Raw genomic sequence first — 144,179 nt, 5'->3', positions numbered from 1 at the left:
CTAGAATAAGCAACATTCAACAATATGAAATATATCACTAATATAATAAGATTTCTATGAATTAAAAGTCAAAGAAAATAATTATGATAACTAATTAATAATGTATAGTTTGCATCCCTATAAGAATGACCAGATATGAAACCGAAAGATAAGGTAGAGTATATCTATGCAACCATGTCAATTAGTTTATCCTCGATACAGTGAAATATGGCTTATTAAGTTATTGATTTAAGTTCAATATTCATTCTCGGCACCGAGCTCACTACACGAGAGGGACTCAAGCCATTATTTAAGTTTTAATTTCATAGAGAGTTCACCGGAGATACAAAACCCATGACCCCGCGATACAAAACCTATTTGAGTTGGTCATACTTAGACCTATAGAACATACTCAACTAATATAATAAGAATGACTAACAAACAGAGTAGCAGTCTCATCTGTGTGTGTATCGGTCGTAGTTCTGTAGACACGTAGAGAAATTGAGCACGTAGATTGATTAGAAGACCAGTCAACGGATGTTTTATTGTATTTATTATAAAATAAATAATAAAGCTCTGTTTTTTCAATGGCAACAACTTCACAATAAATTTTTGCATGCAAAATTTAGTATGTCCTAGTATCCATGGGATATTCAGTATTTACGAGATAATCAATTGTGTGGAGGATGCAGATCATGAATGGAATCACAAGTTCTGTGTCTTATAATTACCACATATTATGTATCTCCCATCATATTTTATTTTGTGTTACCCTTTTAAGTTATTATTATTATTATTATTATTATTATTATTATTATTATTATTATTATTATTATTATTATTATTATTATTATTATTATTAGGCTTCAAATAGAGGTCTTAAAAATCACATTAGTATTCGCAGATTTTTCATCTCCTGCTTGTGTATAAGAGTAACAAAAAATGAGAAGTGCGAAACCAGTTATTTTTTTTTTTAACAATGCTTCAATTATGCTTTTTGTTTTGTATTTATTGCAGTATTATCCAAGAGACTCACGAGAGATATTTCACTAGAAGTTTCAATATACTGCACTTTCAATAAAATAGCACTAAAATAATTTGGAGGGGGTGAAGTCTTCTCTATTTAATTACCTTTCACCGTCACTGATTTTAATCGTAATGTCAAAGCTAATACTTGTAGTGATTCCAAAACGTTTTCCATTTGTTTTATATACCTAGGTACATTTCATCAACAACGATAATAATAATAATAATAATAATAATAATAATAATAATAATAATAATAATAATAATAATAATAATAATAATAATAATAATAATAATGCTCTGCTGCTGGTCTAACAGTTAAAGAACGCATTTGATTCACGAGATTTCGGTAGGAGAGTTTTGGTAGCTTTGCGATTATTTGGATTTCATTTGAAACTGTACGTTCATGCCTCGTATACTCTACGTGCTGAAAATGGACGCTAACCTTAAACAAATAAATAATACTAATAATAATGATTATAATTATGACTATAATAAGGGGAATAACTAAAGAAAACAAGTCTCTAAACTCTATTTTTCTGGAAATCGCAGTTGTCATGATATAAAACAATATTTCTTGGATGCATGTTCGCACGCATGTCACATCACATGTATGCACTGACATATTCGGAATATTTCTGTTTCTTTCTACTTACGGTACGTATTATCCATTTGTATGGATTTCTTGAACCTAAAGGTGCTAGCCGCGAAAATGTTAAGTTTAACACTTAATTGAATGTATCAATAATTGCTAATAATTTACACCACATATTGCGAAAATACGTTAAAGATTAGTGTGGTTTGTTTTAACAGCTAAAAGAAGTGATCTTCATTGAAAAGTAATACATATATTTATCGTTTTTAATTACATAATATTGTGATTATTCCGTAATTATGGAAGGCCTTATTTCTTTCTTCACATCATTATTAAGTTATAATACACAATTTTCACTTCGCACTTACCGAAGTAATGATTATTCTGCAACTAAATTTGATTTTAGAGGTAAAGCGAATTAATATAGCTTGACAGTAAAGTTTTGATGTCTAAAACGCCGAAATTATATAAAGTTATAAACTACCATGACGGTTTATTGGCATCTATTTACAACAGTTAATCAAGAATGAATCATTACTAGCGATTACCCTCTATATTTTCATACCCGAAGGTCTGTTGTGGTATATTTAGCTATAATTCTATTAGACCCAGGAATTAAATCATTCTTTTCGTGCTATAGAGGAAATACTACTTCCATTTATCATTATTCTAATCACAACAATAATGGCAATAATAAAAATTCTCACCTTATGCAAAATAATGATTTGAAATATTTATAGTCATTTGACTCTTAAGCAAGTCCATACATTAATCTGGAAATTAATAGTCTTTAATACACACATTCACACGGACACAGGTCATTCACAGTCACTGTTCACTTTGGTGTTGAAAGATGAGTAACTTTCAAAAGATTCTCCCTCGACTTGTGCTGTCCGTCCACCAACCAATAACCAAACTAACTGAATTGATGTCACTGCAGAAGCTAATGTCCAGCCACTGGAACAAAAATCCGCAAATATGAACCAACTCAAGAGAATGCTATTTTGGTAACAGTATGTCACAGGGGGTCAGAGAAACTTTGGCTTCTGATTGGATATTACTCGCTGAGGTCACTTCCTAACATTAGACACCAAAGGAGGGAGCTCAAAGAGGGGAGGAGGAGACGAAGAAAAGGGGTTGTGAGTTGAGTGAAAACCAGGAAGAAACTCATTGGCAAAAAGGAAAGGGCTGGAAGCGGCAAAAATCCCGTTTTGTAACTTATTGCATTTTCCTCTCTTCACCCTTTGTTCACAATCACAACCCTTCTATTCCTGTCCTACATTTGGCTGGAAGTATGGTCTTTTGCTGATATGTGTCCATGTTTGCCTAGATTTTTGTCCCCTTAAATTCATGTCAGAATCGTACAATTTTTGGCCAGTTGCTGCCTCTTCGACTTTCACTTCCGTCCAGAAGCTTTGTTGGTTGTTAAACGTGGCAGAAAAGGATTTTGAGAGCAGCTGTTACTGTGATTCACAAACCAAACAAACAACTTGCAAGTATTAAGTGGACAGCCAGCAACTGCCTCATTATTATGATGTCTTCCTTCTCAAACAATCAATTTGCTGCTGCACAGACCTCAATGCACCGATCCACGCGTACCAAAGTTTCCGTTCAAAAAAATAAATAAAATATGTTGAATTAGGATATTTCTTTCTTTCTTTCTTTCTTCTTTCCTTCTAACGGTTTCCATTATCGTCATCCAAAAAGCGAAATATGAAACTCTACATCTTGAAGTGTAGTAGTGTTTAATCTTAAAGATCGTGTCGGAAATAACGTTAGTTATTGAGACAGCTCGTGCATAGTTATCGAGAAAAACGAATTTTTACGGCGGTAAAAAGTACGTCCAGAAGCGGAGTTTGGGGGGTGGTCAATGGGGCAACTGCCCAAGGCCCCGCTCTTAGAGGGGCATCGCGTTCTGAGCATGTTTCGTCCAAGAAGTAGATACAAAAGCACATAACACATATATACACACACACACACACAAAGCACATCACTCACACACAGATAAATTTTGACTTCGCACGACCTGCAGTGTTTGCCAGTATCGTGGTCCCACGGGTCATTATTGGCACTAGGACCCACGCACACCTAACGCCGCCTCTGAGTATGTCACTTGTTGCCATTTCATCATCCGAGAAATGAAATATAAAACTACATCTTGAAGTGTAGTTTTGTTTAATATCTTAAAGATCATGTCGGAAATAACGTTAGTTATTGAGATAGCTCGTGAATAGTTCTCGAGAAAATAGAGAAAAACGAATTTTTGTGGCGCTAAAAAGTACATTGCTTATTACCAATCTGATGCAATTGATAGTTTTTATTCTACTGGAATAATTTATTTATTTGTTTATTTATTTATGAAAAATAGTACACTGTTAATAAGCAGATTCTATCTATCGTTGTCCGATTTCCTCTAACAGTGAAGCACATACTACTTGTAAAATTTCAACAACACATTTTCTGTCATGACCATGGGCGCCCACAGAGAGGGGAAAGAGGGGGCAATTGCCCCTCCCTGGATTTTCGAAAAAGGTTAACATTTATAGGCTCTTCTGGTGACAATAGTATACTTTTAAAATCAACATTCACTAAATGATTAGAGTAACACAATTTAGTCAACCCCATCCCCAAGATTTTAATCTATTTCTCTCCCCCATGTGATGTTTCATATTTTTCAGTAATAATTATATTCAGCCTCATGCTGCATGCAATGCTAAGTATTTTGAATTATGGTATCCGTCAGTTGAGTTGAAAAGATAATGCCGCTCTTTGTTATTTCTTTTGCTGACGCGATGCTGATAGCAATGAAATTTTATTTTGTTGGGTTTCATTCTAGCAATTGTGTGTGTGTGTGTGTCTTTCCCCCCCCCCTGGGAAAATATCCTGCAGGCGCCCATGGTCATGACCTCTTTGTGTTGGCACTTCCACTAAAACACGAACATTTCAATAAATGCAAGAATGTTACAAAATACAGAATCAAAAGATGTACTTCATCTGTATCAATGAAATACCAAATTAGTTGTGTGTAGAAATTTTTAATTGTGTTAAATAATTTGTTGGATTTATATCTCATTTGTGTTCAATATGCTCAATGAGGCAATATATGTTGATTTACAATTGTGATGATGCAACTAGAGGAAATAATTCACGTCCAAGTCAATTTATGACGTCAAACACAGGTTATATGAATGCTTTCATGATAAACAAATGACAAATACTGGGAAAATCCATTAAACTGAAAGTTTAGAGGAAAAATGAATCAAATTTTGATCTGTAGTGTACGGTATGTGAATGAATGAAGTTCACTGCTTCAATAATATTGTCACTCAATATATTGTGTGCTCTGTGCCTTCAGCATTTTTCATATTTAAAATATTATTGAAATCAATTGAATGATACTCTGTATTATATGATAGTAATTTGGTTTTCACATTTCTGGGTTTTATTTTTTCCTTGTGTCTTTCAAATAAAAGTTGTCTCTAACAATGATCTTTAATTACTGTGATACCTGGTTTGTTTCATATTTTCAAAACACGAGACTATGAAAATGAAATGAAATGAAATCTTTCAGTGTAACGTCTCGTGATTATGCCAATTAGGCTATGGAAGATGATGATTAATGCAAGTGAATGATGATAGAAGAATCGGTAGAATGACAATGTGGGAGAAAATAGGAATACCCGGGAAAACCCACGGACATGATACTGTCCACCACAAACGTACTTTGCCGGTAATCGAACCAGGGACCGCCCGCACCAGAGGTAAGTGCTCTGCAACTAAACCACCGTGTCCCCCTCCCCACATCAGACTGTGAATTTAGATTTAATTTTAACCTTTCTTTTCTCTCTCTCTCTCTCTCTCTCTCTCTCTTTTGTTTAATTATTTTGTACTCAGTCGTGGCAGAAGAGTTAATATGGTTGCTTTTCGGAGTTCACCTCTTCGTGAAGGAATAGAACTTTTTATTGTAGCCTCGTCAGCACAGTACATTGCTCGAATTAGGAATAATTTTAACAAAATTATTTGGAAACAACATTTTAAAAAAAGAAACATTTCTAACACATTTTTCACACCTCACTGTTGAAGGTGTATTTTCGGAAAGGATCAAAGTGTTTTATTAAGGAACACATACATCAATTACATTTTGATTTTGAGTTTAGCGTGCTCTTCAGCAGCGGGCTATATGAGCCGTGGACCTACAGTTTAACCTGAGATTCGAACCACATGAGCTCCCTGGAGAATCGAGCCCGGGTCTCGCACGCCAAAGACGCTTACTCTAACCGCTTAGCCACGAGAAAGCACTACATTGGTTAGAGGTGAGCCAACAGGTAATTCGATGTGCAGTTGTTACTCGGTAGGGAACAAAAATGAACTATATGAGATTATAAGTTGTTGTTAATTAAATAATTTTAGGTATCTGTAGCCAGAGAACTTAGTAAATGTAATTAACTTCTGTGGAGTAATAACACTCTGTTCCAAATAAAAGTGATGGTTAAATATCTGCAGAAGTCAGAGTATAATGATTACAATGTGGCTTTAAGCAGAGAGCAGTTAGCAAACTGAGTATAACTGTTTCTATCTAATACTCTTTAACTCGTTTATATCTTAGCTTTTGTCATCCCCTGAACTATCTATAATTTCTACACTTACATACAATGGACTTTTGTTTCACGAATTGTATCTTTTATTTATTAAAAATGTTCGAAACAATAGGAAGTGAGACGGTATGTTTAGAAGAAAATTGATCACGGTTCACACACACACACACACACACACACACACACAAAAAAAAAACTCGTAAATTACGGAGGTAAATATCCGTAGACTCTAGATTTGAAGACCAAAAAGCGAAAACTTACACCGTTCATCAAATCACTATATCTGCTAGTTTAGAGTTTGATTTTTAAATTGAAATCGTTGAGGTTTATGTGTCCCTTTATATCATCTTCTGAAAATGTTCTTTAATAATGTTTCCTGGTATTTTATTTCTGGCAGAAAACATTAGCTGACAATATGCCAAACTACTAAATCATCTTGTTCTTGAGTATTTCATAAATCAAGCGTTCAAATGGAAGATTATTCAATATTAGGGTTGTAGCCATGTGGGGCGAAGGACTACCGCTTACTTATACCTAGGTGCAGATCCAAGGGGGCCTATAGGTTCTATAGCCTCCCCCCTTGACGCTCAGGTATACACTGGATGAAATGGGCTTCAATCCTGTTTTACACTGGATAAAGCGGAAAACTATGGTTTAGCCCCTCCCTTGATCATATCCTAGATCCGCCACTGCTTATACCTACATAGGCATTTATTATTATTATTATTATTATTATTATTATTATTATTATTATTATTATTAATAATAATAATAATAATAATAATAATAATAATAATAATAATAATAATAATAATAATAATATTGGGTTGCCCCATACAATGAATAAATATATTATCATAAGTTATTCAGCCGTTTTCTATCAACTGCTTGATGAAGACCCCCTTCCCCACTCAGATCTCGGTCCGCTACTTCCCTATATTCGCTTCGCTCCGAAGTTCACGACCTAAGTCAAATTTCCCTAAAGACATTAAAACAAATTTAAGTTCGAAATTTGGGAACTTCACTGCAATTTTGCGCGCCACAACTCGTACTACAGGAAAATATTGCCAAGTTAGAATTTTCAAGACAATAGCTCATTTGAAAATTACCAAAAAAATATTAATAATATACATTTACAGTGACTTCACTTACATTTTTCGACAGTTTACGACATAAATTCTTGCTCCTCTTTGCTAATTCTTCCTCGACTAGATTATATTGGGGGGACGAGAACCCCATCTTTAAATATTGGGTGGGAGCAAAAGTGTCCTGCCCTCCAAAGTCGGCGCCTATAATAATAATAATAATGCATTAACCAAGGGAAGTTTCAAGTCACAATGTCTTTTACACTCTTGCCTTCGAAGTTCTTAACATTTTTACATATCGTGTTTTAAAAACTAATAATACAATATTTCTGCTAATCGGAAAATATTCGAAAATCTAGAAGAGCATTTCTCATTCTCTGATTCGTGAACACAAGTAGTCTCTAGGTTCTCTTAGGTTGAACATGTCTAAAGAAAGAGGAAAAAATAAAATTAAAATGAAATGCTTATCCCAAATTCTAGTTGAGAATCTCAAACAAAGTTTGCTACTTATATATGCAAGTGTCCTTCACTTTTTCTGCATCTTGCTCTCGCCTTCGGGAGAAGCGGTCCTGGGTTTGATTCCCGGTGGATGCACTCTGTCGAAAGTTATATATGCACGTCTTGGAACTTATATATGCAAGTATCTTTCACTTTTCCTCAGCTTTCTCTCGCCTTTGAGGCAAGGGGTCCTAAGTTCGATTTCCGGTGGGGGGACCTCGGTGGAAAATGACCGAGCTTTTTTATGCTAGCCATCCTGAATGAGGTTTTCTCCTGGGATTTCCTAATTCACACCAGACAAATGCCAGGATAATACCTAAATTACAGGTCCCAGTCCGCTTTCTTCCTTCCCTATTCCTTCCTTCCTTTCTCACTTCTCCAGATAGTGAGCTCACCGAGCTACATTATCTGCCATACGTGACAGGCTTAAAGCCACAGAAGCTGGTAATGTCCAGAAATATGTATAAATAAATGTATAAAATTTTCTCCCCAGCCTTGAATTAACGATTTTTTCTATTAATACCAATATAAAATTTAGGGAATGTTAATTAATACCATGCTAAAAATATACAAATACATTTCCTTGTATTAACACATACTTGAATCAATAGACTAACTGGGATGCCCGTTCTTCTCGCGGGTAGAATATGTTTACGGTAGGTAAGTATTTGAACCTCTTCTCCCATTAGGATGCGAATGAGAATGAATTTGGACTTAAATAGCTTCGGAACTGTCACTACTCCGAAAACTACGGATTCAACGCTTCGATGTCGTTTTCGATTATTTTTACATGTCATCTCATTTCCACCCCAAAACCTCACTCCTATGCCGATGAGGGATGAATTTGGGACTTAAACGGCATCATTGGTTCATCACTATTCATCTCAGGAACCCCGAAAGGTATGGATTGGACATTACTACCGATCGTTTTCAATTACTTTTACATTTACTCATTACTCCTTCTCATCTCTTTGCCGAAAATGTGCTTAAAACCTAAATTAAGCCAGGATACACACATGTATCAAAAATAATTAAGATCGGCTCAGTGGTCTAGGATGAGTCAATGTCAAACATCAGTTCATCCATTTTTATTTATAAACAATAAGGAACAAGCGTAGGGTGGTCCGTAAAATATTCTGATTAATAAAACTAACCTCCCCTCGTAAGAAGTTAAACTTTCGATCACTCAGATTCTCACTGCCTGCCGCAGAATTCAAACTCAAGACCTCCAGATTTAGATGAGAGCACGTACTGATAATGGTATTATTATTGATTCAAGAAGTCCCTCGTTTCCCAAATAGTCGGTATCTGCCAATAGTGTATGTATTACCATTAACTCACGAATATACTACTCAAAATGAAACCATCCATTTTAATAGACTGTGACATATTTTGTAATAGGTACAAGAACTTACGTTATAAAATTATATTCCTTAAACATGAACTGGCCCACCAGTCGTACTCCAGTACGCCCTTCGTTATAACTCAACAGTCAATAAGTCTCTCCTGAATTAATATCAAGTTACGAACAAAATTTAAAATTATAGTTCGACAACAAGAGTTTCGAAATTGTTTACGTTACACGTTGTCTCGTAGCCCTGTCCACTGGTCCAGTGGGTCACACACGTCTTTGGTGCACAGGGTCTCGAGTTCGATTTCCGGTGAGAGAGCAATGAATATATTACAATAGTTCGGGTTCCACCTTAAACTGTAGGTCTACATCTCATATAGGTTGCTACTGAAAAGGGATACTAAGCGTCACTTGAGCGTCCACTACCTTAACGTAATTTCTAATTGAATTTTCTTTTAATTTTAAAGAATAAAAAATGGAAATTCAAAAGAGTTTTAGGTACTGTGTCCCCTGGTACATACTGTCCCTTGGGTGGGCAAATCCGAGAATTTTATGGATTTTCATACTGCATCAAGTTCTGCATTCTTTGCATTCTTTTCTTAATTTAATCTTGCCTATTCTTTTCTTGATAATATCGTTCTCTCGATTCTTTTTTTATTATATTATCATTTCCTAAATTCTTTCGTTTATATAATTTTCCATAATTTATTCAGTTCTTTTCTCTTGTATATATTGGGTTTACACAAAATTTGTATACATATTACAGGGTTAATATTTCTTCTGAGCCATTTTCTTTGGGGTCATTTTTTCCGCGCCCCCTTATAATTAGCAGGCATTAGAATAAATTTCAAAGTGTACAAAATATATTTTAATACTCATAAAGATTTCTATAACGTACTGATGAAGACATGAATTAAAAATGTGCTATATAGGAAAAATTGTTTTAACAATCTTTTTTAACACAATATTACAAATATGGCGCCTTTTTGTGTCTTTGTCCACTACCCTTTTTAATAAAATGACTCAACTCTAGTCTTATGTATTATGTCATCTTATGCAGTATTTGAAAAAAACAAATGTAGAAATATATGCTGTAAAACTCTACGAACAACCTTAAACGTGATTGCCTAATTCTATTATTGCATGATTCAACTACCAATCAGTGATTTCTAAACGTACAAGAAAATTCCATTAGAAATTACGTTAAGGTTGATTCAAGTGACGTTCGTAACTTTGCCTGAGGGCTTTTGCTTCAATATTTCTACGTGGACAAACCAGTATTGCATCAGGTATCATGGAGCCTCTATTGTTTTGCTTGAATACACAAAAATTTTCTTTCAATCACTCGGTTGAGTACGTAGCCTATTTATTTGTTTTCCAGGATAAGAAATCGTTGACCTCTGAAGACAAACAACCCCTTTCTTTCCTTAACCGCCAATAAGGTCACGTGCTCATCTGATGTATAACCAACAAAGATATAATAGAAGAATTGGCTATGTTGTCAAAATCATGCTTACTTCGCTTGTCATCCAGTCAGTGACATACAAGCCTCCAGGGCTTCTTTCTTTGCAAGTGGTCACTGCACTTCCAGGAACTGATACAGAAACTACGACACCAATGCTCAAGAATCACACTTTGTAAAAATAGCTCAAGAAGTACTATGATCCAATAGTTTTGCTAATCGATAGTTACAGCATGAATCAGGGTATTTCGAAAGAATTTTTTTCCAAAGCATTTGTCATTAACATATTGTCAGAGGAAAAAATACATATTTATTACGAAATTACCTTAAATCTTCTTGTACTTCTGTAAGATAGCTCTTTCTGTACTTCGTTAAAACACAAACTCAAAAAAACTTATTGTGAACCACATAAACGGAACACTGCAAATTTCTATGTCATTGTAACTTTTGCATTGTTTAGACAACATCAGATGAGTAACGTTAAGTACTAATGTTCAGAAATCCTAAAAATTCGAGCAAAAGTCCTAAATTGCAGGTCTTCTGCAGTTTTATAGGACTTCTGCGCTTTATCTATATAGGACTTCTGTATCTTTCGTTCAGTTAAGATTTGTTTTAGTTCCGAAAGTCGTAGCCACAACTCAAAACTAGTGATGTTTACGAAACGAGACAAGACGATAAATAAGGGCTTCTTGTTTCGTAAATTGTGTAGAAGTTTTGTCTCGTCTCCAAAATCTTCTCGTTTTGTAAATTTGTGTGTGTGTTTGCCTTAAGTTCATGCAGAAGTGATCAGAATCCTTCTGCGTCTTCAGAGGTCCACAAAGCAGGGGCGATCGCCCCCCCCCCCCAGGAGAGGAAACTTTCTTATTTTATATATATAAATAAAACCCATCCCAAAGTTTGGAGCCCTTAAAAGTAGCAGTATGACAACCCATCGCCTCCCCCCCCCCCAAAAGTCGTTCCTGGATCCGTCCCTGCCACAAACGGTGTGATATAACAACATTTAAAACGTATTATTTAAGTATATAGTCTAATGACTCGCGGATCTTTAAAACATTTATAAATGCTCTCAATTGTATTTGTATATACAATCACTTTTTCAATTTATAGTTTTTAAGCTATAAATGATGTAAGACTGGAATGTTTGAGATCTAAGCCTTGGGTGAACTAGTCTCGTGAAATGTCTAGTCTCGTCTCAAAAACGAGACGAGAATCGACATATTTCTTGTCCTGTCTCAAATTTAAAAAGGTACTTCTCCTCTCGTGAGCAACACTACACAGAAATACGACAGTGCACTTGTCAAAATATAGTTAAGATTGTCGTTAACTTTAAAAGGCAACAGTAGTAATATTAAGTATTTATTTTCTACCCTGCAGTTATACTTGAATTAACATTAAATGTCATACTTCATTTGAAGAAGTGAATCAAGTCAGTTTTTCTTTCTTTCTACTTTTATTTATTTATTTTTAATTTTTGCTACTTTCAGGTTATTTTAAAATATAAATTATATCAACCTCCTTACTGACTTTATAAAGAAGTAGTCAAAAAAATTCATTAAGATGGAATAGCTTATTTTTTTTTATAATGTGGTTTATTTGTCAGTGGGTGTATCATAAGAAATAAGGATTTTTTTTAAAAAAAAGGAAAATTCTTGTCTTTTGCTTTAACCTCTATAATAGAATCATTAACAGTGAATATTACGAAAATATCATTTAGGTAGAGTGCTAAATATTTAATTTGGAAAGGGCCGCGGTGGCTCAGTGGTAGAGCGTTCACCTCTGCTGCATGGGGTCACAGGTTCAAACCCTGCTCACGCTAAGTGAACTTCGTGGTGGACAATCACCGTGTGCGTGGGTTTCCTCCCACTTTCTTAATTCCGCCAATTCATTCATTTTGCATCATCACCGTCTCCTTTAGCCTAGCACGCATAACCATGGGACGTAAAAACAAAAAAAAAAAAAAAAAAAATCATTGGGATGCAAATCTGTAATTTTTCTATATTTTCATTTCACTTCAAAGATCCTTTATGACAGTAATATGACAAGAAAATAACAAGGAATTCCTGTTCTGCCTAGAGATAAGATTAAATCAAAAATGCGTTACAAAATGCTGGAGGGTCATTAGGCAGAACAGGTATTAGGCAGAACAGGAAGACACCTTCATAACATATGTTTAGTTTGACACACCCTTATATATGGCGTAAATTCAATAGATTTTACATCGCAGCTAAGTATATTTAAACACTATTTGAATAACCGATCTTAATGTTACAGATGCCAGTGTGAAACCCAGGTATCTCACGGAATAAACCAAACTATTGGTATTTCAATACCCATACGTCTCTTTCTCGCATTTTCCATGGCTTCGAGGACGGAGTCGATGGCCTCGGTCCCTTTAGCAGCTTTTTAGGAAGTCATCATTTGCACCTTTCTATATTAGGTTGATATCCCCAGCCTTATTGCTCATTTTCGATTCAGTTAATTGCCCTCAGTCCTTTAAAGGCATGACAGCAGTGTAAGCCCGTGACAACTGTGAATGTCGAACTATCTGCATAAATCGATTTTTACTACTGGAGCCAAGAACGCGTAATTATTACAAATATGTGCCTCACAGGTAGGAGAAATCAAATTACAATAGACACAATCTACTGACATAATAGCGTGTATTTTCCATATACAAATAAATAAATAAACAAACAGAATAAAAAGTAGCAACCGCATCAGAATGGCAACAAACGACATACTTTTTTAATGTCATAAAAATTCGTTTCTTTCGATTTTCTCGAAAAATGAAAACAAAATGAAATCTTTCAGTTTAACGGCTCACGATTATGCCCTTTAGGCTAAGAAAGATGATGAGTAAGACAAGTAATTGATGATGGAAGAATTAGTGGAATGAGAATGTGGGAGGAAACGGGAATATCCGAGAAAACTTACGGACACGATGTTGTCTACTACAAACTTACCTGGCCGGGGATCGAACCAGGGATCCCACACACCAAAGGTGAGCGCTCTACCACTGAACCACCATGCCCCCCTTTCGATTTTCTCGAAGCCTATACACATGAGTGTATATTCTCCCTTGAAAAACGTTATTTTGTTCAACCAGGGGCGTCATTTCAGACTTCACTTGAGGGGGGCAAGAGCACCACCGACATAAGGCTTTCACGTTTTGTATATTAGCCCTTTCCGGATCCCGGTTTTTTGGGCTATTTTTTAGACTTTCAGTCAAGCAGCTACTGTATCGTCACTATTTATCCTAGGATCATGGTTCATACCTCATTCTCTTCAGAATGGAGCTGGCTTTCAAATGGTACCACTTGCATGCTCATACCATATACCAGGAGCGGGAAAAATGATGTCAAAGGGAAAATTTCGGAAGGATTTTTTTTCTCGCAGTTTGGGCCCCTCTGTAACGGCCCTGTGTGAACGTAGCCATCTAAAAAAAAATCTGATAAATAGTACTTGGTACACTGAATGTGTATGCCAAATTTCAAGTTTCTATCTTGAATACTAAGGGCGGGAGAAATTTTATCAAGAATTCCCACAATGCCCCAAATTACCACAAAACACTATGATCTCAGGGTAAAAATTTCCTGAAACATCCCTAATTACCCTAGGGTCATGTTTCGCCCATCATTCGCTTCAGCTTAGAACTGCCTTTCAGGCGCCCCTGTGTTCAACTCGTTGTAATAATTGATTTATGTCTCATTTTTAGACATTTTTTTTTAGTTCAACAGAAAAATTTGGGCCTTATATCTCATTAACGATATATATGCTAGCGTCATATGAAGAGGTAGATGAGGGTATAATTCAGTATTAGTTTCAATTTAATAGGAAGCGTGGTTCTGTACAAATCAAATTTCAAGTTTACAAAGAAATATTTTTTTCTGGATTTTCTTGAAAACTAATCATGTTTCTTTACGCTGAGCTATATCATTTTGTTCAGCTTAACAAGATGTATTAATCAGGGTGGATTGATTTAAATCAGTCTGATTTAAATCACGATATAAATCAAGATTTAAATCACTTGATTTTTTAAATAAAAATCGTTGATTTAAATCGAATTTCGTAATAAATCAATTTAAAGTGAAAATAAGTAAAATCACGTTTCTGTTCTGTTATTTCGATTATGAAAGTTAATAATCATAATACAATGAGATTCAAATGTACAGTATAGTATGAATACAAGTGTCATGGAGAGGAAGATTAGGGAAAATCCCGTTTTGAACAGGTAACGGAGCAATTCTACTTTCTTCTTTTCGTAACATTGGGTTTGGGTTTTAAAATCGTTAACTATTCCAATGAGGAAATCAGCATCGACATTTAAGACGAAAATTCTTTTTTGTGCATGTCTGTTTCAGGGTTTGCCCAAGTGGGCCCAACCCGAAAAAACCCACCGGGTTTTTTCGGGTTGCACCCACCTGAAAAAAACCACCTGAGTTTTTGAGCTTTTTGTTAATATATTATTGATACAACCAAGGTGATCATATTGAAAGTGATTTTTATCAGATTTTGGACTTTCCTTGGGCGAATTGAATGCTTTCACGTTAAAGTATACAACATTCAACACAAGACCTTTATAAAGTTCTGAATGCTCTGAATGAATAAAAAAAACTTACCTTAGCTTGAGATAATTAAGTAACAAATTAATGTACGGATTATGCTTATAGCCTATTGGAAGGGAAAAAATGCAATTTTATACTTTAGAAAATACTTTCCGTGAATAGTGTGCGCGCCAACTCGGCGACACCGAGGGACGTTGTCCCTCATACGTTTGACGCGTTTAAAGCCATAGATGCCGGTACTACCAGTAAACATGTAGTGCATTAGTAAAACTATTAGTATTATTTCTTACCTTTGATGGTAACACAAGTATTCTTAAGTAAAGTTTAGTTTTCCAACAACAACAGTTTACTGCCGTTATTTGTAGGTACTCTCCAAAGTAGCATTCTGTAGAATCAGCACCAACAAAAGCGTAAAAATTCGTCAAATTTTAAAAACTCGATACTCAGAGTTCCGAACTACGTACCGCTTACTATTTCAAGTGCTGAATTCGAACTTTCGTACTAGTGGAAGTTTCGATGTACAGTAAAGGGAGGGAGGAGGAAAAAAAAAAAAAAAAACACGTCCCGAAAGAAGTTCTCGGGAAATTCCCCCAATTGAACGCACAAAGCATCGGAACTGAATACTTCAACAATAAAACTATTTATTTTATGATGGAAGATATTTAATTTCATTTAAGATTCTGAAACATCCTAAGTATATATAAAACTACATGAGCTGACATAAATTATTGAGCACTTCCTGTAGGGCTACAATGATTAAATTTGGCATGATGGTAGCTTTCCGGTACTAACCGACAGAAAAATTGCCAAAAGTGAATATTTTTAATTTTTAGGGGGTCTAAAGGGGGGATGAAAAATTTCCCCATGTTATTTAAATGGACCTTTTTTTGGACCTATAATCTCATGTTTTAGGCACTTAGAGTTGGAATAAAAACTTGAAATTCGGTATGCTTGTACGTTTTCTTACAAGTACCTAAGTAAATCGGTATGCTTGTACGTTTTCTTACAAGTACCTAAGTAAATCAGTAAAAATTTAAAAATCCAACTTTAGAGTGGTTTTATAGGGAACTGAAAAATCTTTCCCATGTTATTTATGTGGAACACCTTTTACACCCCCAAATTATTGGGCACTTCCTGTAGGGCTACAATGGTTAAATTTGACATCATTGTAGTTTTTCGGGACACACCCATAGGAAAATTGCCAAAAGTGAATATTTTTAATTTTGAGGGGGTCTAAAGATTGGATGAAGAATTTCCCTATGTTATTTAAATGGGCCTTTTTTGGACATAATCTCATGTTTTAGGTACTTAGAATTGGAATAAAAACTTGAAAATCGGTATGGTTGTATGTTTTCGTTAGCGTTACGAAGTGAATCATCAGAAATAAAAATTTCCGACCGTAGAGTAGTTTTATGGGGAACTGAAAAACCTTTCCCATGTTATTTATACGAGACGTCTTCTACACTTCAAAATGTTTAGGCACTTCCGGTAGGATTAGAAACATGAAATTTTGGCATGACTGTAGTCTTCCACGACTAACCGACAGGAAAATTGCCAAAAGTGAATATTTTTAATTTTGAGGGGGTCTAAACATTGGATGAAGAATTTCTCCATGTTATTTAAATGGGCCTTTTTTGGACCTATAATCTCATGTTTTAGATACTTAGAATTGTAATAAAATTTTGAAATTCGGTATGCTTGTATGTTTTTGTAAGCGTTACCTAACTGAAACATCAGAAATAAAAAATCCCAACCGTAGAGTGGTTTTATGAGGAACTGAAAAATCTTTCCCATGTTATTTATATGGGACGTCTTCTATACCCCAAAATGTTGAGGCCCTTCCAGCATGATTAGAATGATGAAATTTGGCATGATTATAGCATTCCAGGACTAACCGACAGGAAAATAGCCAAAAGTGAATATTTTAAATATTTTTAGGGGTCTAAAGGGTGTTGAAGAAATTCCCTTGTTATTTAAATGGGCGTTTTCTTGGGACACAAAATCTTATCTTTTAAATGGTTGAAATAGGAAAAGAAATGATAGAATTGTGGGTTTAAGAGATGCGAGGCCGTAGGCCGAGCGAAGATAGTGTGTAGGGGGCGATGCCCCCAGGTGGGCAGATTCAGGAAATATGAAGAGCAAGTTCACGATATTCACTGTTGATGCAAAGGGCAATAGATAAGAAATGTGAGGCCGTAGGCCGAGCAAACCGGGGGATCTGGGGGCAGAGCCCCAGCTAGCCAAAAGCTAGTTTATTTTATAAAATATGAATTATATCTTTCTTAATGGTCTTAAATTAATTTTCTGGAAAGCTCCCTCTTGCAACAAGTGCTCGGGAAATTTCCGTAATTGAACGCACAAGGTATCGAAAGTGAACTTCAACAATAAAAACCATTTATTTTACGCTGTTAAATTAATATATTTGGTGTTCATATTTGGCAAACGTCACTGAGGCTTCTGGGACGATTCAATCTGCATTTGTTGCTAAGCGTTCGTCTGCTTGTACCACGCATACTACAGGGAATCACTTCCGGTCTTTTAAGTGTAAAGTTTCAGAGTACAAGCACGAGACACACTAAATATCCTGTATAGATTTTGGCGGCATACCAACGTAAAATTTCAAAATGGTGATAATTTATTTTTTTCAAAATAGCGGGTATGCACGCTACAAAGCACAATTTTCGGTATTTTAAGTCGAAATTTCTAGAGTAGAAGCACGATATACTCTAAATTAGCTGTATATATTTTGGCAATGATCCAACGTAAAATTTCAAAATGGCGGCCATTTTTTCAAAACAGCAGTGATTAGAAAATTGTTGCAAGTTGTAACAATGATAATCTTGAAATATAAATCACATTTTAACACTTTTACCCCAAAGACATTGACATATTTTGATAAAACCCAATTAAACCCGAAAAAAAAAAACCGAAAAAACCCATATGGGCCCAGGTGGGTTGGGGTTTTTCAGAAAAGCCCGGTTTTTCAAACCCTGGTCTGTTTGTTTGTTCCCAGATAATAAGGCGATTTAGAGGGGTCCTATCCCCCCTCCATTTTTTTTAATGTTATAACTTTAGGCGAAATTTATGTATTTCATGCCGCAAGCTAGTTCTGAGTTTTTTTAAAAATAGGCCCGTGCCAAATATCAGTAACTTTTGTGATAAAAAGTGTCATTTTGATAAACGTTGTTATTTTTTCCTTAATGCTTAACCTTTTAAATTATACATATCACCTATTTTTAGGTGATAGGGTAGAGTCTTCATTTGATTAAAAAAGTACCAATAAGGCTTTTTACTTCGTTTTCTTCAAGACTGGAGGCATTTTAGAACACGTTACATATGCTTTCACGCCTTTCTGCGTTAAGGCATAGTGTGTGATGACGTCATAAATTTAAAAAGATATTTTTATGCGTATTATTATTACTTTTTGGCAGGTTACATTTTGCATTCAAAACACTGAAATTTTACACACTCGTTCAGTGCACCCCTTAATAATTTTCAGATGTTTTCAGATTTCTGCATAGAAACAGCGGCGTCCAGAGGGGCAAAAATGTTTTTTTTTTTTAAAGGATATTTTTAATTAAAAAATAGTTTTTTTCGTGATTTTCACGTCTCAGATGGAGACATATGAATTGTACCGTTTGAAAGGTTGTTCTATTCTAAAGAAAATGATGTACGTACTATGCTCCTAGGATACATAGGGATGTCTCAGGAAATTGTTACCTGAGATCCTGTTTTGTACGGGAATCTGGGGTATTTGGGGAATATTATTTTTCGCGGGCTTACTTTTGCACCTACAAGATTGAAATTTTGCACATTTACTCAGTGTACCCCTCAGTATTTTTCAGATTTGTTTCAGATCTTTGCCTTAAAACAGGGGAGGGGTACACAGAGGTAAAGTTTTAAAAAAAAAACAGAAATTCCTTTTTTTTTCGTGATTTACCCGGCCCAGGTACATGATGGAGACATTTGAAGGGTACCGCTTGAAAATTTGCTTTATTCTGAAGAGAATAATGTACAAATCATGATCCTAGGGTAAATAGGGATGTCTGAGGAAATTTTTATATTACATCCAGGTCATCTGGGGCATTGTGGGGATGTTCTTAGCTCATTGTTAAATAGTTTCCTCACACTTACTACTCAAGATAGAAGCTTGAAATTTTATACACACATTTAGTACACCCCGTAGTATTTCCCAGTTGATGTTGAGATCTTTGCGTTAACACAGAGAAATCCAGAGGGGATAATTTTTTTTAGAAAAAAAAAGTAAAAAAAAATGCTGATTACCCAGAAAATTACCCGCTTCAGGGACATGATAGGGAAATGTGAATGTTACCGTTTCAAAAGCTGTTCTATTCTAAAGAGAGTGATGTATGTACCATGATCCTAGGATAAATAGGGATGATGCTGTAGCTGCTTGACTGAACGTCTATAATTTACTTTTAAAAAGAGCCATAATTTAAAAGGGTTAAGAAACATTGTTTGGGATTGATATAGGTTAACGATTGGAGATAATTCAAAATTCAACCCCAATACTTTCACTTAAATGCCATTATTAGCATTTAATACTAATTCCTAATGCTTTTTCTTCAATTCGCGACTTGTATTATACGAGGAGAAAGATTTGATTTAAATCAAAAAAATCGATTTAAATCAAAAAAATCAACAAAAATGATTTTTTTTAAAAAAAAATCATGATTTTTTTCCACCCTGGTGTTAATTAGTATTAGTCTCATTTCTGGACATCATTTTTTCGTTAAATATCACAGTTTAGTAGAATTATTAACTATTGCATTATTTTATAACCGTAATTATTTAAACAAGTTTTAAGACGAATTTCATTGAAAAAATGGACAAATCTTAGAAGATTGCACCTTGTCTCAGAAAGTATGCCATCTATTTAGGATAATTATTAGATTTAGTAAGATCATTCGATAGGCAAGTTCAATCTTGGTACATGTGAAGACAGTGCTATTTTGTAGAATACATTTTTAAAGGGATTTCATTTCTCCTATATTTGGGCGGAGTTTCGTCTTGTTTTCAGCCAGCGACATATTTTTTTTTAAAAGGACTATTGGATGGACCATAGGAAGACAAGAGACAAAACTCTCGAATTGTAAACCCAAATAGCAAAATACAACTAGAACGATGAAAAAGTAATTCCACCGATTAAGTAAAAAGAGATTTGGAAGATTTAAAGATGAAGTAAATAACACTAAATGGCTTTCTACGAACTTAAAAAGTGGACGTTATTTTTTTAAATTCATATTTGTTTACAACATGAATAAACAAGTTGCAGTGTCACGGCGGTATACCACGTGAAGCAGTTTGGTTTATATGGCGTGATATGTTTTCGATATTGTTATCGGAAATATTAGTAATTTCTACGACTTCCAGTTTTACTAGGTAGTTAAGGATGGACATTAAATTTACTCTTTTGGGCGCTTAATCGACTGCGGGAAATTGATTCTATTATCTATTACCATTTTTGCACTACAGCGATCAACGTTAAAACCGGAAATGGTTGATTTCTATCACTTCCGGTTTGAATATTACCTCAATGAATCCGATTCCTAACTTGTAACTCTCTACATCTGGTCAAAATTGGTTGTGATGCATCAAGTAGTTGAGATTTTTTATCGTTCGGAGGGAGGAAATAAGGATAGCCAGGGTAAATACATAATGGAGTTTGTTTGGAACCAAACTCCTTAAAAATCATGCCTCTACACAGATACCTAGCGACCAATAGTTTAATTTATGAAGGGCACTCCAAATAACAACTTCATAAATGAAAGTATACTAAATAAAAAAAAGTAACTAGTGTGATAAACGAAACCTAACATTATTTTCAGACTCAGTGAGTTGAAATACATATAAAACACCAACAATTTTATTAATAACCTTATTCATGCAGATATATATATTATAATATAGGATGGCAGGCAAAAGAGCTTTCAGTCTATTTAATTAATTGCTTCCACTTTTCGATACGGGTGTGTGTGATATACAGAACCGATTAGTTCTAACATCTAACGAAGTTCGGATCATTTTAATATTTTGTTTTCCATTACACAAATGTAGGAGTAAAGTAAAAATGTCAATATTTTCACAGAAGAACGTTGAAAAAATTAATTTGAATTCACTTTGAGATGCTTTTCTCACCACAGTTGTTTTGTACTTTTTAAATGAGGTGAGTATTTATTACACACTTTACATATTAAAATAATCATTGACGAGCATCAGGCTCGTAGCCAGCCCAAAAATTTAGGGGGGACCCGGTAGAAGTTAAGGGGGGCCCGACCCAATCATATTATACTTCATCACCATATTATAGTTCATTTGCAAGCCTACTGTGAAATTTTATGGGGGCCATCCAAAATTTAGGGGGGCCCGGCCCCCTCTTGCCCCCCGTGGATACGGACCTGACGAACATAAATAGCACACTGTGTATCAAAATGAGTTTGTTGCTGAAAAACAAAATATGAATCTTCTATATAAATAAAAATGAAATTGACTATGTTTGTGACTTAATAACTCTTGAATAATCCGACTGATCCCAATCAAATTTTCAACATAGATGAGTTTCGGGCCTGGGATGGCTTTTATTATTTCACTTTGACGGTGCAACTTTAGGGGAGAGGATGGAGGAGACAGGGCCGGACTTAGGGGGGTGCACCGGTGCACGTTTACCCCCCTTCGCTGTAAATATACACTATCTAAAATGAGAAGCTAGAAGTGAAAATAGCAACACTTCTGTACAATACAAGTTTCCATCATATCCCAAGTGTTCATGAATAAAGAAATTCCTGATCTAAACCAGCAACCAAATTAGGCCTATATACTGAAAATTATACCGAAACAAAGCTGTTGTGACTCAGTTGTTCTAAAGCGTTGGCTTTGCATTTGGAAAGTCGTGAGTTTGATCCCCGCGGTGGCTCAATGGTAGAGCGTTCACCTCTGGTGCATGGGATCAGGGGTTCAAACCCTGCTCCCGCCAAGTGAATTTTGTGGTAGACAAACACCGTGTGCGTGGGTTTCCTCGGGGTTCTCCCGTTTCCTCCCGCTTTATTCATTCCACCATTCCATTCATTGCTCATCATCACCGTCTCCTTTAGCCTAACCCGCATAACCGTGAGGCGTAAACCTCAAAAATGTCATTTCATTTTCTGCTGCACATACACCGATGACATAGAAACGAACGAGAACTGCACGGGATAAGGAGATTTCTACCAGCAGCAGTTATTTGAATTAGGATACTAAATCCATCAGCCATTTCTCTTGGAAAATTACAGAAATCAGGGGATTTTCATTCTAAGCGTTGAATTCCAAGAATTACGTGAGACCATCGACCTGAATGTTACGCGTAACTTACAGCGTAATAAAATTCCATGTAACGATAGCGTATTATGATTATTCATCTAATATAACACCAACCAATAATGAAATATATTATAATAGTATAAAAAATTACATGCAGAAATTAATTGCCTCATCAACTACCAGTGATATTAATTGTTTAAAATATAACCTAACAAGAGCTAAAATGGATCATAGCATCACGCAACAACCACTGCGATTCATGTATATTTTATAGCCCACTAATGGATTAAGTTTCTTTCTGTCTTTTTTTTTTTTTTTTTTTTTAATGATTTTATTCAAGGAACTAGGATAGCGCTTGAATAATAAAGTTCCTTTCGATTAAGTCCAGGTGATTGTGTAAGAAGTTCATTATGATTATAAAGCACTATTCTGGCTATAGACTAATAAGATTGGAGAAAACTAGGAATATCTTTAATTAAGAGAATCAGTTCCAGAAATTTAACCTAGGATCTTCTGAATACAAAACGAATGAAAAATTAGCATCTAGATTTCCCAAGACGTTCAACCTAACAGTAGTTTAGTGTCCAGTTAATGCGGTTGTCTTGGATTACATGAAAAAGTAAACAGTTGAAATACTATTTCAAAATCATAAACATTTTACGTTTAAAAAATAAAAATGTGTTTGTCGTTTAACACTACGAAACTACGGTAGACTTTCAAACTATGTCAATTGAATGTTCAAACTTGAACCACAACGTATGTAACTACTGAATGAAACAGGGGAATAAGATATAAAGATAACACTTGTTCCTCGGACGGTGAATCCGTATCAAAAAAGCCATTACTCGCTATCTTCTACTGTTTTTGGTATATGGAGATTAATATTGAAACCGGAAGTCCTAATTGATGTTTATAATTTTCGGTTACAATTTGGTAAAACTGACAGGTGAATCGTATTCTCGTGGTACTGAATCTATACCAAAGAACTGCTTGTCGATATTTATATTTATATCGAAAACATATCATCTCTACCTTTGACAGAATACCGGAAGTGACAGAAATTTACTAATATATCCGGTTTCAAAATTGATTTCCATAGTACAAAAACGGTACGAGAAATCGACAAGCGTTCTTTTTTTTATCGATTCAGCAATCCAAGAATTGGTTCCATTTCCCCAATTAACTCTCTATTCAAACCGGAAGTGGTGGAAATATGTGTTTTCCAGTTTCTACGCTAATGGTCATACTGATAAACGGTAATAAATAGCGAGAGGCATGTTTAGGATTCAGTAACGCAAGAATAGTTTCCATCTCCGAACTTAGTAGTCTACTGCAAGCAGAAATGGTAGAATTACTTTTTGTTTTAATGTCGATTCCCATAAAGCGAAACAATAACAGGAGTCGACAGACGATTTTTTAAATATATGAATTTAATCTCTAGTAATCTTGAAATTCAGTATCCGAAGAATAGATTTTATCGCACCTTTATTGTTCTACTGAAACCGATTGTTTTATTAGAAACGTCAATGTGTTAAATTGAACGTTGCATAAATTACTTTATACTAGATCAGGGTTTCTCAACCTGCGGGTCGCGAGAGGGTTTCATAGGGGTCGCGAAGATAAGCGGAAGAGATAAATACAATTAGAATCTAATAGTAAAAAGTAATTTTTAAATATTATTTTGAATTTTGTCCTATAGGCATATTTTTATTTTTACACATACTGTTGAGGACAAAAAAAAAAAGGTCTACTAAACAAACAGGTGCAGAGTCGTTTAAAATCAATTTAAATCAAAGAGGAAGGTTATGAAACTAATGAGAACTGCATATTTCTAGTATTTCAATACTAAACAAATACAAATGCAACAAAAGCCGCATATTGAAATGCAATTAAAATTGAAAACTCATGAGACACCTGAGTATGGTCTGATTTCAAAAGTATGGTAATGTCCAGTTCAATCTTCATGACGTGCATTATCAAGTCATTTAAAATACTCAATAATTTTTCCAACACTAACCAAATACCCTAATAACACTAACCAAAATTAGAAATAACTTAATTTTTTTAATGATATGACTCAAAATTAACAGTGTTATTAAATTTTAAAATTTTCAAACGGACTCAATTTTTGAAACATTATGACGGATCGGATTCGATATTTGTAATGTGAATGAACTCACCAAATTTATTTTTAATCCATTCGCTTTTATGGAAGTTACTTTATCCACTATATTCAAGAAATGGATTCTACTATTTTAGAAATAGATAGATGTCGTGAGATCTCCGTAGCTCCTTCGTAGCTAAGAGGTTAGCGTACGCGCCTTTGGTGTGGGAGGCCTGGATTCGATTCCCGGCGGGAGCTCATGTGGTTCGGATTCCACGTTAATCAGTAGGTCCCGTCTCATATAGCCTCGCTGCTGAAAGGGACGCAAAACTCAAAATCAACTCAACTCAACTCGTGACATCTCCGCAATATATTAAAAATCCCATAAAAGTTTTTCACAAACCAGAAATTATAAGCGGATCGCTGGCAAAAGGATGTAATAAAATGAGGGTCGTGATATGAATTAGGTTGAGAGCCACTGTATTAGATTATAACTGAATTGATGCATCCTTGCTATATAGACACGGGCGTTAATCTCACCAGGGACACCGGAAACGTGTCTTCCCAATATTTGTAAAACGGTTTGCGTCCTCTCCCCCAATATTTCAAGTATCTTAGGTCAACTATGACCCAAAAGAGGCTCAGCCATATAGCAGTTTGCTACGTTCACGAAACAATGTTAGACAAAGTGGATATGAAAAAAGTATAGTACAGAAGTTTGTTTGCAATTGTAGGAAAAGGCAGGCAGTTTTTGGCCCTATGAAGGTGAAGGTGGAGTAAACTATAAACTAACAAACTGTTTTTGTTTAGATAGCGAGCAGCAAATCGAGTTTAATTTGGAAAAAATACAATTTTGAACTAATTTTTTAACTATACATTATTGGGCCTCATTTACATTAGTTGTAGACTTGTTGGCCTAAAATCTGTTTCCAAAACTTTACTGTTTCTGAGTATTCATTTCACATTAATTTTTGTAAGTCTAAAATTCAATGTACGAAGACTATTTTTTGATTTTCAGGGGGAGGGCCCTCAGACCCCCACATTAATGGTGGTATTCTATATATTACAATCTCCCGCTAGTCTCTTCCCCAAAGTTTATGTGCTGCTGAGGCCAATGGCTATAGTTGTAGACTTTCGCTTGTAAAACGAATTCGATTGATAGAAATTTAACGTTCTTTCCAGCACTGAGATCATATGAGACAGGATCCGCTGTAAAGGAATCGGTATCCTCCTTTTCCGGCGCAAGTTTTCATCCAAGTGGCCACCGATGATCGAATCCAGAATCACAGAAACAGAAAACGTGCGCGTTAACTACGAAGCGCCACTTCTTCTTGTTATTAATGATATTCCTCTATGTATTAAAACTTCTCAAATTCTTCTTTTTGCCGACGATCTCAAATTGTACTCCAAAGTAAGTTCAATTGATGACTGCGTGAAACTTCAACAAGATCTAGAGAGTATTCAAATGTGGTGTGATAAGAATAACTTAGTCCTGAATGTTTCCAAATGTAAATCTGTATCTTTCACGAGGAAAGAAAATCAAATTAACTTTACGTATACAATAAGTGGCACTTCCTTCTCTACCCCAAATACTATCAAAGATCTAGGAGTTATATTTGATAGCAAATTAACCTTTACTCAATACATTGACGCGATAACGAGTAGTGCATATAGAAACCTAGGTTTAATTTATAGGATAGGGCAGGATTACTGCAAACAATCAACATTTATAAGGTTATATTTTTCATATGTGAGGTCAAAATTAGAATACTGTTGTACTGTTTGGACACCAAATGTCATTAAATACACTGATGCAATAGAAAATATACAATTTAATTATCTAAGTAACAAAGTTTATTGCGTTCCGGGGTGACCGCAGCGAAGCGGGGTGAACGCTATCACTCGGCGGGTTAACATAAATGACAGGCGCTATAATGTTAACATTTAATGCAATTTGAAAGCGAAAAAGTAAAAATTATCTAAGTAACAAAGTTTATTGCGTTCCGGGGTGACCGCAGCGAAGCGGGGTGAACGCTGCTAGTAAATAAATAAATTGCTTCGAACTCAATAAATTACTAATAATTACTGTTTTCCTAAAATACTGTAAGAAATATTAATATAGGACACGGTACATGGCAAGATGTTGAATGAGTCTAACTAATGCCAGATGAGATGAAATTGTCTTCTGTTTTACTTTTGGGGCAATCCATGACAAATCGATCATTTAGAGAAAAAGTTGTGTCTCGTGTGTTTCCGATTTTTATTTAAAAATATGTGTGAAAGTATATATAGTAATCGCGGGGAAGGGGGGAGATTGAAAATGGCTGACCTGAATATTTTGGTTTAATTTCAACATTTTATAACTTCGGAACTACCGATTGGATTTAAGTGTTCAAAATATTGCTGGAAAGTAGATGGACAGTAGATTTCATTGCCTTTTTCTTTCTTACCTCAACCATAGGTTGGTGGGCAACATAGAAATTTTAAAGCTTTTCTCTCGCTTGGGACAGCTGTTTTATACTTTCATAAGGTCTCTTCGTAACTGCATCTAGATATTCTATCCTTGGTTTTCCTCCTCCTGGTTTTCCTTTTGTCTTCCACTCTATCAATATGGTGATCCAATTGAAATACCGAATAAGATAACAAAGCATGCTATTTCTTCTTTCCCCTATTGTCTTCATGATTTGTCGTCCTTCATTAGCTTTCTTCAGCACTCTTCACACTTTTTTCTTTCGTTCTATGGCATGCGCAGCATTGTGCGCCAATACGACATTTCAAATGTCTTTAGCTTGGATATTTCAGCTTTTCTCAATGTCCACGTCTCTGATCATTAAAGCGCCATGCTGCACACCAGGATCTTAATAAATCGTCCAACGAAACATTTCTTGATGTTAGCAGTCCTCTTTTCCTACTGAATGCTTGTTTAGCCTGCGCTGTTCTTGAACTTAATCCTTTTTCACTTCTTCCGTCCGAGAATATTAGACTTCCTAAATAAGAGAACGTAACGTCTTCGATTTCCTCTCCCTCTAGCCATACGTTTGCCAATTCCTGTTCTGCTTTTGTGCACTTTATCACTTCGATTTTCTTCTTGTTTATCTTCATTTTGGATCTTTTTTTTTTAGTTGGTCTTTCAGGTTTGAAAGTGCTTCCTGCAAATCCTTTTCATTGTAATTTAACATATTTTAGATACGCAGTTGCATTCATACCGAAAAAATTCTGAAAACATGAAAAAATATCCCAACTTCAAGATTTTTCTTCTTCTTCTTCTTCTTCTTCTTCTTTTTTTAAAGCAAATGTACAAACTGTTTATAATCCGCGCAAATCATACATAGTACGGTAGGTGATTACTACGTAGATATATTAATTCGAATCTGTTGTACCTCTTTTTAAACGACATATGACACCTCAAAAACTGAAAAAAAAAGTTAAAAATTATGTAAGTTGGCAACACTATACCTCATGATTGAAACAATACCAAGGACAAAATAATATCCAACAGTTACTTCACTGCTACCTTAGTTCAGGACAAAAGGAATCAGCTTGTATAAATAAAAGACCACAGAAATACGAACTTCCAACAACAATCTGTTGTGTGTATACCAGCACATTGTAAATTAAGAGCAAGCATGAAAGTTGTATACGGGCATTGTAATCATTGCTGTCCATGCAGATTGACCACGATGTCCCACTGGTATAATCTTTCATTTTACATCACACAAGGGATAAGTCAAAACATCTGGACTAGTCCCTAAAGATGGAATCATTGCAATAACTTTTGGTTCATTATCTTGTATGATCTGTCAGGAAAGTAAATGTACACCTATTTTTTGAGTCTGGCATTCCTGCGCTCCATCCGTGGAGAGTATGAGAAATAAATCAATCAAATGTTTACTGAGGGGCAAAAAGAAAAGCTTAATCTGAATAAGACATTGCAGAGGGGCACAAGCTGTGAATACGAATAGTGCATTGTGTAAATAAAGGACGACACCGAAAGAGAAAGCCAGAAACAGCTGTTAAACTTACAAAAAAAGAGTAAAAATTGTCGAAGTGGGAACATAAAACACAACACAACAAATACGCCGACAACTAAATGATCACCATGGCATGTTCTTGGTGTAGTGGTTAAGGTGCTGGCTTACAAATGTAAAGGACGCAAGTTCGAATCCTCGGCAAGGACATTTTTACAAATTTTTGTTAATAATACATACAACTCATGAGAGATGGTAAAAGAGGTCGTATTTAGTTTTTCGTAGCAATTATTATTGGTAATGTTTAGTACTGATAACACTTTTTGTCTTTGCGTATTGCTTTTGTTCTTTTCTTCATTTCCAAAGAGAAGAATATCCGAACAAATGCCACCAAAATTCCTCATATTTTGAATGTAAACGCCATTTGCAATTAGTAGAGAATAAAAATTGAACGTTCCGAAGTAGCTGCAAAAAGTAAAAGGAAAAACATGGAAGTCGACCATACTCATGGTTATTAAAAATACAATTTCTACATGCCTTACACCTCCCGACCACGTTTCTACGTTAGCAAGTAAGAGGCTTGTGTTTAGGTTAGGCTCGTCAATACGTTTTGCAAAGGGGCCCGGTTTAGCTCTGACGCACCACAGGTGCGAGAAGGGAGAAAAACACTTTTTCTCTCTCCCTCTGTGTGTCTACTTATCTATCTATTTGTATATATATATAACGCTATTTGTGAATGTCATAACCACCCTAATTTTCAGCGGATTGAGACGAAACTTGGCACAAACATTAATTGTTGAAATATCTTGATGAGTTCGTTAACCAGAATAATCAGATGAAAATGTTCAAAATGGTGGCCCTTCAAACTCTTAAAAAGTTCCAAGGGAACCAAATTTCGCCCATAAATAGGTATTCAGAAAGTTTGAATAAATTTTCCTCTTTTACTGAAATATTTGTGTGCAGAAACTTATTGAAATATTGGACCCGATTAATAGCCTAAAGAAGGTTCACGCCCTTTCGCTACGGTCAGATTTTTTTTTTTTTTTTTTTTTTTTGCAGGAGGGGGTTATCTTCCTATTGGAACAAGATGATTGTTACTGATGATATGAAATTACACATTGAAAGTGAAGTAACTTGTGTAACGTGTTATTTGAAAGAATAATATAATAAATGTGCATTCCTCTAACACAGAGAACTCATGTATTTCGAGTTCGGGAGCCTGAATGGCGAGGAGTGTTATTTGATTTGCTTTTTAGTAACACATTGCATTGCAAATAAAGGTAGGCACCATTAGTGGTAAGTAAAACAATAATAATAATAATAATAATAATAATAATAATAATAATAATAATAATAATAATAATAATAATAATAATAATAATAATAATAGGTGTTGTTTGTGGCAAGGCAATATCTTCCTCAGTTCTTCTTTAAACGTAATGATTGTAACGCCATATCTCCCTTACAAACAAAATATTAGCAATTTATATCGAGAGAACGGGAAACTGTAGAGCGATGGGACCAACGTTGGACAGTATGCACCCATAGTACTCAGAAAAATAAGCGATTTCAATGCAAAATGAACGAAGAGTCATTGTCATGGGTACTCATGGGGCCACGGCAGAGCCCTCTTTAGGCAAAATGTCGATAGCTTATATCGAGAAAACAGGAGGTGATACTGGGATGGGACCAACGTTGGACACCGTGGACCCATAAGGCGCATCGAAAAAATTAGGGAGGCGGGCGCCAGCCAGCCTTACTTATTTCCATATAATAATATAAAATTATATTGTCGAAATACACACACGAGTTAGCTACTAATATTTCATATTATTATTATTATTATTATTATTATTATTATTATTATTATTATTATTATTATTATTATTATTATCATCATCATCTACAGCGTCTTTTCATTACGTGAGCATGTTTGACATGAAACCAAAGAGAAAATCCATCCTATAGCGAAAAGAAACAATAATTTCTCTCAAATGGATAAAATATCAAGCCGATATTGATTCGAACTCGCATGAACGGCGCGAAAAGCCAGTGCTTTGTCCACTATTTTTTAACTGACTCACCGAACGCGTTTCAGTAACTTGCTTATTGCTAATTTTACGTGCTTCACTCGTTTAACTTGCTTTTTCTAATAACTTATAACGACAGAGACACGAACACTGAAACATCGAGAACAATTAAAAATGATAGATGCTCTCCCGCCGAGAATCGAACCCGAGACTCCATACACCCAAGGCTCACGTGCTAGCCTCTAGACCAGCGGCGATGGTAACGCTCACTTCCTGTGTCGTTAGGGATTACGACCACTGTATTGCCAGCTATCACTTCTGTTGGTTGTATACTATGATCACATGTTTCTTCTTTGGTGGAAGAGTAAAACCTACATTATATGTAATACATGAGGTATTTAGACCTACATGCTCTTCATATAATGTAATAAAAGGGTCATGGTGTCGGATTTTAATACATGACGTATTGCAGTATACAACATGTTTTGCATTACTTGTTTGTTTGTAGACAGCTACTAGCTTAGTGTTCTGAAAGGTTGTGTATAAACTAGGGATAGCCCGTTCCGGAATTATTAGTTTTCGGACTCCCGAAAGTAAAGCCGGACAAATTCCGGAATTCGGAAAATTCCAATTTTGTAATAATTTCGGAATTCGGAAAAATCCGGAATTTAGAAATTTCTGATTTCGTTAACATTCCGGAATTCGGAAAATCCGGATTTTTTCGGAAAGTCGGAGTTTTTCACAATTCCGGAATTTTCTAAATTCCGGATTCTTTCCGAGTTCCGAAATTCTTCTGAATTCCGGAGTATAACTGAATTCCATAATTTTGCGAAATCCGGAAAGTGAAAGTTCCGCTTCCGAAAAATGAATTTATTTTGGTTAATATGAATCGTGGCGGAAATAAGTCTTTGACCAGGTAATGGCGACTGCTTTGAAAGAAATGGGGAGTATGAGAATTCAATCTGTCATATTTGTAGTTTCGTGTGGAGAAAGAACGAACTTGTGAACCAGTGGTTTAAGAAAAACTCAAGTTATTACGAGGGCTATCCAGAAAGTAGATTACGTTTTGGAATAAAAAATCAACAAAGTATAGGAAACAAATTTTATTATATACAGATGAAAGCCACACACACATACTACTTTTCGACATAGTCACCATTCAAATTAAGGCATTTATCGTAGCGATGTACGAGCTTGGAAATTCCTTCGTCGAAAAATTCGGCCGCCTGCGACTTCAACCACTTCGTTACCTCTTCTTGCAGCTGTTCGTCGTCATCAAAACGCTGCATAGCCAGCCACTTCTTCATTGCTGGGAATAGGTGGAAGTCGCTCGGTGCCAGGTCGGGACTGTACGGCGGATGAGGAAACAACTCCCACTGAAAAGATTCAAGAACTTCACGCGTGACATTTGCCGTGTGGGGCCGGGCGTTGTCGTGAATCAACAAGATCTTAGAGCTCAACATTCCTCTGCGCTTGTTTTGAATTGCTCTTCTGAGGTTTTGCAGAGTTTGGCAATACCTTTGAGCGTTTATTGTAGTGCCTCTTTCCAGGAAGTCCACCAAAATCACACCTTTTCTGTCCCAAAAAACAGTCGCCATCATCTTCCTTGCCGACATTGTTTGCATGCATTTCTTGGGTTTTTGGGGAGAACCTGTGTGCCCCCACTGCATTGATTGCAATTTCGTTTCACAGTTCACGTGTTTCACCCATGTTTCGTCACCAGTAACGATGCGATCGAGTAAAGAGTCACCATCCTTATTGTAGGCGTCCAAAAAGTGCAACGCTGCAGCCATTCGCTGATTTTTGTGGTCCTCTGTCAAGATTTTTGGAATCCATCTTGCACAAAACTTGTGGTAACCAAGCTTTTCGCTGATGATTCCGTTCTTGTGAACTTTCGATTTTCACGGACTTTAACATCGACTTTTTCGACAAGTTCTGCAGTCACTTTGCTGGGTCTCCCACTTCGATCTTCGTCGTGAACATTGGTTCGGCCATTTTTAAATCTTATGACCCACTGTCGCACTCCACCTTCAGTGATAATGTTGTCCCCATACACTTCACACAGCTGCCGATAGATTTCTATCGGTTTACAGTTTTTTGCTGTCAGAAACCTTATTACTGCACGCACCTCGCAGCTCGCGGGATTTTCAATTAACGCAGACATTTCAAACCGTCACAGTATCTTAACGGAGCACAGCACGAACCTCTCACTAGCACGGCTAGATGCCGACTGAGCTGCGCAACGCTCTGACCCCAAGATGGCCGCGCTAGCCCCGCCCCTAGCGGACACAGACGAAAACGTAATCTACTTTCTGGATAGCCCTCGTAATATAAACTTTGCCGACTTCATAAAAGAAATACGAAAGACATTTTGAATCGAAAAATATAACATACAAGTTTGCAAGCGGAGACAAAGAAACCTAACGTAACCAGACTAAAGACGGATCGTTTACCGCGTAGCGATCGCGGTTCAGTGGTCAAGGTGCTTCTGCGAATGCACGTTGCAATTTTTTTTTCTTACTTTAGAATTTTTGATGGCGATTGATCAGCGATAACATACGTTTTATTATATTCAGATATTTGAATACTCGGATGTTTCAATACTTGAACTATCAAATCTTCAGGAATAATAATAGTAATAATAATAATTATTATTATCTCGTAGAAGATTAAAATCTAGAAGCTAAATTATCGCTCAGGTCATACCGTTACAAGGAGAAACGTGACATTTGGAAATAATATTTCGGTTTGGTTTAATGTTGCTCACGAGAAGAGGAGTTTGTCATCTCGTTTCTAAAACAAATAAAATAACATGAGAATTAACACTTTACATTCGAGACGGGTCAGGGCTAAATCAAAATTTTCGTCTCTGTTTGGAGATGAGAATCGAGACGAGACGAAAAGTATCGTAAACATTTCCCGTCTTGTCTCGATTCTCGAAATAGTGTATGTCCATTCTTTAAGTAACAATTGCTCTGTAGACTGAATCTCATAGGCTATTTCGTTACATTGTATTTCAGAGCTCATTGAATTATGCTCTGTGTAGGTATTTTTGTAGCAAAGCTTTTATATTTACCTCTGCATATTCTAAAAATTAGTTTATTATATGCCTTACTGTCGCGTGATATTCAGTTATATTTATTACAGTTATTTTCCTCAAAACATACTTTCTACATGCAACTTCAATAAAAGGTTCTAGTTTAAAATGTTGGTAGTTGCAGAGGTGTGTCTTGAAGGCACGGAACCCTTTCCCCGAAATCTCTAATTTTAAGTAAGTTTTGCCAAATTTCAGGGCAAGTTTAAAACAACAACAACAACAACAACAACTACTACTACTACTACTACTACTACTACTACTACTACTACTACTACTACTACTACTACTATTATTATTATTATTATTATTATTATTATTATTATTATTATTATTATTATTATTATTATATCAACTCCATGTATAATCTTTAAAAGATATACGGTTTGTATCTGAATAGTAAAAGCTAATTGACTGTCGATCTCGGTCGTCTGGAAGTCTTAAGGAGGCAAGGACATCGGTCACGTTCTGGGTTTGAGTTCCGAAGGGGCAAGTATTCGGGCTCGAGCAAAAAATTGTTAAAAGTTATAGGCTTCATCCAAACATATTCAAAACAGCTGGGACCGGGTTTGGGCTTCTCAACGGCTCGAGCGGCTCGGCTTACAGCTCATTCAATATCGAACCGAATCGAGAAGTGAGCCGAGCCAACAGCTCACCACACCGAGCCGATTTGAGCCATCGGCTTAGTTGAGCTGAGTCGAAACGTGCTGATGAACTAGTTTCAACTTAGCTGGCTCGAACCGGTTCACATGAGCCGAGTAGGTGACCCATCCCAACCGAGAAAGCTCGAGCCATCGGCTCAATTGAGCTGAGTCGATGGCTTGTTCCAACTAAGCCGGCTCGGGTAATCGGCTCATCCCAACCGAGCCGACTCGAGCTGTTCGCTCAGTTGATACGAGCCGAGCCGGTTGATATCACTACCCGAGTTGGTCTTCTGCTTGGGCTCAAGAATTTGACCGTGCAGATCTCAGCCTTGATTTTAAGAACTACAGTATATAATTATATTGGTGATTACGACATTTGAGGCTGTCTCGTAATAATAATAATAATAATAATAATAATAATAATAATAATAATAATAATAATAAACTCTTGTCTTCTGGTAATCTAGACGAGACGAGATACACTAAAATTGCCCCACGAGATGCACTAAAATTACGAGATGAGACGCACCTCTGTCGTGAGCAACACTAAAAGTATTCCACATTACTGCTTACATTTCTCATGGCTTTTGCTTTCCAGTCTGATCAGGCCAATATTTCAAAACGAGTTAAAACGAGCTGAACGAGTGAGAGAGCCATTATCAAACTCAACTCAACTCGAAACTAGACCTCGAAAACAGCGACTTGGCTCGGAACTCAATTCAAGAAAATGACCTTTGACTCGACTCAAATTGTACTCGAGTTGAATTGAATTTTGGCTCGACTTGTGCTCATCCCTATTCGTGTTTGTATTTTATGTTTCCACTTCAACAATGTCTACTCTTTTTTCTCCTTTTACCTGCTGTTTCTGGATTTCTCTTTCGGTGTCGTCCTTTATTTACACTGTGCACTATTCTTATTCCCAGCTTGTGACCCGCTTCAATGTCTTATTCAGTTTAGGCTTTTCTCCTTACATTGACTTGACATGTGATTGATTTAATTCTCACTTTCCGCGCACGACCGATGAAAATGTTTTATTATTATTATTATTATTATTATTATTATTATTATTATTATTATTATTATTATTATTATTATTATTATTATTATTATACTATTGAACTTGCACGGCGAAATTACTGTATAATACGATATCATTTCTGTAATTTTACTCCATTGTATGCTATTTAGTTTATTAATGGGCACTAAATTGTCTCCAGATCAACGAATAAATTAACTACGGCATGCACTTTGGTGGAAATATCATTGCAATAAGATTATTGGTTCGTTCCAAACATGTTCATGTAATGATATTTCCACTAAAGTGCATGCCGTAGTTAATTTATTCGTTGATCTGGAGACAATTTAGTGCCCATTAATAAATTAAATAACATACAATGGAATAAAATTACTGAAATGATATCATATTATACAGTAATTTCGCCGTGCAAGTTCAATAATATAATAATAATAATAATAATAATAATAATAATAATAATAATAATAATAATAAAACATTTTCATCGGTCGTGCGCGGAAAGTGAGAATTAAATCAATCACATGTCAAGTCAATGTAAGGAGAAAAGCCTAAACTGAATAAGACATTGAAGCGGGTCACAAGCTGGGAATAAGAATAGTGCATGGTGTTAATAAAGGACGACACCGACAGAGAAATCCAGAAACAATAGGTAAACGAAAAAAAAAGAGTAGAAATTGTTGAAGTGGAAACAAAATACAAATACGAATAGGGATGAGCAGGAGTCGAGCCAAAATTCGACTCGACTCGAGTTCAATCCGAGTCGAGTCAAAGGTATTTTTCTTGTAGTACTTAAAATTATACTGTAGTTCTTAAAATTAAGGCTGAGACCTGCACGGTCGAATTCTTGAGCTCAAGCAGAAGACCAACTCAGGTAGTGATATCAACCGGCTCGGCTCGTATCAACTGAGCGAAGTTGTTGTATTACTATACATCTGCTTCCGCCCCTGTCAAATCTGGTCGATCTCGTTGACGCGACATATTTGCTTTTTTATACCCCTTTCTTCGTTTACTGAACAAAACAGTAGCTATTCTGAAATATACTACTGCGCATGCCTCGTAGATAAATATTTCTGATGCCAATAGTTTCCGTTTTGTCCAAGGAATGTTCTTTTTCTTATTCCCAGCATGATCCTTTTATTACATTATATGAAGAGCATGTAGGTCTAAATACCTCATGTATTACATATAATGTAGGTTTTACTCTTCCACCAAAGAAGAAACATGTGATCATAGTATACAACCCACAGAAGTGATAGCTGGCAAGACAGTGGTCGTAATCCCTAACGACACAGGGAGAGAGTGGTGCCCTTCCCGCTGGTCTAGTCGCTAGCACGTACGCCTTTGGTGTATGGAGTTCCGGGTTCGATTCCCGGCGGGAGAGCATCTATGATTTTTAACTGTTCTCGATGTTTCTGTGTTCGTGTCTCTGTCGTTATAAGTTATTAGAAAAAGCAAGTTAAACGAGTGAAGCAAGTAAAATTAGCAATAAGTAAGTTACTGAAACACGTTCAGTGAGTCTGTTAAAAAAAAAAAGTGGACAAAGCACTTGCTTTTCGCGCCGTCCATGCGAGTTCGAATTAATCTCGGCTTGATTTTTTATCCATTTGAGAGAAAGTATTGTTTGTTTTCGCTACAGGTAGTCCACTCTTTTCGTATTTTTTGCTGTCGTTCACAGTTAAAGTAACTGACTATTCTTTCTACGAATGATGGATCTTCTCTTTGGCTTCATGTCAAACACGCACACGCAATGAAAAGACGCTGTCGATAATAATAATAATAATAATAATAATATGAAATATTAGTAGCTAACTCGTGTGTGTATTTCGACAACATAATTTTATATTATTATGTGGAAATAAGTAAGGCTGGCTGGCGCCCCCCCCCCTATTTTTTTCGATGCGCTTTATGGGTCCACGGTGTCCAAAGTTGGTCCCATCCCAGTATCACCTCTCGATATAAGTTATTGACACTTTGCCTAAAGAGGGCTCTGCCGTGGCCCCATGAGTACCCATGACAATGACTCTTCGTTCCTTTTGCATTGAAATCGCTTACTTTTCTGAGTACTATGAGTGCATACTGTCCAACGTTGCTCCCATCGCTCTACAGTTTCTAGTTCTCTCGATATAAATTGCTAATATTTTGTTTGTAAGGGAGATATGGCGTTACAATCATTACGTTTGAAGAAGAATTGATTAAGATATTACCTTGCCACAAACAACACCTATTATTATTATTATTATTATTATTATTATTATTATTATTATTATTATTATTATTATTATTTTATTTACCACTAATGGTGCCTACCTTTATTTGCAATGCAATGTGTTACTAAAAAGCAAATCAAATAACACTCCTCGCCATTCAGGCTCCCGAACTCGAAATACATGAGTTCTCTGTGTTAGAGGAATGCACATTTATTATATTATTCTTTCAAATAACACGTTACACAAGTTACTTCACTTTCAATGTGTAATTTCATATCATCAGTAACAATCATCTTGTTCCAATAGGAAGATAACCCCCTCCTGCAAAAAAAAAAAAAAAAAATCTGACCGTAGCGAAAGGGCGTGAACCTTCTTTAGGCTATTAATCGGGTCCAATATTTCAATAAGTTTCTGCACACAAATATTTCAGTAAAAGAGGAAAATTTATTCAAACTTTCTGAATACCTATTTATGGGCGAAATTTGGTTCCCTTGGAACTTTTTAAGAGTTTGAAGGGCCACCATTTTGAACATTTTCATCTGATTATTCTGGTTAACGAACTCATCAAGATATTTCAACAATTAATGTTTGTGCCAAGTTTCGTCTCAATCCGCTGAAAATTAGGGTGGTTATGACATTCACAAATAGCGTTATATATATATACAAATAGATAGATAAGTAGACACACAGAGGGAGAGAGAAAAAGTGTTTTTCTCCCTTCTCGCACCTGTGGTGCGTCAGAGCTAAACCGGGCCCCTTTGCAAAACGTATTGACCAACCTAACCTAAACACAAGCCTCTTACTTGCTAACGTAGAAACGTGGTCGGGAGGTGTAAGGCATGTAGAAATTGTATTTTTAATAACCATGAGTATGGTCGACTTCCATGTTTTTCCTTTTACTTTTTGCAGCTACTTCGGAACGTTCAATTTTTATTCTTCACTAATTGCAAATGGCGTTTACATTCAAAATATGAGGAATTTTGGTGGCATTTGTTCGGATATTCTTCTCTTTGGAAATGAAGAAAAGAACAAAAGCAATACGCAAAGACAAAAAGTGTTATCAGTACTAAACATTACCAATAATAATTGCTACGAAAAACTAAATACGACCTCTTTTACCATCTCTCATGAGTTGTATGTATTATTAACAAAAATTTGTAAAAATGTCCTTGCCGAGGATTCGAACTTGCGTCCTTTACATTTGTAAGCCAGCACCTTAACCACTACACCAAGATCATGGCATGGTGATCGTTTAGTTGTCGGCGTATTTGTTGTATTTGTGTTTTATGTTGCCACTTCGACAATTTTTACTCTTTTTTTGTAAGTTTAACAGCTGTTTCTGGCTTTCTCTTTCGGTGTCGTCCTTTATTTACGCAATGCACTATTCGTATTCACAGCTTGTGCCCCTCTGCAATGTCTTATTCAGATTAAGCTTTTCTTTTTGCCCCTCAGTAAACATTTGATTGATTTAATTCTCATACTCTCCACGGATGGAGCGCAGGAATGCCAGACTCGAAAAATAGGTGTACATTTACTTTCCTGACAGATCATACCTCTACAACTTCATCTGATATTCATAGTCATCATAATGAAAGACAACCCATTCTCCAAATTTATAACATATGATACCATTTTGATGTGAAGACTCCCACAGTCACAATTATAATTAATAGTATAACAATACAAAAATGATAAACGTGAAACACTACTTAGCGGTACATCGGTAGTCTTGCTTCTCTTTCGATTTCCTCAAACAAAACAAAACCTAAAATGATGCTACTGAATGATAATAATAATAATAATAATAATAATAATAATAATAATAATAATAATAATAATAATAATAATAATAATAATAATAATAATAATAATAATAATAATAAAGTCTTCGCATTACTAGAAATGTTTAATTTTATTTATTCCTGGCGAATTGCGATCAGCAGCAGCATTTCAGATTTTGCTTGGGACGGAGAAGCGAATTATATATTACATGAAGAAGATTGATTCAAAAAAATTGTATTTCTCAAACTCACGGAGGACAATTGCCCTTCTGCCCTCCCCAAATGTCGTCCCTGATTGTCACTCGTGTTTAATAACATACCCATACGAGTATAGTGTATTACACATTAGAAAACAAAACTTTTTTAAAACTAGGAGTCACAGGACACACCACGTCAAGGAGTTTGATTTGTCACAGTGTACGTACACAACGTAAAAACTGAAGTTTCAATTCACAAGTTCAAATTACTAACTACTTTAATTGCCAGAAATTAAATATTTTAATCATAGCAAAAATACAGTGTATATATATATATATATATATATATATATATATATATATATATATATATATATATATATATATATATATATATATATATATATATTCTTCTTGTCAAAAATTCTCTTTCAGTAATCCTATACACGAATCGAATCAACAATTTAAAATTGTTTGTGCATAGGGGTCTACGTGACTACCACTATAGAAACTTGTATCCAAAATTTGTATTTAATCCTATAGAGGGTGGAGGGGAACCTTGACGAGACTATGAAAGTAATCCTGTTAATTTTGCTAAACATCGTTTTTTTTTTTTTTTTTTTTTTTTACGTGAAAATAATTTCAGAAATATTTCTTTTAATGAATAAGCCTGACTATTTTGAACTAAATACCGTCAAAATAATCTAAATTCATTGGGATTACCAGAATTTTGAATTGCGTCACATTTACGAACTATGACGCCAACGCTAACCATATGACGTAAATGAAAAAAAAAAACCTGTAAAATAACTATTGAATTAACAACAAGTTGAATATTCATAGCAGAGTATTGAAACATTACAGGAAAAACTAGTACAGGCAAAAAAAAAAAAAAAAAAAAAAAGATGGAGAAAAATCTGCTACGCTGGTCCGATCCTAGGGGAGATATGCTTGTGATGGAAACACTATTTCAATGAATAATTAAAAATGCGCGTGTAATTTAAATTTGTACTGCTACCTCCAGTTTGTTCTCAATAATGTGTTTCCCCGCACCCTCCATGTCCCCCTTCTCCCAATTAAGATTTACTAATGGAGTGATATTTTCTCAATTAATATTGAAACTGGTGTACCACTTCCGGTTTTAGTACAGAGATTAAAGTAATGATGGATTATATTCTCAGAACCCTTAATTGATTACAGAAAACAGCTTCTTGTTATCTAGTACCGTTTGTTTTATTCTACAGCGATCAACGATAAAACGGTACAAGTAGTTGATTTCCGCTCTTCTGGTTTGAATAAAGGGACAAAAGGCAAGAAGGTGGTACCTATTTTTATCGTCCTAAATCAATTTATAAAAAATAAAAGCTTCTTGCTATCTGTAATCGTTTTCACTCTACGCAGATCAAAATTAAAGCCGGAAGTTGCAGTGGATCCCTTCGAGTGGATCACTCTATCACTTCGAGTTATTGTACAGAGTTATGATGAATATGAAATGTATTCTCGGGACGCTTAATCGATTGTAGGAAACCTTAAAACCGGAAACGGTTTATTTCTGTCACTTCCGGTGGATGGGTCACCTCCACCAACGAACTAATTTCCCAACTTTTATCTCTACATCCTAGCCAAATTTGATGATGGTCTAACAAGCAATTCTTGTATTGAGATAGTGTCTCTTCCAGACACACAAACGAACAGAGTGAATAGTTTGATTTGATTTTGAGTTTAGCGTACCTCTCAGCAGCAAGGCTATATCAGACTTGGACTACACCTAACGTTGGATCCGAACCACAAGAGATCCCGCCAGGAATTGAACCAGGTCTCCCACGCCAAAGGCGCGTAAGCTAACCACTTAGCTGTGAGGGAGCTCCACAGTAAATAGTATATAACAGTGTTTTTGGTAAACCAAATTCCTTACAAACAAACAAAAAAATCTATAGAAAATTGAGGTTCAGTGGGAATTTTTCTACGCATTTTTTCCGGTTTGATCATGTTACATAAGTATGCACATAAACTAACACTGTCTAAGAAAACTTCACGTAAATAATAACTCTCAAACCGGTATTGCTGGTAACCGTTTCAACTAAGCCTATCACATAAGCACAAATATATTTGCTTCCATGACACCGAGTGAAAACATGATTATTTCTAACAAAACACAATTCTTTCCCTCTTAATAATGCAGAATAACCTTGATAATTTTTCCTGTACCAAACAGAAAAAGGAAAAGAACATGTTAAAGTAAATATTGGATGTTATTTGCAAGTCTTACACATTCTTAACGTGCAAAAACACACAACATATACTTCAACAATATGTATACCACTCTACCAACACGAAATGATACAACTATCATGTCAACCTTGAACTCGGTAATATCTTAATAATAATAAACAGGAATTCCCATACTCCGCTGGTCTAGTGGCTAGAGCGCGCAGCTTCAATGTCCGGAATTCCGGGCTCGATTTTCGGTGAGAAAGCCTTGCAATTTGAACGCATTATTGTGACTCGGGTTCTGCCTTAAACTATACGGTCACGTCTCATACAGGTTCGGTGCTGAAAAGTGACACTAAACTCCAACCAGCCAGAACATTCCATACGAAATTCTTCAAATATGTCGCTTCTTATTCTGAGGGTATCACTCAGACCATGAGTAATAACGTTAAGTCAAGCGGGTTTTCATCCCACTATAAAAATTTTGAGCTCACTCATATGTATGAAGGATTGATTTAGACAAAGACATATATTTAATAAAAAAATATAATAAATAAATTTGAAATTTTACAGGAGAGCTTTTTTTTAAGTTTTCGTCTCACCTGTGCAGAGTTTGTGTTCTACTTGGTTTGTATGGACATATATTTTTTTTTTGGGGGGGGAGGGGAGACACCATTTTTCATAGAAAATAGCACAATCAAACTTTAACTCTTCATAATGATGCTTCGGAAGAAATTCAGAATTTGACAAAAATTTAGTCTACAAAGCAAGTCATCTTGGTTTTGTAATAATCAACGTCTGTCTCCTCTATTTTTTTTTTCTTTAGGAGAGGGAGAGAATGTTAAATTGGTAGAGGCTTGCGCCCAAGCACTTGGGGGGATGGGGATCTTTATAGGTCTATATTGGTACGACATATTGTGATTATGTCGTACATTTTGATAAGGTTTGTGTATAGACATGAGCTCTTCTCCAAAGAAGGTCATTTATGCAATAAAACGCATTAAAAATTATACATAAGCCATTATATAAATCAATCTTCAAGTACATATATCAGGGGTGGTGCACTCATGGGGGTACACTTGATACGGACCTCCCAATTTCACAGAACTTTTCACGTATTTACAGAGGTTTTGAATAAAATACTTTGCACGGTCTGTGTCCATTTTTAACCATACCCAAATGGGAAGCAAAAATTTTTGAGTGATTTCTATTGAAAAAGAAATAACAAATGGACATAATCGTAGGATTTTGTTTAGAAAAGAAAAGAAGTTAAGGTAAGCCCTCTTAAGTCAAATCAGAAATGTATAATAATAATAATAATAATAATAATAATAATAATAATAATAATAATATAAGGATAATAATTAAATAAAAAATAATATGCTTGAATGTAGCCAGCCGCACATGATTCTAGGTTTGTTTTTCTGAATGAGTTGATATTTCGGTGTTCCAGGAAGTTCCAGGAGTTCCAGGAAGAGATGTATGATTTTTTTTTTAAAAAAAAAGACTAGAGGTAGTTTGTTGGGAGTGTTGTTCTATCTCGGTGAGTCAAAATAGATTAGAACCCTACGTCGAAATACATAAGCAAAATCATAGCTGAAAATCAGATATATCGGCAATTAATTTATGTTAAAATAATAATGATCCAGTTGAAAGATTTTTTTCTTTTCATTTCTTTTTGCTTTGTTTTTAAGAAAGAGATTTTTAAGCTTGGAAATTTAACATGCCTCAGCTCTCTTTATTTTACAAGTCGTACTTTTTTTTTTTTTTTAAGTCTCGTTTCAATGCGGTTCTTAAATTCATCTAACCTGTTAAAATGGGTGCCTAGAACAACCTGGAGAAGTAAAGGGGCCAGAGCGTGACACTAACTCCATCATCTTCATGAGTGCCGATGACAAGAAAATGCAGAACCTTTACCTCCATACACAGTCCTTTGACTTTCATTATCTATCCCAAAATGAGGGATAAACACTTAACAACAATATTAAATAGACCAAACTGTTAAAAAAATGTTAAAGGCAGAACTGAATTTTGTCGACACTATCTCCCCCAAATAACAGCAATATCTTTAACTTGCATCAGATTATACCATGAAGAAGTGGAACACATAATATACTAGATACTGTAATTCACAGGTGTTTACATGAAAAAAAAAAAAAAAAAAAAAAAAGCTGAAATTGTTTCTGATAAGCTATGTCTGTGACTGAGAGGAAGGATGTGTTTTCCTTTGCTACATTCAAACAACGGATTGCACGAAAAGAAATCTTGACGTGGGAGCCTAATTGATGTATTTTTGGGAGGACCTACGTGCGAAATAAAATGACGCCAGCCAAAAAAGAGCTTGAAACCACAATGAGTAACAATGACGAGAAAGGGGTCAGCTAGTTTAGAAAGAGACCGCACATTGTGGTTTTCCTCCAACAACCCGTTAGGTCTGACCCTGCGATGGCTATTTCTGGATACAGAGTACCGTTATTGGCAAATAATACTTAAAAGGTGGTTTCAAGAGGTGGAGAGATTTTCTCAAAAGCCAAGCTTCCGCTTACAACTATCATGTAGTGGTGCTAAATCCACAAACATTTTCCAGATCTATGGCATTTTACTTACCTACAAACCACCAGAATCAGCTGTCCACGTATCTTTTATTCAATAAAAAAATGAAACCATTATAAATATTTTCTTCTTCCATTGGATTTATTTCAATTAAAAATGTATAAACAAACTCCTTGATATTGCAAAAAGAAGACAAAATTATGACTATTGGAGAAGCTGTTTTACCAGAATTCTCTTGAAACGGGTATCGTATAACTGTTTTGTGTTTGAAATGCATCTCTCGATATACAAATATTTTCCTGTTGCCCTAAACTTCAAATATAAACAATCATGACCTCCAAAAGCAAATACAGCAGATATTGCAACATGAAAGTAGGTGATGTAGCAAAGAACACACTCCGTTGCTAGCAATCGTAAAGGAAGAAATACCCCCAGGGAGATAATTTGTAGAAAAAAGTAGATACTTTTATAAATATATATGCATTATTTAAAATTTTTACCGTAGCTATGATTGCATATTGTCGCATAATAATAATAATAATAATAATAATAATAATAATAATAATAATAATAATAATAATAATAATAATAATAATAATAATAAATAAATAAATAAATAAAGAATTCTAACTCAGTGACGGACAAACTAACATGTGTCATAAGCTGAAGAATGAAAAAAAAAAAAAGAATAGAGTTAATTTGAAAGAGTTGTATTAGAAACAATCTGGCAGATGAACATTTAAAATTTCACTTCTGAGAATCAGTGCATCCCAGTTCGAACCAGATTATGAGAAAATTTTGCAAAATGTGCTCTTGTTGTTTTTAGTGAAGTATATGTTGCTCCGCATAAAGTTTTCTTTTCCCCTATGTTCTTTGGCTCTTTTCTTAAGAGTTTACTCATCATTGCAAACTGATTATGCTTAAATTTGATGATACACTATGCTAAACAGCTAGACCTGCTCTTTTTTTCTCTCTCTCTCTAAGAAGTAGTCATGCTGTATCCAAATTCATTCACGACAGCAGACAACTTTCGCTTGTGAATTTATACTTTTGACCCCTTGAAAAAATTGAAACGAAATCTTCAACTTTTACGTCCCACGATTATGTCGGCTACGCTAAAAGAGACAGTGATGATGAGAAATGAATGAAATGGTGGAATGAAGACAGTGAGAGGAAACGTAAGAACCCCGAGAAAACTCATGTATACGATGTTTGTCCACAACAAAGTTCACTTGGCGCGAACTGAGATCGAACCAAGAATCTCATGAACCAGAGGTGAACGCTGTACCACTTAGCCACCGCGGCCCTAAAATTTCCCTTGAAACTGACTTAAAATAAGAAGTTCATCGTATATAACTCATTCGGTTGTTCATTGAGTTTAGCGTCCCTTTTCAGCATGAAGTCTATCTTAAAAGTGAACCTACAGTTTAAGGTGGAATCCGAATCACCGTAATGCGTTCAATGTCTCTAATCGGAAATTGAACCCAGGACCCCGTCCACCAAAGGCACTCACGCTAGCCATAGACCAGCGGGAAGAGCTATATATTGTTATATTCAATGCAATTGATACACTGAGGCGTCCCGAAACTAATGAGAGTTCAAATTTATTATTATGTACAAATAAGGGATCACAACAAGAGAAAATACATAAAATCTGTTTTGTGCATAACATTAAAAAAAAAAAAAAAAAACAGTTGTCATAATAGATAGTATATTGTCTTCTGTAAAAGAGTAAATATAAATTAATTATCGAACTTATGGGAATGACGAAAGTGAATTTTTGGATCATGAATATTCGCCATCCACTTTTGTAGTTGTAGTGTTTAGGAACACTTTCAACCGCTACCTCCTTTTGGTTGGTTAACTGGAAGTTAACGTCCCATTTCAACATAGAGGCTATATGATATGCGGAAGCTTCTGTTTCTAATGAGATTGGAACCATAATTCGGGTTTCTCTAGGCAAGTAGTATACTCCCACCGCGAATCGAACCCAGGAGCACGAAATGATACTACTATTCTCCTGTTTGTTCTAATACAGAAGTGAAATATAAAAGTTAATCGGCATTCTATTTGGTTACAATTGGTAAATTTGAAATTTTTATGTGCTGTTTTACTTACAAATTATTTATTCTTAAATGTAATACTGTAGTTAAACACCCTGGTCTGTCTTAATTATGACAATTTAATACAAATATATGTTAAGCTCTTTAAAATACTTGAACGGTTGATGCATGACCAAATCTCATTTACCTGGTATTTGAATATGCTGAATTAAATTACAAGTGCTTTCCCGCCGACTTTGTTACTCAAAATATCATTTGCTACCGTTTGCAAAGGAAAAACTCTCTTCATCTCTCTCTGCAAGTCGTATCAGATGAAGAAGAACTACCTTTTATGCAAATTGCTCAAATAAAAATTATTACGTTTGGATAATTTCCAACTGCGCTTCCTAAATCAATTTCAGGACGATGAACCCAATACAACTCAAAGAAATCTATCCATGGGTCCTGCGTGTCCTGATCCCAAAAACAAATATGTCTTAAAATAATTCCACTAGATTCGGGTTCTTAATTAGTATTTAAAAAGCGCAATTAAAAATTTATCCAAGAAGGACATTTTAAAACTTGGCTCGAAAACACTTTTTCTTTTTTTAATTTTCATACCTACTGACCATATTTCAAGAAACCTCGTACATTATTATTATTATTATTTTTTAAAGATACCTTTCTTCCAGCAACCTGAACACCGGGATACTGTGAGTGCTCAAGTGTTAAAACAAGATCTTCTTCGGGAAACTTCTAAAATTTCTCCTGAATTTATGGGTCCGAGACATACGTATGCTGTCGTTCAAAATCAACTAACTACCTTTGGAGTATTTCAAGATAAATGTCTGATTCTATATTCTAGGGTTGTCAATAAAATAGGTACAAAATCGTTACAGTCAATTATGAGAAAATTGTTTAAACAAACATCATCACGCTAATATTTTACTCTTTCTACTTCACTTTTAGAGAAATTCAATGTTATATGTGTAGACTGTTAATAAAATTATTTACAATATCTATGTGAACAAAATAGCCTGTCAAGTTTTATGAAAATAGCAAATTTTAGATTTGTACCTTCTACCAAATATCCATATTTTTTTGGAAATACATAGAAAATTCGAAACACTCCTCTGGGAAATTTAATTTAAAAAGGGAGTTTAAAATTAGGTCTCCATGTGTCGAATGTTAAAATTCATTGAAATTTATACAAAAATGTTGAGAGAAAGATAAAATAAGGAAAGGTAAAGGAAGAATTTTTTAAATCAATGTTCGAGACGAGATCGGCGGCATTTGCCGCGTGCCGTATCCGGCACGGTGTCGTGATTATTTGAATACCATTAGTATATATGAGGCTTTTCAGATTATCCGGCCACGACGTTTCGCCGCAAGTGGCCGCCGTAAACATCATAGCGCCCTTCAAGATTAGCCGCGCCGTACACGGCGTGTTGATTACTATTGTCGTTTATGGTTCTCTGTAAACTATACGGCGTACGCCTGACAAAATTCTATAGTTTAATTTTGTATTATTTATACTTTGAAGAATTTTAGATCATGTTTTTGAAAATTAAATTTGATATTGTATCACTTGGGACGTATATTTTCACACACTTAGATACAAATGTGTAAATATGAACATCAAACACTTTCGAAACGTAAAATTTCTAACTATACCTCACAGCTACGGCAAGTCTTTCTTTCAGTTGGTGAAATGGCATGTCTTAAGTGGGTATTTTGCCTTAAAATTTGTCCTTTTATTTTCCTCTAACAACTTGCCAAAGGTTGCTATCGACATACGAAAATAATTAAAAAACATCGTTTCATCACTTCTTAAGTCACTAAGTAATAGCATAAATGCACCAGCTACAGGTCTTTGAATATTTAAGAAATAAACCCATTTTCTTCCTCTGTTCCTTCGTTTTTTAGATTTTAAGTAGAACTAGTACAAATATAATAACCTATCTCGATTATCTATTCTGTCTCTATCGTAAAAACGACAAATCAGTTTGGCAGGCATAAAAAAATGCCATGATGTTCACGACAAAAGCCGTATATTTCACGGCACGACTTTTGTACACACGGCATGGCATGTAGTATGAAGGAACTACCACAAAGCTCACTTGGCGCAAGCTGGGATCGAACCTAGGACTTCATGTAGCAAAGGTGAACGCTCTACCATATAGTTGAATTCATTTGTATTGCACCTAAACGTATGGGCATTATCATGTTTCTATTAGTCAAGGAAGAGGGCTTGATTAGACACGAAACAAGTTTTTGTTTCTGCGATGGTGAGCCTTGGGGTTCGTTAATTCATAATCTGATTGTGTTTTGAGTGTTGTATAATCTTGAAAATTACATTCAAATAGATAATATTTTCTATGAATTTATGTCATCGCTATTCTTATTGCAGATAACAATACGCATTCTTGGTGAAATAGGTTTGAATTTCTTTTGATATATATATATATATATATACTGTATATATATATATATATATATATATATATATATATATATATATATATATATATATATATATATATATATATATATATATATATATATATATATATATATATATTCGTTTCTTCAACAACAAGTTTATAGCATCTGCATTCCTTGGCCTTAGATCGACTCTTTCTGCTCGAACAATAGAGAGTGGAAATTGACTGCTTTCCTTAGCTTACGATCGTAAATTCAAGTACAGTGTATGGGTCGCATTACGGGTGTACACTAACGACGTGAGTTTACGGAAATACGCTAAGGACGTAAACACATGGCAGTGTATGCTCAGCTTTAGGGTAGGGACATGCCGAAGATACATCGCGGTCGAGGTTTAAGTCGCGGTCGCTACCTCGATGTTTAGGTCGCGATGGATGAAGGGCGCACTTACCGAGGAGGTCGCACCCTCGCTGTTAAGTTCTCAGTTTAATGAGAAATATTGCTGTGACGCATATGAAATTATTCCGTCAGTGCATAAAAATCACTGCGAAACCACATTTTGAAATTGAAAGAAACAAACAGTTTATAAATAGGGATGGATGCGAGACGAGATACTCGTATGAGAAATGCCAAGGTCTCGTCTCTTGTTTCGCAAAAATATTTGAAAAAATGAAGTGAAATATTTGTTTTACGTCCGACGCTTATACCGGTTAGGCTAAAGGAGACGGTGATAAGTAATGAATGAAATGGTAGAATGAAGAAAGTGGGAGGAAACGGGAGAACCCCGAGGAGACCCACGAGCACGGTGTTTGTCCTCATGAAGTCCACACGGCGCAAGCTGGGATCGAACCTGGGGACCCCAAGCACCGGAGGTAAACGCTCTACCACTGAGCCACTGTGTCCTGCAAAAATATTTGAGTCTCATCCCTTGTTCATCTCTATCAATACTCTAAATCAAATATTTTTACCTTTTATTCAATTTTCTGTGAAGAAATGCCATCTTTCAGCACTCAGGCGAGAAATCGTTTCCCAGTAAAATTTAATAAATAAATAAATAAATCAGGTATATCTTCAGGTTTCGAGGTGGAGGGGGTATTAACGGCAGCAAATGAAGTTTCGGCACTGAAATTCCATTATTCGATGTTTCCTCCCTATGGATATGTGCCAGCCTTTACAGGTATTTCTTTACCTTATATCAATAACGAATTTAGAAGAAACCCTTTTTATTAATCTCGGAATTAGGGTGTGTGTATGTGTAGTTTTAATGCATAGATATGATTAACAGTAGCTTCTTTTTTTTCTTTAAAAATTCTACAATTTACAGACTTCAGCCCGAAAGCCCCCTCCCTGTGACCGCAACTGCCTTATATAATAATAAGCTACAGTATAATTCTCAAATAAATAACTTATCTGACATTCCCATTTCAGTTGCTATTTTCTTCCATTCTCTATTTAAAAAGTGCCTCTTATGATTTTGTTTGTGTTTCTTATTCCATATTGCTGAAACATTCCTCATTAGTTCTATTAATATGTCTTTCATAATCAAATATAATAGTGCAGCAAAACCTCTCGACCGTAGACACACAATCCACTGCAGACGAAATTCTAAACAAATGAAGACTTCCATGCAACGCTTCAGGGAGAGCCAATGAGAACACGAACCACGATGCTTCTGCTGAATATCTATGTAGAAACAAACTCAGTTGTTCATCATTGCGACCACTAATTCACCCTCGCGGTCGACCTCTAGGTCGCGATGTAGCGTGCATCTTCGGCATGCGCTTACTCATTTGAATCCATGGGTTTGTGCCAGTATCGAGGGTGCGACCGCGACTTAAACCTCGACCTCAATCGCGATGTATCTTCGGTATGTCTCTACCCTTACAGTATATAAAAGAGTAGAATAAGTGACCCATCATCGCCCAGGCCATACTACTACACGTATTAATATGAATTTTAGAGAGAATTCATATTACTGTATTACGAAAGTCACGAAAGTTTGAAAATGCCCATTCTAACACGGGAAGATCCCACAAGTTGTCGCTCTGTGATTGCCACATAGCACATTTGATAGAGCATCACGAGAAATGAAAATGAGCAAAATTTAAGGTGCTATGGACCAGAAGGATAGGAGCTAGAGGGCTTCAAAATTTGAATATAAAGAAAATTATATCATGGAATTAAGAACGTTTAAAATAAATATCTTGAAAGCCGCTAAAGCAATCAAAACAAAAGTTGCACAATATAATGAGAATAATATGCCCTAACAGTGTTTCCATAGGTTGGTGTTGCAGTGTTGCCAACTCAGCATAAAATATTTTGTTTGAAACAGCAACATGTACAAGTACAAGTGTGCACAGATTTAAAATGCACTATTTTCACTAAACATAACAGTGAAGTGCAGTGTCACAGTGTTGCACACTGTTGGAGCTACATGTGCTGAAAATGTACAATGGAGAATTCTGATATGTAGCAATAGATTGTTATAAAGGAATCTGGGTTTCATACTATGAATTAGTCCAAATGCATAATACCGATAGTATAACAGCAAAATGTTAGCAGTGTTACAAAATATTGATTTGCAAACTTAGTAGCTGATGGAGGATACAAACCTGAGCAAGTATTTAATGCAGACGAAACTGCACTGTTTTGGAAGAGAATGCCAAACAAAAAATTCATTTCTAAAAGCGAAAAGTCTGCTCCTGGATTTAAGGCAGCAAAGGATAGAGTTACACTGCTGCTATGTTCTAATGCATCTGGAGATTGTGTCATTAAACCACTGATGCTTTACAGATCGTTAAATCCTCGGGCTTTAAAAAATCAAAACAAGGACGACCTGCTAGTGTTTTGGCGTGCTAATAAGAAAACATGGGTTACAAGCGCTATTTTTTGTGACTGGTTCCGGAATTGTTTTGTTTCTGAAATTGAAACTTATTTAAAAAATCAGAATTTAGACTTTAAAGCAGTTCTAGTTTTGGACAATGCACCAGGCCATCCTCGCGAACTTGAAACTATGCATCCAAATATAAAAATGACATTTTTACCTCCCAACACGACGGCTTTGTTTCAACCTATGGACCAAGGAATAATCCAGGCCTTTAAGCTCTATTACATTAGACGAACCTACAAAATCTTATTGGATAATATGGAATGTAATCCTGATATGAATGTTATGGAATGCTGGAAGAAATTTGACATAGCAAAATGCATCGTAAACATAAAAGAATCATTGGAAGAACTGAAGCCACACACATTGAAGTCATGCTGGAAAAAACTGTGGCCTGCTCTGACTGCGGAAAATGACGAAGAATGTGTGCAAATTCAAACTTTGACTGCAAACATAGCCGAAATTGCGAATGGAATAGGACGAGATGGGTTCGAACAGATAGAATCAAGTGACATTCAGGAATTGCTTGAATCCCAAGATGAAGAATTGATTGAAACCAACTTGGAGGAAATGTTAAATTCACAGCCCATTGAAGAAGAGGCTTCAACAAGCACTGGAAACATGACATTTAATTTGAAAAATCTTAGTGAAGGTTTAAGAATGGCAAATGAGCTTTGTGATTTCTTTATGAAAATTGGTCCGTCTATGGAACGAAGTCTTATTTTTAAGAGGCAAATTGCTAATGCCACTGCTGAATATTAGTCTGAATTGAAGGAGCTTTTAAAAACTGCCAAGCAAGAAAAAATTACAAACCATTCTTCAAACCATTGCCTAAGCCTGAATATAATAATTAATCAATATGGTCAAAAACTTCAATTACAGTAAATTGATTTTTTATATATGTATTTGTTTTTTTTATTTATTTATTTTGTCACCCAGGAACGTATTCCCTATAATCCCATATAAATTACCATTCCGTATTCACAGTTTCTGTATTCGCGGCATATTTATGGAACATATACCCCGCGAATAAAGAGCTTTTACTGTATAATGCAAAACCCTCTCTTTTTTCTAATGCATTACTTTATTACCATCTGTCGCCACATATCAGCCTTCTCCATTGAACATTTTCAGCACACGTAGCTCCAACAATGTGCGATACTGCACCACTACACTTCACTGTTATGTTTAGTGATAATAGTGCATTTTAAATCTGTGCACACTTATATATGGTGCTATTTCAAACAAAATATTTTATGCTTAGTTGGCAACACTGTTTATGGTGTTTGTAGGGCATTTTATTCTCATTATATTGTGCAATTTTTGTTTTGATTGCTTTAACGGTTTTCAAGATATTTACATAAATCGTACATAATTCCATGATATAATTTTTTAGATATTCAAATTTTGAAGCCCCGTAGCTCCTATCCTTCTGGTCCATAGCACCTTAAATTTTGCTCATTTTCACTTCTCATGATGCTCTATCAAATGTGCTATGTGGCAAGATTTGAGTGACTTGTGAGACCTTTTCGTGTAAGAGGTAGGAGTAAAGGGGAGCTCAAAATTTCTACCAAGAATAGTGTATCTCGCGAATCTCTCGTGTTAGGAATAAAACTTGACATATGAACTCTTCATTAAAAATAACATATTTCAGCCATTTCGATAGTAGCGGCGATACAGGGCTCGAGAAAGGGCAATCGCCACCCCAATATTTTTTTCTCGCTCTCCTCTTCGCCCCATTTTTCTATTTAAAACCGGTCAATAATAATAATAATAATAATAATAATAATAATAATAATAATAATAATAATAATAATAATAATAATAATAATAATAATAATAATAATAATAATAATAATAATATTTAAAGCAAAACAAATGTGGTTGCCTGGTCTCCCCTCTTCGCCCCTACTATTACGTGTCTAGTGCCGCCACTGCATTTCGAAAATTTGGTTCCAAAGGGGAAAAGTGGACATTTATAAAACTTTTTTTTTTTTTGTTTGTTTAATCAGAAAGTGCCGACTGTGAGGATTTGTTTAAATTGAGATCTGAAATTCGGTATACAGTATAAATTTTTAATTAAAAATAAGAAAACGATTCAGTGTTTTTGAAATTTCTGCTCCTAAGGGGAAATAAGGCAACTTTAATCATACTGAAATGTAAGGATTCACTTGAGTTGGAGATGTGACATTCGGTATATCAACTCTTGAATAAAGATAAGGGAATATACGTTTTAGCGTTTTCGAAAATTGCACTTCTAAGTGAGAAAGTTGGGTCATTTCTATAACATGTAAAATTCTCTTTCTTTATTAAGAAAGTGATCAATGTGAGGATTCATTAAGTTGAGGACGTGAAAATGGTAATAAATTTAAGAATACGAGTTTCAGTGTTTTCGGAATTTTGCTCCTAAGTAGGGAAAGGGGGATTATTTCTTTAAAATTGAAATTTCTTTTTACTTATTTACAAAGATTTGAACGTAGGGATTCGCGATTTCTAAATTTTACTCATTTAGGATAATGTCACTTGGTCTATAAATGGAAATGAGGAATTCGGTGTATAACCACTTTAACAAAAATAATGGACCATGTATTTCAGCCTTTTAGAAAAATTCCGCTTCTAAGGGAAAAGGGGATAATGTATAAATTTCACTTTATTGAGTTAGAGTTCAATGTGAGAAAGGGAGGCAATTATTTCTGCGTCTGCGGGGGGCTCACTGATAGAGCGGGTTCGATCCCAGCTTGGTGCTTGGGGTTCCGGGTTCGATCCCAGCCCCCGCTAAGTGAACTTTGTGGTGGACAAACACCGTGCTCGAGGGTTTTCTCGGTGTTCTCCCGTTTCCTCCCACTTTCTTTATTCCACCATTTCCCTCATCTCTCATCATCACCGTCTCCTTTAGCCTAACCGGCATAACCGTGGAACGTAAAACTCAAAGATTTCATTTCATTTCATTTTTCTGCGTCTGCGGAAATTCTACTTCTAAAGGGAGACAATTATATTAAGATTAAGAATTTATTCAGAAAATACCTAATGTAAGGATTTAAATAAGTTGGAGATGTGAAATTCGGGATAAACTCTTAATTAAAAATAAGGGACATGACATGCATTTTGCAGACCAAATCCTGATTCAGGTTATTAAGATTTAATTAGACCCTATTTATTATTTTTATTTTCACTACTCCTTTTCCCTTCTTTGGTTTCACCGCAATTATTGGAATCATTAAGCACATCTTACTTAATTTAATTTTTTTTTTTTTAATAATAGTTTTCAAAATATATATTTTTGATTGAATTCGTCCTATATTACAACATAGTGGTAGTGTAATATTATGAACTGGCAACACTTTTCTTCTACATTTTGTAACAATGAGACATCACAAGAGCGGCTGGTGAGTTTCCTCTTTTCGTGAAAATAGCATACTTTTGTTGGGAAAGCTACCAGCAGGCCTTCTGCCTGCTGCCATATTCGTAATTTGTCTTCAACAATACATCAGGAAGACCAGGTCTTCCGCAAAATGGTTCTTCTCCCTGACGGATACACAATTCAGTAAAGCAACTGTACATAACAGCAAAGGGTTGAAGAAAAGGGGGGTGAGGGAGAAAGATAATACATTATGAACAGTGGACAGACGTCACAAATATATACAATGCAAGGCCAAGATACTGTAAACTATTGTCAGTCTTAGAAGCAAAGTAAAATACAGAGAAAGGGACTATTCAAGACCTTTTCGAATATTACTGTATATGGGGTTACTGTATGACAGACTTCGTAAAAGGGAACATTTTTAGATTTCACATAAAGGTTTGTATTACTCGATAATTTTTTTAAATAGCATAGTGAGAAAATACATTTTACACAACTAGTTTCTTTCCTTCGCGCTTACATTTGGATATGTCGTACTTCCTTGGAAACTGAACATTGCAACAATATTAACAATTATTAATTAACATGAATCTCGAAAAGCTTCCTCGTTGCTATGGTTAGCATACGCGCCTTCGGTGAGAGAGACCTGGGCTCAATTCTCGATAGTAGCTTATGCAGTTTGGATTTTACGTTAAGCTGTACGTAAATGTCTCATACAGTTTCGGTGCTGAAAGAAACTATAAAAATCCAAACCAACAACAACAATAACATGAATCTTGAAGTTAAACTAGTTGTTTATATCAAAATAGAGGATATTTTTCCATTGTCCTAAATCCCTGCCCAGGCTATTTTTAGTGCCCCCCAAAAAGTGGACATATTCGGATGAAAGAGGACTGGTCAACCTACGGTTCTGTCTACGGTTTAAATGTACGGAATACTTTCAAAATGCATTACTCAGATAATAATACATTCATCTCTGAAACTATACATATTCTACCCGAGGAAAAATATTTTGAGGTGAATATCCCTCCAATTGGATCTGTATTGAATATATATATATATGACATTCACTAATAAAACTCAATATTACGTCAGCACATGTAAAAATTAATGGAGCAATAAGAACACATTACAGATCTAGATATTGTCGTATATGAAAACAACTGAAAGTTCGAAGTTATATAAATTATACTTTACAATGCAATGGATGAGGAAAGCAATAGGTTTTACATTCAATGAATGGTCTGATATTAAAAATGGAAGTTGTTATGTATACTTATAAGAGACAATAGTAAGATCTAGAATAGAACTTGGAACGTATCTCTAATATGCATATAAACAAACTAAATGCAGAATAGAAATGTTTCATTAGACTTACCTGTTATAAATCGAAAAAGATGAATATTGGTTAAATTACTGGAGATTCTAAACTGTTTGAAAGAAGGAAGTTAATTATAGAGAAATCATTTATTCAAATGGTGTTCCACAACAACAAATATATAGATAGAAACAGTGGCGGACCCAGGATATGATCAAGGGAGAGGCTAAACCATAGTTCGCGGCTTTATCTAGTGTAAAGCAGGATTGAAGCCCATTTTATATAGTATATACCTGAGCGTCAAGGGGGGCTATAGCCCCTTTTTCCTCCTTGGATCCGCGCCTATATATATATATATATATATATATATATATATATATATATATATATATATATATATATATATATATATATATATATAAAGGGTGGTCCAACTACAATGCACGATGTTAATTGTAAATAAAACGCAAAGTTTTCAGAGAATAATCTTAATATTTTTTATTATGATAGAAGAATCTATGACAATTATGTGTGAAACAAAATATCGGCCAAATGCTCGCCACGGATTCGGTGGCAGACTTCTATCCGATGGTCCATATTTTCAATGACTCTGAGACATAATTGATATTGAATATCATTAATGTGCCGAATTATCGCATCCTTTAGCTCTTGAATTGTTCTTGGCTTATTGACGTAAACTTTTTCTTTTAAATATCCCCACAGAAAAAAGTCCAATGGTGTCAAATCACATGATCGTGGCGGCCAGTTAACATCGGCACCACGTGAGACTACACGGCCATTGAATTTTTCGCGCAAAAGAGCCAATGTTGCCGCCAGTCCATAACCCGCACCAAAGAGTCACTCTTTGTGGATACATCGGCTTTTCAACAATCACTCGTGTATTCTCATTTGCCCAAATGCGGCAATTCTGCTTGTTAACGAATCCACTGAGGTGCCTCGTCGCTGAAGATGATTTTCTTTGTGAAGTCACCACTCACTTGTGTCTGTTCAACCAACCATTCAGCGTATTGACGACGCTGAAAATGGTCAGTAGGCTTCAGCTCTTGAGTCAATTGAACCTTGTAAGCGTGTAAATTCAAATCTTTCTTCAAAATTCGCATCAGTGATGTTCGTGAGATGTTCAATTATCGGGCACGACGACGAGTCGAGGTTGACGGCTCTTCTGCCACACTATCGCGAACAGCAGCAATGTTTTCCGCAGTACGAACTTGGCGAGCATGCACAGCTGTCTTCACATTTCCTACAAACCCTGTTTTCTGAAATTTGCGCACAATTCTCCCGATTGTTGACACATTTGGTCGATTATGCTGACCTAAACACATCACGAAGTGCACGAAATGCATTTTGATTTGAACGTCCATTTTCGTAAAAGGCTTCAATAATCTTCACGCGTTGCTCAATTGTGTACCTCTCCATGGTTGAATTTGCCAAACCCTGAAACAAAGAAATGTCAAATTAAGTTGGGCAAAAACCTTGACGTTACGGTGTGACACATAATTAACATCGTGCATTGTAGTTGGACCACCCTTTATATATATATATCGTTTTATTTCTAAAAATAAAGGTGTTGGTACGCTGGACTTCAGGTTCTTAATGGTTAAAAATTGCATACCTTTAAGGGGATTATTACTAACAATAATAATAATAATGTTCAGTAGCGTATCAGTACAGTCTTGTAACTAAAAACTCTTACGTACATATATATATATAAAGATACTTTTAAAATGTCTGATTTTGGCATCGTAATTTTATAATATATAAACGTAATGATAATAATATTTTTAGTGATTTATTCCTTGCTTCTTCTCTTTTTAAACAGATGAAAGTAAGCTGCTATTGTATGTTTTCAAAAAAAAAAAAAAAAAAAAGGATCAAAGAGTTCCACAAATACTGAATTTCAAAAATACACATATACAGTAGATTGTTCACATAATGTTCTTCAGAATACTAATTATATTACAAAAATGTTGTACAAACATGTAAGTACATGTTCTACAAACATGTACTAACCACGAAAAAATCTAGGGGATGTTCTTACTTATTCCTCTTCTTAATCATGAATAAAAACAATAAATTATATATATTAAAAAGGTTACTGAGCAAAAGCTCCTCTGCTGAGAAAGTACAGAGTTGGAGTGCCAACAGAATTTTTGTACTGGCTTTCAGTTTAGTCGAACTTCAGAGACAGACAAATTTGTTAGATTATTTCCTTGTGAGAGGTCAATATTTTCAGAAAACAAATCTAGTCGGTTGAAAGGAAAAGGAATAAAAATAGGGAGGGGCAAGCAAGGACATGCCAGCGACTGAGAGACAGAAGGGCCTAAATGTTTCTAGTCCCTGAATAAAATTAACTGACTTCAAGAAGGAACAAAGATTCGCAACTCTTCTCTAGAAAGAAAGAAAAAAAAAGGAAAAGGAAAACAATAAGAACTCCCTGTATTACTATGTGATATTTTCGAAGTTTATCAACCCCTTCTTAAGGCAGAAGAGGACATGTTCCGTTCTCAGTGAAAAGGTGCCGGTACGCCGTACTGTTGCGTACCACCAGAAATAAAAATATATACGTATATATATACGAGGGTTGTTCAATAATTATTGTCCCTGACCTATAAGCAGTATTATTTTTCCAAAAAGTCTCCTTTCATAGTAATGTACTTCTTCCACCTATGCTGTAAAGCCACTATGCCAGCTTCAAAGAAAGTCTGGCTGAGCCATGAGTCATTCCTCCACAGCTTCAATAACAGCTGCATTTGAGTGAAACTTCTTCCCCTTGAGGTGATCCTTCAAGTGGGAACAAATGAAAGTTACTAGAGACGAGGTCGGCTGAGTAGGGAGAATGTTCCAACACATCAAAACCAGTAGCATGGATTGCGGCACCAGTAAGATGACTTTTGTGGGCCGGAGCATTATCTTGGTGGAACAGCACTGTTCGTTGCAAAATCCTGCGCCGTTTTTCCTTGATTGCTTCGCGTAACTTAGGGATTAGGGCTGCATAATAGGCTCCCGTGATAGTGTGTCCAACCTCCAGGTAGCTAATAACGAGCACACCGTTTACTTCCCCAAAAATTGTGGCCATAACCTTGCGTACTGATGCTTGCACCTTGAACTTGCGTGGGGGAGACGAACTGCTGTGCCGCCACTCCATGCTCTGTTGTTTGGACTCGGGATCATAGTCTCATTCACAGTCACAAATCTATCACAGGACTGTTTCAGGTCTTTCCCCATAACCTCCAAACCAGCCCTTGAACATCGAACTCTGTCTTTCTAATTTTCACGAGATAACATTTTGGGTACCCATAGCGCTGACACCTTTCTGAATCCCAAGTGTTCATGCACAATGGTTTCCACTGAGCCTACAGAGATGTGCATGATGTCTGCTAACTGTTGCACCATGATTCGTCTGTCTGCTATAATCCTATCATGCACAGCATCAATGTTTTCTGGAGTGCATGCTGTTGTTGGAAGACCAACACCAGGGGCCTGTTGACAGCTTTCCCTGCCGCAACGAAAGTCGTGGCACCAGTTCTTTACCACCTGGTAGGAAGGAGCTCCATCACCCAACATACTGATCATGTCCTCATGAATCTCCTTTGGGCTTAACCCCTTTTTCTGGAAGTACTTGATGACAGCTCGTTGTTCGGTTTTCTCCATTTTTCAAGCTAGGTGTCACCTCTCACACCTGAAACGACAAAAAAAGAATATTAATATAGCAGCTATGGTTCTGAAATTTATAATATAGGCATCTAAGACATTAGGCAACAATATCCCCCATCAGTCATCCCAGCTCAAGTATTTTAAATATACCGGGGACAATAATTATTGAACCTTCCTCGTATATAAAGTGAATATTGATTTAACAACATGTGTAAGAGTACTGGATTATAGTGTAAAGAATCGATCGGCATTAGCCAGATTAAAATTGAAATGTGAAATACTGGGAAGAGCTACAAAATCTTCTAAACAACTAAACACATAAATATTTATGTATAACTAAATACATAAATAATAAAAGAAAAATCAAAAGTCGAATTCTATAACCACTTAATATCTTATTCTTCCTTGCTCTCCTCTGATTTCAATTCCAAAGCAACGGAGATAATTGAGGAGCCCTAAAGAAGCACCATATTTAATCAAAAATCGAAGAATTTCTAAGAAAGTTTCACGGATATTTGATAGTTACTAAGAAAGATATATTTAACATTTTTTTCAAGGTTGGGTAAATTCACTCCTTCGGCTTACATTGTGTAAACTTTGAATTTGTACAAATGTAAGTTTTATGTTAAAGTAAAGGAGGAAGTCTGAAAAATCGAAATGTCCTATTCCATGGAGGAAACTTAGGGGCAAAAGTGAAAAGTTACATATTGTTACTCACTTCTGAAAACGATTTAAGGTTATATCAGGCCCGTATTCATGAGTCCTACTCCCTAAATTTTTACTGGCCTTCTAAAAATTTTCACGGTAGGTTTGCAAATGAGATATAATATGGTGATGAACTATAATATGGTTGGATCGGCCCCCTAACTTCTACCGACCCCCTCTACAGTTTTGGGCTGGCTACGGGCCTGGGCTATAGGGTACTTCTTTTTAAAATTTGGCACAAATGAAAGACTTAAGCTGTAAATGGAGCAAAAAACAACCTAAAAATTCCGAATTCCCCTCACCAAGGTAGGGGATTAAGGGACAAGAGCAAAATCACATTTTACATTAATTTGGGAAGATGATTATAAACTTTTGCATCCTTCCCCCCCCCAAAAAAAAAAACACCTCCAAAAATATGCTTTAAAACTTGGAATTAAACGATAGTCCTAATATGATTATAGTTATTTCTTCAACCTTGTTCCTCACTACATACCTAGTTTCAGATTTGACTTATGTATTTATCAGGATATCTCCAGAAGAGTGGGTAAAGATTCTCCACTGAGTGAAGACGCCTCTGCTCGAATTGCTCAAGGCCTGTGACTCGTAGTCACAACACTTGCCATGCATGTGAAAGGGTACACAGTCTTGAGTAAATATATGTGGAAGTTGCATCGGAGAAAGAAGCTGCTTTTGTTGAGGCCTGTTCACAAAGCTAAGTTACTTTTATCTCAGTGTCTATAATTTTAGAGTGAAATGTAGTAATGCTCTTGACGGTAGTTAAATAGAAGTACATGAATAAAACACAATTGCGTAAGAACTTCAGTCTTTTACAAACGCTAATATGCTTTGTTGTGTTTCTTTATCCATGAGTGTGTCACGTGATCGACTTGGGCGTCTTTCCTTTAAAATTGGGAAAGTTGCCCCAGTGAAATCGAAGCAAAGATGCCCACTTTATAACACAAAAGATTTAAGATTTCTGTTCGGGATAACCAGTTTATGACATGTTGGAAGGAATTGTACATTCGTTGTGTTTTAAACAATGTTTGGTTTGAATATGAAACACTTAATTGATCCGTAATAACCTGCAATTAATTGTTCACTCATAGGCAAACGGGAAATTCTCGATTGGAGTAGTGGCTCGGTTTCCCTTTTGAGTTGCTGCTTTCAATGATGTAATAATCTATTTATAAATTTTTTTTTCTTTTCGCTCCTTACGTGATCAACATTAAACTAAATGAATTTCACATAATGTATATGATACTACTAGCAAGCTGAATCAAAAGAATGTGCATGGATTGAGTTTAAAGCCATTTGTGCGAGCTGAATATGTATGAGGGTTGTTCAAAATACTAAAAAATATCATTGGGGGAGGGGTCCGGTGACTCACTTGATTTGTCACAACTTCCTTTATCTGACTAAATTATTTTGAAAAAGTAAATCTCTTGGTGAATCAGTTATCCCTTCATTGCAAAATGAAGAGCATTTCCACTAATTCATCAGATATCATCTTAGGTGTGCCAGTGTTGTAGTAGCTAGCAAGTTGTTATAAGGGGAGGCATTACTTTTTCAGGGAGCAGGTTTTTACGTATTAAAAGAAAGCCATCCTCCCTTCTGGTCTAGTGACTAGTAATATCCCTTTGGTGCACGAAGTCCAGAGTCCGATTCCCGGTGTAGATAGTTTGGAAAATTTGAACGATTACGGTGATTTGGATTTAAACTGTAGGTTCACTGCATGTCAATGCATTGATTGTGGTCGCAAGAATCCAAGTTTGAAAAAAAATGAACAAATGATAATAATATGTAAGGTTCACAATTCTTTTTTCTCTTTTATTTTTATCCATTGTTTACAAACGAATTTAGAAAATATACATGGTGAATATTTGTCATTTTGTTGAAAATTTTCTTTATTATTAGATAGATAGTTAGTAGAAATTAAAGTTAGTAATATTAATGGTACAAAAGCATAATTACCTGTTCTATGATGTTTATGAACACATTTTGAAAAATTGTGAAACGGGGGCATCTTTCCTCAACATGCATGGCGAAGATGCCCCACTTGAAGGTTTTTGTAAATGGTTTATTTTAAAAGTTCTTAAATTTACTGAAATAAAATTGTCTTTTTGAGGTATCACAAACAAGACATCAATCTTCTAATTGATCATAAATTCAACAACCTCACCTCAATTGCAGGAGTGGAAAATGGGTAATAATGAAAAAGTGGGGCATCTTTACCCAAGCTACTTTATATGTTCGGGAATCATGCATAACGAATTTTGCCCGCGCTCATCAAATTCGCTGTAATGGTGTTCAACTATAACCTGGAATAAAATGCAATGCAACTATATTCCCTTTATTTTTATAATACATACTCGAGCATTAGTACAAAGAAATAATGATTTTTTTTTTTCATGTGTGAGATTGAAATTGTGTCGGAACTTAAAAACATGTGACACGATTACCATTAGAATGCGATTCTGGTCCATTTTGCTAGGCTACTAACTAGGGATACTCGTCCGCTTTGGTACATGTTGCACTCCTAAATTTACCTCACATGTTCCCGCAAAATAGCTGCTATTGCTGATGAGGCCTGTAACATGGTCCTTTAATCCAACTCTCTTGAAGGTGAGATAAAGTGGTGAGAAACGGCCTACATACTATGAAGGTTTGATCTCCAATATGGTCTGTACATTTCTAATTACATTGGATTTAAGATTATTTTTAGCGTCCAAGCAGTTTGTCTCACGGTAGATGGCGCCACTGTCACCAATGTTAACATATACAACTAACAAAACTAAAACAATCAAAAATAAAATGAATAGTTCAAAAAGTAAGCAAAACCGGATACAGTCTGGTTAATGGACGTTGCAAAATCTAGGAAATGGAGCATGTCGATTTTACATATTGTTGTTAATTTCATTGTTAGAGGCCAACATTGTTAAATAATCAACTTTATCTGCTACATTTTCTACCAGAAACTGAGCAAAGTTGTGGCACACCCAATTACGATTGAAATATCTAGGGAATGGGCCATGTCGATTTCACATATTGTTGCTAGTTTCATTGTTGGAGGCCACCATTGTTAAATAAACAATCAACAATCTGCCATACTTTCTACGTGGTTGGAACCAACATGGATAATAGTAGGTTTCATCCTTCATAACCACTCCGACGTTGCATAAGGACGGAGAACACAGAAACTCAAAGAACTCGAAACTCATTTATTAATTCAAACTGATCCAATGGCTCGTACTCCAATATATCCCATACAGTACTGGATGCATGCTTGAATAAAGTGTTGTTCTTGTATTAATTATACCTATTTTAAATATATGTATTTAAAATAGATATATTTATTAAATACATAAAAATGATTACATATGATATGAATTTTAGGTATATTTTTAAAGTTTCTCATAAATTTCAATTACTTTGCTCTTGAAAGATATTCTAAAATTTCAATGACGCATTCTGAGTTCCAACTCATTCATCTTTGTGAGTACTCCTGCTAGCGGTGTAACTAACGGGCTTTTAGGACCCGCAACGCGGGGGGACCCACGCTAATAGAAGACCCATTTGAGTTTTGAAGATTAACCTTGTGTGTTACGATGTTAAAATCCGCTTTTAAAGTTTCATATTATTTCAAGTTTTTCCTCAATATTGTTCTATAGTATCATAATATTTTAAAGTTAGTGCTTAAAAAGCCATTTAATTTACCGCACTCAGTATAGTTTAAAACAAAGTCCAAAGAGCAGTCATACACCAGTAGATAGATCTTACTAACAAGAACAAAATTTAGTGTAAAAGCTTATCCGTCCGTGTAAAAGCTCATGCATAATTTTTGAAAATAATAATAATAATAATAATAATAATAATAATAATAATAATAATAATAATAATAATAAGAAGAAGAAGAAGAAGAAGAAGAAGAAGAAGAAGAAAAACAAAATATGTTGTACACCTACAAATTGATGCTGAACAAAAAACATGCCACCTATTAAAGTGACTGATGCTGAAGTATACAATTTTCAAACTTCACAACGACGCACAATGGGACAAAACCGTGCGTGCCGTCGCAAAAATTTGTAACGTTGTTGATTGAAGTAAATAGCTGCAATTTGGTCTGTAGTATCTCTAATGTATATACTAGCAAATAATGGTTTATTCGTTGTTACTTTGTTATTTATAATATATAAAAAATAATAAAAAAATAAAAATGACACTTTTTCGTACAGTTTACTTAATGTATTGAATGAGAATTATACAGTTTGATGATATTACACTATTATTTCGTATTTTGTAATCAAATAATGGTTTATTCGTTGTTACTTTGTTATTTATAATATAGAAAACAAACAAACAAACTAACTAACTCTATGGCCTATGGAACCCGGAGGTTCAATGCCGCGTTCACAAAAGCTCTCCACTGACTTCTATCCTTAGCCAATTGGATCCAGTTTCTACTTTGTATTCATATCTCTGCGATATCCATCTTAATATTGTCCTCCCATCTGCGCCTAGGTCTTCCTAATGGTCGTTTTCCGATTGGTCTTCCAGTCAAGAATTTGAAAGCGTTTCTACTTTCTTCCATTCTAGCTACATGACCTACCCACCTAAGCCTCCTAGACTTGACGACCCTAACAATGTTGGGTAAACCGTATAAATTATGTAGTTCCTCGTTATGAAGTTTCCGTCATTTCCCATTCCCGTTCCTCTTGTATCCGAATATTCGTCTCAGGATCTTGTTCTCAAATACTTTCAGTCTATGTTCTTCCCTCAGAGTAAGCGACCATGTTTCGCAACCATACAGAACAACAGGCATGATTATCGTTTTGTATATTTTAAGTTTCTAATTTTTCGACAGAATTCGCGACGACAAGAGATTTTGAACTGAATAGTAACACGAATTCCCTGCTTTTAGTCGACATTTAATTTCTTCGTGAATATGATTTTCGTTCAACGGAAAGGGTACCATAAAGGGGTAGATTTTTTCTATTATTTTTTCAACATCTTGCACCGTTTGCAAGATTTGAGCCTACTTCCAGTTGGAGTTTCTAATTCATGTATGATCAATGTTATTTTTTTCTTCTTGCATGCAGTATGTAATAAGCAAATGCATTATACAGACAATTAATTATAATGTCAGTGACACATAGTGTTCATTAGGCAAAACACTTCAAATAATAAAGATTCATCTTAGACTGGAGAAATGGTTATCCTTCGTTTTTAATTATCATTTGGCCATGAATCAAACACCTGAGATATACAACCCTTATATATAACTATGTGGTGTTGGAATGTATAACTCGGAGGACATGATGCTTTATTTATTTATTTATTTATTTTTTTCCAGTGTACTCCTAAAAATGTGATAATGAAATAACATCCACGTTTCTTTTTAAATATTCAATTAGAATTGGACAATCTACACAAAATTTGGAATCAACTAGTGAATCACTTTCTAGCACTTGTGGTTTTCAAGATCTCATTTTCCAAAGGATTAGAGACAAACATACCAACTTTTCTTCGGAGACCATCATTTATAAACCTACAATTTTAATATATAGATACTATGTAAGAAAAATGCCAACCGTTAAGTACGATATTGTATCTATTGTTGTTTTATTTGCCTTAACAGTGACGTATATTATACATGTAAACCAAAGGATATGGCAATATTCAATAATTTCAGCTGAGAGTGAATTAAATTTTACTTTCTTTGGTATCAATGAGAAAAAATCAAGCTGCAAGTAGTAGTAGTTGTTGTACTACTACTACTACTTACTACTACTACTACTACTACTACTACTACTACTACTACTACTACTAATAATAATAATAATAATAATAATAATAATAATAATAATAACGGGACATTTTCATGTACCATGAGCAGTAAGAGACTGGCTAGATGGTTCATCCAGTTATAAAAAGTTTCTTATAGTTGGATAAATTTTACATGCCTTCATGAATTTGAAAAGACGTGAGGGGAAAGCGTCAATAGTTACGCAACTGACTCCTGCTACAAACTTAAATTACTGATAGAATATGACAGTTTTTGCTACTTATTAGTACTGCTTCTACAGTATTCCTGGCATAGACGCGATTATACTGCCACAAGAGATTTTAGGTCTTGTGCAATTTACGTTTTAAGCCCAAAAATGGAGTGAGTCGTGGGTCAATATTTGTGAGTGGGTCGTGAGTCAAGACGAGACTCACTGCGACCGACCACCCACCGAGACCCATTCACCACTACCCTCGACCCACCGTGACCCACCCTGCTCAGTGAATTGTAGACAGCATCTGAACACTGGTGAATTTGTCTACGTTTTACTTTCAAGGACTACATTTTATTCTTCCCTTTTCATTAGTTTCTATTTACTTACCTGAGATGAGTATATCTAAGTGAAAGAACTTCAGGCACTTTTGGATATTGATATTTGTAATTATTATAATAGCAATAGGACTTACTACTTGGCTTTCGAGACACAGTCGAATTTTACAGTTTATTTTTTATTTTTTGTCCTTTAAGTTGGCCTACTTTACCTTGATTTGAGACTTTCAAATTTCATCATATTTTCCACTGACAGGTATCTGTAATTCAACAAGGAAATAATTATATACGAGAATCAAATTGAAATTAATTATAATATGGCCCATGACAAACACTTTACTATTTTTATTTATTTATTTATTTTTTTAATCATAAAGGTCTGATCCACCGATTTTGTAACAGAGCGGTGCTTGAGCGATTGACCATAGAAAGAGAACCTCCAATTAGTGATAATTTCACAGCCTTGTTTTATCACAAGTGTAAACGTTTTAGTCAGTGGAGAGGAGGGTGTGAATCATGAGTAAAGAGTTGATGATGATGGATTTTGGTGGGTGGTAGGACAGAGAGGGCCATGGCGTGTGGTGGATCCAGTGGGTCGTGGCTCAGAGTAGGTGGTGGACCAGTGGGTCATGGGTAAAGTTTTCATTGACCCACGATATCTCTGCTTATGCTGTTCAGGATTTTAGCAACTAGTTGAATTTTAGATCTATGTCGTTCAGATTCAATACAGTTTACGTCATGTGCCGTTTAGGGCTAGTGTCACGTCTATTTTTATTTTGGTGGCAGAAATTATTTATTTGTGAACTACATGTGCAGAAAAAATACACTGTTAATTAGCATATTGTTGCCTTTTCCCAACGATGACACACATACTCTTTACCCACATAGATAGTACTCTTTATGGCAATAATAACATTTACTGCATAGTTTCGATGAAGCTGTTCAACCCTGATGAAAATTATTTTCTGGAATATATCCAACAGATGCCAATCTCAATTCATCTCAAAGGTAAATTTGTTCTTTGAATCTTTTATTGTATGACAAACACCTCTTCACATGAGCTTTCTTCCTCCTCTTCGGCGCATGTCATCTTTTCTCGGATTTTTTCCACCTCCTGATTTCATATATCAGTGAAAAACGCTTCCTCTAACTCCAACCCTACCCTTACCACACATTGCCTTTTCCCAATATACCTTATCCATCCGTAACACTGAGCGAGTGGCTGACCTTGCCTTTCATGGAGGGTGGCAGAGCAGATGTTTGAGCATTATGCTGACAACACAAGTGGCTCGTGGAAAAGTGGGTCAGGATCTAGTAAACAAACACCAAACGCCATCTTTCTTCTTCTTCTTTTACAAAAATATACTGGACAAGTCATTACGACAAAGAATTTTGTCTTTTTCAGATGAAATATCCCTCAACACACACAAAAATCTGGTTTCTCCATATTTTTTTTTCTGAAGGTCTTACAATCTTCCGTTCTCCTTGAATAACCGATCTGTCATACAGCAAACATGCTTGACCGCTGCTTATTTATGTAATTCCATAATGCTCACCTGCTCACTTTCTCCACATACAAATCCACAATTACAACCAATGATGTTTACAGCCTTCCAAGACTGACCACCTTAACATTCGATAATATTTATATTGAGTTGGTATTTAAAAATGTGTTATTGTATGTTTACCGATTGCAATTAGATAATATGGGAGATAAGTAAATATCCATCCAATATTTGTTAGTGGTTATACCAGATATGTATGGACAGAGATTCTACATCAACTACAAACTTTAATATGGTCCTTTATTTTCTATAGTAATGGTTTAAGAATGGGTTGCAATAGATAAGCACGTTCCTTTACAATTTTCAAAATAACAGAAAATGAAAGCATATTATATTACTTATAGTACCTACAAGTTTAGTATTTCGAGTAGATGGTCAATTATTTTTCACATATAGTTTTCCATTACGTACTTCAACCACCCGGTTTGTGAGATAAAAATTAAGGGCAAAGAAATCACTAAGAGATTCTCGAAGACGCTGAACATAGGTTGAAATTTTTGAAATGTTCACTTTCAAGACACAACGAAATGCAATCCGTAGTGTTATATCATGTTTGGTCATCGTGGTTGTGAAGTGAGTTGCTGTATAGGAATCACATTAATGAATCATACTATCAAGGTGAAACATAGTAACACTATAGTTAACGATTATTTTTTTCTATGTAAGTTCAAATTAGGCCATTCAGCTCACGTTGAGGTGGAGTACATTAAAATGCATTTGTTCAGATATGATTGATGTACAGAATATTCATCGCTGGTTTGAGAAATTTCACATCGTTAGAAAATTCACAATCATTTTTTGATAACTATTTAAAACAAAAGAAAAGAAAATAGTAGAACCTGGCCCCGAGAAAAGTGTTAATACAATGAAACTGCGAATCTGCACGTGTACCAATACCATTACATTACACTTCATTGATTCCGAAGCCTGTAGCAATGGTTAGATAAATAGTTGGGTTTTCGAATCCAAGAGCTGGTTCACAATTTGCAGTCAGAAAATAGAATAATACTCTCAATTGAGACCGATGTATAATCGATAAGGAGCTACAAGACGGAGAAACACAAGCCTCATCCTACTCGCTTCACCACACTTGGATCAAATAAACAAGACATCTACCTCGACGTAGGCACCTTTCTCATTCAAAGGAATGATCGGAAAGGGGCTTTCAATCAGATATCCTCTAGTAATAAGTGGGTCTCACATGGCAGATCAAAATTTCAACATGTGTACACGGAGAAGATTTTTTTTTTAAAATATACAAATGGTCGGAAATGAATAGTTGTACAAATGAGCTAGAAAAGTAAAGAAGAGAGCAACGTTAGTACGAGTTTCGTTTCACTGCGTGAAACTGGAGTAGACTTCAAATCTATACAAATTTAATGCTAAAACTTCAAGTACCACATCTATAACTACAAATTGCAATAAAGTAATAAGATCAAAGATAGAACATGTTCCTTGAAACCGGAAGTGCTAATTTGTCTATCACTTCCTGTTGCCATAAAGGAATAAAATCAGAGGTAAAACATAATTTGTCGATATTGAATCCATTATTTTTTAAAAAAGTTGTCGCTATCTATTTCTGTTCTCTCCAATATGCGATAAATGTTGTAACTGAAAAATCGTACTTTTCACCACTTCCGGTTTCAACAGATAGAAGTCAGAACAAAACTCATTGTTGGGACACTGAATTTGTGCTCAGAAATCCGCTTTTCGAAATCTCTTACCATCTTAGTTTTATGGAAATAAGTATTGAAACCGGAAAAAATCTTTGAGTTTTACGTCCCACGGTTATGCCGGTGAGGCTAAAGGAGACGGTGATTATGAGAAATGAATGAAATGGTGGAATGAAGAAAGTGGGAGGAAACGGGAGAACCCCGAGAAAACCCACGCACACGGTGTTTGTCCACCACAAAGTTCACTTGCTGAAACCGGAAGTACTAATACATTTCAACTACTTCCGGTTTTGTCAATTGCGGGTGATGATAGTATGTTCTCTTGAGACGCTGAATCAATTGTTAAAAGCCACTTGTCGTTATCTACTATCGCTCTTGTTCTATGGTGATTAACGTTGAAACCATTTCTGGTTAGAATAGAAGGTTCTATTCTTGGGATGCTGAATCAATAATAATAATAATAATAATAAACCTTCTCGATATCTCTTTTCGTTTTTGCTATATCGAAATCAATATTGAAACCGGAAGCACTTGGAAATTTCAACTATTTCCAGTTTCCGTATAGTGTTACAGATGTAATGGTATGCTTGTTCTCTTAAGTCGCTGAATCGATTCGTTTGGACTTAAATTAAAAACACTTCGCTGTATTTGTCTAATTTTGCTTAATTTAATCTCTAGAAAATTTATGAAAAAATAAGAGATAATTTTTATCACGCCTCCCTCCCAAAGATCTGAACCCCCGACATTTGTCGATATGCCTCAACCCCCTTATGGTTGGTTCTGGTGTTGTTCAACGTTAGCTACACATTCAAACACATATAAACTGTAATATCAGAGCCGGATTTAGGATTTATGAGGCCCTAAGCTATTGAAACTAATCAAGCCTTTTATATATCCAGCCGTCCTTTGTCAAGTGACAGTTTAGGAAGAAGGCTAGCAGGAGAGGCTCCAAGAAGCCACTGTTTCTCTATATAGATTTTTTTTGTTTGTTTTTATCTTGAATCTACATCCAATTTTTTGTTTCTTTAAACTTTTTGGGGCCTCCAAAAAAAGAGTGCGGCCCTAAGCTACAGCTTGTTTAGCTTATACGTAAATCCGCCACTGCCTCATATTAATTTGAAAACACATTTGCTGGGCATGTAAGCGCAGAAATGATTACCTCGAGTGTTTGAACTTAATTAAAGTAATTGTAGCGTTAACACTTGATACCACAATAATACGATAACATGCTTGGCGCCGTCTGTACATATTCCGTTTATAAATATAATTGATTTATTTGTTATAATATACCCCTAGCTTATAATCTGGCAACCCTTAGCTTATGAATCGATTTTGTGTCAATCTTCACGATTACGAGATAAGATAAATCAGCAATAACAATATCAAAACCAAGTTGTGGCAAATCTCACGTAAACGTAGAAGCAGATACTAGATGAGCAATCAGATAAAATTGAAAATCGTGCAGTTGAGACTTGTAAAATTACAAAGTACTGAAAATTTTGGATGGCTCTTTTATTCATCATTAAATGCAAAGGCCAAAAGGAGCAATATACTAGTGATAATCTATCTTACGAAGTTATGATATCCATATATACCTATCTAGTATGTGGCCATCATGCATTTTTCCATGAAAAAATTAATGTGATAGGGTTGAACAACTAGTACGGGAAATGGGTCCAAAATAGTTTATCATTCACCATCGTTAGTATATAAGTTTCACTTAAAAAAAAAAAAAGATAATTATTTAAAAATGAAGTTTTCTCTTGACCCTTCCTACAAGAAGTCAAAGTATCTAGTGAACAAATCAACAATGAGTATATCTGCACACATAACAACACAACTTTTAACGGTAAAACAAGAAAAACCTGAAAAACGAAATATTACATTCTGTTTGGTACCATTATCACGTCTCAAGAGTGTCACTTAATGTACTAATAATATTGTAACTACAACCTTAAAAAACACTCTGCAACGCAATGTTAATTAATCCCACCTCAATTCTACACTCATACGAAGCCCTAGTTAGGTAAAGGATTAATGCAGAATGTGCAAAAGGCAGAATGTGTATAGTTTTTTTATATAACATAAAGTTATAGCGATGTAAAAATTATGTTCAGATTGAACCTTGTGGTGGACAAACACCGTGCGCGTGGGTTTCCTCAGGGTTCTCCCGTTTCCTCTCACTTTCTTCATTCCACCATTTTCATTCATTTCTCATCATCGCCGTCTCCTTCAGCCTAGCCGGCATAATCGTGGGACGTAAAACTCAAAGATTTCATTTAATTTTCATGTTGTTCGTAGTTAACCATTGAAATGCGAATTGTTTGGAGGTGGGGACATAAGGGGAAAAACTCAGAGGATAGAGGAGTTCCTGGAAGGAGGGTAGACTGATAATGATTGGACTATACATAGTGGTGTACTGACCTCATCAGAAGGGCGGGGAAAAGAAATGCATCTGACAACTTTTGAGAGAAACTATAAGACTATATAGGTGGTGTTTTCAGAGGTCGTTGACCAGACCAACACAAAGAATACAATAAGAGAATTGACAGGCAAGGTATTGGCTCATTTTGCCATCACTACGTTTTCCTCCTAGATACGCACGCACTTTCAAAACCAAATTCTGTAGCTCGAATTCTCTTGAGAGGAATCTATAATTTATCTCGAGAGGGTAACCATTGAAATTTGTCAAGTTCTCACACCACGCTACACAACCAACACTTACTATGTGACTTTCCAATATATATATAATCTTTTCAAATAATCTATTCTCTGTTAATGTACATTCTTTTAGGAAATGTTATTACATTAGTTTGATTATATTTGAGATTGTCTTCACCTGAGATTTAATTTCAACTCTCCATTCACACCATCAGACCAGAATCGATGAGATGACCACTTATTTTGAGAGTTGAAAATTAGTGATCTTGACGATTACAGCTCTTCGTAGGCTATTGCGTAGGAAGTTTAATTTAGTTTAGATATTGTTTATTGCAATATCTGGGTAACAGGTTTTCGTACAAAACAATAAAATCACAAAATAAAGTTCAGAGAGTACTTAATTAGGGCACGCGTGCTTATTGAATCTACGGCGAACTTAATGAACTATTGAATGAACTTAACGAAGCACACATTGTAAATAAATAAATTAATAATTAATGAAGTATTTTAGAAACAGCGCTTACAGTAGCCAGGCAGGCGCATTCAACAACATCAAATATCTGAAGATCTGTCAAAAGCTATTGTTAAATAAACAAAAATAATAGTAGGTTTTCGTTATTTACAAAGTGTTTACGAACCTTAACCACAATCTGCTTTTATTCCTTTTATTCCTTAGGTCTGCCAATAGCATCATGGAAGACTCTTATTAAGTTTGTAGCACAGCTGATGAAGTAATCTTTGGCAAGAATTGGTACACACAAATCTTGATATGACGTGCAATTATTATGAAAAGAGTTTGAAGTGAATATGGAAAATGTGGGCAATGTATTATATATATATATATATTGTATTATTTGACATTGTATTGTTTCAAAATTGGGGTAAGATAAACACAATTTGGAATTATAATCTTATTACTAACTACCGAACACAAGTTTGGAATCGGATGTTAAAGGAAGACGAAAGGAAAAAGTGTTTCTGGCAACTTCAATGCAGAAGCACCTACTTATACAACAAGCCATCTTCTAATCGCTTAAATTATTCCTATACAATACCAGTACCAAGTTATTTACCTAATAAGACTATGGTAATGCATACCTATGCATTATTGGCAATATATACACAAACAGACAGTTTGATTCAATATATTATTTGATATACAATATACAAAACTAAGCAGGAAGGATTTAACTTGAAGTACACAACTACTTCTTAATCACATGTGGTAAATCGTATTTTCCTCGCACACACTTAATTTTCACTCCGGGCAAATCCTGAGATCGTCCCACGCGTACTAGAACAATATTGTGCTCTTGAAGATTATGTCCTATGCCCGGTACATAGGCAACCATTTCTTTTCCGTTGCTTAGTCGTACTAAAACACACTTTCTGTTCGCTGAATTTGGTTTCTTCGGTTTCTTAATTAATGTCTTGAGTACGACACCTTTCATTTGGGGACGCCCATCAAGTGGTTGTCGTGGTGGTCGTTTCTTAATATGTGGTCCCGTTCGATGCATCTGATATAGTGACGCCATACCTCGACTCGAAATGCCTGAAAGAAATACACAAACAAATATTTAGATTATATTTCCGATTTTGAAATTTAATCAGGGGCGGATTAAGGTTTTTGGGGTCCTGGAGCCGACTATTTCAAGGGGGCCCTATGTTACGAATAATTCCAGCGCATAAATTTTCTTTCCTGCCTTCCACAGCCTCACAGGCTTATCAAAACACTGAAAAATATGCTGTAATATTTTAATGTATTCCAAGTTCACAATAATTAGTTTAATTACATGCATTATTAACCGATAAATGCTCACATACTGCAGTGTAACACACAAGTGCCAAATACAAGCCAAATGGTCAACAGAATTGTCACCACAAGCTAAAAATTTGGTTTGTAATAGTCCCAAAATAGATCACTCCCTCACAAAATAAGTATCGTGAAGACGTTGACTAACTTTAGCGATACTGCGAGCGTATCGAGCGGGAAAAAATTAGCATGGGTCTGAAGCCTATGATATAAGTTGATTGCTATATTTTAGTGCTAAAGAGAGGGATTTTTTGGGGCCCCCTGAGCCTTGGCTCCATTGGCTCCGCTCCTGTATTTAATGGAACAAAATATAGACATAAAATGAATTTTTAAATTCAAATACAAAAATTCATAATCAGTTTAGAATATGCGTTTTGTATTTAAATGGATGACAATACATACAATACATACTACATATATGAAAGAACAAAATATAAAGTAATACGGCGACAGATCTTTTTTCATTAGCTTTTTTATTTCATACCTCTTATCTGGATGAAGAAACAATCGCAGGAAGGTGGAGGTAATGCAGTGTGTCCAACACAGAAAAGGTGATTTGCATATATACAGCGTGAGGCAAAATTCTAGATACACTTTAATAATTTAAAAACAATTAGAGGAAAAGGGACCATATCTTGCACAGAGACAATGTGGATGAGATTGCACTTGATAGAGTATAGTACTATCATAGGGGCAAGTTACTGTCTTGAATTACGGTTTTAAATTTTAAATGGGAAAGTGTTCGTGCTATATAGAATTTGAAGTAGTTTTCCACCAGAAGTATAAATGTGAAGTTATTCCCTAGCCTAACTTTATTCATATAGAAGTCATTATTCGTGCAAGTGAAGAAATGACATTTTACAACATATATTCAGCATAGTCCCTTTTGCTGGTTACACATTTTTATTCAGTCCTTCCTTAGTACCTGTGTCATCATAGAGACACCGGGACAAGGTAAAACACAGTGCGTTGCAGGGCTAGTTGAGGGTTTCCACCCAGCACACATCGGATTTTTAGTGATTTCGAAGTACAAAACAAAACTAGTAAGATGCGAGGATCACAGTAGTCGTCACTAGATGAGACCCTCTCCTACCTATTCATTGGCCGGGAAATGCTTATTCATAAACTGTCGGACTCCCACAAAAAGTGCGGAGGCTCACCACTATGTTGCAAAAAGGGTGAAAATTGAACTTCGGGATTCTAAAAAGAAAGAAACATATCCTCACGTAGAATTTAAGATATTGATCACCACCCACTGATAGTCAATGAACACGTGGCGCACAACTCCTGCCAGTTTCATATACCGAACCATATCAAAGTTTCTTCTATGCCTTTACTGGGATCCACCTTTGAGTTTGAAACCGACCAATACAAATTCATTGCTTAATTATCTCTTCCTGCATATAAAAATTGGCCTCATCGCTAACCTAAACTAAAGCTGGGTTGTCACTTTATAAGAATCTTGTAGGTCAAAAAAAAAAAAAAAAAAAAAAAAAAAAAAAAGCAACTCTACAATATTTCTTCAAGTAAACATAGTCTTTAAAGGGACATACAGCATTTTTCTTCATCTTGCAAGTAGTAAAACCATGTGCAACTTTCTGGGTCGTCTTGCTTGCTACCTGCTATCGCCCTCCCGCTGACATAAAGAAAAAAAAAAAGTTTCACCGCTTCCGAAAGAACGGATTCTTTTGGACGGGGAGGAGATGCTTTTAATGAGGAGGTTCACTATTTGTCCACTAGAGTGCAGTGCTGCACGGGTGGTGATATCTTTCTTGCTTTCAGAACGTTGTAATGTGTAACCAGTAAATAGAAAGATCGGGTTACAATATTTTTTAATTACAGCTACAAGATTCTTGTAAAGTCACAACCGATAAATATGTGGGGTTGCATTCCTCAACAAACAATTAGGCGAACTGTAATACGCAATCTTCCGTGAAGTGCTATCACAACTGACTCGTGTATGAGACTTATTTGTTGGTGTACAACATTTGACCTCTGAGGATTTACTTTCGACAGACATCTATCTCCCTTGGCGTGCTGGGTTACAGGCTTTTCACAAAAGGTGCCAAAAGTGCCGTTGCAGTTTCTTCATCCACAGCTCGGATGTCCATTAGGTGGTCTTTGTAACACAGAACCCTGTCCCTAAATTTCTCCACTATCTTGGGTATGGTACGGTATGAAATATCCCATGTTTCTGGATTCAATGCGCCAAATGCGCTTCCTATTATTCGCATGCTGCACCTACAACTCATCAACATAACTACAATGCACTCCTGAAACGACAGTGCTATGCGGGATCACCTGAAAAATAAAATTATATATTTGAATCCAAGGAGGTGGACTTAAAAATGACCACCATGATGGTGCTACATACTATTAAGTGCTGCCTCATCCCCAAGATGTGATCCAGTCTCCTTCAGCAGTTAAGACACTAGAAGGGCGAATCAACTTTTGTCTATATAAGACAGGATGTATATGCAACAGAAAACAAGGTCTTAATGAAAACACAGCAACAAGAATAATTATATGTAGAATTTGCTTGTTTTCCTGTAATTAGTAAAATCGTATTCTCAACATGAGATCAATAAGCAAAGTGTGTCTCTCCCTCTATTCGGGACAGGCTATGGAAAACCCAAGAGTTGAGTGAGATTAATTGGAACAAGAAAATCTCCCGCCCCCATTAGGATTTGAACTCGGGCTGTCCAGTTAGTAGACGAAGTCATACTAACTACAACCACGGCTCTGTAACATAAGGTAAATTGAAATATAAAAGAAACTAGCACTTATCCTGTGCTGGAATACGAATTAAAACTACACCTTCATCAATTAACCGTACTTTTCCTGTGCCTTTCTATTAAATACCGTATTAATGGAAATTTTCACTACCCAAAGCAAATCTCATTAAATCATTTCCATTTATTTAAATAAATACCGAAAGTCTATATATATGTTTGAAAGGACACACTAACTACACCGTTTATGAAAAGTATTCAGATATATTTATTTACAATCTACGAAAACAGTTAAAAGACGACCAAATATGGACTAAACAAGTACATCTGATTGGTCAGTTCTAGTCTACAGCTGAGTTGGGATGTTATCAATAATAAACAAGAAACACGTTTTAAAACTACATAACATTATATTTATACGATACAAAAAACAACTTATTAGTTTATTTATTGGTAAAATATTCTGTTATGTCACGTTTCATATTGGGTAATCCTGTTTTCGATGGACGAAAGTATGATACAAATTATAACATGAAAAACTCGTTGGGCCTCACGCATTCAGTAAGATTATACACGTAAGTTGTATGAGTACACTTTCAGCTCCATTTCACTTTAATTGTACATGTATTAAAATCCATATTTTTGCGTAGATCTATTATATCACATTTTCTTTAGAATATATTTTCTAAGGAAAGTTAAATACACACACATCAATATATGTAATACAATATTGTGTGCTGTCTCATAAGAGATTTAGCACTGAATTTCCTACCCCCTCAAATGATTTCTGTGGTTTATTAAAAAAAAAAAAAAAAAAGACTGAATGAGTGAATTAAAAAGTAGAAACCTAATTTGCACATTTAACTCCTTACCTCATGCCGTGCCATAACAATTGACTCGAACAAGTCGATGGTATTATTACAAAAGCACAGTCCATCTTTCAAAGTGAAAATAAACACACAAACAAACCAACAAACGCGAATAAGGATTGTTACATAACCTGGACTCGTCTACTAAATCTCACTGTTTCAGTCTTGAAGTTTAGAGCTCACCATTGGTTTCAGTGAGACCAAGTACTCTGATCAAATCGATAAGATCTTCCTGATTTGGATAGTACTTTTCTGCTGGCGGAAAATCGCCTATGTAGTCCACATATTTCATATCTTTATCATCAATGTCTGACGAGTCATGTTCGGGAGAGCTATTCGGTTTTTCAGGGGGAGACGGAACAGAATACTGGAGGCTATGTGGAACTGGGGCCATCGACGAATGAGTGTTCCAATATATGAATTTAGGTGCATTTTTAGCACTTCGTCATTTCGATGGGTACACTATGCAGAAATATCAGTTGGTACTGTGGTCAATTGGTTCCCTTCAAATTCGTAGTATTGCAGCATCGTGCAGTGTCGCCAGATTGGATGGGGAAGTAATCTGAAAACGAACTTCAAATACCTCAGAAATTACATAGTTCATAGAGGTTATTTTTAGCACATATTTCGTCCTATACGTCACAAAAGCACAGTGTATTCAAAATAATGTAGCATTTTTGTATTTTCTCAACACACGCAAATAGAAATAACGATTACACTTCCAAGGACAAAATGTGTGGTACATAGTGTGATCATGCACGCTCTCGTCCTTTAATGCGAGCGGTCCCGGACTCGATTTCTGGTGGGGACACTCGGTCGGGTATAATATCTTTTTCAAGCCAGGCATCCTGAGTGAGGTTTCTCCTGAGTTTTCCTCATTCATACCAACCAATTGCCAGAATGAAACCAAACATTAAGGTCCCAGGTCGCTTACTTGCTTCCCGTTTCCTTTTTTCTTTCCCTCATTTCCCGGGCAATGTGATTGGCGAGGATCGTTATAGAGACCTGCACGGGCCGGGCTTGGGCGGGCCGACTCTGCTCTTTCTTTGGGCCGGGCCGGGCTTGGGCGGGCCGACACTGTTATTTCTTTGGGCCGGGCCGGGCTTGGGCTGTCCGACACTGATTTCTCTTCAGGTCGGGCCGGGCTGAGGCCGATCAGTTGCAATTCTTTAATAATTATTGACTTTCGTTAAACGATAATTGGAATAAAGCCAAACGTTGAAGAAGTGTGTCCGTGAAAAATGTTACAAAGGATGCAATAGCTATTTACAGTTTGTGTTGCTTAGCGGCTCCACTTTCACTATAGAGGATTGCAGGCATTATGCGGTAAATTGAGCTCTGACATTGACCTTCACTGAACTCAAAATATAACAAGAAGGGGTGGGAATGTTTTGCCTGTCGCTAAACAATATTGCCATCTTCACTTTACGCTAAAAATCAATTAAGTTAGATTTTTGTTACAGGGAATGGAGTTTTTGTTCTCTCGATAACAGGCAAAGTTCTAATAGGCAATGGTACCATTCGGGAGGCAAGCGTCAGGTTGTGAACCAGAGTTTAGAAAATGCTTCTGTGGGTTAGGTCAAATTTAGTACTAAATTTTGAGAAAGTTTGGAGCTCGAGCTAATTTTTTTTTTAAAAATTATCGGGCCTGGGTCGGGCCAAAAACTTTTAAAATATATCGGGCCCGGGCCGGGCTTGGGCCAAGAATTTTAAAAACTTATCGGGCCGGGCCGGGCCGGGATCGGGCCGAAAATCTCCAAAACTTTTCGGGCCCGGGCTGGGCCGGGCCTAGGTACGTTCGGGCCGGATTGGGCTCGGGCCGAAAAATTCGGCCCGTGCAGGTCTCTAGATCGTTATCTCTCATTCGTGATGGGATAAAACGAGATGCCAAAAGCCCAAAAATATAATTTCTAACCCTGATGATAGTCGTGAGACTCAATGGTAAAGCATTCAACTCTGGTGCGTGGGTTCCCTGATTCGATCTCAGTTCCAAGTAGACTTTGTGATTGACAAGTACAGTGATTTTTTTCCCTATTTCCTCTCATTTTCTTCTTCCAACATTTCATCCACTTCTCATCGCCTCCTTTAACCTGCACTACATAAACGTGGGATGTAAAACTGAACGATTTCATTTCATTTTCATTTCATAATGCTGATAATCTTATCATTTATCATTTCCGATATCTCGTGTTTTTCGTATTTGTTTAAGCGTCCACTTTGCTCTCTTAATTGTTTTTCTTCAAGACAGGCAGAATGATATAACTTTGTAGTGTGATAGTTGTGCTCTAGGATTTACAACTGTGAAAGTGGGAGAAAACCTGTAAAAAATCTTAAAGAAAGAGTAGATTCAAGACATTTCTATTCCAGCTTGAAAGAAACCCGAATAGTCCGAAAAGATTTTCGTAAGAAAGGATATAATAGTTATAGCGTACAAGTAATTGGCTTTGGCATCTTCTTGACTTACTGCGTATGAAATTATAAATTGCTGCTATCAATATGATTCAATCTAAATAAAAGTTTAATAGCAATATATAAATCAATCATTTTCTCCTATTTATGTTTAGATTTTGATCTGTGTTTGACTGAAATATACAAGACAATCATCTCATTAGGAACTTGAGAAGAACTTAAAAGAAGCTATATAAAATTAATTTCAGATTACTTACATTAGCTTAAGTATCAAATTTACGTATTAAAGCAAGATACATTAGAAATAGTTACGAATAAAAACTTAAATCTGAATATATATTTCCTTTCATATAATATAAATAAAATAAAGAGTTTGTTTGTGCGTCTGTGTGTCTGTCTCTCTATGTGCGGCCTGGGGACCAGACGAGTGGACCAAGAGTTACCAAATTTGGTCACGGGTACCTTGATCCAGGTCGCAGACCAAGACGAAGCCTTCTTTTCAAAATTCGAACCAGGGGGATCGTAGGGGGGCGTTTATCGTGACATGCAAAAGTAGTAGAAAAGGACCGATTTATTAATGTCGAATTCATAGTTTTCGCGGTCGCTGAGATCAACGGTGAACCTCCGATTGCATTAACGTCCACATTCACCCCACTCGGCTGCAGGCCGGGGGTCACCGGGAGGTGGGGTGAGAATGGAATACCGAGACATGTAAAAATAATCTAAAATGACCGATATTAGTGTCAAATCCACAGTTTTCGCGGCCGTTGAGATCGATGGTGATACTTCCATTAGCGATTAGTTTCAAATTCAGCTACCGTTGTATGCGGGCCGGGTGTCACCGGGAAGGGGGAATACCAAAACATGTAAAAATAATCCGAAATGACCGATATTAGTGTCAAATCCATTAGTAAAAAAAAAAAAAAAAAAAAGTTTTTCTTTCGTTGTTCAGTTTGTTTACATAGATATTTTATCTGACCCGTGCGAAGTGCGGGCATTTCAGCTAGTTTAGTTATAAAAAGGAAGAAAGAAGGTGAAAGAACAGTTTCGTATATAGCTCTGAACCAACTGACTATTATGGGGTGACCAGACGTACTGATTTTCGCATGATTTTTCTAAACTCCTTTATATATTTACCCTCTCCGTCCGTCCAGAAGACAAATATCTCAAGAACAACTTGGACAATCACCATTGAACTTGATGAAAATTTAGAGGGTCAAACGTTAAAAACCAAGTTCTTTTTTTGGAGCAGACACGCAAGTCAGAAGTGGTAGAAATTAACGATTTCCGGTTTTAACGTTGATCGCTATAGAGTCAAACCGGTAATTGATAAAGAGAGATGCGGTTTTCTGCAATCGGTTAAGCGTCCCAAGAATACATTAATTTCCATCCTTAAATTTCTACAAAACTGGAAATGTGACAAATCCACAACGACTTCAGGTTTCAATATTGATCTACATAAAACAAAAACGCTCACCAGACAGTGAGAAGCGGTTTTATGGACTCGATTTAGCGTACTAAGAATATATACGATCATCTCTCTTAACCCACTATTTAAACCGGAAGTGGTACAGAATCAACCATTTCCAGTTTTAACGTTGCTATAGAGTAGAAACGGTAATAGATACAAAGAAGCTTTTCCTGCAATCGATTAAGCGTCTAAAGAATACATTTCATTTCCATCCTTAAGTCTATACTAAAACTTAAAATGGTAGAAATCCACTGCGATACGACTTTCGGTTTCAATATTGATCTACATAGACCAAAAACGATAAGACATAGCGAGAAGCGTTTTCTAAAAATCTGTTTAGCGTTCTGAGAATAGGTACCATCTACTCTATGCCCTATTCACACCAGAACTGGCAGAAATTTAACGGTTTTCACGTTGACCCAATTCAGCGTCCAAGAATATATTAAATGTCATATAATCTGTGTATTGAAACCGAAGTAGCAGGAAACCACTTTCTGTTTAACGTTGATCGCTATACAGTAAAAACAGTAATAGATGGAGGGAGAGAAGCGGTAATAGTTAGAAAATTTAAAAAAGAAAAACAAGCTTCTTCAAAAAAATAATACAATTCAAACTAAAAATTAAAAAAAATAATTATGTATATAAGGAAATTACTTTTTTTTTTCAAAAATCTATTTATGCATGACTAAAAGGAAAAACATGGGGAGCAGTCTCATACTGTATATTTATAAACTGATCGTCTATGATAGCGTTCCCCAGGTGCGTACGCAAGGCGTGGGTCCTGGAGGTCCGGACCCCCCCGAAATTTCGACTTTTGTGTAAAATTAGCCTAATTTTAGGACAATTTTAGGAATTTTACTATCAAATATCCTCATATTGAGTTTGGGTCCCCTCCCCGAAATAAATTCCTGCGTACGCTACTGGCGTTCTTCATGTTTTTTTTTAAGCCATGCATAAACAGATTTTTAAGGAATAATTATATTAAAAATAGAATTCTATAAGCTTTTTAGTGCGGTTTGTTTTATTTTCTTACTTTTTAATAGGATTTATGTTATTTTTAAGGAAAAGCTGTTACTGTATTTAAAAAAAAAATGCTTTTCATCATAACAGTAAGAAAGAAACTTGCGATAAGCTGAATCGAAAAGTGGCAAATATGGGATTTCAACTAAGTTTCATTGAAAGTATTCAACCAAATGTTGTAAAAATTTAGTTACTCAACAGATGTCTATATAATAATGACAAACTTAGCGTATTCTGCCCTACACACTGTTTGATCAAATTTAGAAATAGTTCTCTTTAAACTCATAATTTAAACTGGATTAGCATTATCAAAATTCTCAAAAAGCGTTGGAAACATGTGCCGGTTTGCTGAAGTCATTATAAAGTACTTATATTTAAATTTTAATCATCAATATTAATTGTAAGTACATCATCCATTTCATTTAGCCTACAGGTCACGTATATAGCTGATGATCTTTTCCTTCTTTCTTTCCTTTTGAAGATTTCCTTGGACCTTACCTCCACTATATTATTTACAATATTGAAACAAAGAACAGAAGAATCTAGAACACCCCACAACTTCCTCAACTGCAATAGCATTATGATTTTACACCAGAGGCCTATCAACTCTTGAGGTTATTGACCTTTCAAACAGACACCGCTTAAAATCATCTTGTTTCCAGAACACTTTTGCAAATATGACAGAATCACCCCCCACACAGCATAACATTATAGGTTCCTCCCTCCCAGTGATACAAGAATACAAGAGTGAAACGATATTCCCAAGAGACAATAACAAAGAGTTTCTCGGAAATTCTTTCCCAATATGCAGTAGAAGCCTCTTCACTTGGTTTTGTTTAGTATTGCTGAGGTCAATGCCCTCATCAGCAGGACATTGCAACTTATTGTGTGTAATGAGATGGCATTGCCCTTTCTGGTGACAGAATATTTGTGGTTGTGGTTGTATTAGCTGTTTGAAAATGTTAGGAACCCCCTGATGATACTCCATAGTAGGTCACACAGGTGTCTTTTGTGCATCTTTGTTCACTGATAAGTGAACTTCTTAAGAGATGCCGAGGGCATTGGCATTTTGAGATTGCTATACTCCACTAAAAATAAATCTTAAAAGTGACATAGCTCTTGTTTTGTGATGCTCGAAGCTAAAAGCTGAATTACTTTTCGTTTCTAATTCTTTCCATTCTATTTTGATTACATTTTGCTTACTAGTAAATATATTATGTAAATCCTACATTATTATTATTATTATTATTATTATTAATAATAATAATATTATAGCAGGTATAATTAAACGTTACAAGCTCTCATAAATAACGTCTTGCAGTGGTGTGCGGGTGCGCAGATCGTCATGGGGGCTTCAAGTAAATATCAGATTGTGTAAAAATTATTGCACTTCTGTAAGTCAAAGTTGAGATTTCATTTATTGCGATTTGAAAATAACATGAAAACATATATGCACCATTTTGTTCCATGATCTGTCATTTTTCCGACAACATTCCCGTCGATATAAAATTTATGTAGTTTCTGGTCAAAAAATTGTCACACGCGGTTTTGAAACTAACTAAACATTTAGAGAGTTCTACAGAGACCAAAACAAATGATAGACTGACCGGGTTATATGGTAGATGCATTATGATCTCCCAGGCAAGTACTCTCAACTTCTGATGGTTCGTTAAAAATGTATGCGATCTGGCGTTGTCAGCGTGGTACACGCCATTCTTTGTTGACCAGTTCCGGCCGTTTCTTTTGAATTGCTAGATGGACTTGCGCTAATTGTCGACAATATATGTCCGAGTCTATCGGTCTGCCCGGCAGCAGAAGTTCGTGACGCACAATATCTTTCCAGTTTCACCAAACGTACACCACAACCTTCCTGAGAGTCAGTGTGGACTCTTCAGTTTGACCACGACTTTTTTTTTTTTTTCACACATTGTTCTTATAGGTTATCCACTTTTCATCACACGTGATCAAACACTTCAAAAATGACTCGAGTTCATCACGTTTCAGAACAGATTCACAGACAGCGAGCCGATCCAATAAATGTTTTTGAGTCAGACCACGTCACACTCGAACGCCAAGCTTCTTTTTGTAGTTAGTCTTCTCAAAATAATTTAGCAGTGTTCGGTGATGCATGTTCACGTCATTGGCAATGATATGGCTGTTTATATGCCGATCTTGCTCGACTTTTGCAAAAATATGATCTACTTTTGTTGTGCCTGGTCGCCCAGTCCAAGAAGCATTTAGGATATCTAAATTTCCAGAACGAAAGCGATTGAACCATTTTTTGGCTGTTACTTCTGATAACGTATCTTGCCATTAACAGCACAAATTTCTTCACAGGCCCGCTTTCATCAAAATAAAATTGTAAAATGGAGCACAGCTTTGCAGAAAGCTCACTCAATTTCACGGAGCAATACTTTTTGCACATCTACTATCTTCAACTGTTAGTTGTCAAATGACGTTAGGTCTGACCCGCCGCGACGCATATACCCTGAGATTTGAGGCAGTTAACGCCATCAGTTGCGCAAAAAGCTAAACACTTTTAGACTGCATGATATAATTTCAGGTGCTTGTATACACATCTTACAGTGTATAAATGTTTATTCTTGCTTATCGTGCACATAGAGGAGATAAAACCCTGAACCTCTTTTACGTACGCCACTAACGTCTGCTAGTTTATATAATTTCGATCTTTACAACTATATGCACTATATTATAGTAACAGTGAATAAAGACAAAGAAAATAAATGATAATGGAAGAAACTGCAAATAAAAATATTCTAATAAGAGAAGTTGGACAAAAGTTGTTTGATTCCTTCTAAAACACTTTCGGAAGACGAAACCACACCAGGCATGGAGCACAAATATTGATACAGTATTTTATGCACATACTCTGTATATAAACTATGACAATTATTATCTTCTTAAGTTTTATTGGTAGCATCCCAACCGAGAAAAATCATCAGAAAGGAAGCAGTTTTAATTTGCCTTTTACGTTGATCGTCCCTTTCTGCAGCGAGAATGTATGAGACATATACTCTCTTACCCTTTTCAATAACGACGCTTTATGAGACATAGACCTACATTAAGGTGGAATCTGAATCATCGTAATGCGTTCAAGGCTTTCCCACTGGGAATCAAACCCGAGGTCCAGTATGACAAACAACAGACGCGAGCTGGCCACTAGACCAGTTGGAAGGGTTCATACTAGTGTTTAGTATTCTGTCAAAAAAAAAAAAAAAAACGCGGTCACTCTAAAATTTACTTGACCTCCCTCATGGTTGTGAGGATACGCCTCTGGGTTCGATCCTCGGCGGGAACTCATGTAATTCAGATACCATGTTAAACTGTAGATCCGCGCCCTACATAGCCTCGTTACTGAACGGGACACTAAATTCATATAAAAAAATCTAAAATTTACTTTATCAAGAAAGTATACTTAGCATCGGTCACTAAGTACGACATGCTCGGGTTTCGAGACAAAGTGAGACTAACATTGTCTCATATAAAAAAGAAATGTAGACTAAATTAAAAATTATGTACAAGAAGTATGTTAAAATATCTATTCAATTGTAATAATGCATTTACTTTGGAAACCGTGACCAGCATTTATCCAGATAGTAGCAGTGTCCTATATACATCACGAGAATAAGTTTGGTTTGTTTGGCGTAACAAACAGTTCTAAATTAACATTGAAACTGAAAGTGATAGAAGATTTCTACCACTTCCGGCTGCAGTAGATAGATTAAAATGAAGATGAAATCAAGGGCGCCCATCAGGGGGAACAAGGTGGGGCGCTCGCCCCCCTAGAGGAAATTGTACTTCAGAATATCGAAAATCCAATAGAATTTTTACATTAGTTACAGCAAAATTTGAAACTACTTTTGAAACGTCGCTTATACTTACCTCCTCTTGGAAACCACAACATGGGCGCCCTTGGATGGAATGTATTCTTGCAACGCTTAATTGATTGAAAAAAGGCGCTTCTCGATATAGGCTTTTTTACTCTATAGCAAACAACGTTAAAACCGGAAGTGGTTGATTTATACCACTTTTAGTTTAAATAGAGCGTTAAGAAACGATGGTATATATTTTTAGAACGCTAAATCGATTTTAAAAAAACTCTATAACAAAAGAAATACTGATCAAAGCTTTAACACACACACTGTATTTTAAACTAATGTCTTACAGTTTCGAATATCTACCATGTCCTTCATCAGACACTATATAGACGCTATCTAGTGTTGTTATATATATAAAAAAAGCTCACTATCTTTTAAAGATTTTGCTATATGTAGATTAATATTGAAACCGAAAGCTGTAGTGAATTCCTATCATTTCCAGGATGGGGATGATATGTGTTGTTTGAATGTTTAATTGATTGCAGAAAATCACTTCTTGCCATCTATTACCATTTTTGCCCCATAGCGATCAACGTGGAAACTGGAGAAACTAGTGGATTTCTACCACTTTCGGTGGATGGTGAATGGAGTCGAGTTACGTTTACTGAGGAGTTTATATGCCAAGTCAATCTTCCTACCTTGATTTTCTGAAATACTTTAATTTTGACATTTTAAAACCACCTCTGAACCCCTCCATCAATTAGAATATCCCTTAAAAGTTTTAAATATTCTAGGTCTTTTCTGGAATATATCTTTTCAACATGGAAATACGGCAAGCCAACAGTGTGGATTTATATACGAACAAACAAACAAAGAAACGATCATTTTTATATGTAAGATTAGCCAAAGAACTATACGTTAATACGAGGGTGGTTTTTTTTTTCAGTTTAAGCCTTTATACGTATGGTTCTTTATATAGTTTAACTAAAGTCAGTTTTCACAATTTAATGTAGAAGAGAGACATAATTTACTTATATGTACTATATACCTTGAACGTTTTTAAACATCCGATTACAATATAAAAAACAACTACTAAATAGTTTTATTATATTATAATCTTATGAGAGTCTACATATTTTCAGCTATTTTTCAAATGATATCCGTTGATGTTGAAGCATTTCTCGTATCAGGAACAAGTTTTTGCAGATCTATATCACAAAAGCTTTCCGCCTGAGAGCCCAATTCTTCCGATACAATTTTGTAGAGAACCGAACATGAAGCTTGCAGAATATTCTCTGACAGCATGGAAATGGGGAATCGTCTGTTTTTACGAATGCTGATCTCTACAACACGCTCAAGATCGTTAGTGACTATAGAGGGCAAGGTTGATAGTGGTTCATTACATGAACGTTCTCCCACCCTTTCTTAAACAGTCTCGCCCACTTTACTATCACTCGTGGCGTTTGAATCATACACCTCGCAGATGAATTTCTGCCGCTGTCACAGTTCTTGGAGTCGGGAACTGAATTCGAGATCTTATTTTACAGGTGGCGGGCAATTCGATCTCCTTGAACTTTTCCATCATGCAACACAAATCCCAGACGCTATTCCAAATGGTGTCCACTCCATTTACACTCAAAGGAGCCTGGGACACAACGCGCATGCGCAAAATTACGAACGTTCGCGCTTTACTTTGATATTGCCAAACGGACCTTACTTTAAAAAAGTTCCTCGTACATAACGTAATGTCAATTTATACAATTTTGGCACTTGAGGTTAGCTCTTTCAGTTTTTTTTCTTTTTCTTTTTTCTTTTCTTTTCTTTCTTTCTTTTTTTTTTTTTACGCCTCAAATAATATTTCAGATCAATTATTTATGTTCTTTTCAGTCTTCAGTCAGTCATAAAAGTTACTTTCAAACATAAAAGCTTATATTATATAAATATACAGATGAATAGTTAGAAAAAAATCAGAAAAATGCTTTAGAAGTAGGGTTGCCATATGTTCGTATTTTGTACGGACTGTTTGTATTTTTTGGATATTTTTTTGTATTTTTGGATTTGGATATTTGGATGTACGGACTGTTTGGACGCAGCAAATTATGGATGCGTTAAAATATTAAATAATACTTTTGATAAAGCGGATAGTTTTAAATATCTAGGATCAATATTAACAGAGGAAAATCATATTTACGGAGAAATTAAATGTCGACTAAAAGCAGGGAATTCGTGTTACTATTCGGTTCAAAATCTCGTGTCGTCGCGAAGTCTGTCGAGGAATTTGAAGCTTAAAATATACAAAACGATAATCATGCATGTTGTTCTCAGGGTTTGAAAAAAACCGTTTTTTTTAAATAGCCCAACCCACCTGGGCCCATATGGGTTTTTTCGGGTATTTTCGGGTTTAATCGGTTTTTTTTCGAAATATTTCAATGTCCTTGGGGTAAAAGTGTTAAAATGTGATTTATATTTCAAGATTGTCATTGTCACAACTTGTAACAATTTTCTACTTACTGCTGTTTTGAAAAAATGGCCGCCATTTTGAAATTTTACATTCGATCGCCGAGAAAATCTATACAGCAAATTTAACATATTTCGTGGTTCCACAGTCAAAATTTCAATTTAAAAGACTGAAAATTGCGCTTCGTAGCATGGATACTTGCTGTTTTGAAAAAAATGGCCGCCATTTGGTATTTTACGTTGATATGCCGCCAAAGTCTATACAGGAAATTTAGAGTGTCTCGTGCTTGTATTCTGAAAATTTTAACTTAAAAGACCGAAAGTTGTACCCTGTAGTGTGTGTGGTAGAGGCAGACAAACGAGTTGAGTTGATTTTGTGTTTAACGTCCCTTTCAGCAGCGAGGCTATATGAAACGGGACCTACTGATTAACGTGGAATCCGAACCACATGAGCTCCCTCCGGGAAGCAAACCCGGGTCCCACGCCGAAGACACATACACTAACCGCATAGCCATGAAGGAGCTCGGCAAACAAACGAACAAATGTAGATCAAGTCATCCAGAAGCCTGACTGACGTTCGCCAAATATGAATACCAAAAGGGGTCTATTAATTTAAAACAAAGATACAATTCATGTTGTATGAAATAAATAAATGTTTTAAAATGTCTTATATGAAATTAACATCCTCCAGCGTAAATAAACCTGCCATGTTTTCTCCATGAGAATACGGGACACCTCAGATCCCCCCTTCCTCAAGTTTCCAACACAATGCAATGAACTGTGGTCTGGTTATGAACAAAAGTATAATAGGCCGCGGTGGCTTAGTGGTAGAGCGTTCACCTCTAGTGCATGGGATTCCTAGTTCGATCCCAGCTCGCGCCAAGTGAGCTTTGTGGTGGACAAACACCTTGTGCGTGGGTTTTCTCGGGATTCTCACGTTTCCTCCCACTTTCTTCATTCCGTCATTTCATTCATTTCTCATCATCACCGTCACCTTGAGCATAGCAGGCATAACCGTGAGACTAAAACTAAAAGATTTCATTTTATTTATTTTTTTTCAATAATATAATAGGCGAAAGTTCACTAAGCAGCAGCTGCTTTTCTCTGTTCGTACCCTGCAATTAATTGTATAGACTGAAGATGCCTAAAAACTTAAGATGTGCTATAAAAATGCTTTACAGGAAAACAATATGCAGATTATTTAAATCAGTGGTACAATCTACTTTCAATATTTTTCGCGCGTTGAGCAATATTTATATGGCTGTATCTGCCAAAATTACGTTCGTCAGTTCACTCTGATGAAAAGCAGATTTTTCTTCTTGTGTCGTGTGTAACTGTCAGGACCAGATTTACATTTTTCTAAGACGTGGACCAAAGCACAATTCTGTGCCCCTAGCCTCTGAAAAAGATTATAATTCTTGTTAACTTATCTAATGTGTTGCTGAAGAAAAGGTTAGTAATCTTCCCTGTGTTTGTAAATGTAGAAACACTCAAAGCCATCTTTTTTATGTTCCGGAGAGTATCCGAGTTTCCATCAAGTGCAATGGAAAAAGTAGCATTGCAAATTTCGCTCGCTATCAAGTCGAACAGGGTGGTGTTATAACTTCATCGAAACTGTTACATGCAACAGCGTACTGTTCATTCACTAATTACAGGATTCCCAGCCAATGTCGGAAGTTTTTGTTTTTCACTTTTCGAATAAGCTGATATTGATAGCAGAAATGGAACGGAGTTACAATACGGGACATTTCCCTGTCCCGACTAAATTTACGGGGACGCGGGACACTCGGGCCCAAAAACGGGACATTCCCTTTTTTTACGGGACGTATGGCAGGCTTAAGCGTAAAATAAATAGTTTTATTGTTAAAGTATTCATTTCCGATCCTTCTGCGTTTAATTCGGGAATTTCCCGAGCACTTCTTTCACGGCGTGTACATCAAAACTTCCACTAGTACGGAAATTTGAACTCAGCACTTGAAATAGTAAGCGTTACATAGTCGTCGGAACCCCGAGCATTAAGCTTCTTAAATTCGACAAGAATTTTTACGCTATTGCTGGTGTTGATTCTAGAGAATGCTTATGTGAAGAGTAGTAACTAATGACTGAACTAAACTACTGTTGTTGGAAAATCAAATTTTAGTTGAAGAACCTCGTATTTTACATCAAAGGTAAGAAATTATACTAATAGTTTTACTAATGTATTTACATATGTACTATTAGTACCGGCACCTATGACCTTAAACTCGTCAAGCGTGTGAGTGATAATGTCCCTCGGTGTCGCCAAGTCGACGAGCATACTATTCACGGAAAATATTTTTTAAAGTACAAAATTGCTTATTTTACTTCAAATAGGCTATAAGCATAATCCATACATTAATTTGTTCTATAACTATCTCAAGCTAAGGTAAGTTTTTTTTTTTTTTTTTTTAATCATTTAGTGAATTCAGAACTTTATAAAGGTCTTATGTTGAATGTTGTTGTATACCTTAACGCAGAGTTTCCCAACCGGTGTGCCGCGAGGAAATCGAAACAAAATTATTAATTCTATAGCAACCAAACTGCAAGACATAAAAAAATGTATATTTTTGTATTTCACATTACTATGAATTTCTACCATGGAAAAAATTACTGTAATTGTAACATATTATTCTACATCTATTACTATGTAGCAGACAGTATTTCGGCTCGTACACATTTCCATGGTTAGCTGCTATGTTACGCTTCAATTGAGAGTCATACTAACACCGAGAAATGGAAGCACTTGTACGGTAGAACACTCATTCGCACGTGAATGACAGAACAACACGTTGTTCAACAGGTGTGTTTTGACTTCGACGCATCGCAAGCTGTGTGATTGCAATAATATGGTTTTGGTTAAAACAGCGAAGACATTTGTTTGTTTGTTCGTTATTTAGTGATCTTCGTTCTTAGTGAAAGGTTGGATAGAGTTTTCGAAAAAGAAAGCGTATTTTTAAAAATTTGAGTCCTATATTTCATTGCAATTGTTTTCTATTTTAAAATTAGAATAAAAAATAAGCATAATGAATTAGCATAGGGGAAAACCAGTGATCGAGCTTTCATCTCTGTGAGAAGGAGATCAGTAATCACAGAAAAAAAATACCATGGTATTTTATATTTGCAAATAACGCTAATAATATCTATGGGTGTGCCGCGAGAATTCAAGTTACACCCGTAGTGTGCCGCAAGTTGAAAAAGGTTGGGAAACGCTGCCTTAACGTGAAAGCCTCTAATTCGCCCAAGGAAAGTCAAAAATCTGATAAAAATCACTTACAATGTGATCACCTTAGTTGTATCAGTAATATACTAGCAAATAGGTCAAAAACCCAGGTGGGTCTTAAAGTGGGTTTTTTCAGGTGGGTCCAACCCGAAAAAATCCACCGGGTTTTTTCGGGCTGGGCCCACTTGGGCAAACCCTGGTGTTGTTCTGTATGGTTGCGAAACATGGTCACTTACTCTGAGGGAAGAACATATTGAAAGTATTTGAGAACAAGATCCTGAGACGAATATTCGGACCCAGGAGGAACCGGAATGGGGAATGGCGGAAACTTCATAACAAGGAACTACATAATTCATATTCATATGGTTTACCCAACATTGTTAGGGTCGTCAAGTCTAGGAGGCTTAGGTGGGCAGGTCATGTAGCTAGAATGGAAGAAAGCAGAAACGCTTTCAAAGTCTTGACTGGGAGACTAATCGGAAAACGACCATTAGGAAGACCTAGGCGCAGATGGGAGGACAATATTAAGATGGATCACGCAGAGATTGGAATACAAAATGGAAACTGGATGCAGTTAGCTAAGGATAGAAGTCAGTGGAGAGCTTTTGTGAACGCGGCATTGAACCTCCGGGTTCCATAGGCCATAGAGTTAGTTAGTTAGTTTGTATTTTTGGGTCCGTGTCTGTGTCCGTATCGTACAAAGCATGAAATAGAAAAATGTCCGTATTTGACAGTTTTTGGAGCTGCCCGAAATTTCCCGAGTTGGGAATCGCTAAAATCTCTAAAATGCTAAAAATAGTTAATGTTCTTCTTCACACCAATAAACAATACTAACTTATGCAATAATAAGAAGTTATTTCGAAAAACAATATTACAATATATAAATATATATATATTCATATAATAGTTTTTGCTTTTGATTTTTGATACAATGTTTGTTAGTTTTTTTTTTTTTTAATTTGGTACTTTTGGTGTGATAAAGGCATATACCGAAGTTACTAAATTAATGTAAAAGAGTTTTCATCATATAACCTATTTTAGTTACTCTTAATAAAGTATTTTATGCTTTCGAAAAATGTCTCATTTTTTCTATTCCAGGGTTCTTTTGGTTAGATTTAATATACGTAAGCTAATGGAGTGATTTATTATATTTACGTTAATGAAAAAAATATAAAACATGTTAGTTTCCAATAGTGTTTTAAGTATTACAGTAAACAATTGTGTGGTAACTTACAAAAGTGATTTTTAGATAAGAAATTTCAAAATATTTATTCTGTGTTTGGGTCCCGTATCTTTAAAGGGTCGTTATTTTAAGGCTTGTCCGTATTTTGGATCAAAAAATTATGGCAACCCTATTTAGAAGAAACCCAAAAAAACCCATGTTACACAAGAAAGATCTTGAAATGCTTTTGTAATTTCTAAACTAATAGATAAAAAACGCTGAAGTTTTGTACGAGGGAATATTGTTTGAAATATTCAACACTATCAGATTAACAGTATTACCTACCAGCATTTCAAATTTACCTATCAAACAAAAATTTATTATTCCGTGTTACAAACTAATGACGCTATAGTATCATAAATTAATTTTTGAGGCCTCTACAACAGTATAATGCAAGTGAGGCGGATGGGCCAATGCACATCGAAAGTAACTTAGTGTCAAATACTACGATTGATACAAAAAAAAAAATTACAAGGGATGGTGGTGAAAATTCTACTTTTATTTTCAAAATGTTTTATTTCAGAAAATTGCTTAGATAAATACCACATTCAATTACGTAGATGGTTTTCATTGATATCTCAAAATGTTCTGGAGATATGATAAACATTGATAAAATCTGCTGTTGCCTAAAATTACGTAACTATGACAATTTGTCATAACTGCAACTACAAAAAGCTATTGCTGTAATGTTATAGAAAAAAAGCAATAATTATTATAAACATGTCTACAAAAACCATAACTTTTAGGTTCCCAACAATTTAGAGCTATCCACTGCAAACTTCACAGATTATAAAAGGAAACTGGCCGTAGAGTTTATAACAAACAGATCATACACAACACTCAATTGCATCTGAAAAAAAGAGCTTCAATGGGTTTTGCTTATCCGGATACGCGAGAGCCTAGTTTTTTTTTTTATTATTATTATTTTCATGAAGGAAAAAGATACGACTTATCTATTAACCCCTTCTCTGCCCTTTTTTCATTTCCCAGCTGTTTCAAATTAAAGTAATGGGTTAATGAATGACATAGCTTGTTAATTTCTAGCTTGACCTACAAGTAGAAATATTATTTTTGTGTAGCTATCTTGTTCTTAAACAAAACGGCGAAAGAAAAGAAGTATTCAATTTGAGATGTTGGAAAAAAAAATTAAAAGCGAACTGGACTCGCGTGGCACTTGGAGTGGCGTCATATGTGAGAAAATTATGTTGTGACTTTTCCTATTAAATTACGGTTTATTTTCTAATTTCAATTCTATTTTCTTGATGCATATTTAAGGCTTTATACCAATTTTCAGCTTTTAAGTATTTTTTTCCGACTTTATGTCAAACTTTTGTCGTTCTTCCTAAGTTCCGTGATTTTTTTGTCATTTTTGGTACGTTTCGGTAATTTTTCATTATTTTCTTTGTCATTCTTTTAATTTTGCAATATGCCCGAGCCTTTGCACCGAGGTAAATATATTTTGTCATAAGATTACAGTTTACAAGCATAAGAGACAGGATTTGAACTACAGATTTTAGTCTTTGTTCTTATGTTGTAAAGACAGTGGTGGTGTACTGCAACCATATGGAAGGTATGTGGAAAAACTTGGAGTTTTCATTTTCATTAAATATTTTCAAAATCAATTTGTACATGTGTATAAATTTCTAAAATTACTTCTGACGTTTGAACTTTTTACTTTTTGGATGTCTATATTTTGGCGGAAAGAGGTAGGGTGCCTAGGAAGTCCTCCCTCTCACCGAATGTGTCCCTGATTTTCACTTCCCGATTTTTCATGTACAATTGGTTAATTCTAAATAATAATTACACGATTTACGTGGTGGTATTATTTACTTAAGTTTGTAGTAACGCACAGGACATGGAAGCACACCATGCTACATAATAGGCGGAGATACGGAAAACAAGTGCATTTTACACTGAATAATTTACTGCATTTGTCTTAATAATTAAAATGTTTAATTTATATTTGGTTATTTTCATTAAAATCAAACTTATTCAACTGAAGAAGTTACCTTATTTTTTTCTGGTATCGCGGACACGATGTGCACCATTTGGTATGTTTGTTGTACTCTTTTAAAGTTACAGTTACCTATTTAATCATCATTTTCATAATTTTTAGGTCATTTCTTATGTTTTTCAGGGCATTTTATAGGACCTATATTTATATTTTTAGGTCATGAACTTCCGCTCCCTACCTATTACTGAAGTTTACACTTGGAGTACTTCATTCGTAACACTTGAATTTAAATTTAAAAAATAATAATAATAATTAATACAATACAGTATGGTGAGTTGCTGTAAAATTAAAGCAGGGGTTTTAATAGCAGGTTCCACCTTCTATAAATTACCTGAAGTTGGAAGGAATTAACTGAAGAAAAGAAAGAAAGAAAGAAAAAAAAACATCAACACAGTTCTGTCAACTAGAAGCAATATTATTTATACCAATAGAATAAAATCTTCGGTTCTGGAGCACGTAAGTTTTCGAAGCAGTGGCGGCAAAACTGCCCCATCTTCCCGCAGAATGCCCTCGACTTTGGAGCTTCCAGTAATTTTTCACTTTGAAGGAATTATTTAAATTGTGATTGAGTTGATTTGTAGTTTAGTGTCCCTTTTAGCAGCGAGGCTATATGAGACGGGACTTACTGATTAACATGGAATCCGAACATGAGCTCCCGCCGGGAATCGAACCCGGGTCTCCCACGCCAAAGGCGCGTACGCTAATATTTACATTCTGATGTGACGCACAAATACAGATACAACAGATACTTTTTTTTTCCAAGACAGTCAAAGTGATTCTGCACTTTTTTCTTTTCGTTCTTTAATTGCACATATAGCAATTTTTCTCCTTTTTAAATATAGCTCTCGTAAAATACATTCTACTAGAAAGCGAAAAATGGTTCTGCAAGTGATGGTGTAGGCAACAGATTAATATAAATTGGTATGCATTCACTCCAGTTACTATGAGTGAAGTATAAATTGTTAATAGCTCAGTTTAACAAAATCAGGAAGCGAAATCTTGAAATAAAGTGTTTTGATGATCGAAAGGGAATATATCTATTTTAAAACTGGTTGATATATATATATATATTAACTTCTACTTAAATCATTTGAAAAATTCTTATCGCGTACAAGTGTGTACCAATTATCGGTCAATGAACGTATCCTAATACGCACAGAACCAAATCAATCACTTGAGGGGCCTTCCACCGCACTTTGAAGTCTGCAGGGCCTTTGTCTCCACCACTGCTTCGAAGGCCATCTGAGTATGTCTTCTTTGTTGAAGACGTACCGTGTACTCAGATAATGGAAAAGGTGGAAATTAATGGACGATACGTGCGAGCATCATAGATACGACAAAGTTTCCTGTCGCAATGTGTTTAACTTTTGCACTGTCATTTATCGCATAACATGACTGTTTTTTTTCCTATTGACCAATGACGGAAGCACTGTTTGGTGTATTTTGTCAATTTCGTCATGTCATGATTGAGTTAGCTGTAGTGGATCAAAGACACCATATACTTCTTTAAGTGCAACGTCGGCTTTGCAAAGACTTTACGAGCAAAAGGATGAACCAACTATTCATACGTTGGTTATTGTACAAAACCTCTGAGCTGTATCTGGTGATTGTTAAATAAATAAATAAATAAATAAATAAATAAGCAAATAAACTTATTTCTCCTCACAAGCCTCAACATGGTCAAGAAATTCTTTTTTCTTTCTTCCAAAAGTACAGCATAGAATAAGATTTCACAAGAATTGTCTACTTTCAATCACTTCGTGGTGCAATCAATGATCAAGATTATATTCCTCCCCAACCTCTAGTGTTGTTATCGCTGACCTGCTTTAGTGTGAACGTTTTCAACTTGTCGCCATTAACATTAACAACATTCGTGACCTTTCTTAGCTTCTAAGCTTGTTCACACAACAGAATTTTCACACACTGGATTTACCTTCCACCTTTATTAATGTTTTAAACTGTTTGTGCGACTCTGCGACTGAGTTAAAATTTGTTGAAATACATTTTGCAGAAAACTGTGCTTTGACATTTTATCTTATCACGACTGAAAATAAACGAAATACATAGGTATTTCCTCTGGCGGAAACTGCGAAACATAAACTTATTTAGTTAATATAACATATGGCATACAGACAGCACGTTTTATGAGTTATGTGTCAATATGAAGCTAACTATCCAAAATTTTGTATCAATTTTGCAGCAACTCAATAAATTGGAATATGCTTACTTATGCGATCAATCGCAACGTATCCTTGCAAGCCTTCAGAAAAATGGACACATTACTTTTCGCCACACGAGTCACGGGCCACCACTGCTACGAGGTAAGATTTGATCTTATTTTAACTTATGTTTGTGTTAATTTATTATATTTAGTCGTAGATATTTTACAACACTATTCTAATCCAATTTTTCTTTTCTTTTTCAACTTCTCCATTTAGTTTTACTTTCAAAACAAAATGTAGTTTAGCTGCATCTTCACCCACGCCTAGACGTGGATTAACCACTAATCTAAATAAACCTATGCTTAGAGCATCAAGGGAAGGGGGCACCACAGAAATTTTTCATAGTCGAATTTGCCATGGGTTGTATGATTCAATATTGCAAATGGTGCAGCTGAACCAGGATCTGCAAATGCCCTTCCCCTTCCCACATTAAATGAAGAAAATTACACAGAGATATATGCAATAATAACAAGAGCAATCAGAATGCAAACTTCCACCAAGAATCATGAAATCGAAGGAAAAAATATCCCTGCATATAAATAAAAGTAGGAGTAATTTTATATATGGCCTGTGAAATTTGTATGTTTTCTGTACAACGTCAGTGTAAAAGATACACAACACACACACATACTCCCGTCAAAAACATAACGTCTTTGGCGGAAATAAAAGTTACAATAATAGTAATAATCAAATATTTGATCAAAGACTTCACAAAATAAAAGAAAACTTTTCAAATGTAACAAAGAACATTATTTTCTATCTTATATATCTATATATATAAAAGAGAACGCACAAAATCCTTTGTCCGCTCATCACGCTAATACGGCTGAACCGATTTCTTTCATTTTTGGGGGGTTGTTAGGATTTGGACCCTAGATGGTTTTTTATCATATCACTTTAATTTTCAATTACCAGTGTCTTGAGATAATTGACCAATCAGGTGTCAATACGTACAAAAAATCCTTTGTCCGCTCATCACGCTAATACGGCTGAACCGATTTCTTTCATTTTTGGGGGGTTGTTAGGATGTGGACCCTAGATGGTTTTTATCATATCACTTTAATTTTCAATTACCAGTGTCTTGAGATAATTGACCAATCAGGTGTCAATACGTACAAAAAATCCTTTGTTATTAGTTCAATCATAGGTATAAAAATAAACGTATTTATATGCAACCCGCATGACCCTGTGACTCGGCGGGTTAACATAACTGACAGGCGCTATAAATCACTTGAAAGCGAAAAAGTAAAAATTATCTAAGTAACAAAGTTTATTGCGTTCCGGGATGACCGCAGCGAAGCGGGGCGGGTTGGGGTGACCGCAGCGAAGCGGGGCGGGTTAACATAAATGACAGGCGATATAATGTTAACATTAGTGCAATCTTCTATGGTTTTTATCATATCACTTGAAAGCGAAAAAGTAAAAATTATCTAAGTAACAAAGTTTATTGCGTTCCGGGGTGACCGCAGCGAAGCGGGGTGAACGCTGCTAGTATATATATATATATATGGGGCACCAACATCTTTTCAAATGTTTAGGGCCTCTAAAGCTCTTAATCTGGCCCTGCCCACGCTTATAATTTAATTGAGTCATCTTCTCTCGCATTCTAGTTTTCCTTCCAGAACACATTCCGTTATATCCACCAGCATACAATTCCTTCTTAGATAGTATCCTCATAAGTTCTTTTTCCTTTTCTAAGTTATCTACAATGTTGCTTCAAGATAATATTGTACGCATGTTAAATAGTTAAAAAGAAACCTACCTTTAAGCGCGCTGTAATAATGCAGAGAAACCCAAACGGTTTCAAGAGCTACCGTCGTCATCCTCAGTGTAGTAAAAGAAAAAAAATCCCTTATGAAATACTTGTCTACAAAAGGAACACAAATGTACCGCTTATTCACGTTCAACATTATCCTTACGTAAAAGTCTGAGTTGAAGTTTTTTTATTGGTATATGTAAACAACTATTTACGCGTATTGAATATTTCTTGTACTAATAAAAGTTTCATCACATACTGAACGCGTGCAACAGGATTATGTTGGAAGATTTTTTTAAGGACTATGTAATGGCGGTATGCCCTTTAGGCTAAGGGAGATTATGATTAAGGCAAGTGAATGATGATGGAAGAATTGGTGGAATGAGAAAAAAGAAAGTACCTCGTGTTACACAGTTGTGCCTCGAAGTCCTAGGCCGGACTCCAAAATTATAGGGCGAGACGCCCGCGCGTTTCAAATTGTGTGTGCAGTAAGGGAAAGAGAAATAGGGAGAACGGAGTCAGGTGAGGTCCAGATTGAATTATCAACCTGATGCCTCATTGACACCAAACCACACGCATGGGATAGTGGTATGACCCTAGCTTTGATTTTACTCAGATCACAGAGCTGGGTCCTAGAGGCAATAGTTAGGGAATATCACGAGAGCAATAAATATATGAAATCTATTATGTAATTAGAACCAGGTATAAAACAAAAACTGTAAAAAGAAATGTAAAATAGGAATTTCAATCCCGGCGTGATAGAGAAAAATCATCGAAATACTAGAAGTCTTAACCACTATTGAGCATGCGCGTGAAGAAGTCTCTCCCATGCTCGATGAGGCTCGTGACGTCGCCTTCGAGCTACGTCAGAAAAGGCAGAAATGCGTGGGACGAAGCGCCTTTATAAACGAGGCTTGTCTGCCGCACCGGTTGATTCTACGGACGGACGGCTAACAGTGAACTTCGCTCTGGTTAGGGACGCTCTTCATAAAAATCAGGTATGTGCTAATTTTTTCTAAGTTCCCCCTCCACACGGGAAGAGCACTTTGAGATTGTTTAGTGATCAATATGAGTTTTATTTTCAAGTCCCATCAATCTGAGACCACATTCCCGCTTCGAGACTTAACATTTCTTCCTTTCGGGCCAATGCAAGTTGCGATGTACAAAGTTCACACTTTACTATTTTCGATAACTCGCGGTTTAGCATAAAAACCTTCTAGCACCCATTGAGTATTATGGGGTTGTGCTCCCACTTGAATAATGTAGAAAAACTTCCAAGTTGTAACTCCAAGTAACCGATTTTGTTAAATTCATCTGTATTCTTATTTTATTTTTTTTTAATAAAAAGTAAAGTGAAATGGTCTCTTTGATTCAGTCAAGCTATCCCACCTAGTTAGATTCAACTCACAGTCTTCAAGTGTTACCTGGGTTTCGATTTCCAGTACCAAGCTCTACCACTGTTAGTGCACTTTCTCATCATCTTCGAACCAGTAGGCTAAAGACGTTTTCAAAACCGAGGCTATTAGGGAGTTGGACTCCGAACCAACTTCGTCGTACTGGGTGGAGAGTGAAGAAGTGATCTCAATTACGATTTCACAAAGGAAAGTGTACACAATTGCTACGCCAATCTCAGAACAACAAAACATCATATATAACATTTTATGGTGTTCGGTGTTCGCCGGGTAACCAACTGTGTGTTCTTGAATCTCTAAACAAATCTCTGGTGCTCATTCACTTTATAGGGGAACCAAATATCTCAATTGCCTAAAACGCGAGTTTAGCGAATCGGGAGTGATTTTTTTTTACCGAAGAGCTTTCAATAGATAGAAGTGAAAAGTGTACGCGAAGTTTTTCTTTTGACTAGTCAAGTGGTGTATCAGTAACATGTAGAGTCAGTAAAGTTCAGTGGCGTACTTAGCCTGGGCGGCGTTCAGCCTTTGACTCTGATATACAAATATAATTTTTTGCCGCTCTAAATAGTGCATTTCACATGTAGTGAAGTGGCGACGAAAATTTTTTTTATTCTCAACTTCTCTCGCTTTAAGTTGTTATAAGTCAGCGGAATAGTTGCTAGGTTCCGCAGAGCAAGACTTAGTCACCTCACGACGTGTTTTGTGTAGTAAGGGAAATGGAAAATCGGGACGCGAGTGTTAATACAGAATTCAGCTCTTGTCTCATGTACTTGCAAAACTTTAAGTCTGCTTATGCTTCTGCTCGCTTTGGTAAGGTCACAGTCAGTTTATCCCTGGTCAACAGAGCCTCCCGTTTTACGGGATGAAAGTTCGACTAGTTTGTCCGGCGATAAGTGGCTAATACCTTTACCACTTATTTGGGGAGGATCACAGGCAGTTTATCTCTAAGACAGCAGAACCGCCCGTATTACGGGATGAAAGTTCGACTAGTCTGTCCGGCGATAAGTGTCTAAAATCCTTTCCCATGCAAAGCTTGGGGGTCACCGGTATCTTATTCTCCAGGTCCAGCAGGGCCCCTCTGTAATAGGGGTGCAAGCCCGACGGCTGCCTGGGAATAACTGCCTAAAACTCACCTGTATGCAAATGCAATATCAAAAATCAAAATGCAGGTACATGAACCAATGGTTGGATGATCGAAGTCCCCCTTGTGAATTTAAAAACAAAATAGTTTTAAAGAGAAATTTTTTTTTTTGAAGTTTAAAAACAAAAAAAAAAGAAAACAAGTTAAAGAATTGAAGTAAAAAGTAAAACTCCTCATAAGTTAACAAATAAGCATTAATGGTATCAACAGCTGTCTAGTCACTTTCCGTTTCCCGTTCTAAAAAGTAAAGCAAAATTTATAAAGAAAGGGAAGTTGAGTATTTCAAGTTCAAAGGAAGTTAAATAAAGATATTGTAATAATAATAAGTCGCAAAATACGTAAGAAATTTTGACGTAGCATTTCCGAGGGAAGTAGCTATCAGTGATTAAATTTTTACCATATCAGAGGAAATAGGTTGATTACCCACTGCCCTGGTTTAGGGGGCCACTGACTTGAAAGAAAAACAGATTTATTATCAAAAATGAGTTTCGCGCAGAAAATAAAAGAAAAGCTATTAGATTTAGGGCAATCTCATTGTCCTAAGACGCCCACGGGCAAGCACCGTTATATTTTAGATCGGTGGAATAATTATTATTGTATTGAGTGCAATAAAATAAAAGTACACGGGCATTCTCCTCCTGAATTTGGCCGTTGGAAAAAGAATCCATTACCGAGATACTTGGATACCTGGAGTCAGCCCAGATATCGTGAACCAACGACCGCTAGTCCGCAAACCCCAGACGCACCAGCGAGTGGCTGCGATCTAACGCCGCTGGCCGCGTCTAGCCCTATCCCGACTAGAAATGATATAGAAATACAAAGTGCTGGTTCAAGTGAAAAACCAATGCCAGCTCCTAGGACGATATATGTAAATTCAGATACGGACGAGACCCCACCTGGGGTAGATCCGAAAACTCTAGTGAATGATGTAAATTTAAAAGATGAACTAGAGATAGCCGAACTAATAACTGCAGGTCAGGAATGGCCTCAGGCAACAATTGAGATAGAAACAGCAGGTGTAATACCTGATGTCCCCTCGAACCAAAGTCCCTTAGATAATAATAAGTTAGCTGATAAGGAAAATAGATTAAGTAATTTAGTGTTAAGTGCAGAAAATAAAGATATTGGTGTATCTAAAGGACCGGATAGCCCAGTAGCGCTATATTTCCCCATAAAATACGAACTGTCAGATCCTAGAACGCCGTTAGAAATACAAAGACCCACCTTTCAATCTTTTTATGCTGGTAGTAGTGATGAAACGGTTTATGCAGAGATCGGTCCTAGAGCTATGTATGCTAACTTAGATACTGAATCACGAACCTCAGTGAGTAAAGAGCCAATCTACGAAAATATTGGTCTCGAACCCAAGGCAATCACGAATAAAGAGCCAATTTATGCAAATATCGGAACCGAACCAAGGGAAATGAAAATTGAGAACCCTGACGAGAATAATGAAAATGAATCGCGCTCTTTGTCACAATTTAACGATGAAGCGTTAATAGACCAGATTAAGCATTCATTACAAACAGAACTGTCCCCGGCAGTAGGAAACTTAATTCGACCCTTAACTAGACAACTACGAAACAAGAAAGTACAGGTCACAGTTGTTCGTCGCCAAGGTGACGAAGAAGAGAAATTAGGTATTTTATTCCAAGCGGACCCCTCAGCCCCCTTTGAAGATTTATTACCTGAGGAAAATGTTGTTGGAAATTTTGATATGGAAATACAGACCGACGTTTTTCAAAAGAAAAATGTTAGCGTTCAGACTGAATATAAGTTCCCTAAAATGATCCGAATCGATACAGATCGTGAACTTAAGGTGCTTCGGACAACAGCTACCCAAACCAATCCTGTCATGTTTGAAGATAACCTTACTCTCCAAGAGAAATTGCAATATTTAGACAGTATAGATAACATACTCAGTGTAGTTAGTAAAGTTAGGTGGTCAAACGGAGATATTAGTAGTGCAGATTCAGATGGGGGCGAATCGTTGAAAGACGATTGGTTAGGTTACGAACTAGAGAAATTACAAAACGAAGAAATAGCGAAATTACAAGACGACAACCCGGAGTCTTCTCCTGCGTCATTCCTGGAGGCTGAGTCAAAACCTTCGTGGAACTCCGAAGAAGAACTCCGATATGACCATTGGGATCCTCCCACGGTCTCTACTCCCCGATCAACGAACCAAGACCCTCCCAAAGAGGACGCTGATCAGAGAAATGACCCCGTCGCCCCTGCTCCAGTTGAGAGGAGGTTAGGCGAAGAGACGAAAAGTGGTGATGCTTTTCCCTCAGTTTGCTCCGACCACCAGAAGCAAATTGAGAAAGAAGAAAAAGAAAATAGCGATTCCTGGTCTGAGAGTAGAATAAACGAAAACGTTGGTAAAATCTTTGATTACGCGGAATTTGGTGCGTCTGTAATTTGTTTAGATGAAGTAGAAAATAGAGACGATCCCTCAACCTCTCCAACCCAAAGTGAATCTAACAAACTAACTGATAGTGATAAGAATAGTGGTTTACAACCTTCAGCTAGTACTAGTTCTAAAATTAGTTCCTATAATGAACCTAGTGAATCACCTGCGACTAAAGAAATGAAAAAGTACCAACAAGAGGAAAAGTTAAATCCCTTACAGATAGTGTTTATTTCGCCACCTAGTAGCGTAGTTACACCCATGGCCCCCATGGAGAAATTAGAGTTTAGCGAAGGGGAAAAGACAGAAAAATCAGCATTCAGCGAACAAGATAGATCTTATACCTCAGAATTTAGCCCAGAACAAACCTCTGAGTTTGAAAATAGAAGCGTAACTGATACCGACTATAGGTCCGTTTCTGAAAATTTCAACACCTCGGTTTCGTTAGACAGGTCCTTAGATCTGAAAGATGAGCCCGTCTCACACTCATCCAGTGAAGATAAGACCTCTAATAAGCAAAAATCAAATTTTTCGCCCTTTCTGAAAGTAGATCCTGAGGATAAGCCTCGCATAAATTTAAAATCTGAGCAAGAAATTAAAACTAGTCCGGTTACCGAGCCATCTATACCATATAGTTTTGAGAAACCTAAATTTACGGATACAGTAGTAACAGGTAAAGTTAGCAACCCTCCTCCCGAGGGTGACAATCAAAATTCTACTATTAGTGCTAAACCACAAGTCTTTAAGATCTATCCAAATGTTGAAATTCCCTCCTTCTCTGGTAATAGATATGAGTGTGTGGAACTTTTCCTGCAAGAATATGAATTAGTCGCTAGCATATACGAATGGTCAACTCTAGAGATAGTAAATTACCTTCCTTACTGTCTGAAAGGGGAAGCTTTCTCCTTCTACTTAGTAGACCTAGCAAACATTTTACCCTTAAGCTATAGCGAGATGAAGGAAAAACTTAAAAAGGCTTTCCCTAGTATTGAGTATACTGCAAGATTAGAATATGACGTTGATACAAGGAAACAACAACCCAATGAAAGTACTTTAGCGTTCATTTATAAGTTAATAAAGGATTTGAAATTCTTGCGAGGTTGGGTCAATGAAAGTGAATTGATGAGTAAACTTAGAATGAGTTTGTTGCCAGACATCCTACTTAAGCTGATGCTTGAAGTAGATGATTGCGATAATCTCGAACAGTGCCTACAATATCTTAGAAAATTTCACACAGCACAAAGATTAGTTAGTCAGAGAATTGACCATGACGTAATATGGGAAAATGACCGCTTGGACTGGTCATGCATTAAAGAACAACACCAACCGGGATTTGTACAGGTTAGTTCTTGCTACTCAGACGAAGTAGTAGCAGAACCGGGTTACAAATTGTATAGGAACAATCACCAAAATACCTATGGCCTTGGCCATGGGCAGGCACAGCTTTGTACAGTTAAGATAAACATAGGAGACCGCTGGACACACGCACTTATAGATTCTGGCTCTGAAATTTCAATAGCTTCAAAAACCCTCTTACCTCCAAAATTTCCACTAACGGAAAGACTGAAGGGTTATGTGAAGCTTCGTGGCGTAGGAGCTCAGCCCACAGATTACATTCCTGTGGTGAGAATAGCGTGTTGTTTCAAGGATCACTTGAAAACAACCAAACGAAGATTCCTAGACGTAGCTATAGTTGACCCACAGTTTTGCGCCTATGACGTTATTTTGGGGATAGATTTCCTGCACAAGTATGTCACCACCATTCATTCCAAATACATGGAATTAGCAGATAAAGACGGGAATCATGTTGAAGACCTATGGTTCACAGTCCCAAAAAGTACATATGGAAATCGTCATGGTGTGATTTATATCCTAGATTTAAAGCATGTTAAACGATACCCACCATCAGTAGGAAAAAGATCGTATAATGAGTTCCAATCAAGACCGAACGATAATGCTAGACAAACGGCTTTCTCTATCCCCCCTCATACAAACAAACCAATTTATAGGAAACGGAACCTCCCACTTAGGAGTAAGGATCCGTATCCAAAATTGGTCACCGGAAATCACATAAATCCCGTTGTTAGTGTACCTGATAAGAGACAAAAACTCCCTGTTAAGGAAATTACATCTCGTGTATTCGTGTGTTCCAGGGAAACTACAAAATTTCCCTCGGAGCCTACGAATAAAACGAATGGGAAAGTCAATAGACGTAGGAATGCAAAACGTAAACGAACTAAGAAAAGCAAGGTGTCTTCCAGTGCTCCTGAGCTGGAATTTACCCACTCGCCTGACGTAGAGAAAGAGGAAAGGAACCCATCCAACTTTGACCCTCAGCCAGGCCCTAATGGAACTTCTGCAGCTAGTCCTACTGAAAGTTCGGATACAGAGATGATTCCTAGAAAGAAAAAGAATGCGTTTTATGCGACAAGATATAACACAAAGAACCAACACTCTGTAAAGCCATCCCTGGCCTCCCAGGCGCCTCATGAGCCTGTAGAGGAAAAATCAGACAGTGGTCAGTTAGAGCCATTAGAAAAACAATTGATAATGCAAGGAAGTGAAAATGATCCAGCAACTCTCCCTGACCTAGAGAGTTCTGCCCAGGATCATAGTCCGAAAAAGGTCGTGCCAAACCCCTTGGGGTTAGGCGACGAACTTTTTGATATCTATCCGTACACTACCTACAAAGTACACCTTCCGACAAATGTCCGCGTGCCGTCCAAGGCTTCATATGACATAGAAATTACCGCACCGACCGGGAACGTGCATATTTGGGAATTCTTACCGTCCAAAGGAATTCGATATTGGCACTCCTGTTTGATCCCGAGAGGTCCAGTTTTTACTGACAATGGACATATTACTCTAACTATTTTTAATAGTTCAGATCGAACCAGATCTTTGTCTAAAAATCTTTATTTAGGGAAACTGGTTCCCCAGGTCGAGTCCGTAAATGACGAAACGGACAATGGCGAACAGGCCGTTAATCAGATTATACAGGAACATCATAAACAACTCAGGTTAATCCGTAAGTTTGCCCAGCAAACTATGACGCATGCACAGCAGCAGACTACCCACCGAGATAACTCACGCGAGCTAGACGTTTCTAGCGATAGTGAGGACGAGGAATGTTAAGCGTATCATATAGGTTGCCCATGAGACCTAGTCACCTCAATTTAGACAAATTTAATAAAAAAAAAAAGAGAAAACAAGAAAACTTGGCGTATATTCATTAGTGAGTGTGTCGATTCTCGCCTACATCACATAGACCACTCAAAAGTGGAGTACCTGTAGTTATGCAAGACCTCTGGCATACCGGAACATTTGCATACAGGGCTATAGATAGAGCCTGAAAAGAATACATTGTAAAATTAAAAACAAACAAAAAGTTATAATATCCTCTTCATCAATCTAAAAACAATAAATTACTTCCTGGAATCCATTCTCCTCTCCATTCGATGCTGTAGACGGCATTAAACACCCATGGCCTACTATGGAAATAGGCAGTCATCCTAGTGGGCGGCGCTAATACGTGGTCTGGGGAGCAAATAAGTCATTTTTAAAATTAGGGCCCTACCACATCTACCAAACCTTCCATAACTACAATACCAAGGAAAAGTTTGACGCGTCACAGAAAAGTTATGTCGGATTAATACCAAAATAAATGTTTTGCCAACATATTGGGATGAATAATTTTTTTTTTTGTTCTTTGTGTGAATGTGCCCGGGCACGAATGTGTTACCCTTCTTCTTCTCCTATAGGACTCCCAATATGCTGCCAAACACAGAGAACCTATAAGGAAAATAAGTGTTGACATAGCTGAAAAGTAAAATATTATTAGTAGCTACTAACGTTAATACGTACAGGTATAACGCCTTGAATATGTAACTCCGACTTTTAGCATACGTCGTTGCAGATGCAAACTCTTCAGTCACAGTATAGGATTCCATCCGTAGCCGCCGCCTGACTATTTCATTTCTCTCTTGCGAGAAACTCGCCGCTCTCCCTCTTTGTGTCTAGGACTGCATTAACCTGGAAAGTAAAGCAGAGTCAATATTGCCCGCTCTGGGTTGTTCCGCGACAAACTTATGCCTACTTAGGATACACGCATGCTTACGGGACGTTTTTCCTGTGACCCAGGATATCTGCCTGTTTAAAAAAAACAAAAAGAGAAAAGGGAAAGCTGGAATTCCCCCCCACCAGATATTTACATAGGTTACTCCACACAATGCCTACCCCATTTGTTTTTCCTTGAGCAATTATCATTTTTATTTTATTTTTTTTTTCCGCGTAGTTCGGGCGGGAAGTATATTGGTTAAATTTAAAAATAAAATAAAATAAAATAAAATAAAATAAATTAATGTAGAAAATGAACTATGGAGAAATACGCCTTAGTCGCTGACATGTTGGTTTCTGCTGCTATTACTGCTGCTATTCATAGATAAGAGTGAAATTTTTCTGCGACCCCTTCGGGGTGAACACAAGTGACCCTTTTGCTGTTGTGAAAATGACCAATCTCTTAGCGATGACCAAGCTATTGGCAAACTACTGCAATGTACTAGCATAAAGCGCAAATTGTATATAATGAGTTTACAATTATATATGTATCGGCTATTCATTTTCTTAAAAGAATGTAAATAGCTACTTGTGTACTATACTTTACTACATTTAGTCAGTAAGATTACATTATCCTTAAGTTATGTTCAGTTCATGTTGTATTATGATCAAGTATTAACAGTGATGCTCATTCTAGAATAATGTTTTCAGTAATATTTATCACAATACTAGATAGTATTATATCGTATCATTATGTCATTGTGGCAAGATAAGTTAGGTTAAGGCTACCATATGTATTTCGTAAGAACATTTGGGGGTAGATCGAGTCCCCTCCATTTTTTTTTCTGTCCTCCCACCATTGGGTAATGGGCTAGAAACCGCTCATTGTAACTAACTTGATTATTTTACTATCACCATGTTATGTAAAGTCACGGCTACAAAAAGGACATCATTGTGGGCTATAGTAACATTCAAGATGTTGTCCTACCACTACACCACTATACTCGTGTTTTCAATCATCCTTGTGTAACTGCCTTCATTCAAGTTAAAATCTTGGCTTGAATTGAATTAAAAGGCACACCACGCTGATAGTACCATGCAGAGTGGTATTAAATCACGTTATCATTGGTACATTAAAATAATAATAATGATAATAATAATAATAACACTAATAATAATAATAAACATAATAAAACATTGGAAGCGAATCAGTACGAGTACATCATTTCGTAATTAGGTTCGATACTCGGATAATAGAGAGTTCCATAAATTAAAGGACACATATTAAGGATATTCGAGCTCTGTCAACTTGTTTATAATGAATCTAGTATAACTTACTTAAATCTATTTAGAATAACACTTATGAGTATACCCGTCAAATGAGTTAGAACTACAAGTCATGCGACTTTCAGAATTCGGTGGCCCCCTCAATAAGCGGCCCTGTTTAATAGGTGGAAAAACGCTGCTTCACAACAGCGCATGGCGCACACGAATTTATAAGAACGTGACAGTATTTATAATTTTGAGTGAAATCAATTGTGAAAATAAACAAACAAAAGGGTATTCTTTAAAAATTAAAAGTTAATCGAATAGCATTTTGTTGATGCAACTTCTTAAAATGTTCACGGATACTGTCTCAACACTTGTCTTTCATTCTGCCTTAAAACTAAAAGCAAATCACCTCTTATCGGGTGACGGAAGTGAGTCCAGCTGTTAACAAGGACTCAGGATGTTGTTGCGTGTAGCTTCTATACACACCAACATTTATAACGGGAAAATAGATAAATAAGAAAATAGGGAAATGACGTCACAACGAAATGAATAATAACAATAAGGTTGCCTCATAAATCATTACGATGGGGATAAACCATAGTCTCAGATAAACAATTGATTCCTAGCGATTCCTGGTTCGAGCCCCTAATGGATCATTCCTTTTATCCTATATCTAAATTATCGCTCCTCACGAGCGCAAGTTTGTATTTGAATTGGTTGTGTAAAAGTAGGTTAGAATCTAATACTTTCAATGGACACTTAGTGGATCACATATCATCACTACCTACACTAGAGGTCCTGAGTTCGGGCCCCGAAATATTTAATTCAAACTTAATATCGTTGTAAACATGGTCTCAATTACCGGAAATTATTGGCAGTTACGCAACTGTATCTTACGTTGAAAGGAAACAGATAAGTCGGAGATCGAGTCCCGACTCACGCACTTTTTGTATGAGTGACACACACTGAGCAACGATTTTGTTTCTCCTTAGGGAATCACTTACAAAAATCACAGGTAATGCAAGCCGCACTTCGTATAATCACTGTTACCTTGTAACTTAGGTCACTCTCGTTCATTATGATCTCTTGTTTTTCTCAATTAATTCAGTAGTAATAAAATCAGTATGGGATACTCCCAGGATATGAACTGCGAATTCGTTGCACTCGAGTTAGCACTCAACTATGTAACACTCACTAGTAAAACCAATTGGTAGCTTGACGTGAAGAAATTGAAATGCATGCTTCAAAGATAACACACTAACAATTCAAGGAGTTAGTACTTACCCTGTACCAAGAAACCTCCCCTATTGTCTCTGGAGACGTGAGTCTTCCCTTCTCCTTCTTTTACGTTCTCCGAGCAACGGATGATACGAATACTCCAACAAGCTGAAAAAATATGAACCACAAAGTTAAGATCTTATTTAAACTCGTTGATTATCATACTTAATAAATTAACACAGTGCAATAATTGGCATCATACTTAATAGTTAGAAATTAAACAAAGGAAACTACTAGGTAAATCTAGTCACGCCCTAACTGCCAAGCTCGTTAATTGTCGGCTCATAAGAAGCCGGGACACTACACTCAACTTCAGGTCCCCGCGTCCAATCTATAATGCTATGTGTGGGTGTGAGAATTTTTCGTTTCAGGTTTTTCCTTACAGAAGTCGAAGTAGCAGAACCTGCCCAGAAATAAGGGGTAAGGGTGAAAGCAGTGAACGGACCTACTCCTTGGAAATAACTGAGTATTCATTTTCCTTTTTATATTTTTGTTAAAAGATAGTTATTTTTAATCACTTGATTGTCAATTCACTTTGACAAGGGAATTTGACATTTTCCTTTATTATTCTTCCTAAGTTACTTATAAAAAAAAAAAAAAAAAAAAAAAGGATGCAATATAATGGATAAATCACCATGTGCCCAAGATAAGACGGCCTCTTCTGAGGGACTCATTTATCTTAATTAACCTTATAGAATTAAAAACCCTACAGTATTATTTTAAGAAACCTATAACGATTGAGACAACAAATTATTAGAGATTTAGCGAGACACTACAATTGTGAAAAAAATAATATGCACGTTAACTAAGCATTTCTCAAGTGCTGGATTGCCCCATTGTGAGATACGTCTTGTCTTGAACACTATGAGTACTTAAGGTGTAATAAAGTGTAAAGCTAGAAATGCAGTTCCATTATGAAATTTTGCATGTTTAAAGTTATATCAGTTCTCCTTGATTGTGTTTTAGTTCAATTAGTTGCCAGAACCTTTTATTAGTCTGCTTTAGATAAGTTACAATTTTTGTTTTTAGTTAAACTCATTAACAAATTTTGATAATACTTTGCAACTAATTTTCTTAACTAGCATATTTGCAATGGTATAATTAAATTTAATTAAATCTTGTTGAATCTAAACTCTGATCATTAGTTCTGTGGTTTACGCAGTAACCTAGAATAAAATCTCACAATAAAGAAAAGGTAGATAATAGTAACATTCCAAGGTATAAAAGATTGTATACAATAGACTTCTTGTACTCATGCATGAAAATCTGAACGACTGACCACTTCTTGTCTTCTAAATTAGAAAAACAATGCAAATATACTTATCTGACAATGCTGAGATGTCACTGGTCTGAAGCTGGCTTCTGTAACAGTATACTAGATGAATTCTCTCAGTTGCGATGCAAAACCCCCTTTTTCCCCTCTCTCCCTCCAAACATTCGTCAGCTGAGCTGATAATTTACCAAGCCACTTGTCAGTATACCAAGCTGTATAATTAGCTCACTTCCGCCACGCTGGCTAAATTCAAACTTCCTTTTAATACTCTAGTTCTCAACCTGACTACAGCTGAAACAAAAGATACGGCAAATGTATGTCAATATGGCCATTACGTCCTGACGTGTCATAACACACTAGGTATTGACCCATCTTGTAAAGTACCTTGGATTTACTCACCATATGATTCATCACCCATGAATTATAACAGTAAGTGGAAAGAATATTTAACAATGCAGTTTCCTCCATCATTATCATTCCACTCACAACGAAACAAGCCGAGTTTGAGAAGAACTTGTCTTACCGTGACATTGTTCGATCTTCATCCACAGTCACAGCTTGAACACAAGAGGCATCCTAACAATAATGTGTGGTCAGCGCACATACACTCAATTCTAGACTTCTGGTTTATTTGTTCAATGATACAAAATTGATTCTTGTAATATTACTACAATCACATACAATATTTAAACAGGTTTCTATACCTAGATGCTGACGATGTGTGGTCAGCACATTCAGGACATCTGGAGGAAAAACATTCTGGATTCGAATCTCACCTTCGAATAGCCTCATTTTTGGGTAACCCTTGCAGGTTCCATTGATTACTATATCTTTCTTAGATTTGATGTGTGGTCAGCCCCGTTGAATAGATATATATAATAAACAAATAAAAAAGGAATTCGGTGGACTTCCTATGTAAACAAGTACTTCGCATAAGACAAGGATATTATGTAACGCATTAATGATTATGTAGTCTAATAGTCTCTCTGATTGCAGAGCCATATCCATTGCCTACCCAGTGTGATGTCTAGAGTAAGGCCCCCCCCCCCTGGTATCTGGAGGTACCCAAGGATCCAGATTGCAGCCTGTCAGCCCCCTCCAGGGCTGATCCAGAGGGATGATATGGTAATCGATTACTGTTATTGATCGATCCATCACTGTTTAGAAATGGGCAACAGTGATCTAAAATCTGAATTTCCATCCGGATCCAGAACTTTCTTTGTGCTACAAACTTTTATAAAATCCTGCAGTGACAAGGAAATCTCGTTTCTCTATGGACAGACTTCCATTGACTTACCTCAGTTCATTGCTTACAGGTGAAAAACTCTTCTCGTATCAGTATAAAAAAAAAAAAAAAAAAAAAAAATGGACAAGTGAAAAGATTCAAAATAAAAGGAATCAAAAACTCCTTTCAAATCAGCGTTGTAAAAAATCATAAGAAGATTATAAACATTGTCAAGAGACTTTAAAATATTTCCCCATATATGAAACAACTCAATTTTATTGTAATATCCACGATCTAACGGACCAAAAACAAACAAACAAAAAAAAAAAAAAAAAAAAAAAAAAAACCATGGAAAGTTATTGTCTAAACGTAAAAAATTAAATTTCTATTGATTGGTCAAGTAAAAGCACAAGTTTGTTTTTCAGACATTTAATGAAGTCTATATGTGAGTATGGTAATCGAGTTTGCACATTTTCATTCCACCATGTTAAAAACCGTAAGTTTTGGAACCCTCTGTATAGCTATCTTTTGGCAAACACCGAAGCGAACAGGACAAGGAAGTACTTTATTAAATTATCCATTGCACATTGTATTTAACTGTGCCCAACAACAGGTCACCGTGACGTCATCATATAGAGTTATTCTCCGCATAACTATATCCCTTACACTAGGCAATTAAGATTGAAAAAAAAAAAAAACAGAAAAGTTCACCACAACGGAAACCGAGGCCGGTTATCAGTCAAGGCTAGTAGAATTAAAAGAAAGAACGGAACACACTTCCGGTGTGTTTTAAAAATATATCAACCATAGCTTATGTTGTGGTTAACTTTTGCGTTTAAAATCTATCCTATAAATCAACAAGATCCACTAACATGATGAAACATGATGTAACTTTCCTCCGTAAAATTACCTTTGTAACCGCAAAGAAATCCCTTTCGATTTCGGTGTATATTTAAAAAAAAAAAAAATAAATTAAATAAAGAAGACATAACATACGTTCATACTATTATTAAAGTAATAAGAATAGGAATACTAACAATACTAACCTATAACCCCCACTGACATTCCCCTCTAATTATAAGGAATCGATATGAAATCCCCTGCAAGAAACCTGTCTTTTGGTATAGCAAATGTAACTGCATCCCTGATTATTAGATTTTGTATCTGATACTACCATAGGCCATTAGGGCATAAACTAACACACTAACCATAGGGTCAGTATTTTAACCATTCAGACTCCCCCCTTTGCTAACACAACCTCTCATGGATTCATGAAAAGAAGTCTAGAGTTGTTATATGTAATCCTTAGGTGTGCTAAAATGCGCTAATCGATTGTAATGCCTGTACGTTATCAGTATACGTAAATATCATTGTGTCTAGCGTAATGCATACCATACAGGATGAGAGAAACCAAATCGAGGCCAAAATAGCAATCAAGCTGAGTAGAAGTTTAGAAAAACACATGTACATACTATGATTACCCTGTATGGAACAGAGCTATACAGTAAGTTTGAAATATATTACATTTTTATTGCATTATCAATATAAAGAGCAATAACTAATAATGTGAGATGCATTTTTGATAACAATAGGATGAGTTTAATATAAAATGCGTATAGACGCACTTATAAAATTTATTAAGCATTCAGCAACTGTTTTAAACGTTAGTTGATAATTACTCAAGTTATTTTACATATGCGGTATAATCATTTAGTATGCAATCGCTTCTATCTTACAAATAAATATACTACCAGATATGTAATGGAGTACTCAACTATTTTCAAAGGTTTACTCAAGGGAGTACTCCAATACTTTCAATACATTACAGGTTATAAAATCTTCATTTGATTCTGGAAAGTAGAGTATAGCCTATGATTGATAAAGTATAACTGGTATATAGAAACAACGTAAGAAATGTTGTTCACAAACTGTAAAGCACAACCCCGCATTAATTTAAAAAAAAAAAAAAAAAAAAAATCAGGCAACACAATTGAGTATACTAGTCTACATCATTACATGTTATCCCATTTGGCTTATACTATAAACAATGAGAACTACTCTTGTATTTTTATCGTTCATCACAGTCAAACTTTAAAGCGCTTCACGCTATTTTTTTTTTTGTTTGAGTGTATATAATGTCAAAAATTCTTTCATTTCTAGTTGAATAAACTTAATAGCCTGCGACAAGCACATTTAACACGTATAACTATACTTGTACTCAGTACCGTAAATACAATGGTAATTAGCAAATTATTGGATTCACAAAATCTTACTTTTCTTTATACTATTAGAAGCTGTACTCATAATCAGTTCGAAGTCATGCTTAATAATATGGTTAGGAATTGGTTTTTTTTTTAAAGAAAAAAAAATTTATAAAATAAAATATATATACTATTGTGAGTTCATGCAAAACCTGTTGGTAGATATAAGCTAGAAGGAATCCATGGTTGTAAGGTTTCATCCTACAGAGTTTTAATCTAAGAGTTTGTTAATGGAATTGAGTAACATTAATACGTACTATAGTCAGTTATGACACATGAAATCTTACAATCACGCTCTCTTGCAGTTAGTCGTGCATAATCTCCAAATCCCTCAAGAAAGTTTGTGTTTTAGTTTCCTAACACCTTGTGTAAGGCCAGTTCTATATTAACCCTTTAACTCCCAGCAACTTGCCTTGGACAACCGTTTCTGTAACCGAATAAACATGCCAGAAAGATAACTTTCGACATTTTTTTTTTATTTTTTTTTTTACCGAGGTCGGCGGATAACTGTTACACAGTTGTGCCTCGAAGTCCTAGGCCGGACTCCAAAATTATAGGGCGAGACGCCCGCGCGTTTCAAATTGTGTGTGCAGTAAGGGAAAGAGAAATAGGGAGAACGGAGTCAGGTGAGGTCCAGATTGAATTATCAACCTGATGCCTCATTGACACCAAACCACACGCATGGGATAGTGGTATGACCCTAGCTTTGATTTTACTCAGATCACAGAGCTGGGTCCTAGAGGCAATAGTTAGGGAATATCACGAGAGCAATAAATATATGAAATCTATTATGTAATTAGAACCAGGTATAAAACAAAAACTGTAAAAAGAAATGTAAAATAGGAATTTCAATCCCGGCGTGATAGAGAAAAATCATCGAAATACTAGAAGTCTTAACCACTATTGAGCATGCGCGTGAAGAAGTCTCTCCCATGCTCGATGAGGCTCGTGACGTCGCCTTCGAGCTACGTCAGAAAAGGCAGAAATGCGTGGGACGAAGCGCCTTTATAAACGAGGCTTGTCTGCCGCACCGGTTGATTCTACGGACGGACGGCTAACAGTGAACTTCGCTCTGGTTAGGGACGCTCTTCATAAAAATCAGGTATGTGCTAATTTTTTCTAAGTTCCCCCTCCACACGGGAAGAGCACTTTGAGATTGTTTAGTGATCAATATGAGTTTTATTTTCAAGTCCCATCAATCTGAGACCACATTCCCGCTTCGAGACTTAACATTTCTTCCTTTCGGGCCAATGCAAGTTGCGATGTACAAAGTTCACACTTTACTATTTTCGATAACTCGCGGTTTAGCATAAAAACCTTCTAGCACCCATTGAGTATTATGGGGTTGTGCTCCCACTTGAATAATGTAGAAAAACTTCCAAGTTGTAACTCCAAGTAACCGATTTTGTTAAATTCATCTGTATTCTTATTTTATTTTTTTTTAATAAAAAGTAAAGTGAAATGGTCTCTTTGATTCAGTCAAGCTATCCCACCTAGTTAGATTCAACTCACAGTCTTCAAGTGTTACCTGGGTTTCGATTTCCAGTACCAAGCTCTACCACTGTTAGTGCACTTTCTCATCATCTTCGAACCAGTAGGCTAAAGACGTTTTCAAAACCGAGGCTATTAGGGAGTTGGACTCCGAACCAACTTCGTCGTACTGGGTGGAGAGTGAAGAAGTGATCTCAATTACGATTTCACAAAGGAAAGTGTACACAATTGCTACGCCAATCTCAGAACAACAAAACATCATATATAACACTCGAGAAAACCCAGGGACATGATGTTCTCCACCAAAAACTTACTTGGCCGGGAATAGAAGCAGTGATCCCACGCACCATAGGTAAGCACTCTACCACTGAGCCACCGTGCCCCTTCGTTCTCTTCTTGAGTGAGTGCTCTCTCAGCAAATGCCAGGTATTCCTTTTATAATCTAGGGCGAGTGCAAAGCTTTTAAATGAATATCAGCATTATACTGCTTCGTCTGGATCCTTATTTGACTGATTACAGTAATAAATAAACATTCGACTTCTCACCATTAACACAAATGTAACTTTAAGAGAATTCTGAAATGCAGTGAAGAAACGAAGAATTGAAGTTATTCAGACTACGAAGTGAACATTGACTTTTTATTGCAAAAATCCCAATAACGTGATTTTACACTATGTTCATTTTATAATAAACATCGTAGCCAGATTCCACGAGGGTTCAGTTTGTTTCCTCCATTCTTTTAAGATTCTAAACCACTTTTTTCGTTATTTCAATAATAATATCAATAATAATACAAACAAAAGCACAGGAAAAAGAACATTACTAAGCCAATACTATGAACGAACTACAGTATATGTGTTATTGCAGACATGTACTCATCACTAGAGCTTGAAAACGCAGAAAACATCTTTTTCCTTGCGATCTAGTAATATATATCCCTTGCACTTCAAATACTGTCAGGAGTAAATGAAACTCATTGAGCCACTTTCTCTATAGATATAATTAACTGATTACTAATGTTAATTCTACGGGCAGTTTTCAAGGATATGTTATGCAGTCCGCACTCGATTAGTCTGCGTTGCTGAGATCCCGAAAGACACTTAGAGACAATGTCAGGTTTTCGAGGAAACTTCTCTCACAGAACTTAAAACTAAATTTCAGATGAATACAAAACCGTTCTGTCTTAAAGGAAAGACAATGCTGTACTGATTTTGTCGCAAACATAATTCAACTTGGTAACAAATAACAATCAGATGAATAGCATTTTATTATTCAATTCTTCACTTGCATTGCCTCTTTCTTATTATTTAACTTTTTAAAATCTAACTTCTCACCTCGTCGAAGAACAACGAACCAGGTCGAAAGTTCAGTAGTTTGTATACAAAAATCTAAATTTACAGGTAACTGTAGAAATATTAATAACTGATAGTGTTATTCCTGATTTTGATTTATTAATTATATATTACCTTTCTTTTCAGTAAGGAATCTCCATGAGCCACAATCTCCTGTTTAAGACGGGATCCGAACCATTACTCTGGTTTTATCCGAGGCTTTATGAGCCTCCCGGGGATTGAATGCGGGAGCATGCACAAAGAAATCACGTCCGTTAGCCACTTGGCTACCAAAGGATTCCTGAGTCTGAACGCTTATCAGACCGATTTTCAAGTAAATTACGAATTGCTTTTTTATGAACGCAGAATTTATCTTTAAAGTACGTTATTGAAGAAGAAACAGTATTATTATATACCTTTCTAGTTAAATTTGTCCCCTGGAGTACAGTGGCTCAGTGGTAGAGCGCTTACATCTGGTTCGATCCCCGGCCAAGTAAGTTTTTTGTGGACAACATCCAAGGGTTTTCTCGGGGTACTCCCGTTTCCTCCCACTTTCTCATTTCACCGATTCTTTCATCATCATTCACTTGCTTTAATCATCGTCTCCTTTAGCCTCAAGGGCAGCGGTCAAAGTCAATGTGTCATTGCTGTATATTATTTGACATACTTAGGAACTAAGTACTCAATTTAATACACGATACTTTAATTGCTGAGTCAGCATTGCTTACAAGAAGCTGGTTTGATTTGTGCGGTGATTGAATGTGCTCACAAGCACTTGAGTGCCAGATTTCTCCGGGCTCTCCCGATGATCTGAAAACTGCTTTCTGCGCATGCGTGTTACTCGGGAATCAGCACGAAAGTACGGAAGAATAACTAGCTTTTTGTGCTATCGTCTAGGCAGGCTTTACGCGGGAGATTTCCTTCGGATCTGAAATCACCTGGAATTGCATCACGTGACTCCTGGTTCAATTGTTTGCATTCTAGTATTTCCAAGCTAGCTACTGTCTAACTAAATATTAGTTATTATTTTTTGTCATTTGGATTTGATTCAGAGAAACCAATAATTGCATAAAGTACCATGTGAATTATGTATCTTTTTGCAAGTTTTGATGTGCCTTTCATTATAGCGCTGTTTTCCACTTTCCATTTAAAATATATATATATATATATATATATATATATATATATCGGGATCGACGTTTTTCGTCGATATCACATGAGACAAACTAACTCATAAAAATTCAGGAAGGCTAATGCCTGATTTAAAATTGTGTATGAAGCAGATGACCCATTATAAAGAAAAATTGCGTCAATTTAACAAGAACATCTATTTGGAAAACAGTTCAATTTGTGGTTGTGATATAGTAAATTTTTTTTTCCGTGTGTTTTCTTCGAAGGTGACGCAAGCTGGACAAACTCTGGCGTCACTGACCTAGTGCATATTTGAGATATTGTCCTTTTAAATAAAAGTCAACAGGTCAACAGTACGCTTGAACAGGTTTTTTTTTTTTTTTTTTTTTTTTTAAACGTATAAGAGTGACAAAACATCGCAGGACGCATTATTCCGAACACGAGAGACTAGTGCTGACGGTCCCTAAAACTTTTGACATCCCACCGAGTCATTACATGTTCACTACTCTCAGGACTTAACTTTTGCCTAATTTGGATCCACTTTGAAGGTAAAGCATACCTAAAGATTCTGTTGGGAGAACGTCTGGAAATTATGCACGCTAGGGGGTCCCTTGAGCACCCATTCACATTGCTGAATTAGACATTTTTGAATAGCCTATGTGTGACTTCTTAACGCTGCTATGGACCGCCACTTCAGTTTCTCGAATTCGAATTAACACGTGTTGCAGTGTAGCTTTCCACAATTTTGGGCAGCTCTAACTCTTGAAAGTATGCACTTTTCACTACAAACCTATATAATTTATTTCTCTTATTTTCATATGAGGAATGATCTCATACAGCTTGTCGGTAAAGTTCATTAACACTCTATATCTGCCTATCTATTGTGTGATAAAATTATTGTGTAATATTGTGTAATAAAATAATTACAAAATGAGTTATTTGTGCTTTTATTTTACGGATATGCTCTTTTACCTTGCACAATTTTGGCACTACCATTCCATATAGTCACGAGCCGCCACTGCTCATAAACGTAGGACGTTAAACTAAAGATTTCATTTCATTTTCTAAATGTTCCCATGTTCAACAAGTTGACTTGGTAGGAGTAACAAAGTAGTAAGAATAATAAATTATAAATTTTAAAAAATCGTAATACATGGCTAAGTGAACACACATATATATATACCGGGTGGGTACGTACGGAATTCTAATAATTTGTTTTTGTTTTTCCAGATTAAATGATTTGCAGATAAATTGGATAAAAATATCAATTTTACCAAAGACTGTGTGTTGTTCAGTGATGAAGCTGTGTTTTATGTGAATGGTGAAGTGAACAGATAAAATTTTAGATACTGGCCTCAAGGTAATCCACATTGGATGAGTCCATCCAAACAATAGTGCTGCCAAAAAGTGTTGGTGTGGTGTGGTTTGTGGAAAGCTCATGTGCTACCTTTCTTCTTTGATGAACATGTAACGGGTGAGATTTATCTGAATATGCTGAGAGACAAATTGATGCCTCAAATTGAGCGTTTGGGTGAGGGACTTCCAGACTGGTTTTAGCAGGATGGAACCCCTGCCCATTTTGCTGCAGCTGTTAGAGATTTGTTGAATGACAATTTTCCTCACTGGATTGGGAGAAGAGGTCATGTGGAGTGGGCCCCTCGTTCGCCAGACCTTTCTCCCCTTGATTTCTTTTCCTGGGATATGCCGAAAGAGAAAGTTTACTCGATAAAGATTAGAATTTAGAAAGTTAAACCACCGACAGAACGTATTAGCAGTCAGTGTGCTGAAATCGACAGCAATTCAGACCTATTTCATCGAGTTCACCTTAATCTTGCAAAGCGCATCAAATTATGCATTGAATAGCACGGAAATCATGTTGAAAATATTATTCATTAACATTAAATTAACTAAAATGTGCTTTTTCCCATGTACCCAGACTTTATAGACACCCTATATATAATGTACTTACTAATATAGCATATGGAATACATTGTAATATCAATTATCTACTAACCTAAATAATGTTCCTTCTAATTATATTGTCTTGGTAATAGCTAGTGCACTAGTTTTTAAAAAAAATTACAAGTATAAATATTAATTATGTACACTCATGTCTAAAATTATTGTCACATGTCTATAAATATGTAGTTCTAGGAATATAATTCAATTACGAATTCGCCCAATATTTCCTATAATGTTAGTATGTGTATAATCGGTTGAGACATGTATTTGGAAAATTTCATGTCAAAAGAGGAGTAAATAAGAACAATAAAACGAAAATAAAACTTTCTTGTCAATTTAGCAACATTTTGTTTTACTCATTCTAATTTTCGTATTTATAATTCTTTTACTATGAAATTTACCACAAATATACATTTCCCGATTATACACGTAGTATCAGTTTTAAAAGTACCCTGCAAAATCATTATCAAATTATATTCTTACAAGAAGACCATCATAGATATACGACAATCATTTTGGACGTGAGTGTACATATTAAACCAGGTAGACTAAGTATAATTATAGATAAATATAATGTGTAATATATTTTTTGTTGTATCACTGTTGAAATACAAGAATAACATGAAGACTCCCAAGAAATAACGACTTAAACCCTTGTGACCTTGAGACAGAATGCCCGAACAGTGCATTGGAAATATCGGAGGAAAAAACAAGACAACTGGAAGGAATATTATTCAGGTTACCAGATAATTAATATAATGTACTTACTTTCTAGTATTGAAAATGCATTCATCAATGGAGCTTGAGTCCATGCTGTAAAAGCATTCCTAAGAAAATTCATCTTGTAGTCACGTCTGAAAAATAAATAAATACATAAAAATAGTAACATTAAATAAATAAATAAATCAATAAATAACGTAACTATTCGGCAGTAATATTAAGTTACTCTGCTAGAAAGTAGTAGAGCCCTCCCCACTGATTTACTAGTTAGCGCGTGTGTCCTTGCTTTCGATTCCCAGGGGGAGAACACAAAAATGTAATTTCACCATTATTCACTGTCATTAATCACCCGTCTCCTTTAACCTAAAAGACATAAATGTGGGACGTCAAACTAAAAAAACATTTCATTTTTACAAAGTAGTAACTAATAGGAATATTAACGGTACGGAGAACAAAATATCTTCCATCCATTAAAAGCTACTTACCCCAAAAGTACCTAATATTATCTAAATGTGAACGTTTTGGCAAAACGTTATTGCCTTTTTCAGTGCACATTTTTTCAGAAAACTTATTGTCTGTGATTTTACAAGCCGCTATCTTCTTCCTAACAGCATTGATTTCTTACTACTGTACTAACACATGGTGTCTACTATTTCAGACAGATAAAATTCCCTGACTTTTCCAGGTTTTCTAGACCAAAACAGAACATATTTTAGCAAGTAGCCACTAGTTTTATAATATCTGTTCTCTTAGTTGCGACAGTTGTTCTAACAATATGAACAACGCTTAAATACGTACATATTTATTCCTGGTAAGAACAATATTGTTAAATACAATGTCTTTTTTAATGACCTCCAATCTCCCCTTATAGCTACCTCTCTCCGTTCCTTCTTTCAATACAACCATACCTTGTTTCAATATATATTTAATTTGCAAATACAAAAAGTGTGAATGACACAACATACATAATAATACACAAAAATGCGTGTATAAAGATTTTACATTTTATACCACGTATTTGCTAGGTACAATCAGTTACATAAACTGGACTATTCAAATGATTTACTTCTATTACATTTATTATTACTCCAGGACATAAAGTAGGGCTAATACATATACGACAATACACAAAGATATATATGGATACTAACAAGAATGTCGTTGCGAGATACAAATACTGACAAACATTGTGGATTTTAGTATTCTAGATTATAAAAGTATTCTATATTTAGTATTTCTGTCTAGAATACTACATGCAAAATATTTTTATAATCTAGAACACTAAAATCTACATAAGCTTTCCAATTATGATCACGTTATTGGATTTTCTCTTAAAATTTTTCATGTTTTCATCAGCTTCGTTGATTTCTTTTGCTGATTTCTCAAGGATTTTTTCTTTCTCTTTCTTCAGTTCTTCTAACTCTGCAGCTGCTCTCTTTCTTTCTTTTGAACGATTTTTCTCTGCCTAAAGTTGTTGTCTGCTTCCTTCTGAAAGTCTTTTTTCATGTGCCATTTAGGTGTGATAACACTAGAATTTTCTTAACGAACGCTGAAAAGTTATTGTTAGTGTTAGTGTTGTCAAGAATGAAGAATCACAAGTGATCTAAACAATCCTTAGTCATGTCAGAATTCTTCATTCTTGTGATAACTGAATCTTGAGTACAAATTTCACTGTCGAATCGTTTACTTCATCAGTAGCAGGGCCAGACAAATGATTCTCTACAAGCACTTCCAATGCTACGGTTATTTGTTCCTCCCCAAGTCTCTTGTTTACAACTGAATCGGGAGAGAGGTATGCAGCACCATAAGTAAGTCTGTATTTCTATTACACAGAATCTTCCTACAAAAACCTGTTAAAATATGCAAACAATCCCTCCGGAAACGAAAGATGTCCAGTTCAGATAACTTCTCTAATTTTAATGCGGTACGTGTTGCAAATCCGATATCAACCTGCTTAGCCGAACATAGATCCTTACTATAATCTTCTAGGCAAACTTCATCAGGTCTTCAGAACTTGCTGCTTTAATCACAATTGCTGCTTTAATCACAATTTATTTATTTATTTATTTTTTAAAACAAATCTAATCATAAGGTACTTCAGAAATTTAAGTATTTCACCATAAAGAAATGGAAGCATTGGTGAGTCTTACTGAAATTTTGCAAGGAAAGGCTGAATGTCTGCAGCACGGTTTGGAAGAAAGCTAAATTAGCTCCAAGCAAAGAATATTCCAGACATGATTCAACAATTTTAAAGCTGTCACAAGATGGTTCTCGATTACTACCTGAAACTGAATCGACATACTTCTTCAAGTGTGGTAATAACCGCTGAGCTCTCTCTACTACATTCACGTTTTCTATAAAAATATGAGCACTTGCTAAAAATAAATAAATAAATAAATAAATAAAATAAAAAAAAATCTTATTAAAAAGTTACAAGTATACCAAAAATATTCACAGAAATTACCTACAAAATAATAATAAGCATCACAAAAGATACGCGGAACGCCAAACTGCAATGAAAATAGAATGTGGAGAAAATGGAGGAGTTTTAAATCTAACTAATGTAGGTACGCATTATATTATATACTAAGAGTTAACCACACATAGTTAGACTCCAATTTATCGCTACAATAAAATCAACAAGATCAGAACAAGTGTTATCTTCTTTCACTGTATGATGACTTCTACTGTAGCGAAAAGTCATTTTCCAAACGTTGTGCAGATAAAATGTAAAACCAATGAAATAAACCTAACTTTAGCAAAAATTTCCAAAATATAGAGAAAATTCCCTAACTTTTCCAGTTTTCCAGACTAGTAGACACCCTGTAACAGCATTACTTTCTGTTCAGTAGTCGTCCATAAAATTTTCCTGGTATCACAATTCCTCTATGCGTACAAACCGGTATCTTACGCAATGATTAATAATAATTAAAGAAAAAATAATTCCATTGATTGTGTCTGTGAGATTTTTACTGGACAGTCTCAGCCACTTACGCTGTGTCCTTGTTCACTAGGAAAGTTACCTACATTAAGATCAAATCACTTTATAACACAATTTGCACTTTTACTGCAAGGTTTCACAATTGGGAAGAGATCTCTTGCTAAACTGGTTGTTCAGGTAGAAATTTTTAACTTCTTTGTGAAAGAAGTGATAATTTAGAGGTAACACCGTGAGAGTCCTGTAAATACTAACAAAATGTGAGAATCACTCTTAGGCTGTGCTTCTTTTCTTCATGTAACTAATGCACTTCATATTAAACTTGACTGCAAAAAAATATAAACAGTATTTATTAATATGTCAACTTATTGATTATGTGAACATTAAGAAACACTTAAATACAAGTTTTTTGAGTATACACTAAACACTTTGAATGTCCCAGCTGAATTATTGAAAATCTTTCGCCGTAATTGTTGTATATGTTTTGTGTGTTGTCAAACATAGACGATTTTCGGGGGAATAACCAAATTAAAAATGTAATGTTTTTTGTCAAGAGTTGGTAAAATCGTCTCATGCCTACAGCTTTATCTGGCAACATACAAAACATAAACGACTACGACAAAACATTGATATAAATAGTTCAACTGCTACATTCAAAGTGTTTAGGTTGTTTGTAACTAACTAACTAACTAACTAACTAACTATATATATATATATATATATATATATATATATATATATTTTTTTTTTTTTTTTTTTTTTGCACTCATGTTTTATATGATGTAAATTAGCTACATGAAGAAAAAGAAGCACAGTCTAAGAGTGATTCTTCTCCATTTCCAACTATGCATCCTTGCACTGAAAATCAAATTATGTGTATACAGAATTCTATCTTAATGTAGGTAACTTTGCTGGTGAACATGGTCACAAGTTTAGGTGGCCGAAACTGTTCCATAAAAATCTTACAAAGGCAATCAATGCAATTAGTGTTTCCACTTATTTTATTAATTTGATTTAAAATGCATCAATTTCTGGTACTGGTAAATAAACATTGCTTATCAATCTTATTTCTTTCACCTATATATATATATAATTTGATTTTATGAGTTGAAGGTTGAAATTTCTTACTTCACTCAACGATATTTCTTTTCACTTCCAAATTTGTTTACGACCCCTATAAAACATCGAAACTAGTGCTAATCTTCAGAAAAAGAATTCATTAGTTTATATCGAAAAAAAAAAATATCATATTTATAAAAACTAAGCAGCAGACATCCAATATTTTGATAAAGTGTTTCTGTTGTCTGGTGAAATTCCGGTAGTCACTGACTTATAAATGTGTCAGTCAGACTCAGACTTGCTGAGTGAGCTGCTAAAACCTAGAATGTAAAGAACCCACGTCTTCACTATTTAACTTAGAAATCATTCTGATGAAGCACCAGAAAGGGAGAGCGATGCTGAAGAATCTCAACTATGTACGCGGTGAACATGTAGGTCATCTATGAATATAGAAATAGCACTAAAATTTAGGTTCATTACTAGACCCTCCTCTGCATAATTAATAGACCTTCCTCTGCATTCGATGACTCACTTCTGTTTATTCATGAATAATATCTGTCAGCTCTGTGATCTTTCCCAGCACCAATTCTGGGTGTAGAACTGGACTTTTAAATAATCATTGTTAAAAATTGTTACTCTAGAAATTATAAAAACACAGGATTATCTGAAAAATAATTACTTGCTATTCCGCTAATTAAATCTTGTTAATGTAATTTAGAAGATAAATGGAATGACATCATAGCTTCACTTTAGAAAAAAAAGACTAATATTTGTATATACTGTATATTACCACTAATCACTATATATACCACTAATCAGACAAACACTGGTATTTGTTCTAATAATATCACAAAAAAAAAAAAAAAAAAAATGCCGAGCGTTATTATTCACAAATAAAAGCAAGTTCGTCACAGTACAGAGGGAGAACTATTATTTAATTATGTGATATCTATCCTATATCGTCCATCAATAAATATTCATCACTATGCAATTAAAATACAAGTCTAGATTGTAGTGACCGCAAAGGATGGTGCGTGCTTTTTGTACTTGTCCTCTCTTATGTGCATACTAACCTTCGCTAACGCTCTGCTCCCTCCGGACACACCTCCTCGCAGACCCACCGGCTTCGCCTTGCTTTTAATCAGGACAGATTCAATTCTAGATTTTAGTTATCACCCAATATAGGTTGATGTGTGATTATCTCACGACCTATCGTTTTAATAGCAAAAGTTTGTACGGATAACAATTTATTGTAAGGGTCCAGATATTTGTAAAATTTACAGAAGAAATATGTAATATTAATTTGATAATACAGTGAATAAGTAACATAAATATGCGGGGATCTTAAATAAGCACTAAGTTTGTTAGGGTTTGTATTAGGTATTAAGATTTCTCGGTCTTTGGCATCTATGGCCATTTTAGCCTCTCATATAATGAAGGATCTTTCGACGATCACACTGACCGGGGAATTGGGGAAGGAAGGAAGCAGCCTAGGACCATTATTAGGTCCATCCCGGGATTTAACTGCTGTGAATAAGGAGATCCCAGGAAAAAAACAGAGGATAGCTGGACTGAAAAAGCTGTTACACCTTTTCCACCGAGTTTCCCGCCAAGAATCGAACGTGGGAGCGCTCGTACCAAAAGGTAGGTGCGTTAGTGACTATGCTACGTAGGGTCACCACTAGGGTGCAGCGTTTTACCATTTTTTTTTTCCGGAACGAAATATAATACCTGGCAAAAGTGGCCAACCCACATGGACATTACAGGTATAGATTTTTTTTCAAATCGGATAATATCTTCTGTGACAACTATTGCCTCAAAGTTTCAAAATTTCACTGAAAATTAGAAAAAAAAATTACCAAAGTTCTTCATGAATTTTAGTTATGTTAAAGTAAACATTTTTTGGTTAAATACATGTTAGTTGCTTAGAAAACTGACATTCAAGTATAAAAATGCCAGTTATGTGCCCTTGGAGGGATAGGGATGCCTCCTCTGCGGCCAGAAAAGGGGGCAAATTCAGTACATTTAAGCGGTTGTGCAGGTCCTCGCTCACCTGGTCATATAGCCTGTGCAAGCGTCCCAGATACTGCCACGTGGAGGTGGCTGTATCTAGGGCTCCTGCGCCAGCGCTACCCAACCAACCAATCATATATAGGGACGGATAAACTAATCCAATTCGTCACTGTCAGGAAAAATTGTCACAAATTGGGACTTTGATTGCAATTTAGACACAGCTTGCGTAGAAAGTAAGGTTGACCTGATCATCCCGTCCCGAGCATCACTGCCACCTACTCGAGAGGCTGCTTCAGTGACTAATTTCACTATCCGTTCTACTGCCATCGTGTGGCATGGATAGACGATGGAGGACTATTCTGGCACAATGTTGTCAGAAAGTGAAAGGTTGACCATGAGCTATTTGTTTGATACCGTCCTTAGAACTGGTGGTACAGTTATGGTACTGGTGGTACAAGACCACTGGAAGCTTTTCACAGTCAGATAGTTTTGAACCTAGGGAACCTGTGTAAGAATAGGGGCTTGAATTAGCGCCAATATGGGTGAAGAGAGCTGGAAAGGCAGTTCATTAAAATGCAAGAGACAAATAGCCTGTTAATTCCTTTAATTTTCGACGAATACCTCCCTTCCAACCAGTGTTAGTATTTGTTCCATCACACCCAAGAACCTCTATTTCATCAAAGCCACCTTCGATTTGGTTCATAATGTACTCGAAAATAGCCGTGGTCTTGTCATGGCCAGAGCCAGAGGATGGTGTCACGTCACCAACGTATTGAGAGTTAGGTTCAGCCACAAGTAATAAGTGCTCTTCTCTAACTATGCCTGCGTGTGTTTCAGTGTCTTCCCTTTGACCATCAAAGTATAGGCTTTTAATGGGTCATTATTTCTAGAACTTACTTTTAAATTCCGAGCAACTTTAAGTTGCGCACGCCTCATTTTTCTCCTGTCCACAATTAAAGCAGAGTTATGTTGCTAGATTGTTGAGAGGTTATAATTCCAGCCTTTAAAGCTGTCTGAAGCACAGTTGATGTTATATGTGCCACAGCCCTTTTGCTTACATTGTATCTCTGAGCAATCATAGCAGTTTCAGTCAAATCTAGCTTCGGTTTAGATGATCTGTCTCTGGGTTTGGTCTCTTCCTCAGAAGAGCTTTCCTCTGCTTTCTCTTCAAGGTCTGCTTCATTGTCACTGAAGTCATTTTCGTGATATAATAAATAATATTGACTTTTAAAAAAAGAAATACAGAATTTTCTGTGAAAATAGTGTTTAGCAAACTATTATCTGTAACGGCGAATTCATATAAGCTGAAGGCAACAGTAACCAAATATAGCGTTTGAGAAATGGCGCCCAATTTGAAGCATATCCGGCTCGTTCCTGACAGTGACGCTGAGTTACGCAGATCGGGACAGGAGAAGGGCGTTGCAGTATTGTGAGGTGGAGGGGCGGGAGTGTCATGGTGAAAAATAACAATGCTCTGCTACCACTATGAACCACCAGTAGAAGGAAAAGGCAAGGACGAAAATAGCTGTAGAAACGCTTAATTGTACTGAATTTGCCCCCTTTGCCGGCCCCAGAGTAGGCACCCCTATCCCACCGCAGGGGCATATAACTGGCATTTTGAGACTTGAATATCAGTTTTCATAGCATCTGGCATAGTATAAAGCCAAAAATATGTTTACTTTAACATAACTAAAAATAATGAACAATTTTGGTATTTTTTGTAATTTTCAGCGGAATTTTGAAACTTTGAGGCAATAGTTGTCACAGAAGATATTATCTGATTTAAAAAAAAAATCTATACCTGTAATGTCCATGTGGGTGGGCCACTTTTGCCAGGTATTACATTTCGTTCCGTTTAAAAAGAAAAAGAAAAAAAAGCAAAACGACCCACCCTAGTCGAAGGAATATTTCTTCTTTTATAAAACTCTCTCCGGGTCTTCCTAAGCAACTTCTCTTTTGCTGGTATGCCTTTTCTTACATTTCAATCAACGATTTAATACTTGACACTCCAAAATTAAAACTTTTTGTGTAACCTTCTCTTCTGGGCTTCTCTCCCTGAAAATTGAATTGTAAGCGTCTACATGTTATAAGTAATTATTTACAAAAGTGTACCAGTAGTAACAGTGGACGAGGGTCTAGAAACTGCAAAAAGAGCGATTAGTGTTTCGTCAAATTTTTAACTTTGAAGTGTCAAGAATATCCCCAACGTGGATGAAAATTCAAGAAAAGAAATAGCAGTTAATAGGAGTTAGGAAGAACCCAGACAGAAATGTTGTTTAGGGATACAAGGTTAGTGCTTAATTAATTTATTACCTGTAAAATGCATAGTCACAGAGAAACAGAGGAAGGTGTTAAACAAGAAATCCTGCCAGGAAGCCATTATGCAGGGTATCCGAAAGTGAAAGCAGTGTCGTAACTCATGATGAGCTATGATAACAGTTACAAAGACGTAAGCACGGGGACTATCATACTATTATATTGTATAAATAGTGAACTTGTGAATATCAGCTGGATTGACAGATATCGTATAAAAGTATCAAAATAAATTGACGCGGAAGTTAGATATCCCTAAAATACGAAAAGGAAGGACTTCGGGGTGTGATGGAATACTAAAACTTCAGTTTTTAATACTATTAGGTTTGTACAGAAGATATTTGATAAAGTTGTTACACGAATTAGATTTATCGAAAAAAGAGTATTAAACGTGAGGAATGTGAGGATTGCATGACAGTAATTAAAAGAATCGACACAATTGGTGGCTTATTATGCGTGCACTGGAAGTGAGGGTTTAAGCTAAGTTAAGCCCCGCCGCGATAACTGAAAATTTTAAGAATTTTACCAGGACGAATTGATGAGGGTGGTTGTTGCAGTGTGTGATAAAATAAGAAAAGCGTAGAAATTAGTACATATTTATTTATGAATATTGGTGATGGTGATGACGGATCTATTTTGCCATGGCGCATGTTACCCCACTGAAGCAGGCAGGAAGTTATCCCATCGAGGGAGTATATAGAAAAAATGGTGAATAACTGTGCGGAATGTGATTAGTGTGTACGGTTAAATGTCTACAGTCTGGAAAATATGCTTGAATTGTGCGAATCGAAAGTTTAGAAAAGATGTTTTGATAAGGAAAAATAAAGCAAATTACATTTTTGAATGTAATGCAAGATTCAATAGTGTGAGATGTTATTGGGAAAAAGCAGCAAGAATCAGAACACTTTTCGAGCGTGGTCGGTTGTCAGTGGAAAAGATACTGTATTTTACCCCATAAGGAAAAAGGAAGACATGATGAAGTGAGAGCTATATGAAAGAAGTGTACAAAGTGATCATAGAAGTGTTGTATAGCTCTGCACACGCGAGGAATGTGTTCTTATTCCACATGAAGTATTTTCCCATTATCCTCGTTTACACAAGATATATAACATTACATCAGATCCTACGAGGTAAATTATATGCATCTTATGCATTAATTGTTTCTATCGTTTTAGTTTTTTCTTTCTTTGTAATAAAAATAAAATAAAAAGTAATAAAGAATAAAGAAGTACATGGTGTAAGGTATTAAGTTACCCTGCTATAAAAATTACCTCGCCTCAGACCGCTGAGAAATACACAGCCGAATAGAGAGAGAGAGAAAATGAATTAAAAATAAAAAGGAAATTAAAAAAAAACCGAGGCAAAGTTGCGACTACTCTATAATAAGTTTTAATTTAATTGGTTAAGGCAGTAAAATGTAGATAATAATAATAATAAATCCTACTTTGGGACTATACCCACCATCGCCGACTACCCGGCTTAATACAGGCGCATCCCTTCACCCCTGCCATACTTCTGCCCTGACTCGGTTAGATAAGATTGGCCACCTAGCACAAGTTGGTTGGTATTTTTAAAGTGTGTTCGTTTTATATCCAGCCATCCTAAAGTTAATCTGTACCTAATTTTACTGCAAAGAAACTTTTTACACCGATTCCGTTCAAGCCCTCTATAAATGAATCTGTGCTGAAAAATGCAATTCTACTTATGAATAATTAATTCTTGTGATTATAGTAAAAGTAGCATTTTTGAAAAAGCATTGTGCAATGAGTTTCCACACCTGTACGTATACTATTGTTTATGGCATGTGTGTACGCGTATTAAATTGTAACTCTGCACCCAACTCATGGGCGGATGCAACAAAATTAATTGAGGAAATAATTAATTAAAGTGCTTTAATTTTTCCCCTATATGTTGGCGACCCTAACATTCATCTACTCTTACGTGCAGTATCGCAATACACCAAGTGACTGTGTTCCTTAAAGAAATATGTTTTACTCTTATATAAACTGTTCTTTTTAACTTAGCACTAGTACACTATATTGTACAATTTCCTTTTTCATAACTTACAAGTATCTTGGTGAACGAATGCTATATAATTCAATTTCTGAAACTCGATTCAAATGTTTACAAAAATATTAATTGCGCGCACTAGCCATATTGGTGTAACCAGAGGTGCCAGATAGCCATAAAAATAAATTTTTATACGTTCATTTTCATTTGACCACATTTGTTTACAACAACAGGTCCTTGGGGCCTCATTACTTATATGTTTGCATCATCGCAACGAAATTGCTATTTCAGTTTGCGAATCGATGTAGCACTTATAATTCCATGTTTCACAATTGGCGTTGCATTTTGTTTTTCGAAGAATAGTATGGAAAGTTGTCCTTGGGCCCCACCTCGTAGCGATTCGCATGAATCGATACAAAATGCATATTAGGGGAGACCGGGTATGGTTGTAACACATTTTACATTTTTATCCATAACTAGACTCCAATTGAAGAAAAATACGAATTTTTGCACGTGATCGGAAGTTTGGACATCCTTCTCTCAAAATACCTAGCAAATATCAGATAATGTAAAGTATTTGCTGAGATATAGTGGAAAAACAAAGACTATCCAAATGTTACAACCAACCCCGACGTTGAGGTTGGTTGTAACAGTGATTGGGGTTCGTTGTGACGCGTTGTATCTTTGGTAAGTGGATACACTTGCTATTACATATATTACAATATTAACACAAAATTAGATTATAAGACCGATATTTAATATGTTCCTCTGTTACAGGTTCAGAGAGTGACAGAATACATTAGAGAACTGTATGACTAATGAAAGTACTGCGCTTTTTTTTACATGTATATATATATAACTCTCTAGCAAATGGATAGCTAGGTCTACAGTTTACAGTATACATACAATAAAATAGCTAATACTTTGATGAATGAACAGAATTGTATGATATATTTAGGTTTACTTTGCCTTTTACATATCAGGTTTACCTAAAGAAATGTAACCCTAACTAGCCTTGACATACTTCTTTTAACTTAAAAATTCCTACAGATCATTTGTTATAATAACCATAATATGAAACATAGTACTAGACCCTATGCACATCTACATCTACTCTAGTACCCTATGCACTTCAACACTCAAATTTTACACTTTCAGTTACCTAGTCTACTTTTACTTTTACCTACATTGAATCATTTGAATCACAGTTGTGACATTTGTATTCACCGTCACCGTGGTGCAGACAATATGAGCCCATCCATGACAAAAATTACATTGAATCCATTTCTCTTGGCGCACTTTTGGAAAGTAATTGCGTTAAACTAGGCAAATTGCGTTATCACTGTCTTCGTCAGATGACAAGATGTACCATACATTTCACTATTACAGATTAAAATTACATCTGCTTCAATAGAAAGGTAAAACCAGTATCCTTCATAGCTGCGGATATACTTTTCAAAGAACGAAAGAGAGAGAGAGAGGGGGGGGGGGAACAATGTTCATTTAACAATTTTCAAGTAAATAATACAAACTTAATTACATATACATTGTTTTACTTTGTGGGGGCTGATTGTAACAGCGTTACAACCAGACCCATTTGTTTTTGTTACAACCAACCTCATACTGCGGTAGCCATCTTTGCCAGAGTACTTGCAAAATTGTGTTGATTCTGTGTTTGGTTTCCGTACATAAACAAATACTCATTAGTATCCTTTTTAATATTTTATTCAAATTATCTAAATGTTTCGCACACATATTGTAATATTACATATTTTCTGGGATATAGAAAATTTACTTACTTGCCCAAAAAACACCAAAACCGCGACAACTTCAAGACGAACACGTGTTACCTCACACAAAAACAGTGACTGAACGTGCATGAAGAGCTTGTGTTTTGACTGGAACATGAACCACATCTAGTGATTAGCGTAGAAACTACTCGCTTTGTTAGAACCAAAACGTGTTATAACCATACCCGGTCTCCCCTACTATTTTATATTATACTTTAATCACTATTGTCGCTAACTTTTGAATATTGGGGGACAATACAATTCACATGTGCAAGCTTTTTTTTTTCTTTTAACCGCACACTAGTTTTGGCTTGTTTAATATTTTTTTTCTTTTTTTCTTTAACCCAGAAGTAGGGTTTAGGTATTATTTTAGGCAGCTTGAAACTGTATTCCCTATTACACTTTACTTGGTTTACTTGATATGTGTTGTATATTCTGTCTTAATAGTCCAAGATCTGAATAAAAATTCCTTGTCAGTGAGGTTCCGTCCTTGAAACCAAAAGTATAATACAGTGAAACCTCTCTAAAGCGGACAGCCTTGAGGAATCAAAAATTGTCCGCTATAGAGAGGTTTCGATATTTTCTTACGTAAATTAGTAAACAAGGTGATATGTAATTACTAACTATTGAAGGTAATTTATCAAACAGTTCTATGACTGTGGGCATGTCGACATCTGCGGATTCTCCACAAATCACTTTGAAAGAAATTTTGTATCTAATCCGAAACTTCTCTAAACACTCGTTCGAGACCTTGAAATCTGAAACATCCATTTCTGTTGCTACGTCCAAATTCTTAGCTTTTGGCATCGACCCTAACACAGGAATTTTTTTTCATTCCGCACTCTACAAAACCATTCACTTGCACACCAACTTTGTTCAAAGCAATGAGACACTATTTTCATTGTCATTTTCAAACCACAACTTTATTAACTTGTCTTGGTTTTGTATTATCTCAGGTGCTTGTGTTTTACCGATACAAAATTTTTCAACTATTCTTCGCACACCTCAGTATTCTTCGAAAGTTCAATCAATTCAATTTTAACATTAGCGCTTCTCGTGGCATTTCGAAAGCTCACAACAACTTACACCTTATTGCTTATTCGATACAGAATGACTTAAAAAGATTTCCTTCTACAAATAGAGGCACAAAGACAATATGCGTATACGCGGAAAAAATACCAAACATGTCTTCTGCTTGATTCCAGCGGAACAGTAGAATGACGTGTCATCCCAAATGGCCATGGCAAGCAACTGTCAATCACTTTTGATTCTAAAATAGGTTGGATGGGAGTGAAATGCAAGCAAAGGATATGAGGGTGTTATTAAACAAAGACGTTTCATCTGTGTTTCTGAACAGCCAGTTGATGAGGAAAAAGGTTATTTCAATGCTTCCTTGGTGATACATGTATGCATTACTGAAAATGTACTTTTTTGTACTTTTCAACTTGTTTCTAGAGAAAATGTTCGTAATATGGAGGTAAATAATACCTATAAGAGACAGAAAAGACTGTCCGTGTCCGTACTAGAGAGTGTCCGCTTTAGAGAGGTTTGTCAACATGGTTTTTCCTATTACAGTGTTTGGGGATTACAAAATATGTCCGTTATGAGAGGTGTCCGTTAGTAGAGGTTTCACTGTATTACAAGCTTGAAACCACTACAAGAGCTACAATAGAGTTAAAATGAATGTATACATATCAAAGGCGACTGTGTAACATACTAATTTCCACCGCCAGAGTATTTTTGCACGATGTAGGAATAATATATTTAAGTTAGAAATATAGTTACATGTACAAGTGTGAAACCATTACAAAGTGCTCTATGTGATTTTATGCGATATCAAGTATTTTTCTTTTCATATATTCGTTTCCGCGCTTATGCTTCGTCGCTCACACGCATACTCCCTGTAGACGCACTATCGGGCAGATTACCCTATTACACTCTTCTCTGAGTCGATTAAAAAGCATTCTCACTTTTTGTGACTACTTAGCACAAATTAGTTTATATTTTTTGCACAGTCGTTTTCATGGCATACGTCCAAACATATATTTATATCCGAAAGAGTAAGTCCTTGTAAAGTGAATCCATACCCATGAATGCAACTCGTACCCCCCCCCCCCAAAAAAAAAAACAAAAAAAAAACATAGTAAGTTAATTTCGTTATGAAATGATTGCATATAATAAGGTACAGGTACGTGATGAAGACAGAGAAATTCGTAGCTAATAGAGACAGCAATAGAATAGGATAGAGACCAAAAGAATGCTTTTAAACACGAAATAAGACCGCTGTAACTACTTAAATAACTTAAAGTCTTCCAATAAATAAAAATAGTCATATATAGAGAGTATATTCATGTAACGGTAAAGCATCTGATTTGATTCATAAGGTCCTTGGTTCATCATCCGACATATCCTACAGACCATAAAATGCTGCGTTCAACAAAACGTTTACTTCTGTAAGAATTCATTTCAATACATTCTGTCCGTCGTGTTTAAGCAGTATACACATTTTACTGGATAAAGTCAAAAGATTTAGCTAGTAATACATTAACTTGCATCCGCCTACTGTTATATATGCCAACATGTGTCCTCCCACAAATTAGACATAAAGCTAGTCCACCAGGCGACAAGAAAAAATGTTTTATAAATACGAACCGAGACAGATGTAACTTCACAAATTGCTAAAGTGTCCCAATAAATAATAATAATAATAATAATAATAATAATAATTAATAATAATAATAATAATAATAATAATAATAATAATAATAATAATAATAATAATAATAATAATAATAATAATAATAATAATAATGGAGGTAAAGGTGGTATTGTGGAACCCCATTTTGTTTCTGGCACATAAAATTTTATAGAGAACGTAAAATACACCCAAACCTTGTACACATAATCTGTATTATGTTTGCCAGTGCTACATACTATCAAATTCAGATAATATGCATACTTAGATAAAAATAATTCACATTCTCATAAACACTCCAAATTCGGTCGTTTCAAAAGTAAGGTGGTAATGTGAAACCCCAATATCAGTATACTTATAGAATTAAAAATTTTACCAAGTGAAATACAGGGTGGTATATACAACAAATGTATTCATTTATTAAGGTATCTAGGTTTATATTTCCCGTAATAGGTCTACGAAAGGCAATCCACGCTATTGTCGATCATGTAGAAAAAGCTCTCTACGGTCTATTTACTGACAAAAGTCACAGATATATATGTCCTTTTCACAGTCCGAACAATCAACATGGCACCACAATTCACAACTTACACATTGAATCCACGACTCGCCTCTAGTGTCTTCAGAAAATGACTGTCTGCAAAATATACACGCTGCATCGTCAGTGTCCGGAAAAATCTCTCTAATCAGGATACTTAAAGCTGATTCCCCAGAATCAATTGATTCGTCTTCAGACGCAGATGCAACTTCAATTGACAGTTTTCGTGTACATTTAGTTTTTGTCCTTTGTTCTATATCTGTTGCATTCTTCTTTAATTTGAAAAGATTCATCAATGGCTTTGCATTGTTTCCCTTAGCTTTGTCCAATGTCCACTTCAATGCTAACTTGTAAGGTGCAGCTGTAAGAATGAACGCACTGGATGCCTTCCGTCCTCTATTAGAATGCTTTCTCGTAAACTCAGGCATTGAGCTGATTTCTTGAGGTGACACGAGATCACTTCTGAAGAAACTGGCTTCCTGTTCTCTTCGCTCGAACATCTTTGATTGCATGAATCATATTTTCACTATTCCATTTCTTCAAAACACTTTTCGGGTTGGGCCTAATTGTTTCCTGGGCATCTGGAATGGCATAAAAACGCCAATTAGTGATTTGTGGAAAAGTTCAGAGGGTTCCACTTTACCAACATAGGTAGGGTTCCACATTACGACCTTCGACATATTGGATTTTTACTTCTTCTTACGCATTACTTTTGAAAGATAACTTAGACCATTAAGGAAAGGAAAAACCTATAACTACGATAGATTACGATAAGCAAATCATTTGGTATATATAAACAGTAAAAGTACATCAAGTTACAATACGAATGTTACCTTGCAAAAAGTTCACTAAAGAAGAAAATCAAAATAACTTCCTCCGCACGCATATGTCTCATCAAACTGAACTCGAGCACTGCAGTGGGCTGTAGGACAACTAAATGCATAATTTCTCGCTCTTTCCAGTATGCTCCAGCGCTTGGAAGCTGCGATATGCAGGGGTTCCACTTTACCAACAGGGTTCCACAATACCACCTTTACCTCTAATTATTATTATTATTATTATTATTATTATTATTATTATTATTATTATTATTATTATTATTATTATTATTATTATTATTATTATTATTATTATTATATACAGGATGAGCAATTTATCTTGATACGCGTTTGTAACTCTTCAACTGATGTAGTCTACAAAACACGCGGAAACCTTTTATTGTGCATATATCACCAGGAGAACATTGTTTGGCATACTTTATGATCCCACAAGTTTAACAGTGTTGCCATCCGAACATAAAGTTTTATTTCCCCAAATTACACTACGTCAGATTTTTACATATTTCAGATCTAGATATACAATTACACACTTGTTATGTAATATGGCAAACTAAGGACGCTACAAAATCACAAACATCGAAAATCATCCAAATTTTGGAGGTTTTACACTAGTAGCCTAATTATGCAAATGAGTGACGTAACGATGGTTTTTGGCACCCCTAGGCAAAATCCCTAGTGAGGCCCCCCTCACCCATCGAATAGGCCCCATACATGACCATCTATAACTTATGCGTATGCTCAGAAACGGCCATAAACCGAAAATTATCAGTGACCGTTCTTCTTTTTATATCGTTGTGGTATGCCTTTTAAAAGTAAACCGGACAGAATATCCTGTTCACTAAAAACATACTCGTGTAAAACTCGGACTCTTTTGTAGTGGTAATTTAAGTAAATAGTAGTGTATCAACCAGTATTGCCAAAAGGATTTCAAGTGAATATATATACGAGTAGGACGTAGTATGTTATGATTTTTATAAAAACCTTGTGAAACACCTTATAAGCATTTTTTTTTTTTTCTATTTTCAGCTTTTCAAATCGACAAATCGTATGCAAAATCAGAAGTATTTCTTTCTCACTTTTGCTTCTGCAAATTCTTTTATCACATTAGAAATGTCCAATTCATGAGCTCTTTTCCACTCAATACTCACAAGGGAACATCTTATATTGATAGTAGCATTGCCAAATCAAACAATGTGCAATCGATAGAGGAGTGAAGAAAAGTGAGAAATCCAAAGTTTTACGAACCGACACCCAAAAACACAGGAGATACAGAGGAAATGAAAATCTAGAATCATGTGAAGATAGCAATGCAAAAGATACACTGACACAGAAAGAACTTTAAAATGATTAAAGTAATCAAAATGGTATTTACACAACAGTATAGTAAGCAAACATTTTACCCACAGACATGCTTAATAACATTATATGTAATGCAGTGTTGCTAACTGAGCACAAAATGAAGTTTTGTTAAATGGCACGGAACACAAATTATAGCATGTAGATAATCTAATTATGATTAGAACCATCCCGTGAAGTCATGACGTACCGTGTTGCCAACATTTGAAGATAGGCCTATACGAATTCCTACATGAATTTCGGATGTAGAAGAGTACATACATTAGCAACACACTGCGAAGCGCTTTATCAACAGCAACACTGAAAAATTGACTACCAATAATGTGTGAGGTGATACAATATTAGGTGCATCAGAAACGTGAGTCTGCTAATCAATTGCCAATCCAAGAGCATGCATCATTTCAGTTTTGTGTGTTGTGTTTGATACTATTCTGATTTTCCACTTGGGCAAACCTTCTTCGACATTGTGCTTCGTCCCTTATATTCGTGCTTCAGTAATTATATTATTGTTTGTGGTCACCCACATATTTTGGTTTTAATTAGTTAGAATCGTGGACTGTATGTTCTCTTCTACATCCAATATTTATATAGGAATTCATATAGGCCTGTCTTCAAACGTAGGCAACACTGTACATCACGACTTCACAGGTATGGTTCTACTCCTAATTAGATTTTCTAGATGTTACAATTTCTGTTCCGTGCCATTTAACAAAACTTCATTTTGTGCTCAGTTGGCAACACTGCATTACATATAATGTTATTAAGCATGTCTGTAGGTTCAATGTTTCTTTACTATACTGTTGTGTAAATATCATTTTGATTACTTTAATCATTTTAAAGTTCTTTCTGCGTCAGTGTATCTTTTGCATTGCTATCTTCACATGATTCTAGATTTTTCTTTCCTCTGTATGTCCTGTGTTCTGCGTGTCGGCCCGTAAAACTTTGGATTTCTTACTTTTCTTCACTCCTCTATCGATCGCACATTGTTTTATTTGGCAACGCTACTATCAATATAAGATGTTCCCTTGTAAGCATACAAATTGCTCCACGAAACGAGACGAGAAGCATGCTTTTTAAATTCAAGACAAAATCAGAACTTTCCTAGAACCGTCGCGATTCGGGTCAAGCGTTTTCCTTCCAAAGAAAGAAGATAGATTTCCTGATCCTGAACAACGACTACATGGTAGGTCAGTACGTTTGTCAACATGAAACGAAGCAAGCCGAGGTAGATTTAATGTCTCCAAATATGTGCTGTAACATATTTCTCCAAAAGAACCAAATACATTTTCTGTAACATTAGTTTCACTATAATCTTTTAAGACGAAACATGGTCCATTTAATACAATCATTCGGTTTTGAAGACAGAGCAAATAATTCGTAGCCTCATTTTTGAGAAATCGAGAGAACAAAAAAATCGAAGTCCAGGACAGTTCAATCGCGAAACGATACAAAACAACTTCTACAGATTTCCTAAACCAATCATGATATTCCAACCATTTAATTCACGAGATGTGATCAAACAAGTCTACATATTTGTTCATTCATGAGACGAGACGAGTTGAGACTCCTTCGAAATCCATACAAGATACGTAAAAATACTGAAATCTAAATGAAACTTATGCAAAATTTGTAGGTGTATCAATACGGTAGCGTAAACGTAAAAGTATTTTTGTCAACACAAATCGTAAAAGTATATGACTCAAGACGAGATGTACAAAATCTTCGAGACGATACTGAAATAATTACTTATCAAGTGAGACAAATCAGTTTAGTGTAAATCTAACATACACAAATATATACCGGTATATATATATATAATGAAATTAGTATTTTGTGTAGGGATAAAAAAATGAATCTTAGATTTTTAAAAAGTACACACATACATAGTATAACTATTCACAAAAAAATGAAATTAGTATCCTGCACACTGATAAGAAATGAACTTCGTTTTCTTCAATAAGTTTTGTACATAACATAAGCATTGAAAAATTATTTTTGCCCCTTACACGTTTATTTAAAAAAAAAAAAAACTTTTTTTCTACAAGAAATAGACTTTCCACGCTAACAATTGTGAAAAATAACAAATTCTGGTTACTTTTTATGCAAATTAGCTTTAAAATGTCATATAAGGGCGTAAAATTCTTGAAAAACATTGAATTTCATCTATTTTTGACCACAATTATTGGGAATATAGACCCCTGGAAAGGATATAAGTTGCTCGAATACTGCTTATGTTGGGACCTTGCTTCGTAGTAACCGATTGCAAAGTGCATCCAATCAAGATTTTTCTTTCTTCAATAACTAATGTCAAACGACGGCTCGCTAATAACTAATATTCTCAACCGAGTTCCTCCTTGAAACATTTTTTTAAAAAATGAATGAAAAAACAAATATATTTTTATACCGCACATAAGCAAGCATAACTAAACGTGAACAGAATGTCCATATAGGGCTATGTGGCGTATATGGTTACCGCATTAGTCTACTAACTTGGAGGCTAAGGATTCGAATCTGTTGTAAGGTTGCTTTTCTTCCTTATTTCTAATTTAACCAATGCTTGCTTCTACTTCCTACCTCATCCTACTAATAGATGTGTCCAAAAACGTGTCCAAACGACCCTTTACATTAGCTTGAGGCAGTAATTGTCTGCTCAGTTAGACTTCGGTGCTGTATTGCCACATCCGCAATGATTGATAAAAAAAAGCGCTGTGATGAACTAGATCATTTCTTTGTTTTGAATGTAAATTGTTTTGTTTTTCATTCTCTGTTTCAAAAAAATAATTCTCATAAGGAGAGAAATCGGTCTGGAATTTAGCTTAGAATCATTCGTCATTTGGAGGTGGTGTAACTTGCCAGTATTTAAGTATATGATGGCTTATACAGGGCGTTTCAAAACAACACCGACAACATTGGGAGGTGATTCCTGACACCAAGATATGACAAAAAGTATAGACCAATCTGGGTGCACAAATGCTCCCTTTCGGAGTTATAGACTGCCAAAAGCATGGCAAAAATGAACGTTAAAGGTCCATAGCTCCAAAACTATGTGACTTACTGTAGTCAGGTAGACACTTCACTTAGGAACTAGTATGTGCCCTATCCAAATATCCATGTTTCAGAATTCTGCGGTAGTTTCATAACAATTTCTATAGAGGTAGTAGGTGAGTACTTCAAATTATATGCCGGTAGTCAAACTCCCTGTATAAAAATTGTTGCGTGATTACCTTAGCATTGTGAACCATGGATGTTTGGATAGTGCACATATTAGTTCGTAAGTGAAGTCTTGACCCGACTGCGGTAGGTCCATAGTTTTGGAGCTATGGACCTTTAAAGTTCATTTTTCCATGTTTTCGGCAGCCTATACTCCGAAAGGAAGCATCTGTGCACCCAGGTTGGTCTATACTTTTTTGTTTTATCTTGTGTAATAGGCACACAATAATTTATATATTTTGTGTTTACATAATTAATTTTTGCTTAGTTTCCATATTTAATCGTTACATTAATTAGATTTCATTTTATTTAGTTGTGTGTCATATAAAGGATTAGAGGGAAGCTACATTTATTAGGTTAAGTGTTGTGTGACATCCAATTAATATTGGCATATTTTAATTATGCTGCATATAATAAGTAAACTTGAAATATATT

General features: G+C 35.7%; 2 protein-coding genes across 3 annotated transcripts in view; both read right to left on the bottom strand.

The window, feature by feature from the left end:
- LOC145694898 (uncharacterized) overlaps positions 1-2,931 on the bottom strand; it is a 15,037-nt gene extending 12,106 nt beyond the window's left edge. Inside the window, exon 1 of the mRNA XM_081771634.1 lies at positions 2,308-2,931. The gene's annotated coding sequence lies outside the window, so the exon portion shown is untranslated. The remainder of the gene's footprint in view (positions 1-2,307) is intronic.
- Positions 2,932-74,087: 71,156 nt separating this feature from the next.
- On the bottom strand, positions 74,088-133,483 carry tko (30S ribosomal protein S12 technical knockout). 2 transcript variants are annotated; one of them, XM_081771635.1, is made up of 3 exons: positions 133,374-133,483; positions 123,032-123,117; positions 74,088-74,510 (listed from the first exon to the last, which is right to left on the bottom strand). In XM_081771635.1, the coding sequence occupies exons 2-3, from the start codon at positions 123,102-123,104 to the stop codon at positions 74,164-74,166; spliced, it is 420 nt and encodes a 139-aa protein (XP_081627761.1). In that variant the 5' UTR covers positions 123,105-123,117; positions 133,374-133,483; the 3' UTR covers positions 74,088-74,163. The 2 variants fall into 2 exon arrangements, with proteins under 2 accessions (XP_081627761.1, XP_081627762.1); XM_081771636.1 differs by lacking the exon at positions 133,374-133,483 and adding an exon at positions 128,054-128,072.
- Between the last annotated feature and the right edge of the window lie 10,696 nt (positions 133,484-144,179).

Source organism: Thermobia domestica, chromosome 9, assembly GCF_964235325.1.
Source record: "Thermobia domestica chromosome 9, izTheDome1.hap1.1, whole genome shotgun sequence".
NCBI classification, from domain to species: Eukaryota; Metazoa; Arthropoda; class Insecta; order Zygentoma; family Lepismatidae; genus Thermobia; species Thermobia domestica.
The sequence above is the reverse complement of the archived record's forward strand: the minus strand, read 5'-3'. Positions and strand labels throughout refer to the sequence as shown.

Bases quoted from the DNA above. Each gene is read 5' to 3' on its own strand.
- tko (XM_081771635.1), bottom strand. From the start codon at position 123,104: ATGAATTTTCTTAGGAATGCTTTTACAGCATGGACTCAAGCTCCATTG. The intron at 74,511-123,031 runs GTAAGTACATTA...TATTTCTTTCAG, and splicing joins TGCATTTTCAATACTAGAAA to GCATTTCGAGTCGAGGTATG.